Source organism: Arachis stenosperma, chromosome 10 (genome assembly GCF_014773155.1).
Source record: "Arachis stenosperma cultivar V10309 chromosome 10, arast.V10309.gnm1.PFL2, whole genome shotgun sequence".
Classification (NCBI taxonomy): Eukaryota; Viridiplantae; Streptophyta; class Magnoliopsida; order Fabales; family Fabaceae; genus Arachis; species Arachis stenosperma.
The window spans coordinates 203,796-343,779 of record NC_080386.1 but is presented as its reverse complement, the minus strand read 5'-3'; the positions used below and the strand labels follow the sequence as shown (position 1 = coordinate 343,779).

General features: G+C 34.6%; 21 protein-coding genes and 1 pseudogene across 28 annotated transcripts; 16 read left to right on the top strand and 6 right to left on the bottom strand.

The window, feature by feature from the left end:
* Positions 1–67: 67 nt before the first annotated feature.
* On the bottom strand, positions 68–2,044 carry LOC130956410 (uncharacterized). Its single transcript, XM_057883448.1, has 5 exons — positions 1,761–2,044; positions 1,565–1,676; positions 1,372–1,464; positions 962–1,162; positions 68–499 (listed from the first exon to the last, which is right to left on the bottom strand). Exons 1-5 carry the CDS (start codon positions 2,042–2,044, stop codon positions 278–280), a joined length of 912 nt encoding a protein of 303 aa, XP_057739431.1. The 3' UTR covers positions 68–277.
* Positions 2,045–2,270: 226 nt separating this feature from the next.
* On the top strand, positions 2,271–4,811 carry LOC130958157 (pyruvate dehydrogenase E1 component subunit beta-3, chloroplastic-like). 2 transcript variants are annotated; one of them, XM_057885099.1, is made up of 4 exons: positions 2,271–2,525; positions 2,926–3,029; positions 3,145–3,188; positions 3,624–4,811. In XM_057885099.1, the coding sequence occupies exons 1-4, from the start codon at positions 2,435–2,437 to the stop codon at positions 4,594–4,596; spliced, it is 1,212 nt and encodes a 403-aa protein (XP_057741082.1). In that variant the 5' UTR covers positions 2,271–2,434; the 3' UTR covers positions 4,597–4,811. The 2 variants fall into 2 exon arrangements, with proteins under 2 accessions (XP_057741082.1, XP_057741081.1); XM_057885098.1 differs by having other exon boundaries at positions 2,276–2,540.
* Positions 4,812–4,922: 111 nt separating this feature from the next.
* On the bottom strand, positions 4,923–5,384 carry LOC130955338 (basic blue protein-like). Its single transcript, XM_057882177.1, has 2 exons — positions 5,222–5,384; positions 4,923–5,140 (listed from the first exon to the last, which is right to left on the bottom strand). The coding sequence occupies exons 1-2, from the start codon at positions 5,382–5,384 to the stop codon at positions 4,923–4,925; spliced, it is 381 nt and encodes a 126-aa protein (XP_057738160.1).
* A 2,421-nt stretch (positions 5,385–7,805) lies between these two features.
* LOC130955333 (uncharacterized) lies at positions 7,806–10,085 on the top strand. Its single transcript, XM_057882173.1, has one exon. It carries the CDS (start codon positions 7,806–7,808, stop codon positions 10,083–10,085), a length of 2,280 nt encoding a protein of 759 aa, XP_057738156.1.
* A 532-nt stretch (positions 10,086–10,617) lies between these two features.
* Positions 10,618–12,978, top strand: LOC130955332 (uncharacterized). The gene is made up of 3 exons (XM_057882172.1): positions 10,618–11,704; positions 11,786–12,063; positions 12,298–12,978. The coding sequence occupies exons 1-3, from the start codon at positions 10,618–10,620 to the stop codon at positions 12,976–12,978; spliced, it is 2,046 nt and encodes a 681-aa protein (XP_057738155.1).
* A 10,731-nt stretch (positions 12,979–23,709) lies between these two features.
* Positions 23,710–25,426, top strand: LOC130957934 (F-box/kelch-repeat protein At1g30090). Its single transcript, XM_057884791.1, has 2 exons — positions 23,710–23,832; positions 23,956–25,426. The coding sequence occupies exon 2, from the start codon at positions 24,084–24,086 to the stop codon at positions 25,278–25,280; it is 1,197 nt and encodes a 398-aa protein (XP_057740774.1). The 5' UTR covers positions 23,710–23,832; positions 23,956–24,083; the 3' UTR covers positions 25,281–25,426.
* Positions 25,427–27,431: 2,005 nt separating this feature from the next.
* Positions 27,432–28,044, top strand: LOC130955156 (outer envelope membrane protein 7). Its single transcript, XM_057881961.1, has one exon. The coding sequence runs from the start codon at positions 27,496–27,498 to the stop codon at positions 27,736–27,738; it is 243 nt and encodes an 80-aa protein (XP_057737944.1). The 5' UTR covers positions 27,432–27,495; the 3' UTR covers positions 27,739–28,044.
* A 450-nt stretch (positions 28,045–28,494) lies between these two features.
* On the bottom strand, positions 28,495–36,358 carry LOC130955155 (cullin-4-like). The gene is made up of 17 exons (XM_057881960.1): positions 35,847–36,358; positions 34,943–35,058; positions 34,481–34,827; positions 33,766–33,946; positions 33,453–33,575; positions 33,058–33,345; positions 32,001–32,126; positions 31,766–31,867; positions 31,631–31,684; positions 30,994–31,100; positions 30,841–30,901; positions 30,616–30,747; positions 30,364–30,501; positions 30,176–30,256; positions 29,938–30,018; positions 28,927–29,007; positions 28,495–28,839 (listed from the first exon to the last, which is right to left on the bottom strand). Exons 1-17 carry the CDS (start codon positions 36,355–36,357, stop codon positions 28,726–28,728), a joined length of 2,643 nt encoding a protein of 880 aa, XP_057737943.1. The 5' UTR covers position 36,358; the 3' UTR covers positions 28,495–28,725.
* A 7,931-nt stretch (positions 36,359–44,289) lies between these two features.
* Positions 44,290–45,030, top strand: LOC130955331 (uncharacterized). The gene has a single exon (XM_057882171.1). It carries the CDS (start codon positions 44,290–44,292, stop codon positions 45,028–45,030), a length of 741 nt encoding a protein of 246 aa, XP_057738154.1.
* A 6,615-nt stretch (positions 45,031–51,645) lies between these two features.
* Positions 51,646–54,051, top strand: LOC130954909 (glucan endo-1,3-beta-glucosidase 14). Its single transcript, XM_057881680.1, has 3 exons — positions 51,646–51,910; positions 51,989–53,046; positions 53,129–54,051. The coding sequence occupies exons 1-3, from the start codon at positions 51,841–51,843 to the stop codon at positions 53,204–53,206; spliced, it is 1,206 nt and encodes a 401-aa protein (XP_057737663.1). The 5' UTR covers positions 51,646–51,840; the 3' UTR covers positions 53,207–54,051.
* Positions 54,052–55,358: 1,307 nt separating this feature from the next.
* On the top strand, positions 55,359–56,701 carry LOC130955327 (pentatricopeptide repeat-containing protein At1g26900, mitochondrial-like; annotated as a pseudogene).
* Positions 56,702–57,420: 719 nt separating this feature from the next.
* LOC130956545 (uncharacterized) lies at positions 57,421–58,841 on the top strand. The gene is made up of 4 exons (XM_057883591.1): positions 57,421–57,828; positions 57,907–58,053; positions 58,355–58,432; positions 58,500–58,841. The coding sequence occupies exons 1-4, from the start codon at positions 57,421–57,423 to the stop codon at positions 58,707–58,709; spliced, it is 843 nt and encodes a 280-aa protein (XP_057739574.1). The 3' UTR covers positions 58,710–58,841.
* Positions 58,842–59,253: 412 nt separating this feature from the next.
* On the top strand, positions 59,254–61,375 carry LOC130956186 (alkaline ceramidase TOD1). 2 transcript variants are annotated; one of them, XM_057883227.1, is made up of 4 exons: positions 59,254–59,617; positions 59,744–59,953; positions 60,049–60,609; positions 60,960–61,375. In XM_057883227.1, exons 1-4 carry the CDS (start codon positions 59,365–59,367, stop codon positions 61,307–61,309), a joined length of 1,374 nt encoding a protein of 457 aa, XP_057739210.1. In that variant the 5' UTR covers positions 59,254–59,364; the 3' UTR covers positions 61,310–61,375. The 2 variants fall into 2 exon arrangements, with proteins under 2 accessions (XP_057739210.1, XP_057739211.1); XM_057883228.1 differs by having other exon boundaries at positions 59,477–59,617; positions 59,703–59,953.
* A 6,094-nt stretch (positions 61,376–67,469) lies between these two features.
* LOC130954149 (putative pentatricopeptide repeat-containing protein At1g12700, mitochondrial) lies at positions 67,470–71,012 on the bottom strand. 3 transcript variants are annotated; one of them, XM_057880887.1, is made up of 4 exons: positions 70,714–71,012; positions 70,500–70,553; positions 69,440–69,704; positions 67,470–69,013 (listed from the first exon to the last, which is right to left on the bottom strand). In XM_057880887.1, the coding sequence occupies exons 3-4, from the start codon at positions 69,495–69,497 to the stop codon at positions 67,704–67,706; spliced, it is 1,368 nt and encodes a 455-aa protein (XP_057736870.1). In that variant the 5' UTR covers positions 69,498–69,704; positions 70,500–70,553; positions 70,714–71,012; the 3' UTR covers positions 67,470–67,703. The 3 variants fall into 3 exon arrangements, with proteins under 3 accessions (XP_057736870.1, XP_057736868.1, XP_057736869.1); XM_057880885.1 differs by having other exon boundaries at positions 67,470–69,704; XM_057880886.1 differs by having other exon boundaries at positions 67,470–69,663.
* A 246-nt stretch (positions 71,013–71,258) lies between these two features.
* Positions 71,259–75,495, top strand: LOC130955206 (mannosyl-oligosaccharide 1,2-alpha-mannosidase MNS3). Its single transcript, XM_057882026.1, has 6 exons — positions 71,259–71,560; positions 72,062–73,020; positions 73,212–73,473; positions 74,272–74,469; positions 74,630–74,778; positions 74,875–75,495. The coding sequence occupies exons 1-6, from the start codon at positions 71,483–71,485 to the stop codon at positions 75,122–75,124; spliced, it is 1,896 nt and encodes a 631-aa protein (XP_057738009.1). The 5' UTR covers positions 71,259–71,482; the 3' UTR covers positions 75,125–75,495.
* Positions 75,428–78,800, bottom strand: LOC130955205 (potassium channel KAT3). Its single transcript, XM_057882025.1, has 10 exons — positions 78,265–78,800; positions 77,798–78,169; positions 77,657–77,714; positions 77,265–77,582; positions 76,944–77,183; positions 76,768–76,866; positions 76,655–76,687; positions 76,385–76,570; positions 75,791–76,310; positions 75,428–75,663 (listed from the first exon to the last, which is right to left on the bottom strand). Exons 1-10 carry the CDS (start codon positions 78,441–78,443, stop codon positions 75,530–75,532), a joined length of 2,139 nt encoding a protein of 712 aa, XP_057738008.1. The 5' UTR covers positions 78,444–78,800; the 3' UTR covers positions 75,428–75,529.
* Positions 78,801–94,620: 15,820 nt separating this feature from the next.
* On the top strand, positions 94,621–98,912 carry LOC130954885 (uncharacterized). Of its 3 annotated transcripts, none has more exons than XM_057881660.1 (3): positions 94,621–94,719; positions 95,103–95,856; positions 96,137–97,473. In XM_057881660.1, the coding sequence occupies exons 2-3, from the start codon at positions 95,672–95,674 to the stop codon at positions 96,579–96,581; spliced, it is 630 nt and encodes a 209-aa protein (XP_057737643.1). In that variant the 5' UTR covers positions 94,621–94,719; positions 95,103–95,671; the 3' UTR covers positions 96,582–97,473. The 3 variants fall into 3 exon arrangements, 2 of the variants coding, with proteins under 2 accessions (XP_057737643.1, XP_057737644.1); XM_057881661.1 differs by adding an exon at positions 98,242–98,912 and having other exon boundaries at positions 94,623–95,856; positions 96,137–96,450; XR_009076468.1 differs by adding an exon at positions 98,242–98,912 and having other exon boundaries at positions 94,626–95,856; positions 96,137–97,281.
* A 1,659-nt stretch (positions 98,913–100,571) lies between these two features.
* LOC130955325 (mitochondrial import inner membrane translocase subunit TIM17-3-like) lies at positions 100,572–101,006 on the top strand. Its single transcript, XM_057882165.1, has one exon. It carries the CDS (start codon positions 100,572–100,574, stop codon positions 101,004–101,006), a length of 435 nt encoding a protein of 144 aa, XP_057738148.1.
* A 2,869-nt stretch (positions 101,007–103,875) lies between these two features.
* On the top strand, positions 103,876–107,577 carry LOC130954105 (protein DUF642 L-GALACTONO-1,4-LACTONE-RESPONSIVE GENE 2-like). Of its 2 annotated transcripts, none has more exons than XM_057880844.1 (3): positions 103,876–104,028; positions 106,278–106,775; positions 106,846–107,577. In XM_057880844.1, the coding sequence occupies exons 1-3, from the start codon at positions 103,938–103,940 to the stop codon at positions 107,436–107,438; spliced, it is 1,182 nt and encodes a 393-aa protein (XP_057736827.1). In that variant the 5' UTR covers positions 103,876–103,937; the 3' UTR covers positions 107,439–107,577. The 2 variants fall into 2 exon arrangements, with proteins under 2 accessions (XP_057736827.1, XP_057736828.1); XM_057880845.1 differs by lacking the exon at positions 103,876–104,028 and adding an exon at positions 105,087–106,073.
* Positions 107,578–109,433: 1,856 nt separating this feature from the next.
* LOC130955968 (la-related protein 6A) lies at positions 109,434–112,824 on the top strand. The gene is made up of 11 exons (XM_057882985.1): positions 109,434–109,799; positions 110,074–110,155; positions 110,647–110,741; positions 110,836–110,907; positions 111,009–111,088; positions 111,192–111,273; positions 111,547–111,594; positions 111,693–111,758; positions 111,848–111,982; positions 112,169–112,265; positions 112,351–112,824. Exons 1-11 carry the CDS (start codon positions 109,530–109,532, stop codon positions 112,476–112,478), a joined length of 1,155 nt encoding a protein of 384 aa, XP_057738968.1. The 5' UTR covers positions 109,434–109,529; the 3' UTR covers positions 112,479–112,824.
* Positions 112,825–113,426: 602 nt separating this feature from the next.
* Positions 113,427–117,194, top strand: LOC130954567 (phospho-N-acetylmuramoyl-pentapeptide-transferase homolog). The gene is made up of 8 exons (XM_057881327.1): positions 113,427–113,717; positions 113,794–113,874; positions 113,977–114,236; positions 114,528–114,978; positions 115,277–115,341; positions 115,863–116,050; positions 116,329–116,537; positions 116,707–117,194. The coding sequence occupies exons 1-8, from the start codon at positions 113,604–113,606 to the stop codon at positions 116,887–116,889; spliced, it is 1,551 nt and encodes a 516-aa protein (XP_057737310.1). The 5' UTR covers positions 113,427–113,603; the 3' UTR covers positions 116,890–117,194.
* A 5,682-nt stretch (positions 117,195–122,876) lies between these two features.
* LOC130955556 (cytochrome P450 710A1-like) lies at positions 122,877–124,933 on the bottom strand. The gene has a single exon (XM_057882444.1). It carries the CDS (start codon positions 124,529–124,531, stop codon positions 123,008–123,010), a length of 1,524 nt encoding a protein of 507 aa, XP_057738427.1. The 5' UTR covers positions 124,532–124,933; the 3' UTR covers positions 122,877–123,007.
* Between the last annotated feature and the right edge of the window lie 15,051 nt (positions 124,934–139,984).

Below are 139,984 nucleotides of genomic sequence, written 5' to 3'. Positions count from 1 at the left end.
TTTATTTTTTGCAATCTCAGACAATTGAATATTTAAGCAAATATTAATAATTGGCAAGCTTATTCCATTGGTGTGAACGAGTGTCAATACATTTCATGATGTTTAACACTTGTCATGAACTAATAATCAATCAAGAAACAATTCTTAAGCAGAGTATTGTATGCACAATAAGGAGGGGTTTATTGACTTTATTCACATTACAACTTTACCATCATCACTTCTTTTAATCTGGCCACCTATAACTTTTGTTATTAAATGAAAAACAATTGTTCTCTATCTATGACCATGGCCACTTAGCATCTCTCCATCTAAACCACCGGCTTCTTGGACTTGCTTCACCCAGACAACCAACATGCTCTTTTCGTCTTTCTCCATTCTCATCACTGAATCCACAGCATTGCAGCTTTTGATCCCTTTTTAAAGCCTCTTCTCTGTATGTGGGAAATGTATATCTAGGGTGTTGCACTAAAGCCACATTTTTCCACCACAACTTTATAGCCTGCAAAGAAAACAAGATTGAAAGAGTGTGAATATCATGTTGCCCTCAATACAAGCAATAGAAGACATGAAAAGAATTCCTCAACAGGTTGAAATTGTTCCAAAGGCAATATGTTGAATGAAATAACAGCTACAACACCTAAGCATTCTCTGTCTGATTTATTCTCCTAACATGCTGATTCAAATAAAACAAGGAAAGTCATATCCTCACAAAAATGGCAAAAGCCATCCATGCCATAGCCACGCCTTATAACACAGCAGACATGTTATACAGAATTAGTCTTCATCTTTCCTATTACATGAAGATGATACAGCAAAAATCAGCATTTTAACTTCATTGTGAAGCAGATTTACATAAACTTCCTTTCATAGCACTATTTCAGTGTGTAACAGAATTTGCAGCAAATACTTATATCAATTAAAAAAACAGTAAAAAGAAGGTGTAGCCAAAAATTGAGCTTACATGCCAATATATCCACACCGCAACCTTATGAGGCATTAACCAAAAGAAAATTGCATGATCTGATTCCGATGATGAGGACAATCTTTTGGCTTTTAGACTGGCAGTAAAATAGTTTCCAAGCTCAGGGTGGTGAACTGAAATTGATATGGTAAGATTCTCTCCAGGATCATTTGCTTTAATATTCCAACTGCCGAGCATATCCTACCAGGTTCAGGGAGATGTTTACTATTAAGATGCAGGAAACCCTATCACAAGTAATTGTGAAATACTGAAAAAATGCAGAAAGCACTCATAACTAATTTAGCCATGTGAAGAGGCAAGAAGAACGGAGACATTGGTTATCTGAGATACATAAGAATCTATCTAGAAATGTAGAAATGGCAGAAGCAAAATGCAGAGCTTAAACATACCATGAAAGGACTAACATGCAAGGATTTTGCCACAAGATCAGAGTGTGGATTGAAAATAAAAGATACTCTTTCACCCCATGGTGTGTTTGTTACCTGAAACAAAAGGATTTATAGTAATGTGAGCACAGAGCAATCATACAGATTCTTGATTACAACTGACACAGACTAGGCCTAAGAGAGGAATGGCACATACCTCAGCAATGCATTTGTTCAAACATGTAGAAGTGCCTTCAACATCATAACAATAGTACACACTCAATGGATTCTGCTCATATCCCACGCTAGGAGGGATGGTCAGCAGCAATCTGCGTAATTGAGTTCAACTGTTCAAGTAATTATAAACCAAGACGGTTAAAAATAGTGAGAAGAGAAAAAAGAAGATGAAGTACATGGGACCATTGGTATGGGTGATTTGGCGAGCTTCATCGGCAGAGAGATGTTGGGGCAGCGCGTGGGGCGCACGTTCTAAGTCGATGAGGGCGTAGCGGACAGGATATTGAAAGGAATGGTTGACGGGGTGGCGGCGTTGGTGCCAGACGGTACCTTGGTAGAGAGATATGTGGGCGGAAGGTGCCCGGCGGCGTAGAAGCGCGTGAAATGGAATGAGAAGGGAGAGCGTGAGAGTGGTGACCAAAGTGTAGAACATGGAACATAAGAGGTACACTATTTCCATTTTCGTTTCGATAAGTGCTTTGCTTTTCGGATGCTCAAGTTATAAGCTCTTTGCAGTTCAGCATTGTGGTTTGGCCACGTCACTCCAATCTCAATCTTTAATTATTGGGCCACTGATGTACATGGCTTTGGGCCCATTGAGCCCAAATCCATAAAGGACCTTGATTAGGCCACCAACAAGAAGAAAAGCATGGTCGATAATTCCTATGCAGTGCTAAATGCAGAGTGCTAACACAAATCAAAGAGGGAGGCCCTTTATTACATCGCTCAACCATAACACCCTTCAAATTTCTCCGCCCCGTAATTCTGCTTTTTGTTTCTACATTCTTCATTCTCCAATATATTACCTTGCTCGCCCAGCTTCGATCTGCTATCTTCTCCGCTGATTTCAATGGCCACCCTTTTCCAAGGACTTCCATCTTCCACCGCATTCTCTTCCTCCAACAAATTCAACCACGCCCCAGCCCCTACATCCTTTTCAGGTACCTGGAATAATGGTGAGAATTGGAGCGGCGGACTTTCTAATTCTTTTGAATCAAACCATTTTAATGGATATTGCCATGGGGTGGGGTGGCTTAGCTAATTAGCTTTCGTATAACTTCATCATCCACCAATGCTGCCTTTTCACTCTGCTCATATAGCAATAGTAATTCTTTCTTGTGTTTGGTTTGTTTGCATTCCCTAATTTCATTCCATTTGTTATGTAATGTCTGTCACTCTTGTCAGTTTTTCTTCAATCAGTGATGCATTTGTATCTTCTAGGAACCTTGGTGATTTGAAATGTGGTTTGGATTTCTAGTTCTCAATATTTGTTGTTTTATTGGGTGAGTGTTAACTGAAATGTTGTTTATTCCACTTTGTGTACAACCTATGATGATTTAGAGAGGAAATCTAGCATAGTTACTGTCAGATCTGATGCGAGGTGGAGCCCTGTTCTTAACTCTGCAACTCACAAGCCTCAGCGCTTGATTACTAATGCTGTTGCAGTAAGTTATCTCACTCCAATCATTCCTTTACCCCTTTTAAGGGATCATTTACGACAGTGAGATAGAGTTTGCATGATATTGTCTAATTTATGATTCCTTTGTGCATTGTTTGTAGACAAAGGCAGACAGTTCCTTGGCCTCTACGTCATCAAAACCTGGGTATGTTTCTTTCTATGTCGTTTCGTGTATGCGTACTTATGCTTGACTTCTGGATTACAACTTAAGATTTTAGGATAACCATTCCTTGATATTAGTTAAAGCAATAAGGAACCTCAAGGTGCTGTGCCTGCACAGTGCCTTCAGGTGAGAGACATTTCTCAGTTCTTGCTACGTGTTTTCATTTCACCTAGATTGAAAAACATAGCAAGTGATTCAGTAATGAATTAATGATCTTCATTTGCATTCAGACGATAGAAAATATAAGGAAACTATGACAAGGATTGTAAGCTTGAGGACTTTTTTCTGACACTTAATTAAGAACCCAGTCAATAATTGATTTGTTGAATTCTATTCTCTTATGGGATATATTCTAGACATAAGGTGCTCTATTGGCAACTAAGGATGAAACTGACAAGATCTACATTTGATTCTCAGGCATGAACTTCTCCTTTTTGAAGCCCTGCGTGAAGGTTTGGAAGAAGAAATGGAGAGGGATCCATGTGTGTGTGTCATGGGGGAAGATGTAGGCCACTATGGAGGATCTTACAAGGTGACTAAGGGCCTGGCCACTAAGTTTGGGGACCTCAGGGTCTTGGACACTCCTATTGCTGAGAACTCCTTCACCGGCATGGGCATTGGAGCTGCCATGACTGGTCTGAGGCCAATTATTGAGGGCATGAATATGGGATTTCTCCTTCTGGCATTCAACCAAATCTCCAACAATTGCGGCATGCTCCATTACACGTCCGGAGGCCAGTTTAAGATACCAGTTGTTATTCGCGGACCAGGTGGAGTTGGGCGGCAACTTGGTGCCGAGCACTCACAGCGACTGGAGTCATATTTCCAGTCTATCCCTGGCATTCAGATGGTGGCATGCTCAACCCCTTACAATGCCAAGGGGCTGATGAAAGCTGCAATCCGAAGCGAGAACCCGGTGATTCTTTTCGAGCACGTCTTGCTTTATAACCTCAAGGATAGAATTCCGGACGAAGAGTATGTATTATCGCTGGAAGAAGCAGAGATGGTTCGACCCGGGGAGCATGTGACCATCTTAACATACTCCAGGATGAGGTACCATGTGATGCAAGCCGCAAAGACATTGGTGAACAAAGGGTATGATCCGGAAGTGATTGATATCAGGTCCTTGAAGCCATTTGACCTTCACACAATTGGGAAGTCAGTGAAGAAGACTCATAGGGTGCTGATAGTGGAAGAGTGCATGAGGACAGGTGGAATTGGTGCAAGTCTCACAGCTGCCATCACTGAGAATTTCAACGATGATTTAGATGCTCCAATTGTGTGCTTATCTTCTCAGGATGTGCCAACCCCATATGCCGGAACGTTGGAGGAATGGACCGTGGTTCAACCTGCTCAGATTGTCACAGCAGTTGAGCAACTCTGCCAATAAACTATTATTCTATTGATCAGGATTTCATTTTGCTATAGCTACAGCTACAACCTTCATTCCAATCTTTTACTTTTAGTTTTCTCCCACAACATGAACTTTGGATATTGTTTGCAATTTTTGTTTTCTTCTTTTGATATTGTTTTCAATTTGTTGCCAAAACGTTTTATTTTATTGAAAACACGGACAGTTATAAAATGTGAGAAAGTGATCCATCATCCATGCTAAGATGTTATGTTATGCACCTCATTCTGAGAAAGAAATAATTCTATAATAATATTTCCTTATGTTTACACAAATTGAAGTGCATATGAAATGATTAGATTAGATTAGACAGCATTGACGGCAATTTTCATGCCACGCTGACAATGACCAAGAAAACTACAAATGAAGTAGCTCTGTCCTGAGCGAAGCTGAATTTGATCATTTCCTGACCAGTGTACTGTGTCTCCAAATTCACTTCCAATCTTTGGAATTGGAATGCATAGCTCGAAAAAAGACTTGTCTACTTCCATCACGTTGTGCATCCCAAACATGTAATTGAATTCTGCATGTGTATAACTAATAATTAAATGAATGAATGAAGAAAAATAAAAAGGAAAAGAGGATAACGGTGGATGCTGCTGACCAAGTACATCACCAGCCATGAAAGTCTTTCCATAAGGCCAGTTACTAACGTTGAAGGACCAACCACGTGAATCCCCAACCTTGTATCTCAGTGCATAAGTCACTGACATACACAACAGTAGCATTACACCAATCATTGCACTACTCCTTCTTCCATCTCCCATCTTCTACTACTTGCATATTTAGCACTGCTTTACAATGGTTGAAGGAGACTTCATGCACAATTTTATAGCCAAAATTGAAAATTCATAAATCAAAACTGTTCCTCCTTATTCATAATATCTCTCTTCATTTAATACACCAATTAATATCATTTATTAAGTCCGTTATGTTTTTACCTTTCGGCAAAATTTAAACCAATGGGGCTGTACCTGATTATTAGGACTGAACAACACATAAATAATAGAGATCTAAAAATTAATATTTTTATATTTTATTTAATAATAAATTAAATATAAAAATTATAAAAATTTAATTTATTATATTTTTTATACAAAATAATTAGAAAAAAAATTATAAAAATATAATTATAAAAAATTAATGGAATTAACAAAAAATTAAAAATAAATAAATTGTATTCGCAGTTAATATTTTTGTGTTCTTGTTGCACAAACTATATTAATTTAATATCTTTGGATATACTGTGTGTCTATGTCTCATATATCCAACATAATTTTATATTTTTGTGTCTCTATTTCAGTATTCCGCTATATCAATAAAAAAATACAATCTTAATCATATTAGTTATCTTAACACCACATGTTAATATTATTATAAGTACATGTTTTTTAATTATTTTTACATTAGTAAATGTAAAACAAATATATTAAAATTTAAAAATTTGTACTTTTTTATAAAAGCTTTTTTTATTAATAACTTCAACATGTAATTATAGAACACATCATAACTAAATTCTAATTAAACCTGCTTCTTTTTATCCCTATTTATGGGTAAAAGAAAGGAGAAAATGTAACATTTATTAAAGATAGAGAGTTTATCATAATTTTATTTATTAATGTCTACTAACATTTAATGAATTTAAGACTTTTAAGGCATAGTCTGTGAGATTAAATATAGAAAATTAATTTTTAATTAATTAATATTAATATATTTTTATGATAATTTTTTTAACTTTCATTTTAAAAATAAAATGTAAGGATAAAATTTAATATTTAATATTTAAAATTTAGAGTTTAGAATTTAAAATAAAAAATAATTTTAAAAAATAATTTAACTCTATATAAAACAAATTACAGTGTAAATTAAACACCTTTAACCAATAAAAGTTGTAAATTGTAAAGTGTGAGTAATGTTAGATAAATTGTTTGGGATAGTTTCTAAAAAATTTTTAAGTTTATCTAAAAAATAAAAGTAATTTGATATTTGAATATCTTATATAAAAATATTTTTATTTAATAATTATATAGAGATAAAATAGTATAAAAATATTTTATATTTATTTATTATATTAAAAGTATCTTTAAAGTAAAAATATCTTTTTTTAATAAAATATAAATTATAATTTAAAAAAATATATTTTTATTTTTTTAATACTTTTATTTTTATTATTAAAAATTTGTTAAACACAATGAAAAATAAAAATTAATTAAAAAAATCTTTTAACACCTTAATAGTACCCAAACAAAGTCAATAACACAAAGTTATTTTATTTAGCTAAACATCTATGATTTTATATATATATAATATCAATAATTATATTTTTATTTTATCTTAAATTATCCATTTATTTCAGTAATTATTAATAAATATAAAATAAAAAATTTAAACTATTTAAAATTAATTTTATTGTCTCCTAAATATTTTAAGAAAAGTATAAACACATATTTTCTCATTAATAATACCCCATCCAAGCATAATTCATATAATATGATTTGACGGATATAGTGACATTTTACTATCACTTTTTTATTAGTTTATTGAATTATAATTATATTTCATTGTTAGTCATTAAAAAAATGATTTGTATTTGTTACGGCCTGGCCCAAGAACCCCACGGGTCGACCCGGGCCGAGCTCCACCCGACCCGATTACGCGCCCTTTCACCGACCCGGACACGCGTCCCGTACGGCTCACACGTAGTCACAAGACAGCGCCCTTGAGAATATGGGCCTGACCCCATGATGGGTCCATGACTGACATGTATATAAGGGGAAAGCTGGCTCTTCCCCCGAGGTACGTGATATCCTTTCACCTCATTATTCTGCCCGCCTGCACATCGCTGACTTGAGCGTCGGAGTGTCTTTGCAGGTGGCACCCCCCTCATCCTCTCTACAAGACAAGAGCTCGGCTACTCGGCAAACCCGCAACCAGTGCGACCAAGGCTAAGGCGTCCTCATTCCCTCACCCATTCACCCGACCTGTCCGGAACCCGACCATAGAACATTGGCGCCGTCTGTGGGGACTCCCGCCTAAATGGAAGTCGCATTAGGTCCCGGCGACCAAGCTCGAGCAGCCGGAGCGGAGGGGGCAGCCTCCGTCGCCTCGCAAAGGGGGCGGCGGAGGTCCCCCAACAACACACGAGAGCACGACCATTCGGAGGAACGGGCGGCGATAGCGCCATAATAATGCAGGAGCTACGCCACAGAGTCCAGAACCTAGAACGACAGCTGGCCGACCGGGAGCGGGATGGACGGTCTACCGATCCCAGCTATACCCCATCTCCCGGGAGCGAGGAGGAAGACTCTCACCGAAGCCACCCGCGGCGTACATCCGCGTCCCGGACGGAAGCGGAGAGCACGCGGGAGGAGTCACCAATAATGAGAAGACGAAATGACACGATCATCTACTCCCGCGGCAGACCGACCCGCCGAGCGACAAGAGGCCGCGAGGACGGGGAAGGGAGATCCGAGAGAACACGACAACCCGTGATAATGGGCGTCACCCCGTTCCACCGATCTATCCTCGAGGTCCGGTTGCCGAAACACTTCGACAAACCAACGGACATGAGGTACGACGGAACCCAAGACCCTCTAGAACACCTCACGGCCTTTGAGGCCAGGATGAATCTAGAAGGAGTGGGGGACGAAGTAAGATGCCGCGCCTTCCCGGTAACCCTAGCAGGGCCAGCGATCAGATGGTTTAACGGCCTCCCACAAGGTTCCATATACAGTTTCTCAGACATCAGCCGTGCATTCCTGGCCCAATTTACAACGCGGATCGCGAAGGCCAAGCACCCTATCAACCTTCTAGGGGTAACCCAGAGACAAGGAGAACCAACGAGGAGGTACTTAGATCGGTTCAACGACGAATGCTTGGAAATCGACGGCTTAACCGACTCGGTGGCCAGTCTCTGCCTAACAAACGGCCTCCTCAACGAGAACTTCCGAAAACACCTTACCACGAAACCGGTCTGGACGATGCATGAGATCCAGACGGTAGCCAAGGAGTATATAAACGACGAGGAAGTCAGCCGAGTCGTGGCTGCCAATAAGCGGCAGTCCTGGTACAGCCAAGCTCGGCAACCAGGTGATGGAGGGAGATCAAAAGAAAAAGCCAGGGAGGAGGCATCAAACAAGGCACCTAAACCGTTCCCTCGGGTCGGGAAATTTACTAACTACACTCCACTCACTCTCCCCATCGTGGAAGTCTATCAGCAAATAGCTGAGAAGGGAATCCTACCGAAACCCCGACCACTTAAGGACCGTACGGGAGGAAATAAGAACCTCTATTGTGATTATCATAAGGGTTATGGCCATCAAACACAGGACTGTTTTGACCTGAAGGATGTACTAGAACAAGCGATAAGGGAAGGAAAGCTAGCCGCGTTCTCCCACCTCATCAGGGAGCCGAGAAGACGTTATCGAGAACAAGACGAAGAAGGAAAAACCCGATCGGCCAAACGGCGACAAGAACCCGAAGACAGAGACCACGGCCTCACTGTGATAAACGTGGTAACGGCCAAAAACACCGCACCGAAATCCCGGTCGGTACACAGGAAAGACGCTAAGGTTCTGGTGGTCTCATCCCCGCCGGTGCAAAACTCTAAGAAGCCTCCCTCCATCTCTTTCGGCCCGGAAGACCAATGGTTCAACGACGCCCCGGACAACCCCCCCCCAATGGTCATTACGGCCAGAGTGGGAAACGGCCTCGTGAAGCGGATCCTGGTCGACACAGGAGCTGATTCAAATATCATGTTCCGCAACGTGTTCGACGCACTGGGGCTAAAGGATGCCAACCTGATGACTCACCAGCACGGGGTTATTGGGTTGGGCGACCACTTCATCAAGCCGGACGGAGTAATATCCCTACCAATCTCGGTGGGGCAAGCCCAAGGCCGAAGATCGGCGATGGCCGAGTTCGTAATCCTCCGAGATTCCACTGCCTACAACATCATCTTGGGAAGGAAAACAATCAACGATTTCGAAGCCATAATCAACACAAAGCTGCTAGTCATGAAGTTCGTTACCGATGACGGATCCATAGGGACCATGAGGGGGGACCTCGAGACGGCGGTCGCTTGTGACAACGCCAGCCTCTCCCTTAGAAAAAAGTCCAAGGAAGCATCCGGTGTGTTCCTAGCCGACCTTGATGCCAGGGTGGACGACAAGCCGAGGCCAGAACCAGAGGGGGATCTGGAGAAGTTTAGAATCGGTGACGACGTGGAAAAGTTCACATTCGTTAACAGGAACCTCCCACATGAGTTGAAGGAGCCTTTGATCGAAATGATAAGAGCCAACAAGGACTTGTTCGCTTGGACTCCAGCCGACATGCCGGGTATAGACCCAAAAAATCATCTCACATCATCTAGCCGTCAAGGCGGAAGCACGCCCAGTGGCCCAACGAAGGAGAAAGATGTCGGCGGAAAGAGCAGAGGAGGTGGCCAAGCAGACGGCCAGCCTCCTTGAAGCAGGCTTCATACGGGAAGTGGACTACTCGACATAGCTCTCGAATATGGTATTGGTGAGAAAACACAACGGCAAATGGAGAATGTGCGTGGACTATTCTGACCTTAACAAAGCATGCCCCAAAGATTGCTTCTCCCTCCCTAACATAGATGCACTCGTCGACGCCGCGGCGGGATATCGGTATCTAAGTTTCATGGACGCCTACTCCGGTTACAATCAGATACCAATGCACCGTCCTGACGAAGACAAGACGGCGTTCATAACACCGGGAGGAACTTTCTGCTATAAGGTAATGCCTTTTGGCTTGAAAAATGCGGGGGCAACATATCAAAGGCTGATGAACAGGATATTCCACGACCTCATAGGGAAAACAGTTGAAGTCTACGTGGACGACATCCTGGCAAAAACAACACGACCTGACGACCTCTTGAACGACCTGGCGGGTGTGTTCGCGTCCCTCCGACAACACGGTATGAGGCTGAATCCCCTCAAGTGCGCCTTCGCCATGGAAGCCGGCAAGTTCCTGGGATTCATGATAACTCAGAGAGGGGTAGAAGCTAACCTGGAGAAGTGCCAGGCAATACTCCAGATGAAGAGCCCGGGTTGCATAAAAGACGTCCAGAGGTTGGCAGGACGGTTGACCTCGTTATCCCGATTTCTCGGAGCTTCGGCAACAAAGGCCCTACCATTCTTTAACCTCATGAAGAAAGGGATGGCGTTTGAGTGGACGCCCGCATGTGAAGAGGCCTTTCGGCACTTCAAGGAGATCCTGGCGGCACCACCCGTCCTCGGGAAGCCGAAGGACGGGGAACCACTATACCTGTACCTCGCCATAACAGGTGAAGCCCTGGCCGCAGTTCTGGTACGGGAGGACGGAAAAGCTCAACAGCCAGTCTATTTCATAAGCAGGGCCTTGCAAGGGGCAGAATTAAGGTATAGCAAGTTGGAAAAACTGGCCTTAGCACTTCTAACTTCCTCACGGAGGTTAAAGCAGTACTTCCAGAGTCACCAAGTTGTCATCAGAACGGACCAAGGGATCCGACAAGTACTCCAAAAACCCGACCTGGCGGGAAGAATGATGACTTGGTCCATCGAACTCTCCCAGTATGACATACGATACGAACCCCGGCAAGCCATCAAGGCGCAGGCGATGGCGGATTTTCTAGTAGAAGTAACGGGAGATCCAAACGAAGAGGTGAGTACACGGTGGAAGCTCCATGTGGACGGAGCCTCCAACCAGACCTTCGGAGGTGCCGGGATCATCCTGGAAAGCCCGATTGGGGTTGTGTACGAACAGTCGGTCAGATTCGAGTTTCCCATCTCGAACAACCAGGCAGAATATGAAGCCCTTATAGGAGGCTTAACCCTAGCAGCAGAAGTCGGTGCAAGAAGACTAGAAATATGCAGCGACTCCCAAGTCGTCACCTCCCAAGTAAACGGCAGCTACCAAGCCAAAGACCCTTTGCTACAGAAGTACTTGGAGAAGGTTAAGAGCTTGAGCCAAAAGTTCGAAGAGGTCACGGTCCACCACGTACCTAGAGAAAGGAACACACGGGCAGACCTCTTATCAAAGTTAGCCAGCACAAAGCCAGGAGAAGGGAACCGGTCTCTCATCCAAGGCATGACGAGAGAACCAGCAATCACGCTGCACGTGACAAGCCTAGGTCCTTCATGATTAGACCCCATCACCGACTTCCTAGAACACGGCAAATTCCCTAGTGATGAAAAGGATGCGGCGAAATTGAGAAGGGAAGCGGCCAAATACGCCGTCATCCAAGGACAGTTATTCAGGAAAGGGCTCAACCAACCCCTACTGAAGTGCCTACACCCCGATCAGACGGACTACGTCCTCAGGGAAGTCCACGAGGACTGCTGTGGGCACCACATCGGAGGCAAGGCCCTAGCGAGGAAACTGATCCGGGCCGGATACTATTGGCCTTCGATGATGGCGGACTCCAAAGAGTTTGTCAAAAAATGCGTAAAGTGCCAACAGAACGTCAACTTTGCCAGGGCCCCAGCCTCCGAGTTAAGCTTGCTGACGACCTCCCGACCATTCTCTCAATGGGGAGTCGACCTCTTAGGGCCCTTCCCAGTCGGCCCGGGGCAAGTCAAGTACCTCATAGTCGCAATCGACTACTACACCAAATGGATAGAAGCCGAGCCGCTAGCCAACATATCCTCGTCCAATTGCAGGAAATTCATGTGGAGGCAGGTGATAACTAGATTCGGGATACCGGAGGTCGTCATCTCGGACAACGGCACGCAATTTACTGACAAAAAGTTCACGGAATTCCTCAACGGCCTGGGCGTAAAGCAAAGGTTCTCTTCGGTGGAACACCCTCAGACGAACGGACAAGTGGAGTCCGCCAACAAGATCATCCTTTCAGGGCTAAAAAAGAGGCTGGACAATAAAAAGGGTGCTTGGGCCGACGAACTAGGGTCGGTTCTCTGGTCCTACCGAACAACTGAACAATCCTCCACTAAGGAAACTCCTTTCCGGTTAACGTACGGGGTGGACGCGGTAATACCCGTAGAGATCGGTGAACCGAGTCCACGGTTACTTTTGAAAGGAGTGGAAGAAACCGTGGAAAAAGACCTGATAGATGAAGCCAGGGAAATAGCCCATTTGACAGAAACAGCATTAAAACAAAGAATGGCTCTGCGCTACAACACCAAAGTGCTCAAGAGGGAATTCGAGCCAAACGACCTCGTCCTGAGGCGAAACGATATCGGCCTACCAACCCCCGGAGAAGGCAAGCTAGCGGCGAACTGGGAAGGCCCCTACAGAGTCAAAAAAGTGATGGGAAAAGGAGCCTTCAAGTTAGAAAGGCTTGACGGCAAAGAAGTCCCGAGAACATGGAACGCAGACAACCTAAGAAGATTCTACTCCTAGAGGATGGCCCGACAAACCGACCAATCTAGCTAAGTAGTTCATTTGCAAATTTAAATTTTGAACTTTTCATAGCGACTTACGAGTCCTTTACACGACTACCGAATAAGATACACTTGTGCAAATTTTCACTTCTGTTTTGGCACTCAACTCTCCAGATAAACCATCCCATCACGACCAACGACGACGCGCGACCCCGGGACTGATCACCCCGGGAACCCGTCAACCACCGCTGTATCATGATTACGTGAAAGGCCACGGGCCGTTAATATGAATGACGACAATAAACCAAAAACGGTTAATAGAAACGATAACACGACCAGACGAATAAGAAAAAGTTTATCACGACAACACGAGCAAACGACCAAAAAGGTCATTGTTCACAAGCCAAAATAAAACGGCTAAAACCAAATTGTTCATAAGCCAAAGCGGCTAAAATCGAAATTGTTCACAAGCCAAACCAAAACGGCTATACAAAAACTTTAAACAGAAGATTCATTTCTTGGGGACGTCGACAACTTTGCCATCCTGAATGACTTTGAGAACACCAATCGCCGACGTATCAAAATCGGGAGCAATGACTTTGACCTGAGCCTTAAGAGCCTCCTCGGTCGCCAAAATCGCACCCTTCCCCTGCTTCACGACATCTTTGTACTTAGCCTTCCACGTTGCCAATTCGGCCTCCACGGCCTGCTTTTCCTTATCCATCTCGGCCACCCGTTTCTGCGCTGCGCCGACCTGGCTCTCCAAAGTCATCTCACGTTCGACAAGGCGAGCAACCGTGGCGTCCGAGTCCTTTAACTTCTTCTCAACAGTGGCAGTTTTCTTCTCGGCAGCAGTGGCCTTCTTCTCCGCGGCGTCAAGTTTCCCATTCAATTGGGTCAACTGCTCCCGGAGAGTCTCGACTTCACTCTTCAGCTCGTTGTTAGCCTTCCCACTAGATTCCAACCTTCTACGGAGGGACTCCATCCCGGACAGCTCAAACTCGGCCTTCCGGGCTATCACGGCGCCCCGCAAAAGAGTACGGTACATCCACCTCGCCTGCCCGGCAGGGGAAGATTCGTGGAAATACTCCTCAGTACCAGGGATCAGCTGGGAATCTATAAAGTTCCCGGCATCAAAATTCCTTTCCATAACGGTAAGGGCCCCCTCGGGACTGGAGGACATCTTCCTTTTCCTCTTAAGGTTAGGGACCTCTTCCACCCCGTCATCGACATCAGGGGCAGGCGTCGAACCCCCGGTGCCTATCACCTCGCGGAAGGGAGAAGCATGAACCGTTTTTTCACCCTCGACCTGGGGAGCTTGGGTCGAGGTCCCGATCCCGTCAACCGTGGCTTCCTGCCCGGAAGTAGTTTTGTCCTCCGGAGGAATTACAGACTTCTCGGCGGCAGATTTTTCATTGTCCCCTTCGTCATCGCTGGCGCAGAGGAAAGTTTGGAATAAGTCGGGAAGACCCGTCACCGACGCAGACATCTCCACTGCAGGAAAGTAAGGAAGGTCGGTTAATCGCCACAAAATATCAGTAAAAGCAAAAAGATAAAGGTTAAAGTAAGTTTCTCACAAATGTAATTACGACCGGACTCCCGGTCACCCATAAGGAGGTGGGGATTCACTTGATTCTTCCCAAAGACTGCCATCAACACTTCGGCAATCTGCCTATCCACCGCCGACATGCCGGCATAGGTTACCTTAATAAAGGTATTGGACCCTGCCCCGAAACTCCAATAGGTCGGGATGAGCCGTACCCCCTCCAATGACAACCAAAAGGGATGACGACCTTTGACAGGGCGGACCTTGAAATATTTGTCCTTAAACCCATGGTAGAAATCTTCAAACAAACCGAAAATCCTCCGACCCTGGGCAGACCGGAAGGACATGAACCCCTTTTTGTGTTTCCCCTCCTTTGAAGGGTTTGTGAGGGTGAAAAAGAAGAGAAAAACATCTACAGACACCGGCAACTCGAGGTATTCACAAACCATCTCGAAACAGCGGATCGAGGCCCAACTGTTCGGATGCAGCTGCGACGGCGCCACGGAAATTCGACTTAAAAGCGCCATTTGAAAGGCTGAGAACGGAATACGAACTCTGACTTGGGTGAACATGGACTTGTAGAACCAAATCCAGTCGGCGACTCGGGGGTGTTGGAAGTTGATTTCATACAATCGCTCGTGAGGAGCCGGGACAAAAACGTCATAATTGGCTTCCTCGTCAGTCCCTCCACACAAGTACTCGGCTTGTCGGAACTCGGTGAGCTCCTCCTCGCCCATTTGGTTAGGCGAATCCTTCACGTCAGAAACGACCCAAGCATAGGGATCGTACGCCGCGGGGTTAACGGAAGCCCGGAAAGCCGTGCGAGCCATACCTACATGGGGGGACCATCCAGTCAGTCTAAGAGATCTGTTGCTCAGGCTGAATATAGACACTACCCCCCGCGACTCCCCGACTAAGGCCAAACGAGACTAAAGCACGAAAAGAACAAGAAAAACCCTACCCTGGAATGGTACCTTCCCCCCTAACACATCTAGTCGCAATTAAAAGGCTACGCAACAACAGCAAAAAACCAAGCAACAAACATGCAAAAATAATGCATAAAAGGGAGAATGATTCGAAAGTTACCTGAATTAGTGGAAGGAGAACGAAGCAGTTGATAAAGAAAGATGCGAAGGAAGAGCCGCACAATGGCACTGCAAAGAAATGATGAGGATTGGGAGCAAGAAGAAGGCAGAAAAAGAGGAAGATGCAAAAGAAAGAAGGAGTGCCAAGACGGGCCTGTTTAAAAACTGCCCCCTCAGGAAGCGCGAAACGTCTAGGGGCAGAATGGTCCTTTCAGCTAGGGTTTTCCACCCCATTATGAGCATTTAATGCTCGGCACTGGAAACGATGCGACGTAACGGTTGCTTGTATAACCAAAGGACACGCGAGTTGGGGGCATATCCTTATCACGAATGACCGACCAGACGAGCCCGAATGTGAGGCATGACGGCGCGCCATTGATAGCTCCCACGACTACCATCGGCGCGTGGGGGCACTGTTACGGCCTGGCCCAAGAACCCCACGGGTCGACCCGGGCCGAGCTCCACCCGACCCGATTACGCGCCCTTTCACCGACCCGGACACGCGTCCCGTACGGCTCACACGTAGTCACAAGACAGCGCCCTTGAGAATACGGGCCTGACCCCATGATGGGCCCATGACTGACATGTATATAAGGGGAAAGCTGGCTCTTCCCCCGAGGTACGTGATATCCTTTCACCTCATTATTCTGCCCGCCTGCACATCGCTGACTTGAGCGTCGGAGTGTCTTTGCAGGTGGCACCCCCCTCATCCTCTCTACAAGACAAGAGCTCGGCTACTCGGCAAACCCGCAACCAGTGCGACCAAGGCTAAGGCGTCCTCACTCCCTCACCTATTCACCCGACCTGTCCGGAACCCGACCATAGAACAGTATTCTTCTGTATGTCCACTAGATCCATGCATTTTTGTTTTGGGATTGGACAAATTTCAATTCTAGATACACAATATAAATTCATACACTCCTCACATATTTATCAATTTTTTTTTTTCGGTTACAGCTGATAGAACTCAAACCTAAAACTTTTGAGATGGAGAGAGAATAGAATACCGTATGAGTTATGGCTCATTAGCCTAGATCCATGCATCTATCCAAGAAATTACCATGAAATCCGAAATTACCATGAAATCCGTACGGCACCCTGGACGGCCCACTTCCAAATGAACAGCCTTCACAATCTGCAGCTCAGACATCCAGGATGCAATCAATAACAACAACGAATTTTTTGGGGGTTTCTTCTTGAATAAGGGCTTTCTTTTTTGGGTAAGGGTTGTTTTGGGAATGGAAATTTGTTAGTACAGACTGAAAGCTCAAATGAGGGAATGCTATGAATACGTGAAGCTGCTTAGAATAAGGTCCGTTTCAAGTCCCCAAAAAAAAAAAGAAGAATAAGATCCGTTTAAACAATTTTAAAAGTTTTTTTTTTAGTTTTTAATTTATAAAAATAATAATATTAATATTTGGTGTAATTTTTTAAATTAAATTATAATTTTTTTAAAAATTATTTAAATATTTATAAAAAATTTTAAAAAATAATTTTTTTATAATAAAACTTTTTTATCATAATTCTTTTAAAATAAACATTTTTAAAATTAAATAATTAAATATAAAATAATTTATTTATAAATTACTTTTAATATAAATATTTATTATTTAAATTATTTTTTAAAAAAGAATTTAATTAAATTGTTGGGCTAAGTCTATTTTGCTTTGCTTAAATATAGGGATCCGGGAACCAGCCTCCAAAGTCCAAATATATATTTTTGTATACATTTTTCTTTATCATATAGAAAATAAGATACTGTGTATAATATTACTCCAAATAAATATCTTCCTTCTATATAAACATTTCACATTGCATTGCGATATACTAGAGAGACAAGAAACAAGGAATGAACTAGTACTAACATTTCTCACACAAATGCATGTTGATCATCATGTCATGCACCTTTGTTTCTTTTTAAGAAACAAGAAGGAATTCCCTAATTTTGCATCATCGAAAAGCTAGGGCACAACAATACAGCTTTAGTTTTTAGTTTAATTGCCGTCGTTTTCCTTTTCATTTTCTTTCTTCTTCTTTTTATTTTTGGGTAAAAGGCTAGCTTCGTTTTTGTTAAGATGGATGATTAGATAATCATGTTTCCCTCTTCAGTCTACAAGATTAGTAACTGTGATCATTTTTCAGTCAAACTCAGTAAATAAATAAACTACTAGAAGTTGTTTAATAAAGGAGGGTGCAATCATGAGGAGATGAATTAACCCTTTAAGAGTGTATTATTGAATCCTAAATAAATTTTACTATATTCAGAATTTGAAATATGAAAACTTCTTTTCAACTGAAATCGTCCAAAGAAACTAATAAAAGACAATAAAGAGCGAGATTATATGACTAATTTTTATACCTCAAGAGTTAGATTCAATTTTTATAGCAAATGATATATTAATTCTTAACAACAAGCATGCATGATTACGGCGGCACTAGCTTTCACATTAATTTTCAGATGTTTATTTGCATTCATAGAGGAAAAAAATTATTTCTGCATTAATTTGCTTATAGCAAGCTTGATGCACTTTTAGAAACGCCAGAGAGGCTTTTTATTCTAGTTTATATTGCCTAACTAATTTTCTTTAGCCCATTTATAACGCATAAATTGTGGTTAGATTCAAAAAAGTAATTACCCTAAATAATCAGAATAAAAATTATTAAAAAACGGTTTATTTAATTTTAAATAGGATATTTTATTTAAAATTTGTATTATCATTAGAAACTTTTGTCAGTTGATTGCTGATCTATTAAGGTTTAATTTGATCTGTTTAAAAATAGATATATTCCATATATACATGAATTTGAAAAAAATAGAATTGAATTTTATTTGAGTTATATATATTGTACACCAAAAATATAATTTTATTATTTATGAATAATTTTAAAATAGTTTAAAATATGACCCAAAAAGAGCGGAGTTCTTTTTACATGTAGTGGGGCTAAAATGATGAAACTCAAAAACAACATTATAAGGAGTTTAATTTCTCTTTAAGTGAAAATTAAATTGGTAAAAATATAGATTAATTGGAGTTGAAATATAAAAAATATTGTCTAACTAGAAATAAACCAAACTAGATATTATTTTATTCTTCACTAATATGGTATATTATGATGAACACTTTTTTATCTAAATACCTCTTTGACATGAGAATTATCCAAAAATATTTTTGTTAATTAATCTATTTAGTAACTAGCTAATTGGGATAAGAGAAGTAAGCTAAATATGATATTCTATCCATTAGACAATGTACTCTTATTCCAGAATAGCTTGAAATTATAAAAATGACTTTAACGCACTACTGTCCACATTTTTTTTCCGAAACTTTGTGAGATTATATCTTTTCTTTGTTCTCCTCTAATTCTTCTCATTGTTTTTCATTTTGTTCATCAACTTCAAATAAGATAATCTACAAAATTAGCATTCAATGTTCTAATGAAACATTCAATAACAAATTCTACCTACACCGTTTTATATTTTTAGTTCTTATGTTACTTATTTACTACTAATAAAAATATTTTTTTCATAAGTTTACCTATTCTTAGTCTCTTTTTTTAATTTTTTTTATTTAATTTATTTCAACAAAATTATACCAGAATCATATATACTTTTAAATAAGTTTTCAAATTATTAGTATGTGTTACTGTAGAAAGATTGAAATATTAAAATTTTTTTAACAATACTTATTTGCATAATTATTTTTTGTATGAGGATAACATATAGTTTATCTATAAAGTAATTTTAAAATAATTTATTTATAAATAATTATTTATTTTTAATATATAAATTATATTAGTGCAATATTAAATTGAACATCGGCAGCAATTCTGATCTTACTTCTTATTTGATTTTTTAAATTTTGGCTTTAATAGTCAAAAATGCAATTTTTTTCTTAATTAAATTTCACTACACAAAAGTCAACCCATATATTCACTTTTTGTTTTATTTTTATTTAATGTACTTGACTTTTTGAATAAACAGAACATAATGCACTTATTTTTATTATTATTGATAAATGATAACTCAAGTAATAATTAGACTGGTTAGAAATATTAGTATTAGCACGCAATATTAAGAGTCCATTAGTAATTCTTCTTGCCAAATAACAAGGATATCATCATATCGTCCTTATTCATTTTCTTAGCCATAGAACCCTACAAATATTGCACTTGCACGACTCAGCATTTGTGTGTAAGAGCCAAATCCAACTATTATTGATTAGAGTTTATCTATTCCCTCTTAACTCTTTCTTTTCAAGGAAATCATCGCATTCTCAAGAGCCAACATTTACGCCACAACCTAATTTGATAATTATTGTTGACAACACTCCATGGTCTTTTTAGTCTTGAATTCAGGAAAATTATTGGACATGTAAAAATTCTTTAAGTATAAAATAATTATATACAATCATATCAAAATAAATAATTTAATTAAAAAAATCATTCAAAAATAATTTATTAAAAAAAATAAACATACGTAAACTTACGTGATAATAGTAATTATATTTAACAAAAATGTTAAGTTTGAACAATAATAATCACAACTCAACGAGAAAGGTCTCTTGGAACATCATGAAAGTGAAGAACTAGAAGTTTTCAGAGGGAATCGTTGAAATTGGGATGGGATGCAGTGGTGATAATGCCATACGGGCTACGAGAGGCAGAGCATGACAAAAATAGAAAGATAATTGCCATTGAGAATTTGGATGAGTGGGATGAGGATTTTTTGAAAACGCGAATGGCTAACTCTTTAATGTATCCGGCAATTATGATGAGTGCAGAATTTATGAGATCTCAAACCATCAGTAACAAAGTAATCTCTAAAAGAACGGAAACTTAGGAATATGGGGATAAATAGAAAGAAATGACTGATCTAGTGTTGAATAAAAGTTCCGTTGGAGCTGGGTAGAAGCATATAAGGCCCAATATGTTAGTGGAATGTAGAGGCCAAGTGGTTGTGTTGTACGACAGAGACTACGTCGTTGTGCATTTTAAAAGAGGGTTGATGCTATGGTGAACAACGCTGACGAGGCAAATTTGGAAGCAGCGCATAAGATAGCTACTAGTGACGGAGGTGATAATGTTCATGCTGAGCTTGATGGCGCAGGGAGGAGTGTGAAATCCCTGATACACCCGACAAGCAAAATCAAGCCGGGAGGAGATTGGCGGAAGTGCAAAAATTTTTTTGAATAGCATAGCAGAAGAAAACATTTCACCAAGTACAGTTAATGATATCCACGCTAGTTTGGCCGGGAATGGTAAGTAACATGTTGACATCTATCTAATGGGGGGTGATGCAGTGCATGATTCAGATTTAGAGGATGAGAATACAGTGGTGGAGAAAACTGAATTGGAGGATGAAAAGGCTGTAAGGAACTTAGAAGATTCGGGGCTCATAGCAGTGTAAATGGTGAAACTAATCAAGATGAGTACGAAGGAAGTTGGGATAAAGATATGGCTAAAAACAGGGTTGCTTGGGATCTAGCAGTCGAATCAAGAGTTGTTTTATATCGCAAAGATGAAGATATTATGGCTATTCTCCATTCTTATAATGAAGTATTGGCACAAAAAAGAAGACAAGTAAAACAGAAAGAGAAAGTAAGAAAGAGTGTGTAATAAAGTTTTTAAATGATTTTTAGTTCATGGAATGTGAGGGGTTTAGGGGACATTAAAAAGTGAGAAATGATAAAAAAAATTTCAGCGTAAAAATAATGTGAGTATATTGGGATTGATAGAAATAAAGAAGGAGATAATTACAAGTTTGATGTAGTGCAAATTTGGGGTAATGATACAGTGGATTTATTGGTTGTGAATTTACTTGGCAGGTGTGGTGTGTTTGACTGTGTGCCTATAATAAACTATGGTATATTCCAGGTTAAATTAAGCAATATTTTGAGAGTTGGACAAGTGTACCTGTAAGAAAGAAAGAAAGAACATAACAGGTGGTTGGTTGATTTTTTTTTTTTACTATCATTTAGAGCACTTAGTTGAAAATGAATGGCAGAATCTTCAAGAATTAAGAAACAAGTATTGCAGAAATAGTTAACAAGTTGATTAAAAGTTACAAATAGTGAAGTGATATTTGATTTTTTGGATTGTTGATGATATTGTCAAAAATGATTATAGATTAGTTTATTTTATTTGTCTAATACTTTTGTATTGATACTCCACTTTAATGTGTTTTTAAATTATTGAATTCTATCATATAATTAAACTATAATATAAATTATAATTTTAAAAAATTTAAAAGATTTAAATTTTTAAATATATAATCAACAATAATTTGATAAACTTATTTAAATAAAAAATTTTACTATAAAAAACACTTACAATTTAAAATATAAAATTTTAAAAATACAAATAAAAAAATAAGTTTATAATAATTTAATTATTTTTATTATTTTATGTAAAGAGAATTTTATTTATTAAGATCTAAAAATAATATTAAAGTTAGTACTATAAAAAAATATTTTAAATTTAATATTATGAAAAAAATAAAAAATTATATAAAGACTAATTTGATTAATTTTTAAAATTTTAGAAATGAAAATGACTTGCGTTTGGACTTTCAAGAACTATTTTGATTATAAATAACTTTTTTACATGCCAAGTGACACGTGACATGCTAGGTGTTACGGACCTGACACATTAACTAATCATCTGGTGACATGTCATCATCTAACTCACGAAAGGACCAATTTGACTTACGTTTTATCTTTTAAGAACTAATATGACTAAAAAAATCATTTGAGGACTAATTTGAAGAATGAGTGACCTTTCAGGGACGAATTTGACTATTAATCCTTTAAGGTAATGAATCTAAGTCAAATTTGAGACCCTAACAATAAGTTTTAGTTGATCTTGCTTGCATTGAGGTCTTACTAGGCCCAAATATATTTTGAATTAATATTTTGAGTCCTTGTTATAGTAAATATTATACTATTTAATATTATAACACTTAGTATATATAAAAGTTGGATATATTTACAAGATATTTTTTAATTCAAATTAAAAAAATTAATTATTTCTTTTTTAGTTTTAAATATTATTTTTTAATGTAACGAAAAAGTAAAAATAATAATAATCACTCACATAATTAAAATAGATAATCTTGATATATACATGACACTATATATATCAAAGATTATTATATATGATATATATTTTTTTCTATAATGACTATTTATATAATTTATTGAACAATTTTTTTATCTTAATATTTAATAAGTTTAACATACAAAATAAGTAACTTAAGTCATCATCTAAAACAATAAATATAATAGTACAAATACTTATTTATTTATTAGTAATGAAAAAATATGTAAATAATATAAATTGATATTTTTTTCAGTATAAAAGCAATAATAAAAGTTATTAATTAAGTTAATTATATAATTAAAAAATTATGAATAATTTATTAAATAATAATAAAAAATAAGATCACTATTTTTACATATTACAAAATTTATTAAATTTTTTTTGAATAATAAATCAATTTTTAATAGATTATACATTAATTCTACCAAAAAAATAAATAATAAATATATTAGATATTATTATTTACGTACTAATATATATATTATTGATTATTAAGTTTATAACTAATTTTTAATCCAATTTTTAGTAATTAAAATTTAAATGATTGAAATTATTAAATGCCGAATATTTTACATCTAACTAATTTATTTTTTTATTGAAATTAATAGAAAGATAAGTTGTTAATCAATTCTAAATTTAAATTTTAATTTGAGTAAAAAAATAAAAATTATTTTAAATTTTATATCACTAACTAAAATTTATCTTTTTTTAAAATAAGTAATTCTAGTAACCAATAATAAGGGAAATACCCGTATGACAGTACATAAAACTTTTGAAAGATATATTTTTCAAGAGTGAAAGCAGTTTTTTTGTTTTCTTTTCCTTTTCCTTAATTACCTAAACAAGCTGTAAATAATTATTTGAAAAAACGGAGATTAGTTGAAAAACAAATAAAAAGAAGATAAGAGAGCGAAAGCCTCATGTTTGGGATTTGCGTGTGAAACAAGCGAGTGGAAAAGCGCGTGGGGCTTGTGTTTGCATACAATAAAATAAATCAAATCTTTCTCTCAAATGGAATGAAATCATTCATCAACCTCTGTTTTTAGTTTTTATATCTATGTATGTATGCTTCAAAAAGCAATCTCATCTCAAGTCACCGTCTTTCAGCCTATAATATACTTCACCTGCTATCTCCTTCCTTCTTGTAAGTTCTCTTTTCTGTGTTTTGCTTTGCTGATTGCTGTTTCAGATAAAGCTGAGATTTTTTCTATGTGCTGCTTCTAAGCTTTTGCCTTTTTGTAAAAATTGGTATCTCTGTGCTGCAAAGTTAAATTCTTTCCAGTTGATGGTAAAGTTACTGGCTTTCATAGAATTTTGTGTTTGTTGAGGAGGATTTGGATTTTGGGGGGAATGAAATCAAGTTTAGTTGTGAAAGGGAGGGTTTAGGATTTGAAGATGCAGCGTGTTCGATTTTCGTCTCAACAGGGAGCAGTACACAAGCTAGGAGACCCTCAAATGACATTATCTCCCAAGTTTAGGTTAGCTGTGATCCAATCTTCATTGGAATATTCTCTCAGGGGAGACCCCTTAATACCGGGCTTGCCGGACGACGTTGCTCTCAATTGCCTTCTCCGGCTGCCGGTTCAGAGTCATTCATCGTGTAGAGCTGTATGCAAGAGGTGGCATCTGCTACTTGGAAACAAAGAGAGGTTTTTCACCAACAGGAGACAATTGGGATTCAAAGATCCCTGGCTTTTTGTATTCGCCTACCATAAGTGCACTGGAAAGATCCAATGGCAGGTTCTTGACCTCACCCACTTTTCGTGGCATACCATCCCTGCAATGCCCTGTAAGGACAAGGTTTGCCCCCATGGTTTTAGGTGTGTTTCGATTCCCCGGGATGGCACTCTTTTTGTATGCGGCGGTATGGTCTCCGACGTCGACTGCCCTCTTGACTTGGTCTTGAAGTATGAGATGCAGAAAAATCGTTGGACTGTCATGAATAGGATGAATACGGCAAGGTCATTTTTTGCCAGTGGAGTAATTGATGGGATGCTTTATGTAGCTGGTGGGAATAGCACTGATCTATATGAGTTGGATTCTGCTGAGGTATTGGATCCTTTCACTGGAAATTGGCGCTCTATCGCCAGCATGGGAACCAATATGGCATCTTATGATGCAGCAGTTCTCAACGGGAAGCTTCTCGTCACGGAAGGCTGGTTATGGCCCTTTTATGTCTCTCCAAGGGGACAAGTCTATGATCCCAGAACAGATAATTGGGAAAACATGGCTGTTGGACTTAGAGAAGGCTGGACCGGTTCAAGTGTCGTTGTTTATGGCCACTTGTTTGTTGTCTCTGAGCTCGAAAGAATGAAGCTAAAGGTCTATGACACGGAAACAGACTCCTGGGATGCCATAGATGGCCCCCCTTTGCCTGAGCAAATATGCAAGCCTTTTGCTGTCAATGCTTGCGATTGCCATATTTATGTCGTGGGCCGAAATCTTCATGTTGCTGTTGGCCATATCTCTAGACTGCTTCCAGACAAAAATTCTGACGAAAAATGGAGCTTCAGTGTTCGGTGGCATGTAATCGATGCACCGGAGAGTTTATCTGATCTCACTCCTTCAAGCTCTCAGGTGCTGTTTGCATAGTTTTTCTTATTCTCTAGTACTGTGGTAAGAATGTTATCCGAATAAAATGTAATTAAATATAATTATCACAATAGTCTAGAAGTTGTAATCGCAGTGTGAGGGGATACTCTTTCGAATTATATTAATGGAAGTACCTTCTTGTGGTTCATTGAGCTCTATAACATGTTTTTTTGTCATAATTTCTAGTAATATATGTCTTTTTGAAGCCATAGTAGATTAAAGTTTTGATGGGATAGAAAGGAAAATAGTGTTTCGATGTAATTTATACATAGGAACTAAATATATCGTGTGAGAGACAGAGACTGCAACAATAAAATGTTCTGCAATTTACATGCTTATTCATTTTACTTTGTCCATTAGGCTTCTTATAACCATAGATTGATTAACAGTAAGTAGGTTATAGTGACTTGTATAGCTTGGGACAATTGGACAAGAACTCAATAGTCTATGAACTGGAGCTTTTTACCTCACAGGTTAAACTTAACCAATCATGAGCTGTGCTAAAGGAAATGTAGTACCTGGTCATGAACCATTAACATATTAAGTAAATGTTAAAACACAGAGACCAAATTGTTGGCCCAGAGGGACCAACAACTTGATGGAAAAGACTTGTGATTGTCTTAACACCTTTAAATATAAGCTACATTTATTTACTAACTGTTCTTTAGAATTGATGTGCATTGGTTTTAAGCATGTATCTGCCACTTCCTGAGAATTCCCAAGTTGTACATGATTGGATTTTGCTAATATATTCAATTCCCGTAAGAAAAATTCTCCCCCTTGTTGACCAAGTTGATCCCTCTATTCCTAAAAGACATTATAGGCTTTCTTAAGGTCAAAGAAAGCCGCGTAGATACTCATTGCTACTTGTGCAAACCAAGTAGTGATGGTGTTGTGTAAGTATAGTATTTTCCAATATACACGACACTAGACAACCGATGATGGTGTTAATTATGCTATTCTTAAGTTTGTTGAAATCCTTGAATGCTAGCAAGTACATACTTTAAATAGATTTTAATGCTTTGCAACAAAAGGGTGATGTGCTGCTTGCTTGTGAAGAGGATGTGGTCATATTAATTAATTGAATAATTTGATATAGTGTAGGGTGAACCAAAGGCTATGACGTTTTTTTCTTAGATCCACGTTTCCATTATTGTAATGTAAGTAGCAGAATGATATGCTGCACGTGCTACTGTATTCATTGTGAAGATATTGATAATTGATCAGAGTGGGCCGTTGGGTCCATGAATTTGGTTTTGGTTTTGGTTGGTCATCTCAAATTATAACTTATTTTGGTGGTTGAAATCATACTTTTAGGTGAGATAGGTTACCTAGGAGTGGTTGAATATAGTCATTAGTCTTTTTAAGAAAGGTTTTGCAATAATTGTCACCGGACTACAAAATGTGAGAAAACATTGAAACGATAGAGATGTACAAATAAGTTTGTATGTCATATGGGAGAGGCATCTTTTATATTTATGTATTTGTCTATTTATTCAAATGAGTTTGTATATTTTCATTTTCATATAGTCTCCTAGCTAGCCCAACCTAACAAAACCTTTATTAATGATATAAAAGTAGAGAATTTTAATTCAAAATGGTAGATTTTAATTAATAACATAAAATACATGAACATTTTTTGTATTTTAAAAGAATTTCTTTAGAGCACTAATTGGACTGAATTTTCTTTTTAAATATTTTAATGCGAGAAACTGAGAATTATTAATCTAAAGAGTATTATAAACTAATGAAAGTTAGGCCAAATTGAATATTGTTGGAACCCTATGTTGCTATCAAAGCAGTGGATGCAGCAGATAAGGTATGGTTGCACTTAGTTGAGTGAATGCAAAGAAAGAAGCCAATCAAACCTTGCAGCTTATTGACATTTCCCCTAATTATCACTGTCTTGGGTCAAAGAGTCAATTTTGAATTTTCCCACAGCTAAAAAAGAAAATCCAATGATTATTTATCTTTATGTAAAAACAATGCAAACTTTAATATAAGTAAAGTTGTTTTTTTTTTTTTGGTAATATATAAGTAAAGTTGTTATTTTATATTTATGGTTTTTGAGAGAGTCCAAACGTAAGCGGCCCAAAAAAAGCCCACAATAGAAGCCCATGAAAAGTTTGATAGTTTACTTTATCGATTGATTTCCTTCGTCAAGAGAGAGAGGGATCGGTGGGAAGAGGAAGAAGCAAGTAAAATCGGGAAAAAAATGGGTGCCATCACGAGCGCGGTGATAGCAGTGGCGGCGGTGCTTCTCGGATGGGCGACCATCGAGATCGCATGCAAGCCATGCCTCGAAATGGGTCGCGAAGCCATCGATCGTAATCTGAACCCCGATTACGATCCCGACGACGATAACCGTGCAATTCGCGCACCTCTTAATCCCTCCTCCGCTGCCGACACGGATGAATCCTCCTCCTCTGCACCTTCCACCGCCGTCAAATCCGTTTGAGCTGCCACACTCATGATCACCACCCTCCGCCTGATTGGTATCGTCGTTCACTTCCTTCTGTAACTCAAATCAGCGCTTTTTGTTTTGGAAGAAGAACAGAGAGAGGAAAAAAGGATATTGTTCCCTTTATATGTAGGGTTGAGTGTGGGGATGTTAGTTTGATTAAATGTAATTTCAATGTTAGTGAATAATGAAGTGTTTGAGATTCGTCTACTTGATTTTACTGTACCGAAATGGAGATGGCGATGCTGTGAATTGTTATAGCAAAGTTTAAAAATGAATGTTTGATATTAGTAGCTTCGTTTATAGTGCTCTTTTGGAAATAAATAAGCAAATTTACACACTGTATTATTAAGGAAAAGAAAAATGACCTAAACCACGTTAGTATTTAACTCGATAATGTGTTAGCTTCTATGATTTTCCAGGTGCTAAGTTGTGGAGAAACGACAGAACTCGTTGCATCACACAAAGCGACGAATACAAACAGTGCATCAGAATGATACAAACAGTGAATAAACAAAACGTGGCCAACCGATAACTGTACGTCATTCAACGAGAATGGAATCACAAGAACTATTTTTTTGGGTCATGAAGTGAGAAGTTATTTTTTTAAAAGAAAAAACTCCATTGGTATCTCCCATCTCATCGCGATTTGTTTCCCTTGTTTATTTATATTGCACATAAATGGAATGGAAGGTTAATGACCGACAACTTAATTTGTATCTAAAATAAAATGACATTTTGTTGATGATACCATTTATCTATTAATTCTATTGAATTTCTCGATCATTTTGGAGAATAACTTTGGGTCGCCCAGAATCTTCTATAAAAGGAAAAATTATCATGCGAGATATTATGCTTTACAATAATAAAGTACAGTTGTCGATGAATGGGGGTGGAAAAAAAGAACGGGAATCCACTGTTACTGTACATATGACGAGGGATCAAACATTAAGTTTGCCCCATGTCATTTGAAAATGTGAAAGACTATGCCAGATAATTGTATATTTGGGGGTTGCTCTTGTCCCTCTCCAGATACTCTCTGTCAATCAGGCTTTCAATCCTTTTCTTCAAATCAGCTGGTTTTATTGGAAACTTGAGCTGTTCATAACAAACCAATTCCTAAATCAGTATCAATTCTCACTATAACTATAGGGATTAATAAAATGAGGTGTGGTAATGACTTACCTGTTGGAAGAGTTCGGTAATAAGAAGGGTGTGACTAAGTACTTTCCTCGTCTTCATTATCCTCACAATAGCAGCATCAATCTGCAACAAAAACATACGAGTCATAAGCTTTGTGAGATGAGGTGTACAACGCAAAATTGAATAACTTTTTGTTTTAAAACAAGAACAAAAGAAAAAACCTAGGGCATATACGATAATATTTGATATTGCTTGCATGCAACAGGATTCCTAACCGAGGCATATGCTCTTGTTTGGTTGGACTTGGCAATTTTTTAAGGTGTCCAGTTTATTTTATCTATTCATTTTGAATTGAGATAAAAGTTTTATTATTATTATTATCCTGTTTTATAACCCAAAAAAATATCCTGAAAATGGGAAATAAAATGGAAACAGGGTGGTGCCGCCATTTCAATAAAGTTAAAATAAAATTATAAACTTAAGTTGAAGATAGAAAACAAATCAAACACCTATATATGATATACAAAAATGCTATCTATACACCAAAATCAGCCACTAGTATAAAAAATATGTTGGAATACAAAGTACACATTGGAAACGAGTTAAACAACACATGTATTTATACATAAATACACGATGGCTGATTTTGGTAGCTAATTTTAGTGTACATCTACCATGATATATATATATGATATGTTGATCTAAATTACCTACAATTCCATATTGTAATATTTATGAATTTTAATAATGTAATATAGAAAGGATTAAATTAATGCAGTTTTTTACACCTTTTATCCCTTGAAATCTCTACAAGTTCAAAGGTCACGGAAATGAAAAGATTTGATTGGGAGTGTTAGTGCATAAAAATTGTTCTTCAGATAACATCTTTTCTCATTATTGAATCCGACAGCTTTTCTTTTAGCTTGAGAATTTATTTGAGTGAGCTTTTCTTTAAACTTCAATAACATACAAAGACAAAATATTTTCATGTACTATGGCCTATTGGCCTCTAAGATATGATCTTGAAAAGGCTTTTGAGAACAGAAAATTGACCTGATACTGACGGTCTTGGAAAACTCTTTCAGTGGTGCTTGTGTTTTCCTCCACTGTCTCCTTCAACTGAATGGCATTCACCTGTATTCCAGATGGTGAAGTTAACTCAAATAAAAAATTGAGAGGACTAAAACCAAAGAAAAGCAAAGTCCTTAACTTCCAGAATTGAAACAAAAGTGAAAGTTTGAGATTTCATTTAATCAGTTTCCTAGTGTGATCTAAGCAATGAGGGTGATACCTTTATACGGTAAAGAGGAGCTGTAAAGCCATCATTAAAAGAGAATGAGTCATCATCCTCCACATCTCTACCCTTCGGCGACTGTTGCAGGTTCATCAAAAGAAATCTCCATTAAGACACTAAAAAAGGACCATAATTACAAAATAAATTTTATACACTGGTAATTCTCTAAATGATTCCAAACATACCTTCTGTAGGACACGAACTTTTCCGCATGCAAGCGATTGCAGAGTCCTTCTCAGTTCTTTGTCCTCGATACTGGTAGAGTCCTTGATATCTTGAAAGCTCAGTTTCTCGGCATCATTGAATAGCATCAAAATAACAGTCTGAAATTCAACCAGGAATGCAAAATGAATCCATCCAAAAACGTACGCAGTGCTATATAGACAGCAATACAGATAAAGAAATGATGTTACATAAAGAGGTTTTGATAGGCAAACCTGAAATAGGGAGACTGCCAACTCCTTTTTCCCTTTAGGAAACTCTGCCTTCAAGACACAGTGACCTAATGAATTTTGCCACATCAAACGCCTTCCACTGTATTTGCTCAGATAGAACTCTTTGAAAATATCCTGAAGGAAAAGGAAAAGAAAACAGCCATGTCAGGTGAGCCACTGTCAGGGCCACCAAAAGTTGAAGAGTATTAATCAGGGCTAGTGCTGAACCTGGTAAACATTCAATTCATGAGGAAGTCTAACATCCATGGGTGGATATGTTGGCCAGTAACTGCACACATCCAGCAACTTAAAGTCAATGGAGTAACTGAGCGCAGTAAGTTATAGATCATTATAGCTAAGAAACAAAAGACAACAGCTTACCCAGTTGTCAGGACATGAACACTCATTTCAATTCCTGATGGGAGTTTTGTCCTTGCTTGGGATGACTGTTTGAAGGACTCATTTATTTCTTTTGATAATTCAATGTCCTGAGGGAGAAAATATGCAAGAAACTATGAAATAAAAGCTTGGTAATCCATTAAGTTAGTCAGGTCACGTTGATCATAGTTACAATGAACCATCAAATTAGGACACAATATTAACATAAATGGACACTATCAAAGAAAGTTACCATAATCTTTGTTCATTCAGCAAATTTAAATTTAAGTCATAGTTATTTCATACAAGGGACCACTCTATAGTTGCTGATATGCTGTAGATTTTTACACAACTACAGAAGTATTCACTGGAAGAAGACTTATTTCTCATTTTTCAAACCACAATGGCTCTTCAAATAGAGAGGGAATTTGTGATTCAAAACCCAGTTTCAGCCCCACAGCTGGATCTTAATCGGGACCAAGGACTATAAAGAGAATTTCTCATCTGATACAGATTCTTAATTAAAGGAAGAAATTGAAAACACTATGATTGGTATAGAGAGTACCCACCCAATACGTACCAAACCAAGAGTCTACTAAAGGAATAAAATTGCTAGCCTATAAATTGATTCAGATTATACCTTAAACATTCCTTCCAATTTGTTTGTGAACTGACTGCCACACTCAGTCTTCAACTGTATTGATGAAAGAAAATGGTTAACATAATAAAGTATATTAAGTAATTCAGAAATTAAATGGTAAAGGAAATTGTCAACCTTGGATATCATAGACTTCTCTGCATCAATAGACGCACTTTTTCCCAAAAGCAGTCTTTTTGCAAGATCTTTCTTATAAAAAGCTTCAAACACATCTTTGCCCTTTAAAACAAGAAAATGTCAAGTAATGTTGTCAGTATCAATATCGAGAAAAATATCAGAAGAAATTTAATTGAAAAGTACAAAAAACAGTGTTTATTGTGTAGGTGATTCACCAAAGAAAAATTGAACAAACCTGAATGAACCTAAATAAAACCAGGACTTTATCAAGTGTTCCCTCCAATTCCTCTTCAGAAGTACCCTTGTTACCTGCACGGAGCTTCTCATCTAAGAACTTGGCAATCAACTCTGCTGGTCGGTTCTGTCACACATAAAATAGCAACAGAGTCAGTTCTCAGTTGACTGCAAATCACCAAAACAGAAAAAGAAAAAATCCCCAAGTGTAAAGCAACCACTTCACCTATCTTGAGGAGCTTTGATATTTCACAAGCTCTCTCATGGACACAATATAGTTGATTCATAAACAACGGATGCAGAAATTTATTCAAAATTAGCATGTTATGCTCCATAAAACATAACAGCTAACGTAGATCTTGTTGTCGCATGTTTCTTATGAAGATCTGATTCAGAGACTGTAGCTCATTTTTTTTACAAGGTAGCTAAGTGTTAGCGGAAGAATCTGTTTCGAATTCTAAGTGGGTAGATGTCCTCTCCAGGTGTACTTGTGATACACTTTGAAATGCTTTGGCATTAAAAAGAAGGCTGTTAGGGTTAGGCTATGTTTCTAAATTAAAGCACAGCTTATGGCCATTCTATGCTGAAGTTGATTGATAAGGAAGTGCAAATATCCAAGGATGTCTGTACTCACCTTTTTATTCTATTAAAAATTGTATTACAATCACAGCAACCGGTCACAGTCATAGTATTTGCAAAACATTGAAAGCAATTCAATGGCATGTAAAAGACATCAGCTATATTGATATCTGCAGCCATGGTATTTGTATCAGGTTTGGTTTAATGATTAGGAATTAGGATATAAAATGTTTACTTATGATAGCTAGAGGATAAAATGGTTTGGCAACATTGCTTTTACTACCTCACAGGATCAGGTCCGTGGCAATTGCAAGACTAAAAACTTGGAAGTTAAATGGTAGCCATAAACTTGAGCAGGAAAGTAAAGGTATCAGGAATTAAAGGAAAAAGAACTCAAAACAGTTGGCCCACAACTTACTGAATTTCTATCTTGAGACTTTAACAAAAAGAGGAAAATGACAACATAAAAATGAGAATACCTGTCGTAGATTGATAAGATGCTCAAATGAATCTTTAATGGTGTTAGAGAATACTTCATTCTTATAAAAACTTTCTTCCCATATTCTGTCAAGAGAAGCCTTAAACTCCAGAAGTGAAGAAACCATGTCTTTATCTTTCTCCTCATCCATAACAATGGCCTGCCCAGTTCTCCTTATATATGAACTTAGGGCTTGTCTTAGTGACTCAAGGGCATTGACCCTTAAAAAGAGTGAGTACATTCTCTGAAGGTCTTCAATGCGATTTCCATCCATAAGCACAGAGAAACCCTGTAACACCAAAAACAAAATTCAATAAATGGGGAAAAAAAGGAGGGTGGGGGGGGGGGGGGGGGGTGAACACCCAGAAAAATCATGAAGCTGGTAACAGTCACAACCTTATCAAGAATGGCAGGTATATGACGTTCAAGAAGTTGCTTTTCTGCTGTGGCTATCAGCGGCTTCCTAGTACTCGCATCCAAGTAGATCAGGCATCTGTCGTGTTCCTCTTGCAATCTTGTCTACAAAAATGAGATGAAAGCTCCATTCAGTACATAAACAATGTGGTATGGAGGAAGGGTTCAACTATGCAAAGATAACTATTATGCATGATCAGATAAAATACATACATGGCATGGCAAGATCCAATAGTTAAAGAACTACTTAAAGGAGCTAACAAGATAATAGAAGGGGATAAAGAAAAGGAAGCACCTCCACATGCTTCAAATAATCTGGAACATCTGATTGCTGCATGTATTTCATACCTTCAGCAGCATAAAATTCAGATGTGCATTCAAGAAATGGCTTCTCGAAGCTTTCTGCATATATTCCCAGTGCTGTGAACATCTTCAAAAGATGGTTTAGAAGCGTTCTATCCACTGCTTCACCTAATCTGAAATGCCAGACGAAAAACAGAAAAATGAAAGTTCCATCACAAAAGGACATTTATCCCCCCCCCCCCCCCCCAAAAAAAAAAAAAGAAAAAATGATAATTTAGCTCATCTTTTTTATGTTAAGAGAGATAAATTAATTCACATAACCACAAATAATGGTCATATATAATAAAGGTGTATTCTACTGGGCCAAATTCATTAAAAAATAATTAACAAACTACTCAAGCCAAAACTATTCACAAAATTATCCTTTGTATTTCAACCAGTTACAATGGTTACTGATATATTTTGAAACAGGAAATCAGGAATATTACAAGTATTTACTAATTCTTGACAGCACATGCTCCCTCATGGTCTCATCAGTGTCATATCAACTCACCCCATGCAAGGTAATGGCAAGAAGAAAATAAAATCTATGATGACAGCAAATAGAAAAACCAAGGAAATACACTCCCTGCCACCTGCATACATAGTCATCTATAAAGAGGTCTGGCATTCATTTATAAGATTAGGATTGTAACATAAGGATTTACCTTTCACTTTCAATCATTCTTAGAAGACCAGTAACAGTTTTGTGTTCAACTTCAGGAGATAATGAAAGATGTTTGCGGAAAAGTTGTAAGCCCATGTCCCATAAGGACCGTACATTTGCTGTTTGCTTCACATATGTCCTATCCAGATACAAGGCTATACCCCGAATCATCAACATTTGGTCACAAAGATCCTGCCAACATCTCTCAACTAGAGATAGAAAAACAACCAAATCTGGGCTTTGACCAACCAAAGACTGCAAAGCTGTAGATATATGTGCTTCGCATTCTGTTTCAATTCGCTGATAAAGATTTCCAGCCATTTTATATATGCAAAGATCACTGACAGCCTACAGAAGAGTTCAACATGAAATACTAAAGAGCTATTTCACCATAAAATTCACAGGACAAACCCAAGCCAACCCAACTGTGGATAATAAATAATAACAGAATATCTAGGAATACCTGATAAAGCTTTTCCAAATCACAAGAGTCAGGTTGCTTCAAGAATATAGCACAAATAGCAGACTTCAATTTTGCCCATGTAACCTCCTCAAAATTTGTGGGCAGTGTTGGCTTACCTTTGAAAGGAAAGCAGGGACGTATGAATAATAAATTTAGAAGTTGTCTCTTTGTAAAGCTAAATATTCAAACTTATTTACAATACTACTGTGCCAATTTGTTTTCCAAAGAAAAACAAGAAACTACAAATATGTTCCGCTTCCGCATAAAGAAAACAAGCTTATAGTACCACCATGTGTTACATATACATTCACCATAATAAGAAAATACAAATAAGTTTAGATGTAGAAGGGTAGAAGTTATTGATAGCTATATCTCTAAATTAAATCCCATGATATCGTATCTTACATTATATAAAGTGAATTTCAATTTGGATGCATTGAGTCTTTGCATTTGCATGACCATTCAAGTGAAAAATGCAAGACTGAACCACATTTTCTAATGTGGCAGGATATGATCGAAAGGCAGTTAGTGCATTAAATTTAAATTCTTTCTCTTGGTAGCTGCACTACTTAGGGTCCAAAGTTAACCACAGGCGGGGAACGATAACTAATAGGCAAAAGTGAGTGTTTGGGTCTTACATTAGGAGCTTCTATGTTATGACTGACTCAGTAATTAACTTGTGTGGGTCTATAGACGTAAGAATGACCTAAATAAGTACACCTATTGAGCCCATCTTATTGTTTGCCAAAGAAACTGAACTGTTTCATATCGTGCTTCACATTTTAATAGACTTGGAAAAGCCAGATCAACAGAGAAAAAGCCTATGAGCTGAAAAACGGGAAGAATTAAAGAATATAAGCAGAAATGGAAATTAGGTTAATAGAAAGGGGGATTGGAGGCGCACCTTTGTGGAGCTTGATGAGGAGCTTCTTAGCGGGGTGGGGAGGCGTGGCTTTCTTGCGGGAGAGGTTGGCGGCGGGAGCGCGAGGGTTGTTGGGGGAGGGGGAGGGGGAGGGAGAGGGGGAAGCGGCGGCGGTGGGGTCGTTGTGGGACATGGAGTCGAAAAGGAGGTCGTGGTGGTGAGAGGAGATGGCGTTGGAGTCTAGAGCACAGGCGAGGCCTTGCGACTTGGCTTTTTTCATAGAGCTGTTTGTTTCAGCTGGCGACGGCGACGGCGACGGCGACGAGCGTTTCGTTGAGGGCTGAGACATGAAAATGAAAACACAAGAAAGTGTGTGTTTCTGTTTGCGTTTGAGGGATTCACTTACAGCTCCACCACCATCACCACCACCATTACCATTTCTACTCAAAAAGAGTAGTGAGTGAGTGAGTGAACGAGTGACGATGGATTTGAACACCTTCAGATCATGGATGGGATGAGATGGGATGCCTCGCTCTCCCTCTCCCACGCGCATTCCAATATTTTATGTTTTGTTTTTCCATTATTTAATTTACACATAATTATAATCCCATCAAAATTAATTGAAAAAGTTTTAAATCTTCACATTTTGTACAGAACTGTAACCTTTTTTGACACTATGCTTTCTTGCAATTTATTCCCTAATCTTTGCATGAAATGTAATTTAAATTTTCATTAAAGAATGTTATTTCATGCTTTATTATTATTATTATTATTATCTTGCCGTAGTAGGCTCATAGCTTTTTGGGTTTTTGGTGAGGGATGTAGTAGGCTGATAGCTAGAGCTTGTATTGTTGGCAGTTCACAGTGACTTTTGTATTGGGTTGCAACAGCATTTGGCCCATTTCATCAGATGGAACCGCTACTTTTCCTGCATCATGTCCTGTGGGCCAATCTCTATACATGCATATTGCATGCACTTAAATGCCCCACACACACCAACGCAAGTTGGCACACATGAATGAGGGTGTCTACTTTGTGTGCCTTTGGTGCAAACCAAAAAAAGAAAAACCTACACACTGTTTTTTTTCTTTTGTTTAGAATGTAAAAAAATATTGTATTTAGAGTTCATAAATTAAAACTAAAATTTTAATTTAGACATAAAATTTTAATATATTTAATATTTTCATACAAAATATTAAAATATAACTCAATCTCTTATATACTTTACACCAAATACAATATAAATTTAAATCATTCCTTGAAAAATTTTTAATACCGAAAGAAAAATCTCATTTTCTTAGAGAAGAATTATAGACAAGTATTATTTAATCATAGATTAATATATTACTGTATTAATAGTACGATATAGGTTCACCGGGTTATAAACCTGAGCATTACACTCAATTTATTTTCTCCCTATTTCTCTTATTAGAGCACGCACGTATCGTTGTGACGTTCATAAAAATCATACTCAAAAGCCTCCGATCTTTGGTTGGTAATTTTGTTAAACACCCAACTCTTCATTGATTCACAAGCTCATTGTTCTTCTCCTATTAGTAAGTCTTAGCAATTATTACTTGAGCTTCATGGCTTTAATTTATTTGCTGTAGTTCAAAAGAAACATGCGTGAAAATTAAAAGTAAAAAGTCAAGATGATAATAATATTCAATCTTCTGTGTAGTCTCAAATTTAGAAAGTTATCATGTTAGAATTAAAGCAATAATATATCCTAATAATTTTGGGTCAAATTAAATAAAGGAGATATTAGAATTCAAAGAGAATAAAGACAAAAGTTAAACTTTTCTTTTCTTACTATGATACTTTAATTTGTTTGCTATCCTTCTCTTTTGCAAATTGTTGACAAACTTAAATGTATGAATATGATGTGGAGTAGTATATATGACACACTAATATAAATAGTGATGAGATAGAGATTCATGTGTATAGGTATAATAATTCTAATATCATACATTATATATTATTTAAATACTCTAAAATAAGAGTTGGGAAATAGTTTTCAACTTTATTCAAGATATATTATACATATCGTTATGTCTTACTAATGTTATTTGTGATAGTATTTTAATTAAATATGAGATAATTTTAGAATTGTACTTATAGAAATGTTTTGAGTAGCTAGTCATTAATAATGTCGAGAAAATTATTTTTTCCTTAGTAATCACGTATGGCATTTTAGGATAATATTCTTTTGTTTGACGATAATATTCAAATCATGTTGTCGTTGAATTTCAGTAGATAAAAAACAAAAAAGTCTACTAGGATGTATTATTTTTCATCTGGTTAGTTATTATGTTGAACATTTTTATAGTCATAAATGGTCATGATCTATTATCAGCCACAAATTCTGAGGGACAAGCTTCTAGAAATCCAATCATATACCAAACTTTGAGTATCATTATTAGTGCAATACAAGGTCGGGTTTCATGGCACATGACAATGAAAATTGACAAAAATGGTAAAGAAAAAAGCAAAAAATTCATGACACGCGAAATGGAGAATCTAAGACTTGTTGAATGAATCCCTTGGCCTTGACCAGATTCCAACTTGCGTGCTATTTGACTTGGACTCTGACGTTTCAACTCTCCAGCCAGTATCCTTAGACTACAGTCTACAACTCAAACAATATAATGGTTAACGAAATATATATAACCCGAAAATATTAAAATGGCATATGAGTGTAATATATAATAAAATTAAGAGTAATGTTATATGTACATTAAAATCAGTCATCAAAATCAATTAACAGTATAAAATATATATTAGAATATAAATATATATTAAAAATAAATTAAATCACACATATATTTATAATTTTATATACAAATACATTGTGACTAATTTTAATAATTGATTTTGATGTACAAATAATAATTTTGTAAAATTAATGTATATCTTATTGGAATTTTCAGTGCTTAAATCATTGCTCTTGGTTGGGTTAAAAAGTAAATTTGTGATCCTTTATTCATTATTTTTCTTGATTTGAATATATGTTGTCTAAATATTATCAGTACAATTAGGTATTTTTTAAATATTATTTTTTATTTAATTTAAAAAAATTAATTAAAGACTAAAATTTAAAAGATAAATAGCATTTTTCAATAATTAGATTATACCTTTAAATTACTCACCTAAATCTTAATATTAGGATAATCTTTCGTAAACCTAATAAATTAAACATCTGATATATTTATTATTTATATTATTTAAAATTTTCCTGAATTAGGGCTTTTGAAGATGGAAGAGTCAAACGGAAATAGAGCCCCACTTGCATGCGTATATGAGTATATATAAATAAACATGCATATACATTTACATACAGAAAACACAGTGCATTAAATAAAAGAAGATAGAGGATGAGGGGTGGTGAAGCTCCGAAGATAGTGCAAATTGAGACACGGTATGTGGAGACGGATGCCGTGAACTTCAGGGATGTTGTTCAGAGCCTCACTGGCAAGAACTCATCAACGGATTGGATTGGATCGGCAAGTCATCAAGCAAATCAACTTCACAAACAACCGCCTCTTATTGCTGCTCCTACTACAAACAAACCACCTCAAACTATTCATAATTCCATGCCTTCTTTCAAAGATTTTGATGCCTTGTTGCCATGGTTTTAGGCAGCTACACCTGCATTTTCGTTTTTATATATTTGGAGAAAAATGCAAATTTCATTCTGATATGTATTGTTATTATTAAGTTTGGTTGTAATAATAATATATTGTAAGTTGCAAACTGTATGAATGAGCATTATATATGTTATCAGCTATTAAACAATTTTAAAAGTGAATGATAAATATAGTTCAATCAGAGTGAGTAACTACTTCTAGATGCAGCTACTGATGTAATTGAAAAGTAACACAGCCAACATTGGTTCCAAACTCACTTCTTGCCCTGTACTGATTCTGGACACAATTTTTTGCTCAGTAGAAACGTTTCATTGACTAAGATATGCTGTACTAGTTGGCATTAGCAAAGTGATACACAGTATTATGGTTTTGTATAAAAGGAATTTGAAAAACAGAGGAACAGCAAAGATGGAGACTGGAGATAACCCCCACCATGAAGACCTTATATTCTGTTACAACTTACAATCATCAGAGACGAAATTGGTGCGAGACAGCATAACAGCTTTGGAAAAATAAGTGGGCTGCCATTCTGCTGTTTCACGGAGCCCAGAAGCCCACTGTCTATTCTATTCTCTCCCATCAAGTCCATACACTTTACGGCTCTACTATTTCCAATAAAACTAGAGCATGGCCCGCGCTACGCGCGAGTCATGTAGTTAATTTATTTAAAAAGATTTAAGTGTATTGATACATTAATAAATTAATACTTTTAATTATTAATTTTAATTAAAAAAATATATAATATATAAATTAAAAATAGCAGTTAAAATTATTAGTATACTAATGATTTAGATATGTTTAAAAACTTTTTAATTTATTTTATTATAGTAATGTATATAAATAGTTAATTTATCAAAAAAATAATATATATTGATTAAAAAAATTTGTTAAACATATGAGTGATTAAAAAGATAAATATATAAAATGTAAAGTATTTAATATCTTTCATGGAGCCCATAAGCCCAACCCAGAAGTCCACTGTCTATTCTATTCTCTCCCATCAAGTCCATATACTTTACGGCTCTACTATTTCCAATAAAATATATACACACAATATTTTATTTGTAAAGTCTTTTTTTCTTAATTTAGATTAGAGCAAGTATAAGATGTGATATGTGTTGAATTGACGATTGGTCTGTGATACACTAGTTAAAACCTATTTTGGCCCTAAAATTTTTGACTGACTTCAATTTCGCCCTCTAAATTTATAGTTATCCAATTAACACCCTAAAATATTGAATCATATCCCACATTTGCCCCTATAACTATCTCTGTTAACGGAGATCTGATATGGCACGTTAAGTTAATATGTAAGAAACCTTAAAAAGACGTCGTTTTATGTTTCCTCCCAATTTTCGCTCAATGCGACGTCGTTTAAGGGATTTGTTGAGTTAAAAATATTATAACTGAAAAAAAAAGGGAAAAAAAAGGGGAAGAACATGAAAAAAGCACGTAATCCCATTAATTCCTCTTATTCCCTTGAGGAAGGCTCCCGAAGCCCTTTCCCTTCCTTTCTCAATCTCATCTCTCTCCTTCCTCATCCCTCTTATCTTCCAAATCTCTTCCATCTTCTTATATTTTCTTATTTCAATCATACACTATCATCAAACTCACTTTTCTTCATCACACTTCCTTCTTCTTTTCTACTCTAACTTTATCTATCTAAATTTCATTTATTACAACCCCAAATCATGGAGTTTTAACTTAATGAGTGAGAAAAGTATTCAACCTTTGAGTTCCGGTTATTATTGAGGCTTCAAGGTAATTCTTTGATTCAATAATTAGCTATATCAAATTTTTGTCATCTCTATACTTGTGAGTATAGCAAAATCCGAAATGAATAAGATTATATTAATTGACAATATTAGTAGTAGCTCACAAATATCATTATTGTCATATTCTTAGAGTTGTAAAGTTATTGGACATCATTTGATAGTTCGTTGACGCGCTTAGAGTTGCTTTTGATTCTTTGAAATCAAGTTGTGAGTGGATATTATGTCTATAATTATTTTTAAATATATTATTATCAATATTTATGTTGAATCATTATTTTTGGAGTTTGAAAATATTTTATTATTGTGATTTTTGAATTTTTGAAATAAATATTGATTTGTGAAACTTATAATTTTATAAAAATACACACGAGACAATATTTATATATTTTGTAAAGCATATATGTTTTCTTATTTGACTTTATTAAATTTTAATTAAGTTTTAGTATGCAATCTTATATATATTTTATTTGCTATAAAATTTAGTAGTATGTTATAAGCATTAGAGAATTTTATAAGTGATTTGGTTTGGATTGGTTTGGGAGACTCTGACTAGAAAATCGTAGTTAACGGCGGTTATGACATTAACCTAGATGTATCTGACTCAGACCTCAACTAGCAGGGGCATTGCTAGCCTAACATGTAGGCCACACGTTGGATCTGTTATACCGTACGGGCACACTAGAGGAAAGGGCTACCCTTAGAGGTGGAGCCACCCTAAATGTGTAATATTCGATTTGATTTGACTTATGGAATGAGAACTTCCAAGGACTAAGTAATTATGTAATGGAACCTTTGCTCAAAGTCTAGATTATGTCAATGCTGCATATGCCATAGACAGGATTTTCGTATGAGTTATGTTATTTTGAATCTCAAATTGTTCAGATAGAAATTATAATTTGGCTATGCAAGACTTATGGATTTAACTTTATACTCTCGTTATCAACTTAATATATATAATGCGTATTTTGGAGATGTTTGGTTATGGTTATGATTGGAATATGTTGTTGTTGTTGTCTTTGGATATGGATATTTATTATTGATACAGGAAGATAGTATTTATGTTGGTAATGTTTTAGGAACAGAGGGGGTGCTATCCGTTTTTTTTTTTTTTGAAAATTTGGTCGTTTGGCTTGTTGAGGGACTTGTCCCTTGAGCGTCAGTCATGACTTGGTTCGGGTCATGACAAAAAAGTTGGGTCAACATATAAATGAAGACACAGACGTAACTTGACCCTTCTTCTTCCTTCTCTTTTTCTTCTATTCTTCTTCTCCGCGTTTTTGTTCTTCTTGCATGCTTGACTGTGAGAAAGGAGAATCAGAGTAATATTCATGGTGTATTGGACTGCTGGGTGAAGTTGCTGAACAAGTAGCATTGACACGGAAAGAAACGACGAAGATCAGGTTAGTAAGTGAAGTTTTATTTTTTTTTCACAAAACTTTTGATACTCCGTTCTTGGCTTTTGTTTCAGTTTTTGTATTGCATTGTTATTGTTGAAGCAAGGTGCTGGTTATATTTAGGACATTGGAAGTTGTTGCATGTGAATGATGCTGGGTTTTTTTTTTCTTTGCTGAAGAAGAGAATGTCAATTTTATCTTTTGCTATCTTTGGATAAATGTTATTATGTGTGTGTTATTGCTTGTGTTTAAAAAATTTATTGTTTAAAAATGAATGATGAACTATTATCCCGTTTGGGGTTTGAAGTCAATTGAGCCAGTACACTTTGTTTTTTTAAATTATTGTTGAGATTTTTATTATTTTGCAATGTAGATCGATGATGATATAATAATTGTCATCCACTATGGAGGAAGTTTTGAGACAAAAGAAGATGGAGAAGTGGTGTATGTCGGAGACCAAATTGAACAATTGTTTAGACTAGAGGAAGATACATTGGATGTATTCTTAATAAAAAATTACTACAAGGTTCTAGAATATGACAACTTGAAGGAGTGCTGGTGGCTAGCCCTTGGAAGGCCCTTGAAGATTGGATTGAAAGCACTCTCACATGACAAGGAGCTATTGGAGATGTGCTTTCACGAAAGAATAATGAAGGTGCAGTGCATGTGTACATTGAGCATGGAAATTCTGAACATGAAGGTGATGAGGTTCCACAACTGGTCCCTATGACCCCCCAATCCAAAAACCCTTGTATCAGACACCACCTCAAATCCATCTTCATGTATTCTAAATACACCCTTTGAACAAAATACTATCACATTTCCTGAAGCAAACTCTGCACCCGCACCCCCAAACCAGCTGGATTCTACACTTCCAACTCTAAACCTTAAACCCAACCCACCTCAAATCATCCAGTTCAGCCCACCTCTAAACCTGCAGTCCAGCCCAAGTGAAAGCCTACAAGGAGACCCAACTCTTCACCTACAAGCCATCCCACCTTAGATCCTACACCCCAGTCCACCACCTCCACACCTCTAGCCCAGCCCAAGCCATGTTCTTCTAAACAAAAAATAAATAAATATGAGAAGTCTATTCCACCCACTACTACAAAGAAGTCTGCAACAAGTGTCAAAAAGAATTCAAAGTCTACCCCCAAAAAAAGGCGCTGTCAAGAAGGTACCAATACCACCACCAAAATAAGTGACACGATCAGCTTCAAGATTTGCACCCAAAGGGGAGAAGGCTGTTGGTGATGTCTCTACAGTGACATTAAGCAGTGACAGTAGTGACTCGTATGAGAGTACGGAAGATGAGCTATATAGACCTGGACCCAAAGCTTTTGATAATTTAAGTGATGATGATTCTGATTCTGAGATTGCTGCAGCAAGAACCAGAGTGTTGAAAATGAAGAAGAATAAGGCAAAAAGTAAGATATATCTCGAAGACTTGTGTGAAGAAGATGAGCTGATAGTTCAAAATTCTAATGAGGAAGTTGATCTGGGTCAAGTGATAGAAAAAGTTAGTGAGGTCCAGCCACTATATGACGCCTTTGATGCATACCACGATGATTTCGATGAAAATGATTCATGAAAATTTGAGAAAATAAAGACCCCACCTAATTCAGACAAAGAATCTTATGTGGATGATGACGATGCTTTCCCAATGTTCATGGAGGGAGCAAGATTTGGAGAGCTAAAGTTGGAGGTCGGGATGAAGTTCAATAGCAAACATGATTCTATTAAGGCAGTGAGAGAGTTCACCATACAAGAGGGGAGACAAATCAATTTTAGAAGAAATGAGAGTTATAGGGTGAGAGCTGTTTGCAAGTACAAGAAGGAGGGTTGTAAGTGGGTTGCATATGCCTCTATAGATCATGAAGAGACTTACTGGCAGTTGAAAACATTCAACAACAACCATACATGTGCAAGGAGGACTAAAAACAGGACAGCAAATAGGAAGTGGCTAGCCTCAAAGATGATAAAGAAAATAAGAAAATATCCTAACCTTAAGCATGGAGAAGCATCTGATTACTTCAAAAGGAAGTGTGATCTTGACTTGAATAAATCCTCTCTGACTAGGGCCTTAAGTGATGCAAGGAACATTGTATATGGGGATGCGGCAGCACAATACACACTTCTCATAGATTATGCAGAGACATTACTGAAAAGTAACCCTGTATCAACTGTTAAAATAGGAGTGAAGCCACAACCTAAAGGAGAACCAACTTTTGAAAAAATGTACATATGCCTCGATGGATGCAAGAAAGGATTCAAGGCTGGGTGTCGGTCTCTAATTGGACTAGATGGAGCCTTTTTGAAGACACACTTTAGAGGACAAATACTAGCCGCAGTTGGACAAGACGCTAACAACCACATATGTGTCATCGCTTGGGCCATTGTAGAGGTCTAGAACAAAAAAAAATTGGCGATGGTTTTTGGAGCTTCTGTTGGATGATCTGGGTGATGTAGCCTCTAACAACTGGTGCTTCATGTCGGACATAAACATTTAAGCTTTAAAAAATTTGACTACAACTTTGGAGGACTCTGTTGGGACATAATTTAAATTTAAGGGATCAGATAGAGTCATAAATTTTTATTTGGGGGGCTCAATTGGGGCTCGATAACAGTAACTACTAATTGTGCTGCATATTATGGCAGGGATTAATTCCAGCAGTCCGTGAATTGATGCCTAGAGTGCACCATAGGTTTTGTGTGTGGCACCTGTGGAAGAACTTTAACAAGCAATGGAAAGAGTAAGAGTTAAGAACCATGTTATGGGAATATGCAAGAGAGACAACTAGGCATGACTTTGAGCAGAAGATGGAGAAGGTAAAGAGAAAGAATGAGGATGCCTAGGCCTACTTGAACAAATGGCCGAAGAAAAGTTGGACGAAGGCATACTTTGACCATGATTCAAAGCTGAATAACATTTGTAATAACGCGTGCGAAGTTTTCAATGCAAGGATAAAGGAGTATAGGGCAAAGCCTATACTCACTCTACTAGAGGAAGTATTCATGTTCGTGATGATAACAATTGTAAAAAACAAAGTGAAGTTACAACACCACATTGGCAGGTTATCTTCTATTCAGAGGAGCAGACTAGAGAAGATAAGGAAGGAGTCACAAAAATGGCGTTTGGTGTGGTATAGTGATGATGACTATCATAGATTTGAGATTCATGGGTGGCCAACAAACATGGTTGTTGACTTGAAAAAGTAGATATGCACATACAGATTCTGGCAGATCACAGGTATAAGATTTTTTTTCTTATTTGGTAGTAGTTGTAAAATGTTTCAGATAATGTAGAAGAAGTCTCAGTATAGTAGGCCTCAGGCTCCCAAGATTCGGAGAAAGCCAGGTCCTTTGAAGCAGAAACGACGAAAGGATGCAGATGAAGAGCTTTGAGAAAGTAAGAAAAATAAGACAGATGCAACAAAACTACCTAGAAAGTACAAGGAGTTTTCTTGTGCTTACTGTGGGACAAAAGGTCACACGAAGAGAAGCTGCTCCCATAGAAAAGCTGATGACATTACAGCTGCCCTTGCTGCTGTAGCAGCTGTAATAGCTAAGGAGAAAAACAAGGGTTCTAATGTAAATGAAGCCATAGAGGGTCAGTCTGCACAAGACAGAGAAATAGAGGGTGACCCTGTTCCAGCAACTGATGTTGCCATTTCTGCAGCCCCAACAATAGGTAATGCTCCTTCAGAGATTGTGCTATCAGAAACACCTTTTTTACAGTCAGATAATGGAGATCAGGAACAAGTAAGAATCCAATATGTCTTATTATTTGTGTTTTTAATGTTTATTTTAAACTACTGTTTAATTTAATTGTTACTTTGATTGACGAGAACTTGTATTCTACTCATGCAACTATAGGTAATTCCTGCAACAAGACCCAACAAATTACAACCTAAGAGTAAAGCATCTCCAGCTCCAGGATCATCAAGTGTTGACCCATTGCAAGGAGCAAGTGTTGGAACATCTTTAAGGATGGCTGAATTTATGAAATTTTTTCCAACACCAGAAGTGAAGCCATCATTCAAACCTCCTAAGAAGAAATGAATGATGTTTAGTTGTGATGGACTATTATAGTCAGGGTAGTTATTTTCTTAATTATGTTTATCTTGTGTCACTGGAAGATGGTTATGTGTGTCTAAATACTTGGCTATTTTGTTAAAGAATTTTTGGATATATTTTGTTCATGAGTTTCTGGATATTTGTTTAGTTATTGGTGAGCAATGCTTTTGGATATGCCACTATGAATGCTCTTTTTTGGACTCTAAGTATTCAGAAAGGAGGGTTACAAATTAGAGTTTTATTATCTATGGGAGAATTAAATTAAGTTCTTTCAATTTTTGTCACATCATTTACTCATTACACATCTATTTTGGCAAGGTGCCACATGGATATACATTCTGTCAACTTAACGGATCACATCAAATTTTCGTTAACAACAATAACTACAAAAACAAATGTGAAGCATGATTTAATATTTTGGGATGTTAATTGGACAACTATAAATTTAGAAAGCAAAATTGAGGCCAGTCAAAAATTTCAGTGACCAAAATAGTTTCAACTCGTGATACACATCTTTGGGCAAACATAAACATGTGATGTGCGTCCTAATTCCCTTTTGGTGTCTGCACAGCAGATAAACCTCCCATACCTGCCACCTATCTTTCCTTTTACACCAATTTTCAACAAATTATAAATCATGCTCTTCACTCTTTACTCATACGTTCTGGATTATATTCATATCAAAGCTTAAAGATATTCTTCTTTTTGACCTACACAAGGGATCAAACATTATATTGGGTATATCATATCATAATAAATTACTAATAGGAGGCTTAGCAACAGAGATATTAGTTACGCATCTTTTTCACAAACCATATTATTTTATTTTTGGCACACACAAGCAATATTATTTAACATATAGTTCAAAACTTAAACATGAAGTACCTGCAAAAAGGTGACTATTCAAAATTCAAAATAGAGTTCTAAATTTAACCCCATATATTAACAACTATAATACCTGAATAATGAAAATCACCAGACTCATACACTTTAATAGGAATATTAATGATTACCATAAAGCCACGAATAAACGTAATTAAAAAGAATCTTGAATGCATTTTATATATCATTTAACCATTATAGTATATTCAGAAAAATGTTACGCATCAATATAGAAGTATTCATGGAGTGATGCATTAAGGTATCTCTTTAGCATTTTGTTAATATAATAAAAGGTGTTACGGATAATGGCATACAATGTAGGCACTTTGCATCAAAGGAACTTTAAAGACGTAAGCTTATTAGCTTTGTCTTCTTTTTATCTCTTTTAGGAGTTAGATCACATGCATGTGCCGATGCCATTTATAATAATAACTTAATAATAACAAATAAAATAAAATGTTAATCGTCTATTACTAGCTACTGCAATTTTAATTTGTATTAACATAGAGATGAATGAGGTGATGATGATGATGTGACATGGATGAGCTTACTAGAGGTAGCATAGTGATACAATTAATAAATTGAATGAATGAAATATAATTGCCCAACATGTCACGCAAGTTATGGCTACGTCTCTATGAATGGTTTACTGTGTGTAACTATAGGAAGCTGACTGAAAAGTCAACCATATCCACAACCATTGAATAATTAGCTTTATCTTAGGAACAATGTCTCATCCATCCAAGGAATTAATAAGACAGCTTTTATTTGTGGAAGAGCACAAGGCGAAGAGTAATAATATAAGTATCCCACTACCTTTTCATTAAGATCTAACATATTATGACGTTTCATATCCTTCAAACTTCTTTGTAACTTATTATACAACTACCGATACATCATTTTTCGTTTATTTCCTAAACCGCTAAACCAATAAGCACCTCTTGAAATGTTCCTCTCCAATTTCATTCACACTTATCCCAAATAAAAAAACAAATTAAATCTAGGATAATAAATTTGAAGTACTTTTGTTGATCGGAATATGGTCTTATCGTGCAACATAAAAATTCCTTATCCTCTAACCAAAGACTGCTTTAGCCAAATTCGCTAACCAAAGCAAAAGGCTACCTTTTTTTGTGTCTTTCTTTTTCCAAAATTACTTAAGTAATTATTTTTGAAAACGCCTCTAAAATGACCAATTGCAAATGTAGCACATTTAATTTGTCTTCTTCCCAAAATTAAAGTACATATTCTAAATACTAAAATAACTGTAGTGACTCGTTTCCTTCCTTTATCGGTAACCAATTGAACAATTAATGCAAAATTACGGCTACAAATGACATAGCTAGCAACAACTAACATTGTAATTAAAGTCTAAAAAATGGGTTCAAGCTAACTTACATTCATTACGATAAAAGAGTTAAAATTGAAGGAGTTCTGCGCGCTAATCAGATCATACATGATCTGTAACCCAATAAAGAAAAATAACCTTGTTACTTACTTTGACATCGGAGAGTTGTTAATATTGCAAGTGTGAGGAGTGTATAAAGTTAGTCCCACATTAAAAAAAAAAAAAGAAGAGTGATGAGTTTATAAGATAAGAAATCCATTAATTTACTGTTTTAAAATTTTGAGTTGAATATGGTGTAAAGAGGAAAGAAAAATTATATGATGAAAAAATCATTATTAATAAATGAACATAACTAATTTGTTTAAACCACACTTCTCTTTTTCATTTTTTTAATTTCACTAAAGTCCATTTGCTTTGAAAGAAATGAATGAAGATTTTGCTAGTGATGATGACTGAACTTTCCAACTGGCGTCTAGCTCAAATACGGATGTATGCAGAAACTTGCAATCTTTCAGCATCTTGTTTGATTGATGAATGATTAGATATAAAGTACAATGAATAATAATAAACGGTGCATGAATATTCTATTATTCTCCATATATATATATTTACTTCTATTATTGCTAATCTCGCTCATGATTCTATAAATCAGCCTCTTTTTTAATATTTCTTTTAGTAACATCGTCCGAAACTATATATCTGTAAAACGTTGTCTTTTAATTTGTTAGAATTGCTTACAATAAGACAGAGAGACAAGCTAAATACAGTTTGATTCTCAGCTCATCAGAATTATTAACTAAATTGTTGTTCCACAACCGTTAAGGAATTATACAGAATCTACACCTGATTTTAATATAATCAAAGATGCTCACGGAAAAGTGTATGCCAATAATTTGTATTATAACATTGGCTCATCTCTTAATAAATCTTCTGATTATATATGTACTGTCATCCTAGGTTTAATTTTCAGAATTTTTTTTGACTAATAAATTATTTATAAGATATCTCTATCATCAAAACTTGAGGTGAGGCTATCATATATTTTAGAAGGTAAACAACAAAAAAATGGTATACAAATATTAAAAATCAACTATCATATATTTTATAGAGACGATTAATTTGATAGTTAATTTTTTATGTGCAGGTAGCATAAACAGATAAAAAATAATCATATATAGTTCTGTAATCTATATATGATTAGGGTTATTTGACAACTTAAATGTACTTAAAAAAATACTATACTATTTTGTTAATTAGTTTAGACTTGTGTGAGACTAGTTTAAAAATTAAATCAAGTAATGCATCTCAATTTTTTATTTTAGATTAAAATTTTTTTCACTTTTCATTATAGTTTAATAAAAACAATGAAAATATAAAGTGAAGAAAAAACAAATAAATATAAATATTTTTCAACTTCAGGAAATGGAAAAAAAATGTTTGTTAATACCAGAAGTCCTTATTTTCTTTATGAGACTTTAGCCATGTCACATCAAATAAATTAGTCATACATGCATGTACATAGTAATAAGATTCAGATACCAGTAATTTCTTGGAACAAGAGAATATAATAATACCGATTCTAAAAGATAAATGTCTATATATAGCAAGGAGAAAGACTAATATAGAGGTAAATTCTCCAATTTGATCTGAGAATTAGTAGTTATAATTTTGATATATTTAGCAAAATTAAGATTTTAACCATCTAACAAAGAAAACAAATAAAGGCATAGATCAACTAAAAAAAATGAAGAGTTTTGTTTCATCAAATTCCAAAAGTTACGTTAATCGAATTCCTTTTTGTGAAAAGTTTATTGAGCTTCATGCATGCTGATCAATTGACTTCATTTTTGGGGATCTTATTATTAAGTTTAAGGATTCCAAATTAATTAAGAGGGCTATCAAAAGGTTCACAAAGACATAATTCTTGATAACTTAACCAACCATATAACTAATCAAAATAAATAACAAAACATGTATATATATTCATACTTTACATCACATGCAGACCTTAAAAAACAATTTAGTCCTTGCTAATTAAATGGATATCCGAAGTCAGAAGCATGATGTATACATGCTTTTGTTTCAAAATCCATATATGTGATCATGTACTGCTGTGAAAAAGGGTGCAGATGCCTAAAATTGCTCAAAATTATGGTCATGAGAAAGCATCTCCAAGTCAAAAAGGGTCAGTGGCCAGCACCTCCTATTGCCTTTTCATACAAATAAAAGCACCGTATCTTCCCACGCCTCTTAACATTAAAGGACCATTCCTGATTATATATGATGTGTTATGTACTTATGTTCATTAATTATTTATTAGTATTGAAAATATATAATTGAATATAAAATGTATATTAAAAATGTGTAAAATAATATATATATATACACACATACACAAATACATAAAACTAATTTTTTACTAATAGTAATAATTATAAGGAATGTGTGATGATTAAGGTGGTGTAATATTTGACCTTACCTCAAATATTGGGATACTGCGATGGATGACTTGCCTGTAATATTTAACCGACTAGTGGGGGATTTGTGTTTGCTTTTGATGGAAGAAAGTTGGCGAGTTGAGTTGAGGGGTATTGAGGTCAAAATAATGAAAATGGAAAGTTGGCATGGTTGGAAAGAGACAACCTAGTCCAAAAGATTACACTGTTCATTAAGAATATGTGTATGCATGTATATATATATATAAGGAAATTAAAGGGAGAAGGCAATTGAAAAAGAAGTGGAAGGGGTTAAGGCAGGCAATACTGCTAAGGCAAGCTATATATCCACTTATTATTTGACCTCCTTCAAAAATATTCAAACAAGAAAAGAAAGGAATTCCAAAATAATCATATATATCTGCCATTTTTGAATTCTACAATATAATCTCCTCTCATCCCTCCCTCAACTAGTATAATGGCAACAACAACAATAGGCATCACCTATATTATTATTCTTGTTGCATGTTTTCTCTCTTCATCATCAGGTACATACTATACCCTGCTTTTATTTAATTTACTATGTTTGTTCCTCTGCTTTATTTTGTTCCATTCCATGCATGCAGATATTGGAGTTGAATCATTCGGAATCAACTACGGGCAAGTAGCAAACAATCTACCAGAGCCAGAGAAAGTGCTAACACTGTTGACCACCCTAAGGATCACAAAGACAAGAATCTACGACACCAACCCTGACATTTTGAGGTCTTTTGCAAATTCCAACATGGACTTAATCGTGACGGTGGAGAACGAGATCCTAAGCCAACTGGATGATCCACAAGCGGCGTCTCAGTGGGTCAGCACCCGCATACTGCCGTACCTACCGGAAACAAAGATCAGCGGAATTCAGGTTGGAAACGAAGTCTTCACCGACGACGACACCACTCTCATCCAGCACCTTGTCCCTGCAGTCATCAACATCCACAACGCTCTCACCAAAGCTGGCTACTCCAACATCCAAGTCTCCACGCCCAGTTCTCTGGCGGTTCTGGATGAGTCTTACCCTCCTTCTGCCGGCACCTTCAAGGCCGAAATATCTACCATCATGTACCAGTTCTTGAACTTCCTCTCAACAACCAAGACCCCCTTTTGGATCAATGCATACCCATACTTTGCATACAAAGACGAGCCCGATCAGATTCCACTCGACTACGTTCTCTTCAATCCCAACTCGGGAATGGTTGATCCCAACACCAAGCTTCGCTACGACAACATGCTCTATGCAATGGTGGACGCCGTTTACTTCGCCATTGCCAAGATGGGCTTCAAGGGGATCGAGGTCAGAGTCTCTGAAACCGGTTGGCCTTCCAAGGGTGATGTAGACGAAGCTGGTGCAACTCCGCAGAATGCCGCTACTTATAATCGAAACTTGTTGAGGAGGCAAATGGCCAATGAAGGCACACCTTTGAATCCCAGGATGAGGTTGGAGGTTTACTTGTTTGCATTGTTCAACGAAGATTTGAAGCCTGGACCTACCTCTGAAAGAAACTATGGTCTCTTTCAACCTGATGAGTCTATGACTTACAATGTAGGCTTCTCTGCTCTTGCAACCACATCTTCATCTTCATCACCATCTTCTTCCTCCGCCTCCTTTTCCCTTGCCTCACATGCCACTCACACCAAGGTATATGCTGTAATTTATTAAATACTTTTAATTAAAACTATCCATCTTTCTGAATCTCACTCGATGTGGTACATACGTATAGGTAGTTCACAAGGGATACCATCAAAGCTTCATGTGCTGGATGTTTGTGTATTGGGTGATTTCAGCCCTTTATGTGTGAACAAAATTATAGTGCATCATGCGGTAATTCAAGTGGCTGAAAAGGTGACCTGTCTCTCAAAACAAAAGGAGCTTTCCAGAATCTGAAATACTACTTCATGAACTCTATCTATTAAAGGCAACCTAGCTAGCTATTTTGTGTAAGGAAAATAGAAAGCACACGCTTTCTAAAAGATTGGGCAGCAAAAGAAAGGAGTTCAATTTCGATGGGGGAGAATTGATGATGAAGATTATTAGTACTACCAAACATCTTAATTCAAGTGGCTATACTTTAATTTCTTTCATCCACTTAACCCCACCATTAGTCACATTATTCTAGCAACATTACCATGTGGCCGCAATGTGATGTGAAATTTAGCTTATTTTTAGGTACATAAAGGGACAAAAACGCCACCTCATTCTTTCAGTTCGATGCAAGATGATGTTGCAAACAGAATCATTTCTAGTTTCAAATACCAAATATATCTTAGCTTCTACGTTCCTCATTATATGTAAAGTTTATTCTCGCTTTTCTTTCTATATCTCACTTCTTTGCCATATTCTTCATTTCTATTTATTCATTACAAGGCCAGGTACAACTATAACAATTTTGCATATATATAGTTCTAAGATGTGGGAATATATAACCAAATTTTTGTTCTTAAAGAGCATAGGCTTCCATACGTTGATAAAACTTGCTGATTTTAAATTCATTGGTCTAAAGAAGAAAAAAATGTGTGACAGCTTGAGGAGAAAGAGTAAAGGCTATCTTTCTCTGCATTATAATGCATGAGAGAGTATTATTGAGGCTAGCCTACTCTATCTTATATGCGTCATCCTATTGGTGGTTATGAAAAGCTTCCTATCTTGTAAGTAAGGTGGAATCCATTAGTGTTATGCAAATCACTCGTTAATTTCTACAAAGTTGAAATCTTGTAATATTAATGTATAAATTATTAAAAACAATTACTGTTTATTCATTAATATTTTGTATTCCAATATATGTTTTTGATTCCAGTGACTTAATTTTAGTATACGAATAATATAGTTAAATGTGGTAATCTAACATGAATCAAAATTTTATATTTAAATTAAATGTTGTATATGGAAAATAAGAGGTTTCTTTCTTTCCCACAATATTCCACCTGATTCGAATAAGTTAGTTGATGAATCTGAATGCATTTGAAGTTGGGTTAAGGTACATTCTTATTTCTTAAGATGGTCATATATAATAAAATGATGATGATGTAGGACTGTTATTCCTTCTCCCTTCAGGCACTTTGGAAACCTTGAATATGCAAAAGTGTAAAAAAGTTGATGATGAAAATGTAATTAAAAAGTACAGAAAGATAAGGCTATGTTGGGTTATTTATAATTATCCAGAAGAGGACAATGGGGCGGTCATGCTTTATTCCTTGGCGAAATATACATCAGCATAGGGCCACCATAGAAATCTCTTTTTCAAAGGGAGACTTTAATATCAATATTTGAGTCTTCTATTTTCTTCTGTCCTAAAGCGGAAGAATGAAAGCTGAGGGAAAAGGTGAGAGAGATGGATGTAGGTCATTGACATCAGCTAACGTGGTGCACATGATCCCCTCAGAAAATCAAGAATATGTATGTGTCATTGTATTTGAACCTGCTTCCTGGAGACAAGTGATGTGAGAATGCAGACAGTAATTTGGGCTTTACTAAGATTTGATTAATAGTATCATAACAAGTTGGGGTTGGGGTCCCATTAGATATAAGTTACATAAGTCTACCATGTGAAGTGCTACTTCATAAATCATAATCATTCTTAAGCTTATTATGCTGCATGTATCCGATTCATCTCCAAAAAAGTAGCTTAACTGTCCATTCATACCTCAATTATATTCAACTGTATGTCATTATTCCATTATATGTTTTCTATTATTCAACTGTTACAATAATGTAAAAACATGAATTATGCGGAGTACCTTTCCAACTTTGTCAACAAGTGGATAATAATATTTGTGGAAGGCTTATATTAAAATCAATTCACTCAGGCTACATTTATATTAAAAATTATGAATTGATTATTGGTATAAAATATATATTAAAATTAAAACATATACATAATAATAAGTAGATTATAGTGTGCATATAATATTCTTGAAATTACACCTTGTGAAATCCACAAAGTGAAGTTGCAAATGGAGAGCCCACAATCTGTTTGGCATTTCTGCTGTGTCTCCAGGAGACTTGGAGATGCCCACAATCTGTTTGATGAATTTTCCCAATGAAATAACTTGGTCTCATGGAACACTTTGATGGCTGGCCACCTTCTTGCTTCTCAACCTAAGCTGACCTTTCATTTGTTTCGGAAGATGCGTTGCTGCGAGGTCCAAGACAGTGTTGCAACTGCATTGACATGCGGGATTTTCTTAGAGGCAAGTGTCTCCATAGTTACTATATCCGATTTGGACTTAGTTCTAATTTGAATGTTCTTGCTGTATTGATTGATCTCTATGCAAGAATGGGTCGTATCTATTGGCGCATCGAGTTGCCCAAAAGAATGTGATATTGTATAACTGTTTGATTGGTAAGTATGCAAGAAATGGGATGCTTGGAGAAGCAGTGAGATTGCTGCAGCAAATGAGACTTGAAAGTCTTAAACCTAATTTGTCTACCTTAGTCGGGTTGCTCTGCTTCCAAATCTATGAAAGTAGTACGGTACATTACTAGTTTTATAGAAGAGGAAAAACAAGAGCTGGATGCAGTTCTTGGAACAGCACTTGTTAATGCATATGCCAAATGTGACTTTCTAGACAAGGTTACGGACATTTTTGAGAGGATGAAGGGTAAAGACATAAAAGCAGGGACAACCATGATTTCAGGTCATGGAATTCATGGCCAGCCAACTAATGCTGTTAAGCTTTTCAACAGAATGGAGAGTGAAGGGTTTAGACCAAATGAGGTTACTTTCTTGGCAGTTCTCAGTGCTTGTAGCCATGGAGGGCTTGTAATTGATGGGATGGAAATTTTTAAGAGCATGGTTTGCAAATATGGCTTTTCACCACGAGTTGAACATTATGGATCTCTCGTTGCTTATTAAGGACTGACGCAACTGCATGGTGTACATTGCTTTCTGCTTGCCAAGTCTAAGATGATGTTAAATTGGAAAAATGTGTGAAAAATGTGCTAAGCAGCATTTATACATAGCATCCTATAAATTCACTCCAAATGTCTCGCATTTACGTTATTGTTGGAAGAATCTCAGATCTAATAAAAATGGAGCAATGCTAGGGGCCAGCAACATTTGTGATTAGTAGCCATCAACTAGCCATCAATGATGATTTGATGGTGTGAGATTGGTGTGAGATTTCATCCAATGGCTCATCTTTCTCTACTGGTTACATGCTGGCCAAAATGCAATAAAATTGCTGGCCCCCTAGACTTATCCATAAAAATGCAAGAAATGAATCAAACTAATGCTGCTACACTTGAAACTATGGGAGGAAATATGTTAAAGGAAGCTGGAATCAATATAGTTTAAATTGATAATCAGGGATAAAAATACTGAGTTTCAAGTAAAATCTTTTGTCATATATACAGAGAGAGCAGAACTAGTTCTTAACTGTATACCATTATATCATCCTTTTTTTTCAAATAATTTTGTGAGGTATTCTTAATTACTTAAGTCTTGCTATGATATGTCATATCTTATAAGAATGTGATACACATCATAATACTTCAATTAATAATAATTCTTTTAAATTATAAATTCTAAAAAGCATATGTATGATATAAAATAGTTGAATTTATGTTAACTTTAATATAAAAATAAACTTCGAAATTAAAGTACACAAGACGGACTATAGAGATCTGATAGATGCTTATATTGTCTTAGAAAACATTGTCACGAATTAACAGATTAAATCTTGCCAGCCTTCATCTTGAGAAACTGATAATGTTTTAGGCTAATTATAGTAATCTTTACATTTCCTGATAGAATGGTTTCCACATTACAACACACCCATGAGAAAGGTTGAGTTATTTCTGCATTCGTATATTCGTCCATCCTAGTGCTTAGGGTATCTTTTCATTTCGAATATAGATCTTTGCTTGGAGAAAGGAAAATATATCTGAGAAAAAGGTATATACATTTCTTTGCATGCCTTCCAAGACTAGAATCATATGCTTAATTGATAGCATTTGAGAAGCATAATATATACACACACACACACACTGAGAAAACATGAAAGTTGATTTCACATGGAATTACTATGGAGTGTAATGATGAAGCAAGTAGTAGAAAAATTTTCTAATTTTTGGTTTGCTCAAAGTTTGAGCGAATGTGTGAGGAATTGCATGACATCAAAGTATGAGATAGATGGGAGGACAGCTACACTGTATGTGATCCTTGGGTGTGTGTCCCTATGGATTTGGTATATCATAAAGAGAAAGAGAAGGCCCATCGGGCCCAGGCCCAGGCCCAGGCCCACAAACGATGATGACGTAAGGAGCTACTTGGCTGCGGATATTGTACATAGTGGAGCGCTAGCACGGCAGAGATTGGAGGATTTCAAAGCGGCTAAAGCGAATCCAGAAACACTTGACAAAGCTGAGAAGCTTCTAGAGACTTTACTTGAACGAGAACATCCCGATTTAGTCATGCTTCAGGTTTCACACCTTCTTCAATCAACTCTTTCTTTCTTTCTTTCTTAATTTCTTTTCTAACTGTATATATTGAATTTGAAGAAAACGGTGGCGAAGCTGGAAATGAGTGGCAGAGAAGATTCGGCAGTGGAAATACTTACAAGAGCAATCAAAGGAGCGAATGATGTAAATAAATCACACGAAGCTTACGAGTTCGAAATGCTACTGGTTGAAATGCTGATTTACAAGGTATTTATTTGAATGGAACAAGAAAATGAAAGGTTCATGAAAGAAAGTATTAATAATTAAGTTTTGGAAGAGTATAAATAGAAAATGAAAATATTAAATAATATGAATAATGAATATATTGGATATTCATTTCATTAGGTGTATGAATAATTATCTTAATGTTAAGATTTAAGTGAATAATTTAAGATGTAGTGTGTTTTAGTTGAATTGAGCCAATTTTAAAACCTATTATTCATGTTATTCAAAAAAGTCATTAATTACCTAAGATATACTTGTAAATTTTATATATACATGATGGTAGGGGAAGTTTGAAGAGGCCTTGAAATGTACGTGCTTGGAAGATGAGTTTCTTAAAGATGCACGGCGCCCACTATACAAGGTACGTACCGTACGTACATCTCTCAATAATCATGCTCTGCTGTTTCTGACTCGCTCTGTTTTCACAGGCAATGATACAGGAAATGCTGGGCAAAAGGGATGACGCTCTAGCCTCTTGGGACCAATACGTTCAAGTAATTGACCCTCATGTGCATTTTGATCTACTATATGTCCCACGTTTTCTGGAGGCTTCACCCTCTCAAGATTTCGACGACTTTCAACAAAAAGTCAAACGACTTCACCACGCCATAATCAAATCCCACCATTACCCTAAATAATCTGCACTACAAACATTTCACCTACTATATATGCTTTATTATGTAAACTCTAAATCAATCTGTATTAATATCAAAGTGCTGTATTTATTTATTTTAATAAAATACTACATACATATATTTTCATGCGTTCAATTATTATTAACAACTTTCAGGGTAGGTATTATTGAAATAACAATAATTAAGAATCAACGACAACTATGAAAGGGAATCATTGATTTGTTTAATAAAGTAAAATATTCATGAATTCTATAGCTAATGGCCCATTGATTAAGGAAAAAAACTCATCTTTACAATACATACATATTCTACCAAATAACAAAATACGATAAAGGAATACCAACGTTGATAATGACACCATGCAATCAACTTGTTCTTAAATTTAATTAAGATCTTAATAGCGCCGCCTAACCTAAACCTTGTTTTAAATATTATATATTTGTCTTTATCTAATCTTGACCGATTCAGGTTTTGTTGCTTTCGAACTAACTTGCGAGAATACCCCCACTTTTATGCAGGGCCCAAAAACCGTCCTTTTTCTAGGCACACATTACACATATGAACAAATTGGTGTTCACTCATCATCAATGCCCTCTTTTTTCTGAGGAAGAGCAAAACTAAGAATGCCATTAAACAGAAAAATAATAAAACAGAGTTTATGGGGAAGCTGATTACCACTACCAAACCTCTAATCTTCCAATCCAAGCTCCTCTGTTTTTCTCTGTTATACCTCTTCACAACTCTTTTCCTCGCTCTCTACACCATTCTCTCTCAATCCAAATGCTTATTCAGATCTTCCCCTTTGGATCCAATTCAGGATCGTCTCTTCTCTTACCCTTCCTCCTATGGAGAGCACAAGTATGCTGTCTCAACCACACGTTCTACATGCACTTCTCCTATTTTCTTTTCAGGTGCTCTGCGTCAATTCCTCTGTTCTGTTTGATTCTCTCCCAAAAATATAGAAAATGCTGAATTTGTGTTGTTGTTGTGATAAAGCTGAAGAATTTCCACTAATGGATTGTGGTTATCGGATTCAGATTACATGGATGTTGTGAAGGAGATCAAGAATTTGATCAAGGACTCTTCGTCAGCTGAGGAGTCGAGTGCTCTGCGCTACATGCAGGGGAATGCAGAGAGTTTTGGTGGGAACTTGAGCACCAAGGCGAGGTTCTCTTATTTCGATCATCAAATTGATAACACTCAAGTACCCTGCGGATTTCTCAAGAAATTTCCAATCAGTGATTCCGGTGAGTTCCGAAATTTTCATGATTTGATGTTTGATAATAGTATGCTTATTGTCATAAATCATGTGAATTATGATGCACTTTGAGGCTTGATTTAGATCGAATTGCGATGGAGAAGTGTGAAGGTGTAGTAGTAGTTTCAGCAATCTTCAATGACCATGACAAGATACGGCAACCGAAGGGAATTGGTGGGAAAACAGTGGAAGAAGTGTGTTTCTTCATGTTTATAGATGAGGTAACAATGAAGGGGCTTGAAGATCATGGAATGATAGGGAGGGAATCAAGAGAGCATAAGATAGGTGTGTGGAGGATTGTTAAGGTTGCCAAGGAGGAGTTGTATGAGAGCCCAGCAATGAATGGGATCATACCAAAATACTTAGTCCATAGACTGTTCCCGAATTCGAAATTCAGCATTTGGGTGGATGCAAAGTTGCAGCTTGTGGTTGATCCTTTGCTGTTGATTCATTCGCTTGTTATATCTCAGAATGTGGACATGGCTATATCAAAACATCCTTTTTTTCTTCACACCATGGAAGAAGCAATGGCAACTGCCCGATGGAAGAAATGGTGGGATATTAACGCCTTGAAGCACCAAATGGAGACCTACTGTGAACATGGACTCCAACCATGGTCCCCATCCAAGCTCCCATATGCTTCAGGTAACTTTGAAATTTCAAAAAATAATTACCATGATGGTTACTTGCTTGGTAAGTATAATCCAATCCAATCATTTAAGTCTATATGTACATAAACTATAACATTTGACTTTTGCAAGTTACATTCAATTTATGCCGCCGTTAGGATTGGAATGGCTTCAATAGGGGAAGGTACTTCCCATGAATTTCATTAAATAATAGTAAAAAAAAGTAGATCACCAAAAAGTAATCACGGCTACTCCGTGAAATGTGGTCCCAAAGTTCGTCTTCTTTGCTTTGGGGGCAGCGATGAGAGGTAAATAGAGAAAGAATAATTAATTAAGATGCATGAGATTGTGTTATGTTTTGGACAGATGTGCCAGATAGTGCTGTGATCCTTAGGAGGCATGGAGTGGGAAGTAACCTATTCTCTTGCCTAATGTTCAACGAGTTGGAGGCATTCAACCCAAGAGATCAATTGGCTTTTGCATTTGTGAGGGATAAGATGAAGCCCAACGTTAGCATCAACATGTTTGAGGTTGAAGTGTTTGAGCAGCTGGCACTGGAGTTCAGACACAACCTCAAGAATAAGCGCCATGGGAGCGTTTTGTCCACTTCACCAAGGACCAAAAGGGCACACCCTGGTTTCTTGTATGTTAATGCCACCTGTTGCAGCAAGTGCCAGAAGTATCTTCTCACCATGTGGGATCAATCCAATCATTGATTATATTCTTCCCATTCTAAAACAAACACATACCACATTTTTATGTACATATATACTTTTACATCCTACACCAATTTCATTCCTAATTCTTTTTTTTTTTTTTCTATTATTTGATTGAGTGGAATAGAATTAAATTAGATCAAATCTAATTGTCCAATAATAATTAAATGTTAATTAAACTAATTTATTTTTCAATGTTCACTTTAAAGGAATGCAATATGAAAACCTTTTAAAAGATTATCATCGTCCAATTTAACTATTTTATGATATAAAATAAGCATAACTATCGTTAGGTGAAATCGACTTCATGTGAAGTTGATATCTGAAAATTATTAAATAAAAATTTAGTTAAATCAGTCACGTAAAATGTACTACACCTAAGTTTTCACTTATTGCATATAGGAGTTTAATAGGCGCGTGTTTTTTTTTTTTTCGACAATGGTAAAAAAAATTAAGAAAAAGAAAAAAAGAAAAAGGGAAGACCAATTATTTTATTAATATATAGAGAGAAAAGCTGACAGGGTGTTACATGTCAATAGAATGTTCCCTTCCTTCTGCCATTTTGTAGTTATTGGCGATTAATTATTATGATGTTGGGTGGTGAAAAGAATAATAGAAAATGCTTATGATGAGAAGATTTTGCTTCTTAATTAAATTAAATAGTGAAAGGTTCCGTGATCCTAAAGTATAGCAGCTTAGGCCTTAAAATGAGGAAAAGTTTTCAAATCTCGATTTTACGTACCCCTTACTCTTCCCTTTCTATACTGAAGAAAGAAGAGAAGCTTATTTGAATAGTGGGTTATATATATATGAAATAATATTCAAAATAGAAATGTATTACATTAAGTAATTTATTAATTAAAAAATAAATAAGAATTTTAATTATTTTTATGTGAATAGTTGTGAGTGAAAAAAAATTAAAATAAACCTTTTGTTTTGTTTGAAATGTGTAAATAACCTTTTCCTTTCTTTAATTGATTGAGAATATGCTTGATTGGAAGAAAGTTAATTCAACATTATTCATCACGACATGATGTGGCTCCACAAATAAGAATAATAATATTATATTAACATTCTTGCATTGGGCAATGAACATAGCATGCATGGCTCCCTACTCATATTGAAACAAAACGTTTTATTTTATTTTATTTTTTTCAAATTAATGATGAATTTAGTTTGTTGAAAACCAAGGTGTACGTGTAATAAAAATAGTAGTTGTGCATTTCAATGGCGTTATGCATGCATGAACAAGAACAAAGTAAACGCCACGATTGGTTTATCGTTTTTGTATTATTATTATATATTTTTGGTTTCCCCGACGAAGAGAGAAGAAATAATGCAAGCTCACATGATACCTCAACGTAACATAGATACTTTAAGGATATATGGTCAGTTATATAACAGAAAATCAAAAAGCAAGAAAGTTAATTTGATGAATAATTGGTGTTACAATAAGCAGCTTAGCTAAAAAGAAAAAGAAAAGTGGGGGCATTGTTATGGTTGGTGTTGTGCATCCTGGCTCCTATTACAGAAAAAGGTAGATATTTATAAAGAAAGGTGAGATCAAAATTAAACCTTGTTTGCATTGAATTTCAAGGGCGTTGTGAGGTGAGATGGCAGTGGAAGGAGGAGTAGGCGGAGTTAGGCTGATCGTTGTGGCACGGCGACGAACCCGACGGCGGCACGAATCCCTTTGGTAGCATTACAGAGAATGCTCTGCTGCTGCTGCTGCTGCTGCTACTGCTACTTAATGAGTTCTTGTTCTTGTTCCTCTTCTTCTTCATCCTTTTGACGATCCTCCTCCTCTTCTTGATCATGTCACCATCATCATCATCTTTCTTGTTGTTCTTGAGGAAGAACACTTGGTGGTACTGGGAAAGTGCGGTGGCGCTGCTTAATATTGGAGAAGAAGAAGAAGGGTTGGGGTAGTGGTTGTTGTTATTGAAGGAGGAAGAAGAAGAATGAAGAGTGATAAGGATGATGAGAAAGAATAAGAAAATGGTAGCCATGATGATGAGGATTGAGGATGGAAGAAATTAAAAACGGAAATGGAAATGAGAGTCAGAGAATTAACAACGCCAATTCCAATGCTGCTTCCTTCTCATACTACAACACTTTTCTCTTATACCAACCAATATGCTTCCACTCATTTTTAAAAAAATTATTAATAAACCAAATTATACGAAACTAAATATATAATTTATATTAATAAATATAGAATAATTAATTTTATATTTAACTTGGAAAATAGTTTAAGATTGGCCGAAATACAGAAAATTACTTTCTGCTTGCACTTGAAATTGTCTTTATTCAGTTTTTTGTGTCCCTTCCTAGCAGTTGTAGGTGTTAATTAGTTCTTAGATAAATTTTGTATGCTACTGAGGCTCGAGGGAAATGAAAACTTAAAAGCAATAAAACTAAGGTGAGTTTGATGCTGTTGGTGTTTTATTTGTCACTATCCCTTTTTATTATAGGCTGCTACCAAACCAACTTGTACAGTTTGCATTTATAGATATTAACCATTGAGATAAGGTGGCAGCCTGGCTACCTTTGATTTCTGCGTTTATTTTCTTCATTTCTCTAAAACATACATACATACAAAAACAGGATCTAAGAAGCATACCCGTAGAAGTTAGTATAAGAAATTAATAGAGTCATACTTATTATCATTGTTCATATTTAGTAGATGAATAACATAAATTATTTTTATTTATATCCAACTACTACTACCGCTTCAATATTTTCTTTTGAACTATATATCATATCATCTTTTTTCTCCCTCTTCGAAATGTATAACTTTTCAATCTCATTCCACGTTTTTAAAATTTATTAAGTTTCTTCTGACATCCCAGGTTAGGCTAATATGTTGTAATTTTTTATTCAACAGTCAATATTATGTACCAATATATTTCTTTAAGAATTTGTTATACCTTAGCATATAGGCATTATGGATAGGAAAAGTATAGATAGACAATAAAAATACTAAATAATGTGAACAATAGATATATCAGATGTTCAATTTACTAGGTGTACGAATGATTATCTTAATATTAAAATTTAGGTGGGTAATTTAGAATGTAATGTGTTTTTATTTTATTGGATAATTTGGAGTGTAGTGTGTTTTTATTTTATTGAGCCAATTTTAGAACTCATTATTCACTTTGTTCACAAAAATAATTGTATACTTACGAATAAAAAATATTATATACACATAAAAAATCAGCCACTAAAAATCTAAAAATATTATTAGAGAAGTCAATAATATATATAATATTAAAATAAAGTTTATATAAATAAATTATATAATATAAAATGCATTACAAAAATATACTAATATATATATATATATAACAAGAGAAAATAAATTAAATTTTAATTCAATTTATATTTATTAAAAATATTTAATATTAACAACGAAAACATAAGATAACTCATATAAAAGTAAAAAGTAAAAAAATAGAAAAATTAAGGTTAAATACCAATTTTATAATAAGAATAACGAAAAATAAAAAGTGATAGACTTTATGTAAAGAAATAAAACAAAATTTAATACCTCAATTATAGTTATTAAAAAAACAATACTAAAAGAATTCTATAACATATAAAGATAGAAGATTATGAGAAGATAAAAATATAATAAAAATTCTAAAGTAAAATGTAAAAATATAAAAGGTTAGGCCACTTAGAAAAAAAATCTTATGTAACAAAATAAAGTAAATAAATCAAATGTTCAAAAATAATTGTAGAATTATTTTAATTTCTCTTTTAATAGATTATAAATAGATAGATGATATGAATAATATATGTATTGTTAAATTTATTTTTAATGTATTTTCGGTAACTCAATATATATTTTATATTAATAATTAATTAGATAACTAATTTTTTTGTATTAACCTAACATAATTTTAGCGGTGATGTTTTATGTATAAGTATTTTTATAACCAATTTCAATTAAGTTGGCACAAACTCAACAAAAATTTTATACACGTGTATATTATGCATTTTTTCTTCTCTACGCTTCTTCGGCATAAAAATTATTTTTGTTAGAGAGCATAAAAACTTATTGAAATAATAAAGAAATTTTTGTATATAGCAAATAATTTTTGTGTAAATGTGTTTTGTTAATTGGACGTGTCAATATTTTGAACATGTAATTTTTAAAAAAAATTTCTATTATATATCAAAATTTATGTGTTATACATCAAAATTTATATTGTACGTATTTTATTAATTGGGTCTTAATATTATGAATATATGGTCCTTAAAATTTTTTATATTGTGCACTAAAAGTTTAATGTTATGCATATTTTTCATATTATAATTATAGACAATATTTCTTATGTTTATAATTAGAAGGCCAAATTAGTTATTTTAAATTATAATGATTTTATTAAATAAAAGTCAACTATAAATGATTTCATATTATTTTAGTAATTTTATATTTTATAATACAAAATTTTTTTTAACTAAACTATAAAACAGTTAAACTAATTTCACATTATTTATTAGATAAGTAATATATATAAGTTTTATTAAAATAAGTCTATTTTTAATATTCTATCTCATTGTTAAAATATATTACATAATAAAATAAGTGGTATCATAGAATCAAATAAAAAAATATTGTTAGATTTTAAACAATTCTATAATTATGAATTTATAATGATTGAAAAATAAAAAGAAATTGACAAATTTAGTTTAAATATAAACACTTTGATATACTTTATGTACTTAGTTATATATTTGGTCCTGTATACTGTATTATACGTTGATAAAATTTAAAAAAATTAAATTATAATAAATAATTATTATCATAATAATTAGTATTTATTTTTCTAAGTAAACATATGCTATATATGTTATTAAATTAATTATGGATATAAAATATATATTAAAAATAAATTAAACAATAATATATATATTTATATATAAATCTATAGTTGATTTTTTTTTGTGACTAATGGTTGATTTTTTGTTGTGTAGATACTAGATAGTAGATACCATTTTATTTTTCCCTAAATAAATAATCCATAATGTAAAATTAGTAATTACTTTACGCGAAAAATTAATAGTAAAACATTGTTGATAAAAAATAAAACAAGGCGAGAGGATGAACGAAGATTTAACTTTCTACACAAACATCAAATCCTCAATTTTATCTTGAAAAGCATTATCTCCTTTTGATTTAATTCTTTATTGATCATTTCATCCAAGATATAAATAGCCTTATTTATCCTTTTGATCTTGCACCACACCACCATCCATAGATTAACGAAATATATTATAGTATATAGTTATTCCCGCTCAATATAAAAGACAAGACCATCAATATCTAGAATATCATAATGTTTATTATACATTGAATTCATCTAAGATACATTTTTATTATATATATTTGGTTTTGGTTGAAATACATGCATTTCATATTTTTGATCAATTTCTAGAAGCTAAAGATTTCGTGATAGATTCGAACACAATGTGAAATAAAAAAAAATATTTGCAACAAATCGTTTTCAGCAACAGTAATATTAATACAGGAAGGTTTATGGCTAATCCCCAATTATATATAAATTGATTCTAACATTTGTAAACTTTTTGCACCACCAACCTTATTAGTAGTTGACATCGAATTACTTTTTGTAGCAATTGAATAGTCAAGTCTAACCCTTTAATTCTCTGGATTTATAAATAAATATTGAAAAAAATATAGTTACTTATTATTTTCTTTGTTCATCACTTTGGATTCGGTAGTTCGATGTCTGGTTGATCAAATCGATGCAACTTTTGATTTGGGGACTTTGATCGAATTATATAGTTTAGCCATCAAAATTTAACATATAATACACAAATTTAAAAAGGTTTATCTGCATAAAATTTGAGGATACCGGAACTTATTAAGAATTTTTTGGTTAAAAATGAATCAAATGGCCTATTATCCTTAACTTTAATAACTAAATTTTTTTAAAAGTTTAAATAAGTTTTTACTCCTTATAAAATACATATTTATTTTCTTGTAATATTTTCTATGGTTTTGGTTTTTAATGTTATTAAATGAAAATACTTTCTGTTAAAATATAAAGTAATTTTAAATTATTTAACACAATATCTTCTAATAGAATTATTTAATCTAAAATTAAAAATATATTAACAAATACTATATTAAATACAAATATTCTTATATCATAAGTTTTAACTTGTTCCATAAAATTCTATATGAATGAAGCTTAAAACGAAGCAGATGACTAGAGTAAAGTAATGCATAACCTTCTCAAGAAGGAAAATTTTGCTCTGTGGCCAATTTGAAAACAAAAAGCAGCATGGAAATCTCAGTTTCTGCACAAACATCAAATCCTCAATTCAAATATAGAACTAAGAGGTTTTATTGATATATTCAAACAATTTTCTGCACAAATTCTTGAAAAACATTCTCTCCTTTGTGTGTAGAGAGGTAATCTACAAGCAACTCCATGGTTGTAGCGTTTGCTGCAAAACCTTTATCTTTCATAATCTGAAAATATTTTATTGACTTGTGAGCAGCATTTCGTCGTAGTAATCCTTGGATGAAGACATTATATGTGCAGCTATCTGGCAAGCAGCCATGCTCTTCCATATTCATCAGCAACTCTTCAGCATCAATCAGAAGTCCTTCCCTACATAGACCTTGGATCATTATTGTATAAGTATATAGATCAGGTTTCAAGCCTTTTGTTGGAAGACAAGAGAAGAGTTCACACGCATCATTCAGTTTTCCAGCACGGCACATCCCATCGAGCACCACATTGTAAATTTCAATATTAAGATCCAAATTATTCTTCTCAATTTCTCGAAATAATGATATTGCATCAGAAGAGAAGTGACATTTGAATAGGCCATCCAATATAGTGGCACAGCTCGATAGATTAGGATATTGACCAAATTTGTGCATTGTAAAAAACAATTCTTTAGCAGCTAACGGTTTACCCACTTTGCAAAATCCATGGATAAGAGTATTCCAAGTCACAACATCCAGCTTTAAACCTTTATTGATCATTTCATCCAAGAGATAAATAGCCTTATTAATCCTTTTGATCTTGCACCACCCATGGATTAATGAGGCATAAGTGTTGACGTTTGGTAGGCATCCCTTGTGAACCATCAAATCAAATACTTTCATGGCCTCCTCCATTTGATTTTGGAAACAATAACCAGCAATCATTGAGTGATAGGTGACAACGTTAGGCTCCTCTCCTGATCGAACCATTTGACCAAGTATGGCTCTAGCACTTGAAGCCTTTCCCTCTTTACAAAGAGCATCCATTAAAATAGTAAAAGTATGTGTATCCGGCATAATTCCCTTTTGCTTTCTCTCGCTCAGTAAAGATGCAGCCTCCTGCCATCTGCTGAAAGTACACAGCCCTTGAATCAAGCAATTGTAAGTGATAGTACTGGGTTGTACACCTTTCGTTGTCATTTCGGAGAATAGACTCAAAGCCTCAGATACCAGCCCATCCTTGCAAAGACTGTCCACAATTGCATTATAACCCGCAACATCAACACTTGGTTTGCAGTTTCTTGTTTCCGTCTTCCTTAGAATGGCAATGGCAGCAGGGGTGTTGCCCATCTTGCACAATCCATTTATAATTGTTCCAATCGTGTAGGCGTCGGGTTGATATCCCATGTTATTCATGTGGTCAACAATCCAAATAGCATAATCCACATTGCCTTCAATACAAAGACCATTAACAATGGTGGTAAATGTGACCACATTGGGCTCCAAACTGATTTTGAACATCATCCCCACCACAGAGAAGGCAAAGGGAGTGTGATTCAAACGGCACAGACAATTGACAACAATATTGAGTGTACAGATATTAGATTTGAGTCCTAAGGAGAAAAAGTGTTTGACTAACGAAATGGCAGCTGTGTAATGCTTCATCTTAACAATAGAGCTAAACAATAAATTAAAGTCCTTCACAGATGGCAAAGGGTTTACGGAAACCATCTTGTGAAAGAGATGCAAAGCAGAATCAAGGTTTTGGAGATTCCTAATAGAATATAGGAGATGGGATCTGTCTTTGATGGCATCAATATCAGTGGTATAAGAGAGATTAATGGGAAAAAGGAAGGGTTTGGGATGAGAAAGAGTACCAAATTGAGATTGGTGCCGAAAGAAGCGCAGAGAAGCTGTTGTTGATGAACGCAACATCAATGATGAGTGAGCACAGCAGCTACGCTCGCCACAAGGGTATGAAATTCATTCGAGTCTTGTGAGCATAGCTTGACATCCACCGCTGAGTCCACTTCAATCTTCACATTCAGCTTTACACTCATCACTCAGTGAAACAATTCACAACTCTAATTCTCTATGATTTCTTTTGGAAAAATAAAATCCCGTTCAAGAAGAAAACCATAGCTGTAAGTAATTGAGAATATTTGTCAAACTCAGCACCAAGACATAGAACAAGTATACATATAGAGCAGTACCAAACAATCCAATTCTCAATTCCATGAATCATAAACAAAAGGGTGTCTAAAATATCCATAGAATTAATCAAATTCAGAATTAAAAAATATCAAAAACCAAATTTTGCAGTTAAACAGAATAAAGTAAAGATGGGATTTATACTCAAATTCTCCTTAATCTTAAACCATGTCTCAGCACATACTTTGTGAGCAGCAACAAAATCATCTTTACAAGCACAACCCAGTTCAATTGAAACACCAGACTCAGAACTATCACTCTCCAAACCTATGTGACAAATTCTACAATCCCTCTCCACTTTGTGATTAGTATTATTATTAATATTATTAATAATATTAACATTGCCAACTAAATGGATATTGAAGCTTTAAACTTTATTTAACAACAATCTGTAACATGGCTCAAATAACAAATTAACCAATTTAATTAATACACAACTCCAAACACAGCAAGTAATCTGCTTCATACACTCCTCAAAAGCAGTCCCAAATCATTTGCAATAACAGTGAACTATGCTTCATAAACTACTCAAATTATCAAAATCAGAAACATGAAACACACTATTTAGAATCTACAGAGGCATACCAATTTCAAGAAATGCATAATTGGCACAATTTATCAAGCATGGCAAAGCTAAGTTCTCAAAGAAAATTTTTAATTGAACACAAAAACACAGCACAACGGTCAACAGAGCACAGCAACGAAGAAGACACAAAACAGGCATACCTCACGTGCAACACTTAGTTTCAAAGGATTCAAGCCTGAAGACCCCATCAATTTCTGCAGATGAATTATCAGAATCATTAACAATGGAGTAATTCACAGTAAAAACAGCAAGATTCACAGATTAATTAACACTTATTCAACAATTATTCAACCCATAACAAGCACACAGATTAACTAACAACAATTCTTCAACAATTATTATTAAAAAAAATACCTAGAAGCTAGAAGCCCTAGAACAAAGCAGAGCAGATCCTAAGCAAGAGGGGGACAAGTCCACGACCAAAGGGATGACAGGTGGAACAGAGATAGCGCCGGCGACGATGGAACAGAGCTGCGCGACGGTGCTTTCAAAGCTGAAACAGTAGCTGCACGATGGTGGAACAGAGCTGGACGATAACGACGGTGGCTTCGAAGCTCGTTTCAGCGACGGCGGCGGGAGCTGGTAGGAGGTGAGGCAGTGAGATTGATGACGGTGAGAGGAAGGAGGAGCTCGACGGTGATGGGAGGGAAGGGTTCGCGTTTGCCGTTATGTGGAGCTAAGGTTGCTGGGTTGGGTATTTGGGTAGGGCACCCCAGCATCCAAACCGGTTTCCGGCCGGTTCGACGGTCCAACGTCGGTTTTTCAAATTTCCGGTTTCAACGTCTGTCCGAACCGTTCTTCCCTTCGGTTCGAATCGGTTTTCATAACCTTGGATCTAACCATTTTTTCTCCCATTTAATCACTCTTGGTTCAGTTGAAAGTTGAAAGTTGAAAAAGTGAACGAGTGATTGCAACTATCAATTTTGCCGCAACTAAAACAACAGCTCTATCTCTCTGTCTCTGTTGCTGTGCGCTGCTTCAGCGATGAATAACTTAATCCTACGCAATCCAATTCCAACGTGACTTTGTCTATTGCAGTTTGCTCACTTCTCTTCTCTCTTAATTTCTGCATTTCGAAATTCGGATCCAATTGATTGCAATATTGTGATCTAGTAGCACCAGCATGTCCAACTCTCTACCCTACTCCAAGAAAGATGTTGACTACGATAACGCCAAGTTTCGCCACCGCTCTTTCTCAAAGGTATTCCCTTTTTTCCTCTCAGCTCTCAATTCAATCCATTTTATGTCCAAGTCAACCCCCAATTTTAATTGTTTATTGATTGCATCATCAGACTGTAGATTTGTTCTAATCTTGTTTCTGGGTAGATGGGAAACTTGATTTCAGATCAAAGCTAAGTCTTTTTTATTTTTTGGGAACCATTTTTTTTTTCTGAAATATGATGCTATCTGTTGTAATTAGGGCCTTGAGTGATAGGAATCCTTGCGTTGGTTGGTGGATAGAGAGTTAAACTGTTCCAATAAGAAAAACTGGTTATTCTTACCTGTGTTAGTAAGATAGTGGAGAATTTAGTTGTATCTTAATCACTGCACTGATGTTCTGTATATGAGGAATTTTGGTCTTGAGACATAAAAGGTATCGAGAGAGGAAAAACTAGTTATTCTTACCTGTCTTTTACTAAAATGTGAAAAAAAAAAAAGGAAAAAGAAAAGCACACTTATTTATCGTGTTTTGATTTTCCAGGTCATTACTCAGAGCTTTCTCACCAGTAACCGAAAGCGGGATTGTTTTAGCTGTAGTACTGGAAAGTTTTTGCTTCTGTTACTGATCTTTGGTGTAGCATATCTTATGCTGACACATACAAGTCCTGGTGACGTAGTTTCTAAGGATCAAACAATAGGAAATAGAAACAGTGAAGGTATCAGTATTACTAATGGTGCTGGTAGATTGAAGAAGTTATGGAGACGGGCTCCAAGGCTTCCTCCTCGGTTACCACCTGATGCTAAAGGGACTAATAATGGTATTGGTCATGCAACTGAAAATCGAGATGCCAGATCAATGTGGATTACCAGGAAACAAAAGGTCAAAGATGCTTTTATTCATGCTTGGTCTGGCTACAAAAAATATGCAATGGGTCACGATGAACTTATGCCACTGAGCCACCATGGAACTGATGGATTAGGGGGATTAGGTGCTACAGTAGTGGATGCTCTTGATACAGCTATGATAATGGGCATTGATGAAGTTGTTGCCGAAGCAGGAACCTGGATTGAAGAAAACCTTTCTGATAGAATTAGCAAAAAGGGCCAAGTAAATTTATTTGAAACCACAATACGGGTTCTGGGTGGCCTATTAAGTGCATACCATCTAAGTGGTGGGGAAAAGGGAATGAACATAACTCATGCAGGACCTAAACCTGCTGTTTATCTAGAAACTGCTAAGAATTTGGCTGACCGTCTGCTATCTGCTTTTACAGCCAGTCCAACAGCAATTCCATTTAGTGATGTTATTTTGCATGACTCATCAGGCCGTGCAGCTCCTGGTGGATTGAGTAGCACAGCAGAAGTTTCCACTTTACAGCTTGAGTTTAATTATCTCAGTTCTGTATCTGGTGATCAGAAATATAGTTTGGAGGCAATGAAAGTCATGGATCACATAAAGACTCTTCCAAAGACTGAAGGACTAGTTCCCATCTACATTAGGTAAGGAATCTCGTATGATTTAATTGGAGTATTCAGCCATTAGTTTTAACTTGAGGTCATTTTTGATAAATATTTAAAACTGTCTTGTGCTCAATTAATCGATTGCTTAACCAACTTTTTCACTCACTATCATGCTGATGCTAGTATGTTGTCATGCATTTTCTTATTATATTTCTCATATGTAAATGCAGCCCTCATTCTGGTCAATTCAGTGGAGAAAATTACAGATTGGGATCCCGTGGTGACAGTTACTATGAGTACTTACTTAAAGTTTGGCTTCAGAGTGGAGCTAGCAGAGATAGTAATACATCGTATCTATATGATATGTATAAGGAAGCAATGAACGGCGTTAGACATCTTCTTGTTCGGAAAACAATTCCAAATGGATTAGTTTTTATTGGCGAATTGCCGTATGGATTAAATGGTGATTTCAGCCCAAAAATGGATCATCTGGTATGCTGTACCTCCTAATTATGAATCTTGGCATTGCATGAAATCTTTTTAGCAAGTTAGTTGCTTGAAAATTCCATTCAGTAGAAACAGTGCCAATTTGTTGAGTTATTGGGCTAAATGTCAGGCAATGAACCAGCTATTTAGATGACACTGATGAAATATGGACTGGCTTGTTATTAAATGTTATTGATTTGTAATTGGTGGACTTGAGGTGTCAAATTCATTTCTCCCCCTCTGGAGTTATGATATGCCCATCCTGTGGTACTCTAAGTTATCAAACAAAATTAGACAGTCAATGCCCTTGCACTTTGCCTTTATCTAGCATACACAGTATGTTAAATGCCTGCTTCATGCTAAGATATGCTTTTTTGTGTCCTTGGTAAAATTTGTTCCACAAACAACTTAAATTTCTGCCGAGTTTGTTTATGTACAAGGAACAGTATTTGTTTCAAGTACTTCCGTATAGGCATTCCTGTTTTCACATCTGTCAGATGATGATTTCATAATTGTAGAATGAATTTGAATAAAGAAAAATGAGCCTATGTAGTAGTGTTACATAAGAATTCTAGGAAATTAGATGGTGTCAACCGTGATTGGCTGAACTGTGCGATATTGTGATTGGTCCAAGATATCAGCATTTACATTAGCAGTATTGCTTAAGAGCCATAAGATAGGTTATTATATGACTTTAATGCTCTTGAAAATGTCTTTCAGCCAAGCATTTTAACCAGTTGTAAATGAGTGTATGTGTTGACATTGTCCTAATAACGTTTATGTAAATTAATGCAACCAATCCAGGTGTGTTTCTTATCTGGTACTCTTGCACTGGGTGCCACCAAAGGCCTCACAAAAGAACAAGCAATGAAAAACAACATGCTTAACTTTGAAGATCTGGAGAATATGAAGCTTGCAGAAGATCTGGCTAAAACATGCTTTGAGATGTATGCAGTAACTTCTACTGGTCTGGCTCCTGAAATTGCTTACTTTCATACTGAGGTTTGTGAGACTATTGTGGCACTTTGAATTGTTTATTTGGTAAACCGTTCAAAAGTAAATTCTGCTCTGCTCCGTGGGGCCGTATATGCATATTATTTGTTTTCTTGCATTATTATATAGCAAGAATGGAGACTTGACATGTAGCATCTGTTTTATATAGGAGTATTCTGAACAAGATCTTGATGGAGGGAATAAGAGCTCAGAATACGTGAATGACATTATAATAAAACCTGCTGATCGTCATAATCTCTTGAGACCTGAGACTGTGGAGTCATTGTTTGTTTTATACCGCATTACTGAAGATCCAAAGTATGATCCCCCTCCTTCTCTTATATCTAAGGTTGATTTATATTTTCTTTTGTTGCGGTAATAATAATTTTCTTAAATATATATTTTGTCTTACAGATACCGCGAATGGGGTTGGCAAATCTTTGAAGCTTTTGAGAAATACACAAAGGTCGATACTGGTGGTTATTGTTCTCTGGATGACGTAACTAGTATTCCTCCGCATAAAAGAGACAAAATGGAGACTTTCTTTCTAGGAGAAACACTCAAGTACTTATACTTGCTTTTTGCGGACAGCTCTCTCATTCCATTGGATAAGTTCGTCTTTAACACGGAGGCACATCCTATACCGATCAAGTTGAAGAGTTAAGTTTTATTTGTCAATAGCATTCATTAGGCAGAGCTTTCAGAAATCCAGACTGCGGCAACGCAAAAGTGAGATGATTCGTTTAAGGCTACCCAGGCATCTCTTTTGGCTGAGCGAGAGCACTTCTGGTTGTAAAGGCATTGATTACTGCGAAATACTGTTTGATTAAATCGTGAAGTACATTGGCAAACACATTACAGGGACAGTCACTTGATTATATGGCTTGGTTTTCTTGGACTAGTAACTACCCCTATCTTAAATTATTAATGAGATTGTAAAGTTTTGTTTCCACCATCATAAACAAAGAGCCTATGTTGTAATTGAATTGTATCATTTTTTCCAATTTGATTATGACATTAATTAGCTTTCCTAAAGGTACAACCTACCATTGCTTGTGCACTGCTAATATCATAATGTCAAATTTTCACTATCACTACAAAGAAAGAAGAGATGATCCCCATCTCTAATGACGTTTGTGTCGTCTATCTCTGCATTCTTTTCATTAATTACTTTTGTAGGTTTCAAGCCTCCAAATTTTTCACCTGCAGTTTTCCAAGTTAATAGTTATAACGTTGTATTGAGAATATTGCATTACTGATTTATGAATGTAACAAAAGAAACTGAAAAGCAGAAGGCAGGTATAATAGGTTGATAATTAAATATACTTACCAGCAATGTTGAGCAGCTCTTCCAATGATTCAGGAAGGATGATCAACTTTCCGTACTGTCCCTGTGGGTTAGTTTTGCACCCGCTTAGCAAGTGGATTGTGACTCTCTTCTTCATGAACCCAGAAGCATCTTTTCTTTTGTTCATGGTTGAGTCATTCCTATCAAGGTTAAGTATTTCTGGCTCCACAACCTGTATTCTATATTCTCCTGAAGATTTCATCTCCTTTTCACAAGTCACTATTTGGTCAGAGATGCTCTTGCTTTTGAGCTGTTGCACTGGAACTTTTGGGGTATTTGCATTTGCGTCTCTCTCAAGCAGAATTTCAACCATGTCTTTATCATCTCTTTTTCCATCTTCAGCACTGATTGAATGATGATCATCCTGCAAATTGGCCTCAGAATCCGTACATGTGCGGGAAAATCTGCCTCTTTTGTTGCCTCCGTGAAGCAGTTTCTGAAGAAACAATCTAGGATCCGCACTCGGATATTCCAAGCCTGGCTCTTGATGCCCCTTTGACCTCTGTCAAGCAATGATTGAACGTTGTAATAGCAGGGAGAGGGATATGCCAAATGCCATAAATGAATTGTAATTACCATGAAGAGGTTATCTGTTATGATCTGCGCATCTCTGGGATTTGCATGCAAAACATTGGTGAGTGATGTTCTGTTGAGTCTTAGAATTTGAGAAAGCTCTGTGGTCCGAACTGTGAAAGGCTGAGGTACATGATATAACGCACCAATCTCACCAAATGTATCTACTGCAAATACTTTTCTAAAGAGCTGAAACGATAACAATTCATGTTCAGTTCTAATTTGATTGGGGGGAAACAAATGAAACACTAATGTTTGAATAGCATGACATACTTGTTCTTGGCCATCCACGTATTGAACAAGATCCTGCAACAATAGAAAAGCTTCAGTAAGCATTCTCTGACATGCGTGCACTCATAGCTTCATCGACTCTTTATGTAACTCACCACTGCCCCTGAAACCAGAACGTACAAGTCTGTAGACGACTCGGTTTGCAGTACCACATCTTCCCCGGGTGGGAAATACTCAGCTTCCATTTCTGAAACCTGTTATTTATTTATTTAAGGAGTTTGATACTGTTGTGTGACAAAGCTGAAGAAGAAATTTATTATTATCATGTTACCAGTTGGAAAAGGAAGTCATGGGAGACTCCTTTGAAGAGGTAGACCCTTTGCACAACTGGAAAGAACAGATGGTGTGCAATGCTTGAACGAATCGCCCTTGGCAGATCATTCAGAGTTTCTTGCTGCTTCAATGCTTCTGTCTTGAACTTCAAGCATATGTGTGACAACATCTGATCCTGTATCCGTGGTGGAAGATGGTTTCTGGAAGCGAATTCAGTGGCTGCTCTCACTGTATCTCTCTGTGCCATTCAAACCAGAATTGATTGACTAGAACTGAATGAAAAGAAGAAGAAGAATATTAGTGGAGAAGAGAAGCATACAAAGTTTCTGGTGCGGCTGGTCCAGTGAACAACTAGGTTGGTCATGTTTCCAATGATGTATGATGTTAAACCCAAGTTGAAGAGCATGTAGAAGATATCAAACAGCATCTCTCTGGTGTTCTCTGCATGCAAATCTCCATAGCCGGTGGTTGTAAGAGTGACAATGGACCAGTACATTGCAGTCACATATCTGTCCCAGAGGCTTTCTTCTTTGAAATCCGGGTACGTGGCGCCAATCCAGGTTCTCTTTGAATCCGGGTACTTATCTGCAATCAGATAGTTGAAGCAGCCGGCACAATGGACTGCAAACAATGTTACCTGAAACAGTGTGAAATGAATTGAGTTTGTTGAAGTGAAAGAAGGTAGAGATCAAGGATGGATGAATGGCTTACAGCAATAAGCTTTGTGCACCTTGTCCAGAAGTAGTTGAAGCGAATGTCCTTTTCGAGTCTGAAAGCAAAAAAGAATGAGGTGGAAGGAAGTATGAGGTGCAAGTAGAAGTAGTTGGTGTGGTAGAGACTAGAGAGGTGAACCTGGCAAAAAGAGAGCTGACTCGTCTGAGCCTCCATAATCGAAGCATGTTAAGGACTTTGAAACCAATCTCACTGCTGTGGTTTGTGAAGAGGAGGGTGATTGGCTGGAATGGTGCTGTGGAGCATACATCAAAGGCAAACCAGGTAGATATGTACCTGATTGCAATTTTCTTTGGATCATCAACCAGAAGATATGAGTGGCTGTCTAAGTAGGCCACGAAGAATGTGAGGATGATGTCAACTGCAAAGAAGCCATTCACTATGTTATCTATGATGAATAGCGTGTCTTGCTTGTAAGTCAGAAACGCGAACTCAAAGGGACAAATCCAGGCTGAGTAAACCACTAGAACAACCAGTAACATCTCCCAAGCCCTGCCATAACACATACATAACAACATACATCAAGCTAAGCTTTACTCTCGATTCGATTGGATTGGATTGGAATGGAAGACATAAGGTACTGGTACCTATAACGCGGGTCGAAAGGCGAAACTATGTATTTTCGAAGGCGAGTTTCCTGGTTTATTCTTGCTCCAAGAGATGGTAAGAGGTCATTGTTCAAGAAGCTGCTGTGTGAGAAACTTGGCATTTGGAATTCATCCATCCAGAACCTCTGGAAGAAGTTCTTGGCACAGGAAAGCGACATGTTTGTCAAGCAATTGATTGAGTCTTGAATGAAACCTTTTGGTTATATGCCCACATATTTATACTCACCCTGCCCTTTGTTGACTCTATGACTTATGATAATGCAAAGCAAACAAGGTAAAAACGTTGTAGGGTAATTGGAAGATGTTGCAAGTGGCAGACAAAGAGGGTTTTCTACAAATTTAAAGAAGCTGCAAATGATGTTTCTAGCTGCATATGAAATAGTAACATGTGTAGTGATTAGTGAAGCACGGGATATTGCAAATGGTTACTGTAAAGTTTGGAGTTGAAGAGGTGTTTGACACGTGGACCAATAAACATTCAAGTGATATGTTATCTATAAGCCACCTTGTAATGCAGTGGTTAGTTATTAAGTCAGTTGTTGTTAGTTGTTCTTCTCATCCAATAAATGAGCATGTGAAAGACATAGTCTGATATGTGAGTAGTAGTAGTATATAAATACAATGGTCCCGTGCGTATGAGTATCTTAGAAGAATCTTTTCCAAGAGATAATGGATGCAAGAACTGAACCCCACTTGCTTTGGGGGGATACCATACAAAACAGAATTTTTTTTACTTTCTTATAAAGCTCAAAATCCTGCCCTGCATCTAATTTCCTTCACAATTACCAACTAATTTAAATAATAAAAGATGCTCATTGCAATCTTTGTTACTCATAAAACTATATAGTATATCATATGATTTTTCTTACCTCTATACTCTGTGGTCCATGTTCCAAGTTTCCTCCGCTAGCCTCAAGCTCAGGGCTCAGCAACACTTACTTGTCACTTAATTGTAGCAAATCAGAAATCTTAAGATTTGTTTGGGTGAACTCCTAAGAAAATATCTTTTTGCGAGTTATCTTTTTTTAAAAGATCTTATGGAAAAGTAAAAGTAATTTTATGTTTGAGTATCTCATGTAAAAAGATCTTTTTATTTATTAATTATGTTTAGATATAACAATATAAAAGTATTTTTTTTTATTTATTACATGAAAAACATCTTTTTTCAAGAAAAAAAAAAGATCTTTTAAAAAAAAGATGTAAATGACAGCTTCTCAAAAAAGATGTTCTTTTTATTTTTCTAACATCTTTTACCTTTACTATTAGAAATTTGTCAAACACGCTAAAATATAAAAAAAAAAAGATCATTTTTTCATTAAAAAAATTCTTTTTTATCAAAATAATGACGTCCAAACAAGCACTTAAATTCTACCTAATCTTTTATCTTTTATTTATCCCTTATGCTACTACAGAGAATTATAACTGCTTTTTCATAACACAATAAATACACAATAAAATGTATTATCTGACACAATTTTAATTTCAATAAAGAGTTAAATTGAATAGAATATTAAAATGCATATTTTCTTTCTTTGGAAAAATTAGGTGGTAGTGGGGATACCTTTTTCTTTTTGTCCTTGTTATTAATAATATCATAAGACAGAGTCGACAGTAAAAGAAGTAGTAGCATCGTAGCAGTGTCAATAATCATGCAACACCATTAATAATTTATGGAAATGAAGTTTATGGATCAAAGTTTATAATTAAGAGGTGAGGTTAGTAGAAACATGAAACATGCAAGTTGAGGGTTGTCGCAAAGTGTTATATGGTAGCAGCAATAAGCTGCAAGAGTTGCCCCACTACCTATCGTGGAATGCATGGTATCCAGATAGATAGATGAAGAACACACAGTTACAATTGTCCATGATCATCACGTGCTCACTGCTTTCATCTTCTTGAATAATTCATCAGATTAATTAATTACCAAATTCTTGCAATTCATTTTGTGGTTAATAAGGAAAACCGTGTGTGGAACTCTTGATCATGGTTTGTTTCTAGTTTGGTAAGGACGTAGCCACGTAGGGTTACCCTATGAATCATGATCCTCGTGAATATCACAACATTATGCAAAAGATAAAGTATTCAAACGATGTTAACATTACACGGACAAATAAAATATAATTATTAGGGTTTTGTTAAAAATTCTTATAAGCAAAGTTATAATTCTCATAATAATTAAGCAGTGAAATATATCACCTGCCAACCCCCTGGCTAATGTTGTATTTTTTTTTAAGGGATATACTAGGTAACTAATAATTTTTTTGAATAACATGAACAACCAACAATCAAATTAAAACACATTATACCTCCAAATTATCTACCTAAATCTTAATATTAGAATAACTATCCGCACACCTAGTGAAATAAACATCCGATATATCCATTGTTCACATTGTTTAGTATTTTCATTGTCTACCTATGCTTTTCTTTTTTTAAAGTATAGGGAGATAATGAGAATACTAAACAATGTAAACAATAGATATATTAGATGTTCAATTCAATAGGTAAACAGATGATTATGTTAATTATTCTTAATTAGATGGTTATTTTTTTTATTCGATTTACTGATGTACAATTAACAATGACTGGATGTTCAATTTACTATGCGAATAATTATCCTAATATTAAAATTTAGAAAATAATTTGGAAATGAAATGTTTTCTTACTTTATTCGGTCAATTTAAAAAATTCACATTATTTTAAAAAATTATTGTCTACCTAACAAAATCTTTTTTTTTTATTCGAAGTTTGTGGTTCAGTTAGCTTATTATTCATCAAAAGTTGCCAACACATTTAAAGCAAAAACCAAAAAGTGTAATGGGGCACGTGAATTTTGTGAAAATAAAAATGAAATAGAAGATCACAACTCATTAAGTTTCTGGTTGTTGGGTTGGTTGTGTTTTTTCAATTAAGTCAAACCCATTTTGTAATCAATTTCATGAACGAATATTCAAGGCTTCCCAAGAAACTTGCTTTTGGAAAAGTAAGAGAAGTTTCTGACTGTTTTATTATCGTTAAATAATTATTAAGAAACGATAATACTAAAAAGAAGATATAATTAAAGACAGATATTGCCACAAGACTAATGGACTGTTTTCTCAAAGAAATGAAGATGGGCTAGAAATGATTTTAATTTGTTCCTATATAAGAAAAGAAGCAGTAAGGCGCATAGGATCCAAATCCAATCCTTAATAAGCATTTGGCTTTGGTATCAATTGGGGCTCACTTACGTTGGTTCTTGAAATGACACATAATTAGCATTTGCATATGGTATCAAATGGGGCTCACTGATCAGTATATGATGCACTTCATTTGCTTCAAAAGGAATCCCGTTCCAGTTGAATGATTTTTTGATAGTTAAGTTCCATTATAATATAATATAAGGTCCTATTTTAATATCACAGTTATGTTCTTTTCACATAACATGTATCTATGTAAAAGAATTAATTTATACTATTAATAGTTTTTTTTATCAGACATAGGGAGACTCAAATTCACGATATTTAAGTGAGTATGATGAGATTGTGCCATTTGAGTTATAACTCGTTGGTTTATAGTTTTAATAGTTAAATATTAATAATTAATTTTATTATTTGTTTTCATTAAATATTAGTATATATAAAAATTTAATACTATAATTATATAAAAATTAAATTTTTTTATAAGAGATAATCTTGAATGAGTAGAAATAAATCATGATGGAACTAGAGAAATTTTGTCATCCACAAGTCTCAAATTCAAGTTTTGTTTGTCCAGTAGAGAAGTATATGATACTTGAACTAACTTTAATATAATATTAATTAAAATCTGATGAATATAAGATATTGATAGTTTTTTTATTTTTAAATTTTATCAAATACAAATTGAATCCGTACAAAGTACAAACAATTTTCACTCTCTAATAATAAATTAAGCAAAAAATTACAATGAAATAATTAAGAAGAAGATAGAAACAAAGCTAGGAAGAAAAAAAGAATATTTGTCCTATAACGATTAGAAGACCTAAAAAAAAAAGTGGTTTATGGTCCTGCAAATTGAAAGTAAGATGCTCATCATCAAAGTGGTCCTTATGATTGCTATCTATATATAGTTCAGTAATAATTCTAAGTAATTAGCGATACCAAATTACAGGTTTCCCAGCAAAACTATGACTAAACCCAAACGGAATTTGGATTTTAGGCCTTATTTCCAACGCCAGATGATGAATACGAGTTTTGTGGCCATTACCCGGAAAAAAAAAAGTTAAAAATAAAGTTTCGCGTATGTATATTTCGTATATTATTGTTCATATAATAGTAAACTTGTCCTTCACTACATACTTGGGAACCTTACATGAAATTAAATCTTGCATGCATGCATGGAACTTTACTCCAATTTTATATTCAAGCGTTTTTTTTTCCGTTTCAATATCTTTCTTTATTATATATGAACTTCCTAGTTAAATTAAGTTGATCAAGTAACTAACTCATTCATTGGTGTTAAGTATTGAAATAAATTTTAATTTTATTTTGTGTATGTAACAAATCAACAATCATTACAATAGAAATATCAATTTCACGTGAAATCGACTGTATCTGAATTTTTACCGTACCGTTTATCTAAAAAATTGTAATGCATGGTTTTAAATCGTTACAAAACAATTATGAGCATTATGAAAATCACCATCTTTTAAAACGCAAAGAAATATATTTACGGTTATTTCTAGCAACTGCTGATATAATTGTTACTATATTTTTTATTGTTTTTTTTTTAAAAAACTAACAAAATGGCCGTAACTTTATTGTGATTTTTCTTTTTAAAAATTGTGGCAATTACAATCCGTCACAATTTTATACAAGGATTAAAAAAATAGAATAAACTATGATTTGGTATACAAATATATTAAACTATAAAATATTATATACATTTATATATAAATACATAATTGATAATTTTAGTATATAAATAATATTTTTATATAATAAAATTATTTTAATATGTGTGGCATAATTAATTATAGAGAATAATTTTTTTTTAACTCATTGTAAAAATAACTCATTAAAATGCTATACATCAGAGTTCAGTTTGGAATAAAAATTCGTGATCAAGATTCTTTAATTAAAATAAGGAGGTTGATAAAGTGATAACGTGAGATGTTAATCATTTTTAAATTAAGATAATAGACACATATTTTATGAAAGATACAAAATCAACGATAATTAACTATTTATTTTAAAGAGCTAATAAATTATAATTCAAATGACATTATTTTTTTATACTCATCTAAAAATTACTAATTCGTTTTGAGACTCTTGTTCCTCTGGTGGTGGCTCCTGCACACATACACATGGCACTCGGATGAGTGATTGAATTAGCATAGTTGTGTAATTTGCAAATAAAGTAGCTCACGTGGGTACACATGTTATGTTCCATTAATGCAGGGCTTTTGGTTCTCCAAAGAGCCCTACCTGCAGTGTTATGTGTATGTTATGTTTAGAGTAATAAGATTTTTAGAACAAGAGAACATGCATGCAAGCAAGCATTACTTTCAAGCGCATCTCTTTAATTTTTGCTAATTATATTGCTTTCACTGATAAAACCATTATGTATGTGGCTCAATGCTGTACATACTTTTTCTTTCACTACAATTTAGTGAAAACTCAGGTACAGTCTATTTCACGTGAATTTAATATTTGAGAGCTATTAGATGATTTGATATTTTTAAATAATTGAATAAAATTGTTATGTGCAGAAAAGGGGAGATATTCCCTTTGTGAAAGCAGAGGCATTAATTAATACTCATAATGGGACCAATGAATTGCATTGCCGTCGAGAATGGGAGATGCTGGATGCCCTTATTTTCTTGTGGCTGATGAACTTCCATTTACCACTTTCTTCTTCCTTTCACCTTACTATATTATATGCTTCTCTTTCCGTCCTCTGTCATCTCAACTACTTGCTTTCTTTTTTTAATTTTGTCCACTTCTATGTTCTATCTCAACTTGTGCTTTGCATGCTAATTAAGCACTTGTCCTTTTTTATATTTCAACACTTGAATGAAATTAATATCCTATCCACGTATAATAATAAGATTAAAATAAAAGATAAATAATCAAAATTTTAATTCTTATTAAACAAGAACTTTAATTTACTGAAATTTATAAATGAAAATATCAACCTAAGATCAATCAAATATAATGTTTTAGAGATAAGATATAAGAAAGTATTTTCTTGTCCTATGGAGTACATATCTATCACTTTATTAGAATGTGATATTGAAGAATATTTAATTACTCACTTTTTTTTAGAATAGATTCCCTTATTTTCTTTTTTTCAGCTGTTTTTAAATATGATATTTTATTATATAATATTTTCTCTCACATTCTTTTAATATTATTTAAAAGAATTATTATAAAAAATGTCACGTTATACGATTAATTAAAAAAATTGAATATATATATATAAAGAGATGTTAACAGTGATAATTTACAGTATTTTTTATTTTTAAAATAATTTAAAAATTTTAAAAATATTTCTATATTTAATTTATTTTAATTTTATCTAATTTTTTTATTTATATTAAATGTACATCTAAATTTTTAATATCACAAGCACAATATTTAATTAATACAAGTAAGTCTAACATAAAATTTTGTAACTTCACTCCTAGTCACCAAATATTATTTTTTAATTAATTTTAAATTTTTTAAAAATTTAATTATTAGGAATATCTTTAATGTAAATAAAAAAATTAAAATAAAACTTTTAAAATTTTTAACAAATTTTAAGAATAAAAAATATATTTTACACAAATTTTTTTACAAATATAAATTTAAAAAATTAAATATAATTATTTTAAACAAAAATCAAATACACAAAAATTTTCTTTTAACATTTATATAAATCGTTCTATACTGTTCGATTTTAAATTATAACATAAATCATCTCATCTGAAACGTTTTATGAATTAAAATTTTAACAAAAGATAAAGATAAATCATCCTAGATTAATATGTGTTAAATATTTAAACCGATCTAAATAGTAATAAATTATAACAATTTTTATTTATAAATTAATTTAAATTATACTACAAAAATTCTAGATTTTACTCATAAATTATTTTCTATCATTTTAGAGTAGGACAATTTATGTTCTAATCTAAAGAAGCTATACATCATAACACGATTTATACTAATATTAAAAGAGGATTATAATGTACTTAATTTTCGTTTAGAAAAATAATGTAATATGGATTCCGTTTAATTTATATATGTAGAAAAGCCTTTTACCCAATTGTGATATATGGATATAGGACGAACCACACAGATAGTGCCATGTGCCCTAGTACGTGTTAGTGGTGAATCCGGTTTTTACCTTTTATATATAATAAAAGATGGAATCTCAAGTGGAGTTGAATTTATGTGAAGTTGATAAATTAGAGTCGTTAGATAAAAATTTAGTCAAATCATTTAAATTATCTAATGGCTTTTAACTATTAACTTCACGTGAAGTTGACTGCACCTAAATTTTCACTATAATAAAAAAGAAAATATATACTATATAACTAAGTTGATCACCCATTTTTTACCTTTTATATATAATAAAAAAGAAAATATATACTATGTATTATATATAATAAAAAGTTGAATAAATGATTGTTTTTAAAAAAATACTTAGTAGTACTATAATAAAAAAAATTATTTTTTTGTTATTTTATTTATGGATTTTTTTAATTTTATAATTAGAAAAAATCTATGAGTTAGTTTATTAAAATTTGACTAGTACTTAATCGGTAAAAATAATAAATAATTTTATACTATTAAATATAATTTTATATTATTAAAAATACTAATAATAACTAATTAATAATTATAAATTACAAAATTTAATAGTCTCCTAACACTTTTGTTATAATTATGTATTTAAAAGAGTAAGTTCACTTGGATAACGAAGAAGACACTTTTGAAAGGACGTGAATAAGAAGAGAAGTTTAATTTAATTACTTCATCTATCCATTGAATTTGAATGTCTGTTTGCTAAAATAAGAAGGCAATAATATCCTTGACTAAGATGAGGATTAGACCTTCAAATCTAGGGATGGAAAGAGACAAAACTCAAAAGAATGTAATCTTAAATTCAAATTTTAAAACGTCGTCATCATCCAATCTCTATCTCTATAAGACTGGTAATTAGAGAACCCGCCGAAAGTGGCAGCTTCCAATAAATGGAAGGCATATATAGCTGCTATATCTAGCAAGTGCAGGTCCATTATTTAATTCTTCAACTTATTAAGCTTTTGTTATCAAGCATCACTAGCATATAAGCTAGTATAGTCAACAATGCATTAACATGCTTATCAAGGATCTATACCATAATACCAACAATTCCCTATAAACTTTGTTCTTCTTATTACGTTATACTTGAACACTGCCACCATACCTAAAAATGATATGTACGATCTTCCTTATTAGACTAGTAATGTTCAATGCCTATTTTTTAATAATACCTTGTTTTTATTTATGATGATAAAAAATTAATTAATTGTAAATATTTTTACAAACAGTAAATATATTTTTAGTATATATAGCATGTAAAAAAGGTAGTATCGTTTTTATTAGAACTATTTCAGGAAATAATATCGTAGGGTCGTAGGGGTTGCTTCTTAAGATGTGAAGCCTATTTATCTGCCAAAATTAGTTAGGCAAACTGCCAAATTAGTTTTGACGGTTTTGGGAAAAAAATCACACACACACACACATATATATAAAACTTTAACACAAATCTAATAAGAATATTTTTACTCTTCACTTTTAATGATGTAGTTTAATCTATAGTTAGTTAAGTTAATATCGATAGGAGACTTAGTTGTAATTTTTTTATACTGTTAGTGGTAGAAGTTAGGAGTGTACATGATCTGACCCAATCTAAAAATTCGATTCAGACTTGAACATTTTAGAGGTTAATTTGGTATGATTTCATCAAGTCTACGGTCGGGTAAGGGTTTTAAAATAGATCTAGTCATTATTTAGGATCAGGTCCGAGTCAAGGCAAATCCGACTTTATCCGACTCATGTGTATATTAAAAAAACTAAAAAATTGTATATATGTTTTAAATTAATTATAACATTATATTATATTAATTATAAGTTTATTGTTTTATTTTTTATCATACTTGTTGAATTAGAAAATAGATTAAAGAAGTATCAAATTAAAATTTATGGACAAATTCAAGTTTAAATATGAATATTAACTTCTCGATAACAAATTTTTTCTTTATAGATAAATGCATTATAAATAAGTTTCTTTATAAATTATTATTGAAACTTTAAAAACTTGGTTTTCTCCCCGTTTGAATCCAGTATAATTGTGACCTGAAAATGTTTATGTTTCATCGGATTTAGAATTAGGTTATGATATAAAAAATAGACTTAGTATATATCAAGAGTCGAATCTAAATTAAGACAAACTTAATTTTACTCGCACCCCTAATAAAAATTGCTGTTATGGTATTACTATATATAGTCTAACTGTATATATAGTGTAAAACTGTAAATGTGTATGTGATCCACCGTAATAATAAAATCACTTCATCTAACTCGCATGTTTCTCTCATTCAATTTCTCTTTCACTTCTATGAGAGCACATACAAATTCATCTCTCTAAGCTCATTTCATCAAGTTGTGTAAAGGACCTAACATAGCTTTAAATTAAACCTAACTCAAAGAATCGTTCAACAAGACTAGCTACTATAGTACGTGGTCATGGACAAGTGTAATTTTGATTAATTAGTTTTTAATTTATCGGGAGATGGAATGAAGAAAGGAAAATCAAACAACAAACCTAATCAAATTTTGTCATCATGTCATTTCATGGGTTTTAACCTTTAAATAGCAAAGCCAGTCCAATTCAAATTATTTCGTTTGTTTTTTCCAGTCATATATAAAAGGAAACAAAGCTCACAATAATTATATTTTTACCCAACCCACCCAGCTACACATGGTAGGTAGGTAGGTATGTTACACCAAAATTATTAGACACTTCCATGCGATCAATTGTAACCGTATTTATTCTATTTAGGTAAAGAGTAACTAAGACTATAGCAATATAGCAATGCCAGTACCCTCCATTTCAATTTCCTCAATGATTAGTATCTTCTAGAAGTACTAATCAACTCAATAATTGCATTAACATTAGGAATCATTTAGTCAAACGTTCACGTAAAACGAAATTGAAAACCACACTCAAATTAAACACACCGTGCTTCCCCTTTTTAACTAGGCAATGCATATCCTACCAATAAAACATGGGAAAGTATGAGGAGTCAATAGAATATTTGTACAATGTGTATAATGGAAGTTTATGGTGTAATAGAGATATAACCATTAGTGTTACTTTTTTCTATCAACTAAAGTTTTTGAAATGAGTGGTATCATAACATGATATTAAACATCTAGATCTGAAATGTCAAGAATTCGATTTTTGATAAACTCTAATTTAAACTTTTGGGAATATGTTTATTATTCTTAGTACTCGGATGGTTATTTTAGATAATATAAAAGATGTTCATTTTGTAACTCTCATTATATATATTGTACAAATAGTCCATTGATTCCTAACAGGACTCATAAAATTAAACATTGATCACATCAATAAGTATCTAAGCTTTCCGTTTATGCCAACTGTATATGTACAATATTTCTCCCCAATAATACATAAAAAAGGATTAAAAACCTAAAAACAACAGTTAGATATTGCCTACGATTCTTCAACTAATATACCAATATCCAATTTAAATAACCATAACCAAATAATTCAGCAGCATCCAAAATGTCTCAATATATAACAAAAGCTACTACAGATATCTAATTGCATTGACCGAAAAATAAGCAATATATGCATGCGAAATTCGTCACCGGTATAATTATTATGATTGATACATATATATTTAAACGAATCTAAAAATTTTAAAAAATAATGACAATTTTAAAAGAAGAATCAGAGAAGAGAAGAATTGAATTATTGTTATTTTTACACTGACATATACAGATGCTATATATCTATTAATAATATTATACACGTTTGTTTTTGGATTTTTTCAAAATTATGTGAATAGAAAACAATTGTAAAAGGCCTTTGTTGTTTATGAGTGATGACTAAATTTAGTAGGAGACAATAATAATGCAAGAGTTTAAATTAAAACCAGATTTTTATTTTCCGTACAAGTTTTATGCATGTCCTATCTTATTCTCTTTCCTCCCTTCATGAGATTTTCTTTATTATTAGTAACCACCCAAATATTATTATTAAAATGTTGACTAAATTTACATAATTAAGATATTGTGTGTCTAGTTTTCCCAGCACATAGAGCATGACTTATTCTGGAAACTAGCTGAGCTTACATAGCATTTGACCAATATAATCTATTTGTTGGCCATGTATGTGCATGCATGCGCGCTTGTTTCATTGATGGGACTTGTAGTGCATTCTAGGAATAATTGTATAGAAAGTGGGTGATCCAATAATATTAGATTAGATAAGTTACAATACCATATAGAATTGAGATTAAGTACATCTAGGTAATGTGTGAAGCACTACTGCATTAGTGTTTGTGTCTTGTGGACCTGCAGGTTTTTGCAGGCCAGCCCCATTTTCATTCAACCAAAAATTGATATTTTCATTCATATGGTGCCCACTCAAGCTAAGTGTTTCGTATTTTTGTCTTCTAGGTCCTCCCATTCCCGCCATAGCTTCATCTTCATGATGCTTAAAGCTTGTCAGGTCACTAATAGTATCACATAAAATTGGTCCGCTATGAATTCCACTAACACCATTCACAAATTATATCAAATAATGCAATGCGCAATATACCCGACACGCTAGCTAGCTAAGGCATTACACTCTCATGCTATCAGAATCATCATATTAATATATGCATATCAGGATCATCACTCATCAGTGTGCCCAGAAGTTAATTATCCTCTCATGCGATGATGAACAACTTCTTCTCTCTCTTCTTAGTGGATAAACCATACAACAGACAAGATCACCTACGTATACCGCTTCCCCCGGAATATGTTTCATCGCTTTTCAAGTAAGGACAAACTTTAACCATAATTTAATTTGTTCTTCATGCCACAACCACATGCATCATGTACTATGAAATAATGAAACACTTTTAACTTAGACGATGAAGGAAAAATGGTGTAGGACGCAGTTATGTAATGTATAGGTGTTTTACGCAATTGTTGTGTCAAGAGCAAAAATTAGAGTGTTCGACTTTTGAGTACACAAATCGGACTACCCAAATTTTTTAAATACAAATTGGAGAGGCCGATTACCTTTGTCAAAATTTAAAGTTTTTCTCTCATATTAATTGGACTGTCCGATTAGTAAACTTAATTTTTTTTATAAAAAAATCGGATAGTCCAATTTCTTTATCCCTTGTTTCAGAAAAAATTATCCCACGTCTATGTCTAGTACCCATATTCTCCACGACAACGCACAACACACACATACTTCTCATATCCAAAAAATGAGCCATAATGAAATGCGGTATATATATAGTTGGATAAATATAATTAACAAAAATAATGCAGTTAAAACTTAAAAGTACAAAGTATATAAAGAAGGTATAGAAATAACTACTCTATCTTTATCGTTGTTGATATTGTTGTCATATTTAAAAACAAAATTTTAGGCTTTTTTGTTTGTTTTGGTTTGGTCAAAATATATTTTATTAGAGAAATACAAATTAGATATATAGAGTGATTTACAAAATGAACATGTGGCATGTTGGATCCATGATATGCATGCGCAACATAGAAAGAAAGCGGGTGGTAAATCGCCATCTGAAATCTGAATATGATTTTATGTAGCATTTGCATTGCTTTTCCACAGGGAGTTTCTACCACAAGTTACAAATGGCGCCAAAATGGAAGGGGCCATCCACATTCCACATTGTAGCACATCTCATCGTGCATATTCATAATATAATAACAGAATAATTGGGTGATTATACCGTTGAAATTTCTATTAGCTACTACTAATAATGCCATGCCACTAGCTACTTATCTCATTTCGTTACTCAAGTAATTCATCCTCTATTCTTATAACTTTTAAATTAGAATATCATGCAGATGCCATTAGACACTCAAAGTTATCAATCACTTAAAAAAGAATGGTTAAAAATTTAGGATTGTTTTTTTATTTAAGTCACTGAAATAGATTGGATTTTAGATATTACGACAGTATCAACTAAAACGATTATGCAAAAAATATTTTACTTTTATTTTATAAAACAGAATTAGAAACAGAAAAAAGAAGAACTTTGTACCATTATATATCCTAATTCAGTCATATAATGTAATATGATTTACATTTAATTTTCACCACAATGACTATAGAATTTTTACTATAATTTTCAAAAATTACATACACAAATTTCGTTCTTAGAATTCTTCTTAATTTTATCAAAGAACACACATGTTTTTAATCAAATTTATCACCACTAAATTAACTTAGCTTAATCTTTAACATTAAGTACTCTTTCAACTTAACAAAAAAAAATCCTTTATACTTATAACACAAATGAATTTGACATATTCAATGATTTTTTTTAAAATAAATCTCTCTGTCTTTTTTTTATGATTTTAATAAATACCTGAAATATTATTTTTTTTCATAAAAACAAAGAAAGGCAAACTAAAAAAATAACATATTTAATGAACAAAATAAAAAAATAAATATCACAACAATGTTTTGAAAAGATTAATTTTAGTGTCCTCATTCATTGTCTTTAACTCTTGTTAACCTTGTTAATTTTTATTAAAAATTTAAAATTATACTAAAAAATTGTGTTAAAATTGTATTTATTTATATATTTTATTTATTATTTTATTATCAAATAGTTCTTTTAGTTAAATTATATTTAAATTGATTGGATCAATAAAATGATAATTAAAATAGTTTAATGATTAGTCTGATTTTCTGATTTCAATTTTTTCTTAACTATGAAGGAAATTGTTTTTAGATAAAATAAAAATAATTTTATTAGGTAGACAATAAAAAATTTAAACAATATGAATAATAGACTGATTTTTCAGCCCACTGAAAATTAAAAAAAAAACACCCCAACTCGAGTTTAAAAAAACCCTTTTAATCCTAGTATTGGAAATTTTAACCATTTCCTTACTTTTAACCCTAATTATACTTCCTTCTAATCCAAATCCCCTCTCCAGTGCCGCATCTCCTGCCATCACCAACGTCAAGTATTGTATTAAGAGCAAATATCCATTTGCACGAAGAATAAACATTTTATTTATACAAAGAACAAACATTCTATTTACATTAAGAATAAATATCTCATTTGCATGAAAAATAAACCTTCAGCCACGTATATAAAACTTTTGCTGCATACTTCCTCATAACATCGATCTGCACATTCTGTAGACGTAGCTTTTTGGAATCATGTTGTGCAGCGTTATGAGGTTTAGAGCAAAAATGACAGAAAAAAGAGGAAAAAAAGAAGCGAGAACTGTCATAAAATCTTGTGGTCAAGACGGTGGGAGGCGAGAACGGAATGAAAATTCTGTATTGTCAATTGTGTTGGCGTTGAGGTAGTCGTTGTCAACTGCGGTGGTAAGCTGCAAGGGTTGGGGGGCTACACGGCCAGCACGCAGATGGACAGCGCAAAAGATAACGCACGGAGATATTGCGGAGCAATCGAACGTTCGCGAAGATGCTTGGACGATATCGGTGGGTAGATGGGGTGTCAGCAGCCGGAGAAAGAGGAAGTGAAGCGATTTGGGTGCCTCTACAGACCGGAAATAGCAAATGGAAGAGGGAGATTAGCATGATAATTGGGTGTAACTGGTTGTTAATCTATATCTTTTAAATTTCAAAATCTGAAATTAAAAATAATTAATTAATAATCTGATTTTAATTCTATATTCTTTTTTTTATTTTATTATTCATTATTTGTTATTTTCATTGTCTCTTTATACTTCAAGCCATATTACAAAAAAAAAAGTATAAGTAGACAATAAAAATACTAAATAATGTGAACAATAGATATATCAGATGTTCAATTCAATAGGTATGCAGATGACTATGTACATTATTTTTAATTGGATGGTTATTTCTTTTGATTCGATTTATTCATGGATAATTAACAATGGCTGAATGTTTAATTTGTGCATATGGTTATCCTGATATTAAAGTTTAGAATGTAATTTGGAATATAGTATTTTTTTACTTTATTGAATTAATTATAGAGTCCATTATTTACAAAAATTATTGTCTATCTAGTATCTAATAAAACCGTTACAAAAATCGGTTGCGGCACAGGGTTTGATAAAAATTGGACGGGTCGGGTCATTTGCTGTCGGGTCTCGTGCTTAGGCGGTTTTGGGGGGTGACTCACTCCGATCAAGTGGCCAGATTTTCAGTCAAATAGACAGAATGGAGACTGTTTTAATAACTATGCTTTAAACATGATAGTCTCCCAAAAATTGAAGGTTGGGAACTTGGTAACTTTGGTCAGAGCAGTGTATGTGTACTGTGTCTACTCTACTCTGCCGAAAAAGGAAAGCATGGCAGATCGCATTATTCATCATTTAACTATGAAAGGTCCACCCAACATTATTAAAGGAAGGAGTGATGCTCCAACAATAATAATGCAACGTAACTGGTAACATTTAACTCTCAACATGAAACCAACTTGTAGACTCAAGCACGCAATATTGCCATTGGGCAAAACTGGAAATACGCCTACTCCCTCACGTCACGTGTCAGGGAGATCAATTTCTTCACACTTGTAACTTTTGTTTTATTTTCTTCACTTTTTATTTTTCACTTTTTTAGTATTATCATTGTCTGTATATATATAAAATATTAAATTTTTCTATCAGCACTTTTTATTAATATAAAGAACAAAATGGCTAAATCATTTGGCTGTCGAAAATGGCCAGGTTAATTATGCTTCAGCCCATTTCGATGAATTGAGTGGGTGTTAAATATCAGTCCACTTAGCCAAAGTCCTTCACAGACTGGGTTGAATCAATCTCCTCTGTTTATCTCGCTTTGTTCATTGTCCAAAAAAGTAAAAGAAACTCTTTTGTTCAAGGATTGGAAAGATGAATTCTTTATACTCTCTGGCTCGTGATTCAGTTCTGTACTTTTCTTCTTTTTGGGCCTATACCAAAAACAGTTTTTAATAAATTAAGGTCATAAGTGAATAGAGTTTGATCTTACATTCTTAGGTAAATTCTATTCATTAGCCTATAAGGCTATAAGTATAAAGGAGCATCATATATATTGTTGTAAGTTCAAATTATTTTAGAAGCACAAAAAAAGGATAAAATTGTGTATATAGTGTTGGTTTTTTATATCTTACTCAAGTAAAGGAAACTCTGAAGTCTTTTGAAGGCGGGCGCCGCCGTCTCAGCCTGGGTTGCGGTGGCCCTCCTTTTTTTCTCTACTACTTCTCTTTTCTGTGAAATTTCCTCCCTTTTTTCTTTTGTCCCTTTTTCTTTTCTCTTTTTCCCAACCCCTTCACATCTTCCTTCTCAGCTCTTTCTCTCTTCTCGCCGGCAACAACCTTCCACTACCCTTCTCTTGCTATCACCTGCTTTCTCTTCTTTCTTTCGCAACTTTTCTTTTTATTTTTTTCTACTTATTTCTGTTGTTACTTTGTTGCCTGTTTCGTTTGGTTGTTTTTTGTTTTTGGAGATCTAGATCTGAGATCCAGATCTAGATTAAATAACCCCTTTGTGGTGTTTTTCTCTCCTTTTGTGGTGCACTGGTCCCTTTTATAGGTGTTGTTGGTGATGTTTTCGCAGGTTCGAGATGAAGATACAACGAGGGTCTTTCATCTATGAAAATATTTACAGTTTTAAATAGCATTTAGACCGATTCTGAGAAGAATAGAAGATAAGTTTTTGTGGTGCAGCACTTTCTGTCTAGATTTAGAAACAAAAGAGATTGTAACGAGTCTCTGTTTCTCTTGTATAAGATTCTTTGTAATCGAACTTTTTGCATCCTCTCAGACAATAGTTCAACATAGAACTTATCCATTTTCTTGTTTAGTTTCAAATCAAATGTTTCTTCTGTAATATTTAAGTGCGATTTGCCTATTTTCTTAAATGAAAGTTTTCTTCTGTAAAAAAAAGTTCAAATTATTTTTAAAGTAACACGCTGCCAAATCACATAATATATATACTTTTGGGCCATGGATTCTTTATTCCTACTTTTATATAGGAGTATGATTAACCATCATCAAAATAATTACAAAATATATTCCCTTTTTATTTTTTTTGAAAACATTAATAATTAGATATTGATCCCTCTAATTTTTGTTTTTTACACTTTTTCTCTTTTCCTTTTAATTTCAGATTCCGAGAAGAGGAGCATGCCTGCTAAGATTTTTCATCCAATTTCAATCACTGCCATTCTCTCATCCTCTTTCTATGCTGTATCTTTCGTTCGCTTATCCTCGCTGCCACAACACGCCTCAAATGACGTCGCAACCTGCTTCCGTCGCCGCGTAACCTGCTTCTGCCGTCGCCGCGCAAGACGCTGCCTCAACACTTGGAGGTTAGTTAATCATTATGCATTTTCAATTCATGGATGCCTTTTCTCTTCCTCTCCCTCTGTCGTCTCTCTCGTCCGCTCATCTTCGCAACGCAACCCGTATATATGATTTGGATTTTGGAGATGACAAGTCCTTAGCTAAAATGGATGTGCATGTTGATTTTGATATGTTCTGTCCTGTCTTATCTTATTGATTGCATGAATTGTGGGGAGTGACGGACCTACATTTAGAGTTTTTTCTGCCCCTTCACTCTCTTGGATTTGATTTGCAATGATTTTGCAGGAACTTGAGTGCCAAAAATCTGTATGGTTATGCTGCGGAGGAAGTTCTTGGGCAGGATGGGATTGAGCTGATTGTTGACTCCAAGAATTTTGCCTTGGCTGATGATATTGTGAACCGTGTCGTAATGGGAGAGAGCTGGACTGGACAATTCTCGGTCAAGAACAAGACGGGAGAGCAGTTCTTGGCGGTGGTGACGAATACTCCTTTTTATGATGATGATGGAAGTTTAGTTGGGATTATCTATGTCTCAAGTGATTTGCAGCTCTTTGTTGAAACGAGAGTTCTGTGCTTGGCTGCAAACAATGCTGAATCAGGTTCAGGCTCTAGGCCTCTTAGAAGTAGCATTTCAAATAAACTTGGCCTTGATACTCAGCAGCCTCTCCAAACTTCTATAGCATCCAAGTTCTCGAATTTAGTTAGTGTTGTAAATTTCATGTTTCCGTAATTTATACTAGTATAGCATAGCATGGCTTGATGTTAGAACCATTAAACAGGCATCAAAGGTAAGTAACAAAGTTAAGTCAAGAATTCAAATAGGAGAAAATAACGGTGATCGTGAAAGCGGGAGCGGAGGAAGTCATAAATATGAGTATTTTAGTTTTTCAGAAGTTGGTGTTGCATACCATAGAGAGGATGCTAATTGCAGTAGAGCTAGTATACACAGAGATGATGTGATGCAGTTCCCTTTTGGTATATTTTCTCATGGTGAGGAAAGATCCCAAGGAAAAAGTCTGAAAAAATTTGTCGATAATAGTAAAGGAAAATCTATTCACAAGATTATAATGTCTAGGGTTAAAGCATGGATTCAAAAGAAAACAATGGCATGGCCATGGAAAGCAAATGATCAAAAAGGATCGGAGGCAAAGGATGTCTGTGTTGCTGTGCCTTTCTTGTCAAATGATCATAAAAAAATCAGTCAGTTAATCAGAAGCAAGAACACCAAGGAGGTGAAAGAAATCACCTTAGTAACAATGAGGCTTTAGGATCCTAGTCCTCATCCATCAATATTAACAGCACAAGTAGTGCTAGCACCTGTGGAAGTGCTGGAAGTTGTGCTGTAAATAATAAAGTTGATGTGGACACTGATTGCTTGGATTATGAAATTTTGTGGAAAGACCTGACTATTGAAGAACAAATTGGACAAGGTGTTCATGCTCTTAACTAAAGCATTTATTTGTTGATAATCAGTTAAAGAATAAGTTTTTTACATTCTTGGAAAAATTATTGTTTGACAATATGCATGCTTTAACAAAAGAACTAGTATTTACCAGAAAGAATCTTGACATGTTAGCTGTAATTGGACTTCTTATGTTTGAGTTGGTTGATTCTTTATAGATTTCTGGTCATTTTTATATAGCACCTACTTGCATTTTGCATTCTTATGCTTTACCTGTTTACCACTTTATTTTTAATTGCAAGTTCTGTAGAACTGTATATCATGTTCTGTGGTATGGATCTATATTATTTTTCTCTTCTTGTAGCTTATGGTTTTAATACATGCATGAGGACCTAATAATGTAGAAGAACTTAAGATATCAACAATAAATTTCTTTTTAGAATTTTCAATTAGAAGGTCCTTTAATGTGTGAATTGAGCATTATTAAGTTAAGGGATCACAGCATTTTTAGAAGGATTGTAAAATGGGGAGATTGCTAAACTTTTGATGGTGATTGGGTTAGTCATTTTATTTTTCTTTAATGACACCATAATATTTCTTCAATTCGTTGGTAGTAATGCTTGTAACTGAATCTTTTCAATTGGAATAAATAAATAAATAAATATATATATATATATCGTCTTTTTATGTAAAATGTTTGCACCACTACTTAAAAGTTGTACAACAGATAATGAAACTAAAAGGGAAAGAAAAAATAGTTTTCATTTGACTAGATATGTTAGAAGAAGAAAATTTGTCATCTTTATAAAAGTGTTGTTATTTTTATTTTTCATTTTTTTTCACCGGTAGGAGCTTTCCTTACAACATTTATTTTTTGCAATAGTAAAATTTGTCATATACTATCTACTGGGATTATGAGCAGTATCATTATTTTTTTCACTACAATTTTTTCTCAATTTTAAGAGGAATATGTGATTATCTTCTGCAGAGACCCATTATAAATCCTATTTTTTGCAAACGGGATGGGAAAATAATAGCAGACTACTATGTTATAGTGATATGTGTATCCAAGAAGGCACTATATAAGTCTATACAGCAGCTGAGAGCGGTGAGTTTTTACATTATTTTCAAAGCATGTGTTTTGAATTTCGTATGAAGACTTGTTATTTTGAATGACTCGAGTCCAAATAACCCAATTATATTTAGTTTGGAATAAAATATTAGTCTACATGATGTATTACTGCCACTAGCAATGGCTAGCATTACTACATGGACTTGGCATAAAAGAGTGACTATGTGAATTTCCTTTCATCTATGATTCTCATACTCATTTTCATGTTGATTACATTCGTTTAATGTAGATTAGTGGTAGTGGCGTTCTTATATCACCTTTGACCTACAATTTTTATGAGAAAACACCAAGATAGCGCTAACTACTTTCTGAACTTGGACTGTAGTCATTTATAATTAATGGATGAAACCTTTTTCATATACTATGGACACAAAAGCGTATTGACTTTGATGAAAGCTGCAAAGTACACTCCGTTTAGAATTAGAAACTAAAAATGCAATTCTTAATTTTCATTAATAGCAACTTCTGGATTGATATTGGTTGAAAGTTTTGTAGCAGCAAGCCTGTATTTTTCTCCTTTTTGTCTCTCTTTGGCACTTGTTAATAATATGGATAAAGAAGTGAGTTTGCTTTTTTGGTAGTCTTTATTTTTTGTTTACTTCTTTAGTTGAAAAAAGTGTAGTTGAAGTTGAAGGTTCAATGACTATGAAATATAGTTTTGGTGTTGTATTTTTTAACTTTCTATTATATTTTTTAACAATGGCTTAAAATAAATCAATTTTATCTTATAACTTCAGGTTATATTTGAACTTTGCTCTTGTTTTTTTTGATTAAGTTATGTTATATTTATCATACTCAGCAATAATTTGTTACGATAATATATAGGTTGCTAATAACTTATATTAACGGATAAAGTAAAGAAAATTAGTAATATGGAATTGTAATATGTAGAAGAAGGATAAATTAGTGTATAAACTAATGAAAAATAGCTTAGTAATTTATCTTTCAAAGAAAATAGAAAAATATCTAATAATATAATTTTTCACTCCCAAATATCTTCATGCTCTAGTTCCACCTTGCTCCTATATTTCCAAGCATTTTCTTGGATTATGAGACATAAATCGTAGTACTCCTCTAAAATGTAATTCTAATTAGAAGTGTGTTGAAAAAATTATGTTAAAAATACTTTGTTATAAATATTACCTAAATATTGAAATAATCTTGTAGAATATATTCTCTCATCCAATTGGTCACCCAAATTTTGTTATCATTCCTAAGATATAAAACATTCAACAAATAGTTATTATATACATATAAGATATAAACTATTGAACTTGTTATGATATTAAAAAAATTTTTGAGAAGACTTACGATATATATTTTTGAGTGGGTATGTCAAAAGGTGTGATAGGCCAAAAAGTGGAGCAATATACAATTTAGATTTATAATCATAAAAAATATGATCATCTAACATCATATTTAAATTGTTAAGCAATCTACAATTTCTAAATGAGTTGTCTGTACAAGAGTGAATTGTACATGATTTAAATTGATTAAGAGTACTAGTTATAACAAAGAGTTATTTAAATTGTTAAATTGTTAAGCGATTCTAAATAATTGAGTATTGATTTAGAACAAATAATTACAACTTTAATTAAATAATAAACATAATTTAAAAAATTGAGATATTACCATTATCATTAATAATTAATGAAATTAAATTTGTTTAATAATAGACAAAATAAAAAATATTTTGTTAAGATAATATAGATGGTGTATTATTAGTAATTAAAGGGTATGTAATTAGTTCCATAATAATAATAATAATAATAATAATAATAATAATAATAATAATAATAATATATGAATAACATAAAAAATATATAACAAATTAAAAAAATTTAAATATACTAATAAAAAATAATATTATATCACATCTTATGATTTAATTTGAATTGGATGAGTTTTGAGAAAAAAATCTAAAATCTAATTCAATTAATTTGGTTTGTTAAAAATATAATCTAATTAAATTTAAATTAATGTGATTTTAATTGATTTAGATTAAGATTGGATAAGATTTAATTTAAATTGTGTTGGATTTAACCACCCGGACTCCCTATAATAATTTTCCCACCCTTTAAGAACTCTTGTGGTCGATAAAACATAAAAAGAGAAACACAATTACACCTTTGGGAATCCTATTTGCAATGTATCCTTGTGAATTCATGTTTCGTCATCCGCGAACAATGAAGAATTGGCTTGATGAAGTCACCAATTCAGCGGGCCAGGGATTTCAGGTAGGCTTAATCGGCGGATCCACCTTCCACTTCTTCAAGTCTCTTTGCATCTCTCCAACCCATATTCCTACCGCTTGCCATGCCGCCCGCCTCAATGCACCCCGCATCGGGGGCAAGCTTGCCGCCTGGAGTGTCCTCTGCAATGTCTCCCACGACGCCTTGGTTTTTGTTCGTCAGAAAAACGATCCCTGGGACCGCATATTTGCCCCGGCCATCAGCAGCGGGCTGCTCTCCTTACTGTGCCGCCGCAGTCTCAGAGCCTCCGCATGCTTCAGCATGTTTGGTGCTCTCTACGGCACAGTACCAGAAGTCGGCTTAATCATGGCGGACAAGCTCGAGGCAGATCGCAAACTTGAGAAAAGGGGTTCGAGCAAGACAAATTAAGCCTAATAATTTACTTGTTGTATTAGGTATACATTTCACTCTTTTAATCTAAGATCGATTAATTTTCTCAATTTCTTTGGGAATCGTCAATTTAGCATGCATATTGATTGTTATTAGATAGGTACCATAGTATCAATGTATATCTAGTTCTGTTAGCCAGTTTTTTATATAATGGGGTATGTTATTTTTTTTTTCTTTATTATTCTTTTGGTGTGTGATTAGTGGATGGTTGATATTATTAAAATAATAAATCTGGACTTGTGTTGGACAACGAAAGAAATAGTTGGAGAAATTTATGAGATGGGTCATGAAGACGAGGGACTATATCTCAAATAATTCAGTTTTATACTCAAATTGAAGCTATTTTTCACATTTATAGATTGAATATGTTTGTGTATAAAGGAATAGATCTATTTATATATACAATCAACTGTTATGAGTTTAGGATCGAGTTATTTGGCACAAAATAGTTATTTACTAATCGATTGGTGTTAAATTAAATCGATTGAATTAGCAACAAATATAATATGTGCATACTAATGAGGGGCTTCAAAGACTCATGCAGAGTCGAAGGACGAAGAATCTTTCAAGAAGATACTGAGGAACTTCAAAGAAGCCTGTGATGCCGATAAAGAAACAAAATGCATGGTAATGAAGAAAGCTTGTAAAGTGTGTGGTAAAATTGGTAAGGGGAATGCTAGGGGGACAATGATTTTGTTGAACAATATGAACAACCACCAATCAAATAAAAACACACTACACATCCAAATTAACTCTCTAAATTTTAATATTAAAATAACCATCCGTACACTAGTAAAATGAACATCCGATATATCTATTGTTTACATTGTTTAATATTTTCATTGTTCACCGATACTTTTCCAATTGGTAATATGCCTCTGGCTGCTAAGCATTTCTGCTTTGCTTGTCATCTCTCCATGTTACTTGAGGTATTCTAAAATCGATCAAAAGACACTGTTGTATTATGTCTTACCTATTTGTCAAATATATTAGTATATTTTGTAATATTAATGTATTTATGTGATTAATTTTTATTATTTGTAATATTAAAGAAATAGATTCACTGTTAGTATTACAAGGTTTGTTCAATTTGTTTGATCTTTTTTAATTCTTTATATTAGAAAAGAGATGAAAGAGATATTATTGATATGAGACAAAAAAAAATTAGTTGAGTTATATTTTAAGATGTTTATTTATAATTTATTTATTAGTTTATTTTAAAACGGTCTTTTTATTGGACTGGTTGGATTAGTAAACTAATGATTAGAGTGGTTCAATGACCGATCCGATTCTCAGAACCTTGGGCATAATGATTAACTAACCTCCAATTCCAAGTGTTGAGGCAGCGTCTTGCACGACAGCGATGGAAGCAGGTTGCGGCGTCGGTTGAGGCGACGAAGATAAATGAACCAAAGATACAGCAGAGGAAGAGGATGAGAGAATGATAGTGATTGAAATTAGAGAAAAAATTTTAGTAAACATATTTCTCTTCTCTAAATCTGAAATTAAAAAAAAAAAAAATATATATATATATATATATATATATATATATATATATATAAACAAAAATTAAAAGAATCAATCTCTAATTATTAATCTTTTTTAAAAAAATAAAATATATTTTATAATTATTTTAATAATAGTTAATTATATTCTATATAAAAATAAGAGTAAAAAATGCATGGCATACTTTTGATTTGTCAAATTTAAACTTTTAAATTAGCCTCAATTATTAACGAAGGAAACTAATACTCAAATTCAATTTTTTAAAATCGAATTTAAAGTAGTTCCATTAATTTTGCGTTGGTTCCAACCTAACTCTACTCATCATCCGTCTAAAGGCTTTTCTTTTTCTCAAATAAATAATAAAAAAAAATCATGTTTAGCAGTTACACTAAAATACAAATATTTATCATTTTACGTCCTATTTTATAATTTCGTAGGCACTCAATTTTGCCATCAACAACACCTGCAAAATAAAAGTCACAAAAAAAAAAATACCTGCAAAATAAAGAGAAAAAGTAACAGAAAAATGGTACATATTTATATTTTAATGTAAGATGATAAATATAAATTTTTCTTTTATTTATTAAAAAAAAAGGCCTCCATCTATATACATGAAAAATAGGGATAGATGTACATTCTTTATTCATGGGCTATTGAAAAATGGAAACATTGTAGATTAATTAATTAAATCACGGGTTATGTCCAATGTATGTGAACACTGTCGAGTGCCGTAATACGGAGGTGGCTGAAGGGGCCCAACATAAGACCATTAGACCAGGGTCTTAAAGCTAGGAAAATGGATCTTCTTATTTTTTGAAATAAAATGTGGTTTTTTATTATTAATTTTATAAGTGAAATTAAAAATAAATATAAAAAAAATAAAAAATTAGAGATTATATTTTATATTTTTAATTTTTTTAATAATTAAAAAGATTCATTTTTTTAAAATCAACACTCTACAGGGGAAAAAGAAACATATTATTTTTTTGTTTTTATTTAAAAAGAAATAAAATTATGAGTTTTACGATAGCAAATGCATGATTAACGTTTTAGAATAATGTAAACCATGAAGGATAATTATTCAAAAAGGAAAGGAAAGGAAAATGTGTGTCCACACTCCACACTAGAGATGTGAGATTAGAGGTCCTTAGTCCTATTTTGTGAAAGAATTTTCTGTATCCAAATTTCAATTTAATAAAGTTCGTTTTATTTATTTAAGCTAATAAGCTTTAAAAAAAAAAAGAAGAGCAAAATGGAGGGACCATAGGGTCCATAGGAGGTGGGCGAGAATCTTATATAAAAGGACACTCACTCTCCTACTCTCTCTGCCTTTTGTGGTTCCTCCAACACTTCTCATATATCAGTGAGAGAGAGAGAGAGAGAATATTTTGGGTGTGCAGAGATATGGCTCGAAGCTCAATAACAATGAAATGGGTGTCCATGTTCATGCTCCTTCTGCTCCCCCATTTCACCCTCACTACTAAGGCAGATGATGGTAATGTTCTTTCCTTGCTCTGCAACATGTATGTGTCTATGTTCCTGAGATCTGATCAATTATGCTGGGTTTTCCCTTATGTGCTTCATCAAATTGTGTGGCCTAGTAGTATGGTACGAGTACGATAATGTTTTGTTAGTGTTTACTTTTATTTTAGAATTGGCTCTTGTAGGCAGGGGTGGGGGGTAAATTCTGGAATTTGGTTTTACTAATTTGAACTGATGGATTTTGAGGACACTAAGGATGTTATACATACCAATTATAGAAACAAGAGGGTCGTTATTGTGTTCTAACTTGGAGCACTTTTCCTTTTGTGAGACCCTTTGAGCTTGATTTGGTTGGTTAAGCTCTTCTAGTTCTAGGTGAAGTGAACTAACAAGTCTCATTTCTCTGTTCTGTTCTCCACCGACTCTGCATTTTTCACTGTCTTTTTTTTTCGGTGTTAAAATTGTATAGTAACAAGTAACAACTAACAACTCAAAATAGAACAGATGTTGATTACTTTTTTAATTGTACAAAATAGTATATCTCTTTTAATTTTAAATGTGGGTGAGGGTAGCTTTCCTCCTTTCAATTTCATGTCATTTTCTATATTCTTCTTTTTCCTCCTTTAATAGTTTCAAGGATGAAGGTAAAATTGTGCCCAAAATAGGAATGAACAAAAAGATTTGTTAGAAAACATGAAGAAAATTAAAGTGGCCAAGTTGCAAGCGAATAGTTAAAAAGATAGTAATTTCCAAAGTAGACTTAAATAAAAACGATTTAGTCTTTTTATGTTGCTTATTTTCCGTGGCTACTTTAAAGTTTGAGTTCGGCATTTTAAAGATAATAGTTTTTGCTTTTGTTTTTGGCATTTTTTAATGAGGATATTTACATTAATTGAAAAATGTTAGTAGTTTATAGAATTGAGGCTACGAATTTAATGAACTCATAAAGTTGGTATAATACTATAATTACGCGCTTCTTAATTTCTTAAAAACACAATAGTTGACTGTAGGCAATATTCACAGTGATTATATCTTAGTTTCAGACAGCTAAACTAAACTTGTAAAAAAACAAGAAAGAAAAAGTAGTAGAGTGTAAATAGTAGGAGTGGAAAATCATAACTAGCCTCGAGATGCATAAAAGAAGGCATGGCAACATAAGCATATGGGACCCAATGAAAGGACTTTTTGGAATTTTTTGGTATATAATCTTAGGGATGCGAAATGACCTTATTACTTATTAGACACATTGTTCCCGCCTTTCATCGAATGCTTTTCCCCTCTAAAGTATAAGGACCTTTTCGTAAAGCCCATAATGGCGTTATCAATATCACTCACCAAATCACCAATTATGCTAGCAGATTTTACTAATTATTGTCGTTTAGGTCACTAGCTAGGAGCTATTTCCGTTAAACAAGGCGATTATAAAAAGCACGGTAACAAAAAAGAAGGTGCTTCTATTTTTCTCCTTGAGTCAAAGTGTGAGAGAGAGAGAGAGAGAGTACTGGGAGTCTTGGAGTGGGGTTAGGAGTAGGACCCCCCATGCGCTCAACGCGGCTTCTGATTCATATTGGATTGGACCATACATAAATTTTGTTTCCTTTCAACATCAAACGCTTTTGTCGTGTTTTAGCCATTGGGAAAATATTCTAATCCACTCCCTTGCTCCTTGCCTCGGCCTCATTCATACATGTGTGAATGGCAGCAGCTTATATCTCTGGCATACTCTCTTTGCTTCTATGCAGTTCCACTAGTTGGCACGTACTCAAGGAGTGAAAACATTTTGTTAAGGGTATTGGGATAGGTAAAAATTCAATTGCAGTCGACTTTAGGTAAAGTTGATAGTTGATAATCGTTAGATGAAAATTTAGTCAAATCAGTCAAATCATATAACGATTTTTAGTTATTAACTTTACGTAAAATCCACTGTACCTGAGTTTTTACCATTAGGATAATGTTGAATCTTTTAGTTTCCTTAATTTATTCGGATATAGAGGCACATTGCTGGATAATGGCATGATTATGGGAAGGGGTCCAGTCGAGAATGGTGTAGGTAATTAGGTATGGTGCAATCACTGCAAAAATGTTGATTTGTTCAACATAAATAAATATTGAATGTTGATTACGATTGAATTGGGCTGAGCAGTTGGGGACTTGGGGCATGTGCTTGAGAAGGAAATGTTGCAGCCGGCCCCCAACATGCGATGCTACTTTTTTGTTGTCTTGTGTTGCTGGCATGTGAATTTGAATGTAATTAACGTACAGGATTAGTGGGAAACGGAGATTTCGAGGCATCACCATCAAATGGGTTCCCAAGCGAGGCGCTGGTGGAAAGCCCCACCGAGATCCCAAGCTGGAAATCAAACGGCACCGTCGAGCTCGTTGAATCCGGTCAAAAGCAAGGTGGCATGATCCTAATTGTGCCACAGGGAAGGCACGCCGTCAGGCTCGGCAACGACGCCGAGATCAGCCAGGAGTTCCCAGTGGAGAAGGGCTCCGTTTACTCCGTCACGTTCTGCGCCGCCCGCACGTGCGCACAGCTGGAGTCACTTAACGTGTCCGTGCCGCCGGCGTCCCAGACCATTGACCTCCAGACGCTCTACAACGTTCAGGGTTGGAACCCTTACGCCGTTTCTTTTAACGCTGACAGCGACTCCTTTAGGTTGGTTTTCAAGAACCCTGGCATGGAGGATGACCCTACTTGCGGGCCAATCATTGACAACATTGCCATCAAGAAGCTTTTCACTCCTGACAAACCCAAAGGTATTATTTCCATTAATTAATTATTATATTAGATAATTAGATTGATTGAAATTGAAGTACTCCTCTACAGATAACGCCGTGGTCAATGGGGACATGGAAGAAGGTCCATGGATGTTTAGAAACACATCACTGGGTGTCCTACTTCCCACCAACCTAGACGAAGAAACCTCCTCGCTGCCTGGCTGGATCGTGGAATCCAACCGAGCCATCCGCTACATCGACTCGGACCACTTCGCCGTCCCCGGAGGCAAGAGAGCCATCGAGTTGCTCTCCGGGAAGGAAGGCATCATCTCCCAAATGGTTGAGACCAAACCAGATAAGGATTACAGCTTGACCTTCTCGTTGGGCCACGCCGATGACAAATGCAAGGAGCCTCTCGCCGTCATGGCTTTTGCCGGTGACCAGGCTCAAAACATCCATTACACACCAAACTCCAATTCAACATTCCAAACTGCAAATCTCAATTTCACTGCCAAGGCAGATAGGACCAGGATTGCCTTCTACAGTATTTACTACAACACCAGAAGTGACGACATGAGCTCCCTTTGTGGCCCTGTGGTCGATGATGTCAGAGTCTGGTTTGCCGCCGCCACCTCCCTCTCTAAATTCGCCCTCTCCAGGCTTAGCCTTCTCATTTTCGGTTTACTTTGGCTTCTACTCTGATGCCTTTATTTTCATTTCCAATTATCTTCTTTGCTCAATACTCTTACTAGTTACCTCTAGGTAAATTCACATGTATTGTATTTGAACTGGCCTTAAGTTTATCCAGTTTTTGCTATGACAAATGATAATGTCCTACTCCTGTCTTAGTACCTTTGTCACTGTTATATACACCGCATAGCTAGTGAGGAATTTGATGGTTGAATCTATAATATTCAATTTTGGAATGTGAAAGCTAAGTGCAATCTAAATTTCTGTTATTTTTGTGGGATTGATCCTCTAAAGTGAGATTAAAGCAGCTTGAATTTGCTTTGCTTGATGTTGCAATCACTGTTCATGATAAGAATGCTTTGCTCTTTATGATATATATAGCTTGTACAGTGTTAAATGTCATTTTGTTTACTCCAACATTCTTTGTTTTTTCGGATAAGTAATTACAATGACATGTAAAGTAGACAAAGGCAGAATTTTAGAACTAATGATGGCGGGGTTAACTGTACACGGTTGGACTCGGGTCCAACAGAGATCTAATGGCCTACTTTCATGAGTTCATGTTCATGATCTGGTCATTCTATGTTACGGGACTATAATTTGCTAGGGTATGCATGATTCGCCACAATGGGTTAAATAAATGGAAATAGTTATTAAAAATAAAAAGTGAAAACTTGCAATAGTCTTCAAGGTTAATGATTGTGAATTGTCATCAGATTTGACATATTTAACTAAATTATTATTTAACGAGTAAAATTAAAATTATTATTTAACGAGTATCCATTATTAATTTTACAGAAAGACAATTATATATAAGTTTTTACTAGAATAAAAAATTTTTAATTAAAAAAAAAGTATATGCCTATTTTGCTAAATTGATGTGTATAATATAAACATTTGAATCGGAACAATTTTGCTCTTAAAATGTTCCAAATGTAAAAGATAAAATAGAAGATACATATAATTAGCTTTTTAAAAATATAGATTTACCTTTATATGATATTAATATAGAACAAATCTTATACTAAGATATAATTATATATTATTATGAAAAAATATTTAAATTAGCTATTATTATTATTTAAAATATCATAAGATGTATAATCAATATATCAAGTTTTCCAAAAGTAAACATATTGACAAAGTGATAAATTAATGTTCAAATTATTTATAAATCAAGATAATAAGATAAATTAATGTTCAAATTATTTATAAATGAAGATAATAAAATTCACACAAAATAGAAATTTAAAATTTAATAATAATTAAATTTTCATTTTTTATTTAATCAATTTTCTCGTATTTAATTTTTTTTCCCATAATGAGCTTTTTGTATAATAATTTTAGCAATGTATGATGTGATATATATCATCTTTAGGCTCATGTTACTCTTACTATAATTATTATTATTTATTATTTTCATATTTTGACATATGATACGAGCAAAAACTCTAATATGCAAAAGAATTTCTCCTCTTTTTGGAATTTTCACATTTCTATCGCATTTGAGGGCACATAATACCTATATTTGAAAAATCATCCTCCCCAACACTTACACACCCATTGTCTTTAAAAACAACCTTTTTACATTTTTTATTAACCTAAACATCGAAAAATTTTCTTTTATTTTAGAAATTCTTTATTCGTCGCTCCTCCTTCACCCTCTACCATCAACTGTTTTCAATCTACATTTTTATATACAGAGATATTTATTTGTGAAGGATTTAAAATGACCACGATCCATAAAAAAAACCTCATAAATAGGAAAAAAAAGAAATATGAAGAAAAAATTGGATATTCAAGAATGTAATAAATTAATTAAACTAGTCACCAAAAAAATGAATTAATTAAACTAACAGTAAAAATCCTGAACCATTTCATTTGTTTACTCTTTCAAAGCTGATAAAGAAAAAATAAAACATAAATGACATTGATTTTGAATTAGAGAGGAAATGTCAACAAGGGGAAACTATTAACCCAGCTAATAAAAGGGCCCTCAAGTCTGAAAATCAAATCAAATAACTCCAAAACAGAGAGAAACAGAACAACACACCAAAACAAAGGGCGGGGGAGATTTTCTTCCATTTCCTCTCTCCCCCCTCCATGGAAGGCGGCGACGATTCTCTCCCTCCCTCCGCCGCCTCGCCCCCTTGGCACGGCGATCACGCTGGGGCTTCCGATCCCGATCCTGCTTCTGGCCTGGAAGATATCGCCGAGCCTGAATTTCATGATCTCCTCACCGAAGAAGAGCAACACCATACCGACCTCAACCATGACCTTGACCATGACCATGACGATGACCACGAGCACGCCCCTGAGCCTGAAACCACCGACGTCTCCTTCGATGATCTCAAGCTCAAGATCATCAAGCAGGTAAAAATACCTCTTCCATTCCCCTCCCTCTCAATCACTCTGATCTTCAAATTTCAACCAATTTATCTTTTTAATGTGTTCTTTATGTTCGATTATATTCTCTCGTAGGCACAGCAACTTAGTAATGTTTTAATTCGTTCTATTGTGTTATGTGTTTAGTAACGAGCGTTAGAAATATTTATGTTTTAGCTATGACTAGGTTTTTGATGAAGACATTGTTCTATTCCTTCCTTGACTTAGCTTGGTGAATTTGGTTGTGTTGATTTTGGTTCAGGTGGAGTATTATTTCAGCGATGAGAATCTGCCCACTGATAAGTATCTCTTGGGTTTCATCAGGAGGAATAAGGAAGGGTTTGGTAAGTGGTATTAACTATTAAGTCTCTCTGTGATGTTGCTCTTTTATTAGGCATATAATATGATCTGGTCGCCAATTCTTCGTGTGTTGTGTATTTGCTGTTAGTCTGCTAGCTTTGAGATGTGAGATTATCCGTTTTGAAGTTTTTCTCTGAGGTCTTAGGAGGGAACTTGTATGCTGTTGCGTAGAAGCACATCCTGAGGGAGGATAAACTTTTGCTGAATGAGGATTTTATTTGTCTAGTAATAACTAACAAGCATTCTCTGAGGATATGCTTGAGACTGCCTGCATTTTATGACAACTATAATTTCTTCATAAAGAATATGACAATGTTTCTTCTCATGCTTCTTTTTATTATTATTATTATGAAGAAGCATCATTGCTATCTCTTAAAAAAAGCTAATGTTCATGTTGTTTATGCAGCTACACACATTTCACATTTATTTATTTATGTATCCTAACATGTGTTTCTTATTTTCACTGGTCCTGCAGTTCCTGTATCAGTAATTGCTTCCTTTAGAAAAATGAAGAGGCTCAGTCGAGATCATTCAGTTATAGCTGCGGCACTGCAGGAATCTTCAGTGCTTGTATGATAAATCCTTCCTTGTTTTGTAAACATGAACTGCATTTGTGATTATCTTCTTGCAGACTTGAGGGAAATTTCATTAATGGGATTTGCAGGTTGTGAGTAGTGATGGCAAAAGGGTTAAGCGGGTCAATCCATTTCGATTCAAAGAATCTAGAGATCATAAGGTATTAGTTGAAGGGGGAAGATACCTTTTTAATGATTCTTTCTTCCTTTCTTTCTTCTTTTTTTTTTCTTTTGTTATCTGTGTCTTATTATTGGATTCTAGTTATATACTGTTTTGGTAGAGAATTTGCCAGAGGATCATTCAAAGGACAACCTTCAGCGAATATTCCGTGAAGCTGGAAAGTAAGATTTCTTCCAGCCTTGGTATTGTTTCAATATTTGTTAAGTAAGACCGTAATTTTTGTGGTTCGAATTCTCTTATGTGGACATGTCTTCTTATATACAGTATAAGGCGGATTAGCATTTATGATCCACGTTCTGCTGCAGAGTCGACAAAACATAAACAAGAAACATTTTTTAGTAGCAAGGTTTGGAATTATCTTATATTTAAATCTAGACTTAAGTATGAAGAGTTCTACCTTTTTAATTGCTCGTGCTAGAACTTCCATTTTGAATATTTCAGTTGTCTTAGAAATGAAATATTGTGCTGCTAGTACTACTTCTATAGTCTCATAACGGTGCCCTGTAAAATTGCTTGCTTATGTCTAACTCTTGGGTGTTAACTAACATTACTTTTTGCCTTTTCTGTTCATTGTTTTTTTTTTCTCACTTACTTTGACATCCATTTTACTTTGATGTAGTTACATGCTCTTGTGGAGTACGACACTATTGAGTCGGCTGAGAAAGCTGTGAGTATCATTTTATATAATTTTATATGCATAGTTTCATAAGCATTTATCGCCTGGCCAATTGATGTACTCTTCCCTGATCCTCGTTCCTGGGTTAGGTGGCTTTGTTAAATGATGAACAGGATTGGAGAAATGGCATGCGTGTTAAACTTCTCAAGAAAATGGTTAGTTCCACATTCGTTCTTCATGAGACAAATTATCAGAAAAAGTTAACGACGACGATGATGATGATGATGATGATTTTATGATATAGGGGAAGTATGGACACAAAAAACAAGCTTGGAAGGTAGCTAATTCTGAGAAGAATAGCTCTAGCCATGTGTCTGAACAAACAGATGAGGAAAATCATAGCTCAAATGAGCTTCATGAAGATACACATGATGAAGAGGTTTGTTTTACATTGTTTTCTTAACCCTTTGAAGCATCCTGTAATTTATCTATTATAAATGAATCATCAATTGTTAATCATATAAATGCAACTATTAATAGATATTTTTAAAAGGATATATTCCAGATTTCTGTTTTCAATTTGAATAAGTTTTCATTCACCTGCGTTGCTTTTCTTTCATTACAGGATGGCGACCACTTGGCAAAGGATAATAAAGGTGGGCATAGGCCTAGAAGTCATGGAAGATCAAGAAAACAAAAATATCGTGCTGCAAATGGAATAGGTATCTCTTTTATTAACAGTTCTGCTTGCGTTCTATCATTTTTAAGTTGAATCTCTTCCCTTGTTGATAATTGTATTTGTTCCAGGCCATGGAAGCACTTCATCTACTCATGTCATGGAAGCACCGAAACCGCCTCCTGGACCAAAAATGCCGGATGGAACACGAGGCTTTGCAATGGGACGAGGGCGACCTCCTGTCCCAGCTCCCAATTAGCAAAGATTTGGAGCTAGACAAGAAGGACTTGTATTTAAGCAGTGTTTTGCCCGTCGGTTGTAGTGATATCCTAGTTTTTTTTAACTTGGGGCTATGAGTGTGTTTGCTGGAGTCAACATTCAAGGTTTTTGTTGGGGTGTTCAATTTCATGGGTCAGCTTGTGAAAGCTAGTAGTGTTGGTGGAGCATATTACCTAATTTAATGTTTTATTAGGCTGGAGAGGATAAACCGTACTTCTATTATGGTAATCCTCACCTTACGAGGAATCTGTGTAACAAAACAATCTCCTGAAAAATCTGTTAATGGGGAGGTGAAAGCTATCGTTTTGATATTGATTTGAAATTTACTATAATGATCACTAGTATCGTTACTTAAAACAACGGGGTTGGCTTGAAATATTATTTCACAGAACTTGTAAAATTTTTAAGGTAAACCGGATCTGGAAATCTATGGAGAATCCATGGGTCTAAACTCCCGCAGTCTACTCATGTTTCGATCTTATATTCCATCCTGACACTTCTCCCTTGAGTTAGATTTTAGGTGGATTAGGTTCATAATCATTCGTTAGGGTGTGTTATGTGGCTAACGAACAAGTTCTGCGAAATGAGGGATAGCTAGATTGCTAGCTACTTTATTTAATAATAATAATAATAATAATTTCTCGAGTGTGAATAAAGTGGGATATTTTGCGCTACGTTGGAGAATTATTTTAGGATCTTATTTCTCATGAGAAAGTAACAGTATTACGAAAAGATGAAAAAGACATTAGGTAAGAAACAGTCGGAAAGCCAAGAAGAGCAAGTAAAGATGAAAATTTTGAGATGTTGAGATGCCAAAGGTGTTTCGAGGTGAGGTGAGGTAAGTGTGTGACAGTAGGAGAGTTACGTTGCACAATGACAGTAGTAACAAACTAACAAACAAGAAAGAAAGAAAGTGGCATGGTTGTGTAGCGCCATTCTGACAATTTCCCATCCCCCATCCTAATTGCCTCCCGAATTTATTAATAGAATATATGCATTGCACACATCTCCCTGGATTCTCGAATATACCCATGGCCTTGTTCTGTTTCTCCTCATATTCACAACTAACAAACTCAGATCTACATTTCTCTCACGTTCCATATCCATGGCTTCACATCCACGCCTCCCCTTCCCCAATCACCTCCCTCTCCCTCTCCCTCGATCCTCATCCTCCCTGGTCCTTTCTCCACCTTCATCCTTCGATTTTCCCGCTCTCAAGGTACTTTACTGATCTCATCTCCTAATTAATCTCAACGTTCATAGATGCATAAGTGATTCGATTCGTTCTGCTGCAGCTACGTCCATTGGCTATCCAACGACATAGCTCCTCTTCTCGACGTCATTTTATTCATACCAGTACCAGAGCCGTTGATGATGTACGTTTCTTCCTCTTGCTTCTCATGTATTCAGATTTATTTGGTTGTGATTGGATTAAGATACATACATACATACATACATACATACATACATACATACAGGATTCTTTTGACATGCCGTCTCCGGAGGAATGGACCTATCTTGATGATTATGAGAATTTCCCTCCTCCTGCTGCTGCCGAATCATACGTCATGTCCTCCAGTGATGGCGAAGACAGCGACCGTGACGCGTTTCTCACTCCGGTCAATGATCTTGAATTACCTGCTGTTTCTTCCTCCTCGGCTTCCTCCAATCATAAAGACTCTATAACCGTCGCTGCTCATCGTTTTGCAACTCTTAGCAGTGAACGCAAGAAGCATAGGCAAGTATGTACAACTTGTATCATTGTTGTTTTTTGAACAATCACTTTAAATTCACGAGGAAGGCAAGGGAATCTCACTAATGCTAGTATCTAGTTTTGGTAATAATCCTTCAAATAATTTGATCATTGATAGCCCAAACTATTAATGGTTCTGTATGACCATGTTGTTTCTAGAGATTTGGTGTATTCTTCATCATTCTTACGTTGCAGCTTTTGCCTTTATGATTCATAGCCTTTGCTCTGGGATATTACTTACCTCATCTCCTTTACCAATTGCCTTTCAATTTACAGGATCAAACGTGGCATGATCATCACTGTGGGTCTTATAATAGTCTTGTTGGTGCTGCTCTTGTATGTAGATTGGTGTGCGTGGAGAATTGTTAGATTGCCCTTGTCTCCTTTTTATTTGACCCGCCCTTTCCTCCTATCAGCCATTTTGGTCTCTTTTGCTGGCTATGTTTGTGTCCCTATTTTTCGTGGTTTTAGAGCTATCAATGTTATCAAGCGCCAAGGTCCAATTAGACATCGCTTGAGAAAAAGGACACCTACATTGGGTGGTTTGTTTTTTGTACCTATTGGTATAATTGTAGCTCTACTCCTTGTCGGTTCCTCATCTGCTGAAGTGTCTGGGGCAGCTGGTATGACAGTTGCATTTGCAGCGGTTGGTCTGCTTAATGATATATTAAGCCTCACCAAGAATCACAGGAGAGGTTTGCCTGCACTGGCAGAACTTATTTTGGAGGTAACCATCATTTAAAAAAAAAAAAATCATTATTTTATTTTCTTTTTTCATTTCTATTGTGCATTGTGACTAATTGTTCTCTGACAAAACACAATCATTATCTTTGCTATCTAGTATCTAACCACTTACTAATCAAAAGCCTCAATTTAGTTCTAGAAACAAAATCCGTGTCTTGATGCCCACGTAGATAAGCAGACACTAACTGTGAGGAACTAAAGTAGGGTGGTCTTGAGTTTTATTAATTTACAAGTTCTACAATTATTTGTTTTTATTAAATTTGCATTTTCATGCCTTACAGATAGCTGTTGGAACGTGGTTTTCATTTTGGCTGGACATCACTAGTATATCTTCCCCTTATGGCATGTATACATTCTTGTTACTAATCTGATCAACATTTTTCTGATGGTAACTCACATGTCTGTTCTCATAAAAAAGCACTTTTTACAACCAGTTGCAAACATGGATTTCCCCTTCAGTTCCTGGGTTAAACCTTTAATTAAATGCACTTGACATGTTTAATATTTGTTGTCAGACATGCTTGGTGTGTTCAGATGGAATAGTTAAAGGATGGAAAGTAACTATAGAGAGCAATTAAAATTCTCTACGACAAAATCATATCTATGTGATTTCAACTACTTTTCATCTTTTTTTTTTATTGTATCTTCTCAATAAAATTGCTATGATTGCACTCATGAAAAATAAAATATTGAAGCATTGTAAAAACATTTTTTAATGGTCGATCATACTAACTATAGAATGCAGATGATGATGATGCCCATAAGCAAGGTTTTTTTCGTTCATTTATTTTAGTATATTTGGTCGTTTGATCTTGTAACAAATCACTCAAGTTGCCTCCTTCCACTGATTTCTTTACATATATGCAGGAAGATGTTGGTACCACTTCCACCAGGCCTCATGTACTTGGGACGATATTACCATCTCTTGACTTCATTTTCTTTTGTTTCTGTCGGACATGGCATTAAGTTGGCAGATGCTCTTGATGGACTAGCTGGTGGTACTGCTGCATTGGCTTTTACTGGAATGTCAATAGCCGTGCTTCCAATATGTTCTGGTTAGTGGCATGTCTTTTAAGTCACTTATAAACCAATTATCTCTAGGGCAGACATCTCTTCTTTTTCAACAAAGATGCTCCATATCTTGATATGGATTTAAATATATTAGGGTATTCTTCACATTCTAGTATAACAGTTTTCTTTGAGAATGAGCAATGACACCTTGCCTCCTCTTATTTAACTGGGATACTGACAATGGTCATTTTCAGTACTACGTACAAGGAAAATTTGCTTCTGTTGTTTGCTATGTTATTGATCTGTTAACATCGTGAACCAGACCTCGCTATATTTGGAGCTTCAATGGCTGGGTCTTGCGTCGGATTTCTCCTGCACAACAGATACAAAGCATCTGTTTTTATGGGTAATACAGGATCTTTGGCACTTGGTGGCGCATTGGCTGCAATGGCTGCATGTAGCGGAATGTTCTTCCCACTTTTCATTTCATCTGGAATTCTCGTTCTTGAGGCATCATCAGTTATCATTCAGGTCTTTACCACGCTTATAATGTGACTAATTTTATATGGAGTTAAGATCTTTTTGATATGAATGCCTAATCCATTTTATAAAATTCATTCATCCTTATTGTTGGCTGCAATTTTCATGTGCGGAAAGTTCTTATTTTAATGTTATTGCATTCTGTTTTCTTATTTTTCAGATATTGCACTTGAATGTAACTAAGGGGTTACAGGAAGCAGGGTGGCGCTTTCTTAGAATGCCGCCCTTTCATTATCACCTTCAGTTACGTGGTTTCAGAGAACCAAACATCGTATTAGGTGCATATCTGATATCATCTGTGTTGGCTTTGCTTGGTGGCTATGTCGGTTTAATTTCAGCATAAACATCATCAGTTACCTTTATCAGATGATACATGTCTCTGTTTCTTGCAAGCTTAGCTTTGATTTCCACCTTAGTGGTTCAACCATTGAATTCAACCTATCTTCAATATCTCCCCATTGGAGCATGATTAATATTTTGGTTAAATTGACAAACATATTAGTAGCAGAACGTTCCCTGCCAACCCTTTAATGTTTTCCTTAACCCATCGTCACGCCCAATACACAATTTCAACGGATTCCAAATGATAACATATCTCGAGAGGAATCCATTTTTGTTAAAATTTTCGTCAATTGATTTTAGAATTATTTGTCTCTCTTTTTTAACTTCTATTATTATTCAATAGATTCATGATGAACGAAAATTGTTTATAGCTGAATAATGCTACTAAGTATAATTTCAATCCGCAGTGAAAGGGATGATAGAGTTTTGCTCATGAAAGATAAAAATATGGTTAATCAGGAAGAATGTTGAGATTTATTAAGGGATCGAACCTACTAGTAGGTGCCTTTTTTGAGATGGTTGCGTGTCAAAGGTTTCAAATTCATTAGGATTAGCCCAAAGTCAAAGCTCGACCTTAAGATCATGATTCATGACATTATATTTCGTTCAAAATAAATAACCCAGTTAATTTTGTTATCTAAAATTGAATAAAATCAATGTATTTCAAACGATATCCAATCTTCATGGTCAAAATACTTCGAAGGAAGCATCGTCTGAAATGTTCACATATAAAAAGGGTTTTGAAAAATAAATATTAGAAGGGGAAAAAAAGGTTGGTTGCCTCAATTTTCAACCAGGAATGTTGCCAACTACTCACATTTTCTTCTCTGACTATAAAGGAAGGAAGAAACAATGACAAAAAGGTTATGCAAGAATTAGGATTAGGATTAATGGTGTTGATATAGTCAGAGAAGATGGAAATCATAAGTTAGAGAGAATGACATAAAATCCTTTTATAAAAGTGGGTTTTATTTTAAAATTGAAATCTAACCACTTGTCCACTTATATAAATCTAATAATTGTTTATTATATCTTCTCATTTTTCATTAGATATCATATATATATATATATATATATATATATAATATTTTATTTTAATCATAAAGACTAATTTAAAAATGTGTTTATATTTACTATTCTAAAAGACTCTATTAATATTTTTTTAAAAACTAATATGTCTAAAATATAAATTTTTAAAATTCATTTATCACTTTACTCTAATATTAATAATAATATTGTCAAGACTTTTTCCATTTTAACGAGACTTTCTTTAAATGGAAGGTGACACTTTTATCACTTTTTATCACTTTTTTTAAATGGGTTGGTAATGGATATAGTAAAATAGGATTTAGACTCTATTTTAATTCTACCAGTGGGTTAAAAACTTTTTTAAAATTCTACCTTATCCTATACGTGGGTTGAAAATTTTTTAACCATAACTCTACTCGCACCCTAAAATTTTAAACCCTATCATACCCGACCCTACCCACAGAAAAATAAAAAAATTTCAAACAAATATAAAATCCAACCATTCGAAATTTTATATATATTAATAAAATAAAAAATAAAAAATTAAGTTTAAATTAAAATTAAAAATAATAAAATCTTAAAAAATCTAACATAAAATTATAAATAATATGATCATCAATTAATTTAGTAATTATTTCAAGTTTTTATAAAAAAAATTGTAGGTTTAACACTCATTTGTTTCACTACATACATAACTGTTACCTATATATTATATAATATATTAAAAATGTGGGTAGCATAGAATAGAGTATATTCTAAATCCGTATCTTATCCTATCCGCAAGCGAACTTACACCGCACTCTACCCTATTTATAATGGATAAAATAGACAATTCTACCCGAAAAGATTGATTTGAGTTAAATACCTGAGAGTAAAATATAGATTACCATCCTAGTAGCACTCTTATCTTGTCAAGAAAATAAGTCTCATCTTCTTTTATATAATTGTATTCATCGATAGCGAGTCGTATATACATTAATTAATTTTTATATAATATAATAAATAAAAAATGATAAATACCATAGTTAAAATTTTCGTATGGTGTATAATTAAATTGAAGGGACCAAATTCCATTCTCCACAACAAAGAGAGATCAAAATTGAAAATTCAAATCAAACCACTCTAATATTTTCAACCATGTTAGATATGTACGTATATAGATAAATTATTCAAATTAGTTATTAAGTATAAAATATATATTAAAATAAATTAAATTTTAATATATATATATATATATACACGGTGATCGATTTTGGTATATAAATAATATTTTTAAATTTTTAATATATAAAGGTATAGATAAAATAGAGAAAAAAATCCAATGCAATGAAATAATATTATCTTTTTAATAAAACAAAAACTATAATTTAGCTTAACTCAAAAGTAGTGTTTTAAGACACTCTTTTAACAATTCTTTAAGAAAATAAGAATTTTATACATTTACTGCCATTGAAATCTTAAATTTCTTACACTAATTTTTATTAATAATAAACTTCAAGTAGTAACTATGAATTTTTAAAGAATACTTACTTTTTCTCTGAATTACTCATTTACAAAACCCTTCACCCGAGACCTATAGGAATGTAGAATGTTTTTAAAGAATGTGTGTTTGGAGTGTAAATAGATTTTAGTGTTAATATATTTTTGTAGAATTAATTTTGATCAAAATTTAATTGATGTTAATGTGATATATATATATTTAAATACTTTTTTGTCAAATTTGGAAAAAGAATACTATTGGATGCATAATTTGTTAGTGTTGCAAGTGTGAGGAGTGTCCAAATTAGTCCCACATCAAAGAAAGCAAGGAAGAGTGAGGAGTTTATAAGATGAGAGACCCATTAACTTGACACCTTAAGGTTTTGAGTTGGATGTGGTGTCTTCTCATCTTATGTTCTCTCGCTTGATTTCTCTCTGAAGCCTGTCTGGTAGTTCTGGTGGTCTCTTCGGTGGTCAAGAGCTCTCCACGGTTAGCCCAACATAATTATTAAAAGGACATATTATATTTTTTCATTCATATTTTTTAATTTAAGTTAATCACATCAACCATTAAAACAATTATGTAAATATTGTTTTATGATTAAATAAATTATTAAAGAATGTTCAGATTAAAATTTCTTAATTGAATGTGTTTAATAGTAAAAAATATTGAACAAACTTTTAGAGGCAAAATAGATAGTTAAAACATTTGTATTTTATTTTATTAGAGAATCATTAGAATTTGTTATTTTTTATTATTAATTAGTTATTAATATTTAAAAATATAGAATAAAGTATGTTATTAAATTATTAAATTAAAAAATTAAGTTAATAATTAAATAATAATAAAAATAAAAAATTTCTGATAATCTCCTCGTATTTTTTTATTTTGCTATTTCAATAAAAAAATGCCGATATAACAAACAAAAATTTCTTGTTTTATGACTTTATCTTAAATTCTTAATACCTCTGTTTAATCCAAAACTAAATCCGTGTTTAAAAGGCAAAAGAAAAACCCAAGAAGATAGTTCAAAGATCGAAGAAGTTAAACCCTTGGACTTTTTGAAAACACAAACAGAAGGCATACATGCAAGTGCATAGGATAGCCCAACCACTGTGATTTCCAGTTTCCGATCTGTGGCACCTCCTTCATTGGTTGTCTTGTGAATACTGAATAGTTAGTTAATCGAGACTACACTCACGGGATTTTGCAAAATTAATGACAAAAATCCATTCTATCCTAATCATCATATCCTGTCCTTCATCCTTGTAGATTTTGCTAACATGGATCTTTAGAGAAATGGATTATCTCAGTTATTAAAAAAAATTAAGAGTGTAAAGTATAATTTATAATTTTTTATTTTTTTTATAATTATTTTTTATCTCATTTATAAAATTAATAGTATAATATTACATTTTATTCTCTTAATTATTAAAAAAAATTGAAAAGATCCATTTCCGAATCTCCAATCTCCAATCTCCAGCATATCCTTCAGTCTCTTGGTTTTAAAATTTCAATTTAACTATCGTATGTATCAAGGACATATAATATATTTATTATTAGTAAAAATGTTAAATTTTTTATGATAAATATATTAAAAATTTAAATTTTTATATTTTAATAAAAATTTTTAATTTATAAAATTTAACATGTGTTCTTAAAATATAAAATAGATAAATTTTTAAAATAATATTAGCTTTCACTTTCTTAGTTTATTAAAAAATTAATGTATTTAGACTAACTTTTTATCTAGATATATTAGTTTTTGAATGAATCAAAAAATGAAAATAACGCTTATTTTAAAATGAACGGAGTATGTTTTTAAAGTATTTGTTAAAATTATTATTAATAAAAAATTTAAATTTTTTAGTGAACGTATAATAAAATATATTAAAAGTTTAAACTTTTTTGTATTTTAAGTAAGAAGTCTTTTAATTGACAACCTCAAAAATATGCATATTAGTTAAATTCTATTATTAGTATTGCTTCTATTATTATTAAAGTTATTTGATCTTCAAATTTTTAAAACTTATGGATTAAAACTTATATGACATAAAATAAGTGCAATTAACTCATAATTTATTTTTCTTAATAAAGAATATATTTTATTTTGTTTACTATTATTCTTAGAATAATTATGCTATATGAAAACCGAAATTAATTCATGAATTGGAATTCTTGAGAAAATTTACTATTGCTGTTGTTATTTTTTATTATTTTAATGACTAATTATTAATAATTATTTTATTAAAAAATATAGAAAAATAAAATAATAAATTTAATTTTGATATATTTTTAGTATAAAATAATTTTATACGTATATTCAATTATACATTGATACATTAAAAAAATAAATATATTTTTTATTAATTGTGTGAATGATTATCTAAAAAATAAATATTATTAAATATAAGCAAATACATAATAACTCTTTTTGTATTCATAGAGGATTTTTTTTATACTAAAAAAAATGCAAATTGGATAGGCCCTTCATATTTCCACCAAAATCAAGTGGAGTTTACTTTATTTTCTCTTGAAATTTAATTTTTCTTTTGATATATAATTATTTATTTATTTGTTCTATGTTCTTTTAATTCCTGAAAAAATTCCATGCTGTTCGCAATTTTTGCATGTGATATTATCCTCCTATGTTACAGTGAATGGTATGTTTTATATTATTTTATTTTATTTTATTATTTTTTTTAACAAAAGTAGAGATACTCAGATTCGGATGTTTTAAGTAAGTATAAAAAAATTATACTATTTAAATTATAATTCATTGACTATATTATTTTATATTTAAATACCAAATAAAGTATATTTTTTATTTATAATATTTTTAAAATTAATCAAAATTATAAATAAAATTTAATTTTATTTTATTTTATTCTAAATATTTAAAGTATATCTCAACTTTATCTATATCCTCAATTTTTAATATAGCCAACAATAAATCAAGATCTTTGTTTAATTTTACTCCCTTATTATTATACATCGTTATCGTTATCATCATCATTATTATCATTATCTTATATTGAATACGAAAAACGATTAGCAATAATCTAATTAAAATTTGCATTTAATATAAAATTTTAATTATAAAAATTTAAGTTAGAATAATTTAAATTATTAATTGAATAAAATTATCAATAAGACGAAAGTAATTAAACCAAATAAATAAAATACTAATAAAGCTATGTATAAACAATAATTCTCTTCCCATAATCCCAGAGTTATCCGAAAAGTAGGGTCACATGAATAAGTTTGCTGTCCTTACTTTTCATTAATCATTTTATTTGATTGCCAATAAACACCCAATGTTCCACCATCCAATGACCTCTAACAACATTCACGTACACAAGCTTTTACAGTAAAATGGAGTAGCATTTTAAAACTCAACGAATAAATCATGAGAGGGGGGGGGGGGGAGGGGAGGGTAAAAAAAAAAAAAAGAGCAAAATACAAGTGAACATACATGCTTGACACTAATAAATGAAAAATGAATAAAATGAAAATTTTGAAAAAAAGAAAAGGCAGTGACCCGTAATCCAAGAAAAGGCCGACACAATTAACAAACAATGCAAAGGGCGAAGAAGGGCACTACGGTAATTCAGTGTCCAGGGAAAGAAGGATAACGTACGCAACGCCTAGACAGGAACACCCTGCAATCGTCTTTGGGGCAGATGGTGGGGACGTATGCAATATCATCGCAGCCGTCCGTTCTGTCTCTCTTGAAATCGATCAACGAGGCGAACATCGCTATGAACAGAACCAAATGATTCAAGGCATACCTCTGGCCCACGCACTGATGGGCCCCGGCACCAAACGCCAGAAAGTTTCTTTTATAAATCTGGTCCTCTTGTCTCTCCTCCGAGAACCGGTCCGGGTCGAATCGGTCCGGTTCAGGGAATCCCTGAAACGATGACTCGTAAACCGACGGGAAAACGATCGCGCCCTTCGGAACCACGTAGTTTTCAGTCAACGGGAAATCCACCGCCGCGATGTGCGGCACCAGAGTCGCCGGCGGACGGATTCTCACCACCTCACGAGCCACCGCTTGAGTGTACCTCATCTCCCTCAACTGGTCCGTCGTTATCAGTTCGTCGGACTCAGGCGACCAGATTCCGGCGACCTCGTCCCTCACCCGAACCAACACATCAGGATGAGAGTCCAGCAGCGTCACCGCCCACAGAAGCGACGACGTGGACGCATCCTGAGCCGCAAAGAGGAAGTCGAAGAGGTATCCACCAATCTCGGCGTCAGAGGAATATGGCGGAGGTGAAGTATCTCCGGCGAGCTGCGCCTCTGCGATTTCGCGTAGTGTGTCCTGCATCCAGTAATCGATTAAGCACGAAGGTTCCTCTCCGTTCTCCATCCTCTTCTTGCTCATAGCCGTGCAGCTAGCTAGGGTTCCGGCAAGACGATCGACGGCGAGCCTGGCATTTCGGAACGCCATGCCGGGGAGGTCGATTGGGAGCTTCATGAGACCGACGTTGAAAAGATAGTAATCCCTCTCGAAGCTCTGGCGGGCCTTGGGGGTCAAGTAGGGGCCAACGAAGACCGTCTGAGAAGTCTCTAAGTTCATGTCCCGGGCTAAAACGCGGAGCGGAATGGGGGCTTGGGCTTTGTGTGAGAGCTGAACCCAGGACTTAAGATGGTTGAGGATTGTGATCTGCTGCAGCGCGGTGTATGTGGAAAGAGCCCTTGGAGTGAAGTTGGGTGCGATTCGACGACGGAGATTCTTATGGTCTTGGCCCATCATGTAGATGAGGTTGTGCTCACCGAATAGCTTTTTACCGAATGGGTGGCCCACGAGCCTGAATGCGTCGGGCCTAACATTGGCAAAGACCTTGTGGGAGAGCTCTGTGTCTCTTATGAAGACTATGAAGTTGCCGATGATGTAGTTCACAGAGAGTCCTGCGGTGGTGGACTTGGCGAGGCTGGATTGTTGGTCCCAGAACTTGGTTGGGTTTCTAACCAATGCGATTGCGTTTCCTATGAAGGGCAGGACCACGCTTGGCCCTGGTATAGACCTCTTCTTGCTTATGTACTTGATCTGTTCTACAAGGACCAGCAAGATTATGAAGCATGTTATGTATGGCAATAGGGGAGTCAGAGGAGATGCACTTGACATGTCCTCTCTCTCTCTTTCTCTCTCTCTCTTTCTCTCTCTCTCTCTCTTTGTGAAAGGAGGTGGGTGGTTGGGCTTTCTTCAGCTCTCAATTTATTTAGATGAGATCGTCTTGGAGACTTGGAGGAATATAAATTAGGTGGGAAAAATAAAAAATCAAATCGTCTGATTGAGGGGTCAGCTATGGGCTAAGGGTCAAAAATGGTGAGTCTTCACTTCAAGATTTCAAGTCAAATTTGAGTTTCAGAGGGAAAATATACAAGAGGCAGGTACCTGTCTTGAAAAATAAAGAGAAAATAGTACAGAAATATCAATAGTCTTCGTTCTAGAACAAGTATAAGAAGGAGGAGCAAGGAGGAGATGAGGGGAGGAAGAGGTGGTGGTGGGTCACTATGGTGTGAGGCTGTGATCCAGCTATGACGTGGTACACTTTGATTACGACAATATAAAAAGAAAATAAAAAGAGCTTATCCTTTATTTGCAATGGACAAGAGAAAATAGTTTTTTTTTTTTCATGATTTCTTTATCTTTTGCCAGTCAGCTTATGTTTTATAAATAGAAAAAAAATGTTATTTGGAGATTCCCAACTCTTTTATAAACTTTTAACTGTATTAGTAAAAAAAATATTATTTTTTTTAAAAAAAATTGGTTCGTTAGTATTTAGAATTTTATAAAATATATAATTCTTTAGATCGCTAATTAAGAGGAGAAGAAATAAACATCTTTACTCTAATCCATAATGTGTTAGTTGATTCGAGAATCCTATTCATATTCATTTCCACTTCAAATTACTTTTATGTGTGTGTCTTGTGAGTTTGTTCATTGTTGTCTATGAAAGTTTTGCGTAATCGCCTACGTTCTCTAACCGTTTTCCTTATCGCTAATCATTGCCCATTTTTATTTTATTTTCCTTGTTAGCAAAATGCTAGAAACCTCTTGTTGGTCCTTTTTTATTTGGTATCTCGGTTGGCTCTGTTATTTGTATTTTTCGGTTGGGTCCCTCTTGTTCCGTGACCACTTCATATTTAAAGCATGCATCCGTCCATACACGTACAAATACGCTACGCACATTTAACATTTTATGATTTTTACCATTAATATACTTTCTTCCTTAGTTGCTTATTGATACCGATTTGCAATATATTATTTTTAATTTCGTCTTGTCATGGTAAGTTGGTACCGCAATCATCAAGTTGCAAATTAAATTTCCTCAACTCCGTCGAAAATATGCAGTGTAATCTTCTTACGCTTTTAGGTTTGATCATTAATTAATTAATTATTGTTGTTACTGAACACACACAGTAGATACTGGCTAGCTTGTAGAAAGTATTTACTTTTTTAAAAATAGTTTATTAAAATTAATCTTTTAAAAATTATAATAATTATGTTTCATAAATTAAAACAAAAGTGAATTTTACTAAGTATAAGCTACAAAAAAACAATTTTCTAAAATTATTTTTAAAATTTATAATTATTTTAATTGGCATAAATATAATAAAAAGTAAGATTAAATATAAATAACTATTAATATATAAATTTATATTAGATTTTTTAATTTAAAAATATAAATATACATACATGATTTTTTTATTTATCAAATACAAAATGATGTGTTTCTCTTTTTCAAAAGCACAAATATATTTTCTAAAGAACTCTTTTAAATAATGATTAAATATAAGTGCATTTTTATTTGTATTTTTTTATTATACGTTCTTTATTTGATTGCATAATCATTATTTATAATTCTTTTTGTATAATTGAAGTTTATTTTAAATATATATATATATATATATATATATATATATATATATTTCTTTTAAATGATAACATGTTATAGTAAATAATGCTAGAGATATAAATACTTTTAGTAAAAAACTAGGATATTATCTAGGGTTGACTAGCTAAAATGTAAGGTAATGAAAATGTTAGTTATGATAGATGTTATAATAGATAACAAAAAATAAGAATTTTTTTCATAAATTGTAAACCTTTATGAATCTTAACGTTAGCCTTTCTTTGTTAATATATTGAAAGTATTGGATTTAATGGAAATATAATAAAAATTGTTATCGTATAGCTAGAAAACACCTTGTGTGATAATTATAAAAATCTATTTGTATCCTAATAGATAATTATGTTTGGACACATCTATCTTTTATTTATTTATTTAAGTTGAATTCATCTAGAAAATTTATGAATATTTTTACTTAATGTCATCACATTAAAGTGTAAAACCTATGTATTTAGTTTGTATTTTTATTTTTAATATTTTTTATTTTTTAAAATTTTATTAAAAGTTAAAAATTAAAAATTATAATTTATTATTTTTAATGTTTTTTTTTCTATAAAATCCAAAAAATAAAAAATAAAGATAATACCAGAAAATGGGAACACAAACGTGCGATATATGATGTTATAGTAAGGGAAAACTTGAAGTAGTTTTGAATTGGGGGATTTTTTTTTAAAACGATGTAGTTTTAAGGTTTTGATGAACGGAAAATGTTTCAGGGATTACTATAAATTTTAGAGTGTAATTTTAAAAACGAATTTGAGTAATTATTAACTTTAGGGATCATTTTGAGGCTTGAGTGTAACTTTAGGGACTATTTTAATACTTAACTCAATATAAAATATATTAAACTCATAATAAATTATCAAATAACAAGTTTATCTATTTTGTATGTTAAAGACACAAATTAAAATTATAAATTAAATTTTTTATTTGTTGAAAATATAAAAAAATTTAAATTTTTAATACATTTGTTTTATATTTATTAAACATAAAAATTTAAAACATTTCACTAATGAAAAATTTATCACGTGTCTTTAGACTGTATTTGGGAAGATAAACCGAGGCTGAGAGACAAAAATTAAAAAATAGAGACTAAATTAAATTTTTGTATTGTATTTAGTGTAAAGTATACATGATTGATTATGTTCCTATTTGGTTTAAGGTAAGAATAGAAATTGAAATACATGAAGTTACTAAAATAACCCTAACAACATTATTTTATGTCAATCCTTTTCAAGTTTTCAATTTCGCTTTCTGAAGCTGCCCCTGTTCTCTAAGACCCCCACCATCACCATCTTCTTCAGTTTTACCCCTCTTCCAGTCGTCCATTTTTTCATTCTTCCTCTCCTTGAGCTTAAAAAAACCAAGAAACTATAATTTCACTCCCGTCCATGAGCTCTATTGTCATCATCACTGCCTTTACCTCATGCTCGTCGCCAGCTTTACGCTCGCCTTCTAGTTGCAGCCATCGTGCTTGTGACATTGAAGAAGGCCGCCGTTGCCACCATTGGGTTAAATGATGCGGGAGAAACAGAAAGAAGGAGGTCGCCAAGAAAAGCTTCTTTGTTATCACTGTCATCGTTGCTGTGACCTTCATTGTCATCGAGATGCTTCATTACTGTGCTGCCGTCGAAGAAGGAGAGCTCACAGACTATCTGGACTAAATCAATTTTGTTTTGTCCTCTGTTTTGGAAAAAAAAGATAGTGTTGGATATTAAAAAGTTAGATAATGGTATTTTTGGAAATAAATGTTATTAAAGTTTCATTTTCAATTTTAAAAAAATTCAGTTCCTTATGTTTTTTACTTTCTATTGAAGGGACTGAAATTTTGTGTTCTGAAACTGAAACTTTGGTTTTAATCTATAACCACCAAATACTATTGAGTCTCAATCCTCTAGTCTCAATTCTAATATCCTATACCAAACATAGCTTTAGAATACATGTTTGCTAAATCCTCAACCATTATTAAAAAGATGACTATAGAACAACCACTTAATTAATTGTAATTGACTAAATGAGATTGTTAAATTTTGAAAGGAAACTTGTAAATTAAAATATTGCCACTTCTTAATTTATTTCACTATAATTTTTTTATAGTATTCTTCAGTTTTTTTTTTTTGTATGTAACAAAAACTAGAACAAATAGGAAAACAACCCAAAAAATTACACAGCAGAATCTTTTAACAAAATTTGCTTAAGGTCATCATTTGGCTGAATCTACATCGAATGAGAATAAACACTCTTAGCCCCTATTTAGCCAGACAATTCGTAGCAACATTAGCTTCTCTTCTAATCCAAGTGAATGACACCTCCCACTTTTTACTTAACAACTCCATAATCTTCTCTATAATATCCATATTTTCTCCTGCAACATGGTTGATAATATTGTTTAACAAAAGATACACCTCCATATAATCAGTTTCACAAATAAGGGAATCACAACCAACTTTCCATGCAATCATAAGACTATTCCAGACTGCCAATAATTCATTCCTGAAAATTGAATCAAAAGGCAAGCGTTCCGAGCTACCCAACACCCAAGTGCCATAATGATCATGGATAACACACCTAAAGCCCGCAACAAGAGAGTCTGAGAGAACACTAGCATCACAGTTGACCTTAAGAACATTCTGGGGGGGTGGCTGCCACCAAAAATTCTGGACTGCATAATTCCAAAAGTTTCTATCATTCTTTACCCTTTTCAACTCATTCACCAAGGCTCTTGCAAGGCAAAAGATTCTTCTCCTAGACCAAGGTTCATTCGGGTTGAATAAATCATTACATCTATTCTATCAAATCCACCAAATTCCAACAGCCACTATTTTCTCTTTACCATTAATAACGCTAGTAATCCAGGATCAGAAGTCAGAAGCATTAGCATGTTCGACAATAGAAGAATCTAAAGAATTCCATACATGACGAGCAATGTAACACAGATTCAGGCGCATGACCACATTTATTACAAAGGTCACTTACCGCTAAGCCCCTTTTATGACGGAAGACATTAGTGGGAATGGCATCATGCAATGCAAGTCAAAAGAGAAATCTGACCTTTTCCGGAATGAAAAGCTTCCATAGCCACTTCCAATTTCCGTCACCTCTCCAATGAAATTTCATATTTGCAAGCCAAGTGTACCCGCTTTTGGTAGTATAACCCTTCGACGCAGCTGGTTTCCAAATTCAACCCGATTTATTCACACTCCTTTCAGGAGGAAGAATAGTCCCCAAAAAGAATTTAATATCATCAGGAATTGGGGTGGACAAGTTTTCAAAATTTCAAGTCCCATCATAATAAACATCATCCAACTTAAGCAATAAATCAGAGACATGAACAAACGGAAGAAAGTCTGCAAGAATACCTAAAGGACTCCAAGGATCAAATCACAAGGACTGAAGGAAACTCCCTGTCTGCCACCCAAGACCCTCTTTAATGGTCATATAAACTTTGAAGATGCTTTTCCACACCAAGGAACCATGTTTAGCCGATCCCCAATCCCTATTTTGCTTCAGATATTTACGAGAAAGAAGTTTCACCCACAATCGCTCCTTATCCTTTAACATTTGCCAAACCAATTTACCAATAAGCGCCACATTAACATACTGCGAGTCTTTAACTGCAAGCCCTCCTAGATTTTTGGGAGCCACAACTTTCTCCCACTTCACTAAAGGAAGACCTCTGCCATCCGCATTACCTTTCCACAAGAATTGGTGCATCATAGAGTCAATCTTGTCATGAGCATAGGAAGGAAAAAGAGAAGTTTGCATTTGATAAACCGGAATTGAAGATAGAACTGATTTTACCAAACACAATCTCCCATACTTGTTTAGCATGTGCCCTTTCCAACTAGCCAATCTAGCACAAATTTTCTCAATCACCTCTTAAACCATCTTACGCGCAGCTTTATCATGGTCAATATTCACCCCCCAAATATTTTCTCAAGTGTTGAGTGAAGTGAATGCTAGAAACACCAGATAAAAGATCCTTCCTTCTCTGAGAAACATTTTTAGAGCATTGAGCTTTCGACTTGGACAAATTCACCTTGAGCCCAGATACCTTTGTAAAGATGTCCAAAGCTTCCATGACTATTTCAACTTGATTCTTAGTGGCCTTACAAAATAGCAATAAGTCATCAGCAAACATAAGATGGGAGACTCTAGGCCCTCCTTTTGATACAGTCACCGGAATCCAAGAACCACTAGAGAAAAGGTGAGAAATAAGACAAGCAAGTATTTCCATGCAAATCACAAAAAGATATGGCAACATTGGATCACCTTGTCTTAGACCCCTCAGAGGCTTGAAACTTTGAAGCCTTTCCCCATTCCATAGAATGGACAAGGAAGAAGAGCACACACAACGCATAATAAGTCTGACAGTTGTAGCTGGAAATCCAAAATTCTTTAACGAATGCTCCAAAAAATGCCAATCAACTCGGTCATACGCCTTCTCAAGATCAATCTTGAAAGAAATTGTTCCTTTCTTGGATTTTGTCTTCCGCATGAAATAAAGAATTTCTTGAGCAATAATAATATTTTTACTAGTTCCTCTTCCAGGAATAAATCCGCCTTGCAACGGGCCAATCACCTCAGAAAGGAATGGGCAAAAACGATTCACTAGAACCTTAGTTACAATTTTATAGATAACATTGCATAAGCTAATTAGCCTAAATTCCTTCATATTTGTTGGATTATCCACCTTTGGAATAAGAACAATCAAAGCCTCAAAGAAATGATCACCAATACAACCACCTACGAAGGCTTGCCTCACAATCTTCCACACATCTATCCCCACTACATCCCAATACTCTTTAAAGAAGATTATTTGGAAACCATCCGGGCCAGGAGCTTTAAATAAACTCATCTCCATGACCACTCTTCTAACTTCTTCCAAAGTGACATCCTCTTGTAATCTAAAGCAGGCATCTTGACTAAGCTGCGGAAGAGGGATATCCATCAGACCATCAATCCTCACCTCCTCTCTGGAACAGAACAACCGCTGAAAATACATGTTAGCTTCCGCTTTAAGGACATTCACATCTTCTGACCAAGTACCGTCTTCAAGCATCAAACTATGAATCTTATTCCTCTTTCTCCTCACAATTGTTTGAAGATGGAAGAAACTAGTATTTCTGTCTCCAAAATTGACCCACTGATCTCTCGATTTCTGGAACCAGAACAGCTCTTCCTCAAAAGAATAATATTAAGCTCATTTTGAAGGTCTTTCTCCTCCTCCCTTAATAAAACATTATCCGACTGCTCCAAAAGACTCTACACCCTGTTAATGCGGATCTCCAATTCTCTTTTTTTAACAAAGATATTTCCAAAGATATCCGAATTAAACCTGAACCACATCACGAAATTGAGGATAAGTAATCCAAGCTGCTTGAAATCTAAAGGGACGACATTTATTCTTCTTACTATGATTAACCGGCCTGCAACAAACCAAAATGGGTGAGTGGTCTGAGTGAAATCTCCCCAAAATCTCACAAAAAGCTTCAGGAAAAAGCAATCGCCAGTCCTTACAAACAAAAGCTCTATCCAGCTTTTTTGAGACATTTGTTCCTCCCCAAACTTTTATAAACCAAGAAAAATTCCTTCCTTTAGTTTCCATGTCCATTAATCCACAAGAATTCATAGCATTCCCAAAAGCCTCTGCTCTATTATTGTTGAAAATACTTTCCTTGACTTCATTAGAATAAAGCACTTCATTAAAATCTCCAAAAGCTATCCAAGGGCCGTGCAAATGAGCAGCAATACCACTAAGATAATTCCAAGTCTCATCACGAAGATGTGCTTGTAGAGGCGCATACACTGCACTGCACATCCACCGAGAAGAACCATCAACAACTTCAAAGGTGATACAATGATTTTAACATCGAAGATTCTACACTGACCCTAATTTTTTTCAGCCAACACCCAAATACCTCCACTCTACCCTCTAGCCTCTGATATACCAATCTCATAGTAGCCCAAATTATCCCAAAAGGATTTTATCCTCTCAAAACAAACATGGGTTTCAAAAAGATTAAAAATTATGGGGTGAAACTTTCTAACGATTTTCTTACAATGAACTCGGGCTAATTTATTAGAAGCCCTCTAACATTCCAAGATAAAATGCTAAAATCCATAAAAAAATAATAAGCAGATAAAGACAAGGCACCAATCAAAATTTATCTCAAATCATGCCCTGCTTCTCACCCACGACCTCCTTTCCCTTGCTGCTCTCCTTTGCCGTGGACTCCTCTTATTTAACAAAAAGAACTTGAAGCCTTCCATCTTGCGGTGAATTTTGCAACGAGTTTGGCCTAACTCTCTTTCTCGCTGATATGATTGTTGTTGTGCCATTATTCCCATCTTCTCCAATTGAAGCCAAAAGAGGAGATGTCACAAGTTTTATTGGATATGAAGCTTTTGCATATTTATTCCAAGCCTAATTAGCTACATGATCCACCTTCACACTTGGCTCACTTTTGTTTTTTGGAAGAATACCCATGTTCTTTTTTATGGGTCCTTTTTGCTTAGGCCCAATAGCCTTTTTCACACTCTCCTTCTCTACTTTCTTTTTTCCTTTTTTTGACACTACTTGGGCCCACCCCTCATTAGCCTCCCCTTCTCCAACTGCATGAGTTTCGAAAAAGTCATGCAACGTTACAGGCTTGGATATCTCTTTAGATATCGCCTTTCCTTGCTCTTTGTCAGGCGCAATATCCGCAACCTTCAGATTCTCCTTCTTGGTTGCGACATTCTCACCGAAAAGAAACATAGCAGTCCATTGTCATCCGCCGCCATATCTCCCTTTTGCTCCCCCTCCGATGTACTCCCCACCTCCACCATTATAGACACACCCACCTTGCTTTTGCAATCTATCGCAAGATGTTCATAACATCTACATTTCTCACAAATTAAGGCCAAACTCTCATACTCAACTTTATACACAAGATCGTCCACCTCAATCTCATCAATGACTGGAGATCTTAGATCAATAAGAACGCAAACTCTTACAAATTTACCCCTCTCCGCCTCTTTAGTGGCAACGTCAACTTTGATAGGGTCTCCCACTGTAGTTGCAATTCTGCGCATGACTTTCTCTTGATAATAATGGATATTTAATCCTGTAATGCGAATCCAAACCAAAGTGGTTCCAAAGGATTCTTCAGCGGGTCAAAAGAGATCGTCCATGGCTTGACGGCCAAATAATGACCATCAATCATCCACGGCCCCCCGAGCAAGATCTTTTCTCGGTCCTCTTTCAAATCACACTTTACAAGAAAGTATCCAAAGCCAACATCGAGAACCTCGTACCCTCCCTTCAGTCTCCATACAAACTTAAGCCTATGGATGATAGCTGTGTAATTCACACGCTTACCCAAGACTTTGATAACAATAGAATCAATGTACGGCTCAGACAACACTTTCTTGCCTTCAGTAGTGAATGTAACCTTTGGTCGGGATGCTCCACCGTCTCTTCCTGTAACCACCGCCAAATAATTTCTATCAAGAGAATCATCTACAATCAGCGGTTTTGGTGCCACACTTCCAACCACCTTGTCTCGGAATGAAATTTTCATTCCTTTATTTTCGAAACTACTACTACAACCCTGATCAGCATGACCATGAGCATCACTCTCAAACTCCTTTCCTCCTGCAGAAGAACCTTTCAAAACATTATGATCTCTTCCCATCTCAACCCTCAGCTTCCCTTGTTCCCTCAACCCTTCAACTCCACTCCTTCTTTGCACTGACGTCTAGGCAACCCCGCTCGCACCCTCGGCAACCCCGCTCACACCCTCTCCCATTTCTATTATTATTCTTCAGTTTGATAAGTCAAAGATTAATTCATCGCAAATTTAAGTTTATTGTTGACTAATAAATTGTTATATGTACAAGACGAAATTCAAATTCCTGAGACTTACTTAAACCGATTAATGAACTAATTACTAAACCAATTCAAGTTAGTTAATAGTTAATATATTTTACTATATAGAAACCTTTTTTATGTCATCTAAATTGTTAAGAATCATCATATCCAAATTAATAAATAGCAAATTAATGGTGCATTACAAAAGTACAAAAATACAGTAATAATTCCAACAGATTGCTAGTTTTAACCGTTTTTTTTAGGGATAAGTACTTTTTTCGTCCCCAAGGTCTGGGGTCAAAATCAAAATCGTCCCCGACCTTTTTTTGTTATTAAAATCATTCTTAACGTTTAAAAACGATTTAAAATCATCCTTTCCCGAATTTTTGGACCAAAATACCCTTAACTATTAATAAAAATTAAAAATAATATTAAAAAAAACCACCCCACCCCATTTCTTCGTCTCTCTCCCTCCCCCCCCCAATTTCTTCGTCTCTCTCTCTCCATCACCCCCAGCCCGCCGCCGTCCCGCGTCCAGCCCGCAGCCGCCCCGCATCCAGGCCGCCGCCGCCCAGCGTCCAGCCCGCGCCGTCCCGTGTCCAGCCTGCTGCCGCCCTAGCTTTTGCTTTCTGCCTTCTGCTTCTTCTTATTCTTTTTCTTCTTCTTCTATGAACTGAATTTTTGATGAAATTTGTTGTTGCTGAAATTTGAATTTTCTGAATTTTTTATAAAATTTGTTGTTGTTGCTGATGAAATCTGATGATGATGATGATGATGATGGCCATGAAGAGAGGGCGTGAGGAAGGGGGTTGGGGGTTACGGTGAGGGAGTGGGGTGAGGGGTAAGGGGGTGAGGGGTGGGAGGGGGGGTTACTGTGAGAGGGAGTGGGGTGAGGGATGAGAGGGTGGGAGGGGGATTACGGTAGGAGGGAAGGGGAGACGGAGAAGGGGAGGAGGGAAGGGGAGACGGGGAAAGGAGACCAGGGGGGGAGGGGAAGGGAGGGGAGGGGAGGGCGGGAAGTGGAGGAGGAGGGGGGAAGGGGAGACCGGGGGTGGGGTGGGGGTGGGGGAGGTGGGAAGGGGAGGAAGGAAGGGAGGGGGGAGGAGGAGGAGGAGGGGAGGGGAGACCGGGGTTGGCGGAGGGGGTGGGGTGGGCGAGGGGAGGGGAGGGCGGGAAGTGGAGGAGGAGGGGGGAAGGGTAGACCGGTGAGGAGTGGGAGGAGGGGTTACAGTGGAGAGAGAGTGGGGTGAGGGGTGGGAGGGGGGTTACGGTGAGGGAGGGTGGTGGTGGTGGTAGGAGAATGATGATGATGAGGGTATTTTGGTCCAAAAATTCGGGAAAGAATGATTTTAAAGCGTTTTTAAACGTTGAGGATGATTTTAATAAAAAAAAAAAGATCGGGGACGATTTTGATTTCGACCCCAGACCTTGGAGACGAAAAAAGTACTTATCCCTTTTTTTTATTATGGTAGAGGCTTATTTATAATAGTATAAGGAATAAAATGAAAATATATATAAAAATTTAATAAAATTATAAAAATTAATAAAATAATTAAATATAAAAAAAACATTAATTTTTTTATTTTGAAAATCACAATTAAAAATGACCAGTTGCTTACACATCATTGTTATTCTTTTGTTATCAATTATTTTACAGTCTCCCCTAAAAGGGAAACAAAAAGATTATAGCCCCTTTGTGTATGAATATATGAATGGCTATATCACATGATGACCAATGGCTTAAAGTATTCAAAATGACAATTCACAACTCACCCTGAAAATGCAAAACAATTTCAGTCCCTTAATTAAGATAGAGGTTTTGCATGCAAATATGGCCATATTATGAGAGGATTATTAATTCTTCATTCACCAAATCCTCATTGTGTTCCGAAAGAAGCAACTATGACTTTCACGCATCAGCAACATGTTATTAGCCGGTCACCAGCATTCTTACAATTGAAGAGACATACTCATACAAGTGCTTATGAAGATTTTGAATTCAAATAATGCAAATTATTCAAACACATAATAATATTATTGAAAGCGAGGGCTGCATGGTATTATATTTTATTCTTCCTTGCTTGTTCCATGTGAGGAACAACTATTTGCCAAGGCATACAATCTTTCGTTTGCATATTTAGACATATAATTCTTTATTTTATTTCATTTCTTTTTACAATAACGAGTATTTGAGTATATTATAGGTTTAACTATTATGTTAGTTCCAATAGTTTTGCGAAACTTTTAATTAGGTTCCTATATTTTTTTTTAAATTGAGTCTTTGCACCTTTTTTTTAATTGAGTCACTATACAATTAAACCAAATATTGTCAAGAGGGACCTAATTAAAAAATAAATTTAATGCAGGGACCAAATTAAAAAAAAATATAAGAACCTAATTAAAAATTTTATAAAACTATAATACCAACTGAATAATTAAAAATATATAATGCTCTCTTTTCACAATACATGACTTATCATGTTCAGCCAACTTGTTTGTAATATTGGAAAGTATAATATATATTAAAATTTATTAAAATTTACACCTTAATATAAAAAAAACTAAATATTTATTAAAAAATATGTAATCTATCTATTTATATTTATATATAATGAAAATATTGAAAAGATTGGTATCCAATTTTTTTTAAATACTTTTTATTATATATAATCATAAAAAAATTATTATTTTCAATATTTGAAACCAAGAGTTTTTAGTTAAATTATAAACTATTTACCATTTTAACTAATTCAATGTTTATTATTTTTATAAATATTTAGTAAATAAAAGAACAAATCAATTAATATGTTAATACTTATTAATACATTAGTATATATAATAGAATTACAAATTGAATAACTATTCAAGTACTCTAACTTAATTTTTTAACGAGATAGAAAATAATAATCTCAATCGAATGAGATCCGAATTGAATAACAACTCTTTTTTTATTCAAATTTTTACTGAAATATATAAATTGGTAATTAATGAACCACTTTACTCAAACTAAATTCTAGTAGCAGAATAAAAAAGTAAATTGCGATATTTCATCCGTACTGCAGAGGTACACAAAGTGGGTGACTCTCCCAAATAAGTAAGTTCCATTCTCATCTCTCAATGGGTATCGAATTCGAAAGAGATGACTAAGGAACACAAACTCTCATCCATCTGTGTCAACTTACGTTGGTATAACTTGCCTTATTTAGCATCTATTAATTATTGTGACAATTAATAAATGTTAAATAAGATCTGTTCTAGCTATTATTTTTATCTCCCTAGTATTACCCAATTGGAGATACAAAAAGAGACACATTTTCTACAACAAAAGAATCAAAGTGAGTAATTACTTAATACTTAAAGCAAATGTAGAAGTACCTTCAAAATTCTAAACTGGAGAATTCTAAATAGTAGAGTTTCCTAACTAAACTATGGCTTTCTAACCCCATTACTGGACCTTGTCCATTACTGATGTGAATTAGTCGGCAAAAAAATTTAACCCCTCTATGCAAATGAACACAGGGTCCCAACTGGTGACATGTTTGGCAAGTTAAACAACTTTGATTTGATCTTTCTTCGTTTGACCAGGTTCAAACTCCGTATGTTTGGTAGTATTTAAAGATAAGTCATCTATTTTCAACGTATCTACATTGTTCTTTTAAGGGGTAAGTACGATTTTGGTCCCTAAGGTTTAGTGCCAGAATCGAAATCGTCCCTCTTGTATTTTTGGTATTAAAATCGTCCTTATCGTTTTTTTTCGTATTAAAATCGTCCTTTTAAATAAAATTTTTTACTTAATTCCTAAACTACCCCTATTTTAATAAATAAAATAAAATTTTAAAATAAAATAAATATAAAATAAAAAAAGAAAGGAAGGGATCAGAGAGGCGGGGTGGGTGGGGACTGGGCAGAGAAACAAAGAAAGGGGGGAGGGGGGGCCGAGAAAGGGGGTGGGGGAGGGTGGAGGGGGGAGAGAAGGGAGACACCATGCCGCCGCACCGCCGTCCGCCGCTTCTTCTTCTTCTTCTTCCCGCCACTGCACCGTCGCCCGCTTCTTCCCGCCGCGCACCGCCGCCTTCTTCTTCCCGCTGCCGCACCGCCCGCTTCTTCTGTGAATTTCTGGATTTCTTCTTCTGATTTGTTGATTTGTTATTTTTGCTTGTTGATTTGTTAATTTGTTGTGGAATATTATTGTTTCTGCTTGTTGATTTATTGGGGGGTGGGGGAAGGGAATACGGGGAGGGGGAGGGGAGGAAAAGGGTAAGGGGGAGGAGGGGAGGGGAAGGGAGGGGAGGGGGAGGGGGTGACAGGGTGACAGGGGAGGGAGAGGGGGAGGGGGAGACGGGGTGGGGGAAGGGGGTGGGGGGAAGGGAAAAAACGGGGAAGGGTGGGGGTGGGGGTGGGGGTGGGGGGGAAGGGGAACGGGATGGAGGTGGGGGTGAGGGGAAGGGGAGAACGGGGAGGGAGAGGGGGAGACGGTGACAGGGAGGGGCAGGGGGAGGGGGAAGGGGGAAAACGAGGAGGGGGGAGGGGGAAGGGGAGACGGTGGCGGTGACGGGGACGGGGAGGGAGAGGGGGGGGGGAGGGGGAGGGGGAGACAGGGTGGGGGAAGGGGAAAACGGGGAGGGGGTGGGGGTTGGGGGGAAGGGGAACGGGGTGGAGGTGGGGGTGAGGGGAAGGGGAGAACGGGGAGGGGGAGGGGAACCGGGGTTGGAGGTGGGGTGGGAGGGAGGGGGAAGGAAAAAGGAAAAAGGGGAAGGGTATTTTTGTCCAAAAAAAATAAAAAGGACGATTTTAATACGAAAAAAAACGATAAGGACGATTTTAATACCAAAAATACAAGAGGGACGATTTCGATTCTGGCACTAAACCTTAGGGACCAAAATCGTACTTACCCCTTCTTTTAATTATTTGCTACTTGAACTTCCTTTAGCTTATTTTATCAACCTTTGAACTTCTTTAACTATGAATCTTTCTTCAAACATCTACCATTTATATATAGTCATAATTTAATCAACTTGCATTTAATTTGATTTTGATTTCTTCACAATTTTCATCTTAAAATCAAATTGACATTACTTTCAAATTTTTCTTTATAAAATTTCGCCTAAAATAAATGGTGGATACACTCAATCTAATATAAAGATAAAATACAAAAAATACAAGTCTTTTTCTAACAAAAAAAAGTAACTAATGATTTGATAAAGAAAAAAAAGTAACTAAAGAATGGGGTTGGTACCTGTAAAGACACTCTGATGCTTAAGTTAGCAGGGGGCTAAGCAGGTATAAGGGTATTGAAACTTAGAGATATCTGAGGGGTGTCAATGTATTTATAGTGGTGATCCAATAACCACTGATTCAATTATAATACGAAGGTGGAACTACTCCAACGGTGGTTATTGGTTCACCACTATAAATACACTGACACCCCTCAGGTATCTCTAAGTTCCAATACTCTCTAAACCTGCTAAAATCCTTTGCTGACTTAGGTATCGGAGTGTCTTTGCAGGTACCACCCCTCATTTATCCACACACACAAGTCGGACGAGGACTCCCTGATGCAAACCTAGTCGGAGACTTCCTCCTTCAGATGATTGGGCCAACCTCATTAGTCCAACCCACTAATCTTCGGTTACCCATCGTAACATTGGCGCCGTTGCCGGGGACCCGAGAGATCAACCAGTAATGGCGGACAATTCACACGAACTGGAATGACAACGAGAGGGAGAGAGAAATTTGAGGAACGAGATCAAGTGACGAAAGGAGCTTGAAGAAAAGCTCCTAAAGTTAGAGTCTGTTCTTAAAGGTTGAA

Bases quoted from the DNA above. Each gene is read 5' to 3' on its own strand.
- LOC130956410 (XM_057883448.1), bottom strand. From the start codon at position 2,044: ATGGAAATAGTGTACCTCTTATGTTCCATGTTCTACACTTTGGTCACC. The intron at 1,163-1,371 runs GTATGTTTAAGC...TGAACCTGGTAG, and splicing joins TGCATGTTAGTCCTTTCATG to GATATGCTCGGCAGTTGGAA. The intron at 500-961 runs GTAAGCTCAATT...TTTTCTTTGCAG, and splicing joins CGGTGTGGATATATTGGCAT to GCTATAAAGTTGTGGTGGAA.
- LOC130958157 (XM_057885098.1), top strand. From the start codon at position 2,435: ATGGCCACCCTTTTCCAAGGACTTCCATCTTCCACCGCATTCTCTTCC. The intron at 2,541-2,925 runs GTGAGAATTGGA...ATGATGATTTAG, and splicing joins TTCAGGTACCTGGAATAATG to AGAGGAAATCTAGCATAGTT. The intron at 3,030-3,144 runs GTAAGTTATCTC...CATTGTTTGTAG, and splicing joins TGATTACTAATGCTGTTGCA to ACAAAGGCAGACAGTTCCTT.
- LOC130955338 (XM_057882177.1), bottom strand. From the start codon at position 5,384: ATGGGAGATGGAAGAAGGAGTAGTGCAATGATTGGTGTAATGCTACTG. The intron at 5,141-5,221 runs GTCAGCAGCATC...ATACACATGCAG, and splicing joins CATGGCTGGTGATGTACTTG to AATTCAATTACATGTTTGGG.
- LOC130955333 (XM_057882173.1), top strand. From the start codon at position 7,806: ATGCAGGAGCTACGCCACAGAGTCCAGAACCTAGAACGACAGCTGGCC.
- LOC130955332 (XM_057882172.1), top strand. From the start codon at position 10,618: ATGATAACTCAGAGAGGGGTAGAAGCTAACCTGGAGAAGTGCCAGGCA. The intron at 11,705-11,785 runs GCATGACGAGAG...CCGACTTCCTAG, and splicing joins GAACCGGTCTCTCATCCAAG to AACACGGCAAATTCCCTAGT. The intron at 12,064-12,297 runs GTAAAGTGCCAA...ATGTGGAGGCAG, and splicing joins AAGAGTTTGTCAAAAAATGC to GTGATAACTAGATTCGGGAT.
- LOC130957934 (XM_057884791.1), top strand. From the start codon at position 24,084: ATGCAGCGTGTTCGATTTTCGTCTCAACAGGGAGCAGTACACAAGCTA.
- LOC130955156 (XM_057881961.1), top strand. From the start codon at position 27,496: ATGGGTGCCATCACGAGCGCGGTGATAGCAGTGGCGGCGGTGCTTCTC.
- LOC130955155 (XM_057881960.1), bottom strand. From the start codon at position 36,357: ATGCGCGTGGGAGAGGGAGAGCGAGGCATCCCATCTCATCCCATCCAT. The intron at 33,576-33,765 runs GTGCTTCCTTTT...TCATTTTTGTAG, and splicing joins ATTATTTGAAGCATGTGGAG to ACAAGATTGCAAGAGGAACA. The intron at 31,101-31,630 runs GTATAATCTGAA...TTTCTCCCTCAG, and splicing joins AATTGGAAGGAATGTTTAAG to GACATTGAATTATCAAAAGA.
- LOC130955331 (XM_057882171.1), top strand. From the start codon at position 44,290: ATGGAGGGAGCAAGATTTGGAGAGCTAAAGTTGGAGGTCGGGATGAAG.
- LOC130954909 (XM_057881680.1), top strand. From the start codon at position 51,841: ATGGCAACAACAACAATAGGCATCACCTATATTATTATTCTTGTTGCA. The intron at 51,911-51,988 runs GTACATACTATA...CCATGCATGCAG, and splicing joins TTTTCTCTCTTCATCATCAG to ATATTGGAGTTGAATCATTC. The intron at 53,047-53,128 runs GTATATGCTGTA...ACATACGTATAG, and splicing joins CACATGCCACTCACACCAAG to GTAGTTCACAAGGGATACCA.
- LOC130956545 (XM_057883591.1), top strand. From the start codon at position 57,421: ATGGAATTACTATGGAGTGTAATGATGAAGCAAGTAGTAGAAAAATTT. The intron at 57,829-57,906 runs GTTTCACACCTT...TTGAATTTGAAG, and splicing joins CCGATTTAGTCATGCTTCAG to AAAACGGTGGCGAAGCTGGA. The intron at 58,433-58,499 runs GTACGTACCGTA...CTGTTTTCACAG, and splicing joins CACGGCGCCCACTATACAAG to GCAATGATACAGGAAATGCT.
- LOC130956186 (XM_057883227.1), top strand. From the start codon at position 59,365: ATGGGGAAGCTGATTACCACTACCAAACCTCTAATCTTCCAATCCAAG. The intron at 59,618-59,743 runs GTGCTCTGCGTC...TATCGGATTCAG, and splicing joins TTCTCCTATTTTCTTTTCAG to ATTACATGGATGTTGTGAAG. The intron at 59,954-60,048 runs GTGAGTTCCGAA...GGCTTGATTTAG, and splicing joins ATTTCCAATCAGTGATTCCG to ATCGAATTGCGATGGAGAAG.
- LOC130954149 (XM_057880885.1), bottom strand. From the start codon at position 69,497: ATGTTGCGTTCATCAACAACAGCTTCTCTGCGCTTCTTTCGGCACCAA.
- LOC130955206 (XM_057882026.1), top strand. From the start codon at position 71,483: ATGTCCAACTCTCTACCCTACTCCAAGAAAGATGTTGACTACGATAAC. The intron at 73,021-73,211 runs GTAAGGAATCTC...ATGTAAATGCAG, and splicing joins CTAGTTCCCATCTACATTAG to CCCTCATTCTGGTCAATTCA. The intron at 73,474-74,271 runs GTATGCTGTACC...CAACCAATCCAG, and splicing joins GCCCAAAAATGGATCATCTG to GTGTGTTTCTTATCTGGTAC.
- LOC130955205 (XM_057882025.1), bottom strand. From the start codon at position 78,443: ATGTCGCTTTCCTGTGCCAAGAACTTCTTCCAGAGGTTCTGGATGGAT. The intron at 77,583-77,656 runs GTAAGCCATTCA...ACACTGTTTCAG, and splicing joins GGTGCACAAAGCTTATTGCT to GTAACATTGTTTGCAGTCCA. The intron at 77,184-77,264 runs GTATGCTTCTCT...TGAATGGCACAG, and splicing joins CCAGCCGCACCAGAAACTTT to AGAGATACAGTGAGAGCAGC.
- LOC130954885 (XM_057881660.1), top strand. From the start codon at position 95,672: ATGCCTGCTAAGATTTTTCATCCAATTTCAATCACTGCCATTCTCTCA. The intron at 95,857-96,136 runs GTTAGTTAATCA...ATGATTTTGCAG, and splicing joins CGCTGCCTCAACACTTGGAG to GAACTTGAGTGCCAAAAATC.
- LOC130955325 (XM_057882165.1), top strand. From the start codon at position 100,572: ATGAAGAATTGGCTTGATGAAGTCACCAATTCAGCGGGCCAGGGATTT.
- LOC130954105 (XM_057880844.1), top strand. From the start codon at position 103,938: ATGGCTCGAAGCTCAATAACAATGAAATGGGTGTCCATGTTCATGCTC. The intron at 104,029-106,277 runs GTAATGTTCTTT...ATTAACGTACAG, and splicing joins CACTACTAAGGCAGATGATG to GATTAGTGGGAAACGGAGAT. The intron at 106,776-106,845 runs GTATTATTTCCA...ACTCCTCTACAG, and splicing joins CACTCCTGACAAACCCAAAG to ATAACGCCGTGGTCAATGGG.
- LOC130955968 (XM_057882985.1), top strand. From the start codon at position 109,530: ATGGAAGGCGGCGACGATTCTCTCCCTCCCTCCGCCGCCTCGCCCCCT. The intron at 109,800-110,073 runs GTAAAAATACCT...ATTTTGGTTCAG, and splicing joins AGCTCAAGATCATCAAGCAG to GTGGAGTATTATTTCAGCGA. The intron at 110,156-110,646 runs GTAAGTGGTATT...CTGGTCCTGCAG, and splicing joins GAGGAATAAGGAAGGGTTTG to TTCCTGTATCAGTAATTGCT.
- LOC130954567 (XM_057881327.1), top strand. From the start codon at position 113,604: ATGGCTTCACATCCACGCCTCCCCTTCCCCAATCACCTCCCTCTCCCT. The intron at 114,979-115,276 runs GTAACCATCATT...CATGCCTTACAG, and splicing joins TGGCAGAACTTATTTTGGAG to ATAGCTGTTGGAACGTGGTT. The intron at 115,342-115,862 runs GTATACATTCTT...ACATATATGCAG, and splicing joins ATATCTTCCCCTTATGGCAT to GAAGATGTTGGTACCACTTC.
- LOC130955556 (XM_057882444.1), bottom strand. From the start codon at position 124,531: ATGTCAAGTGCATCTCCTCTGACTCCCCTATTGCCATACATAACATGC.